This window comes from Silene latifolia, chromosome 4 (assembly GCF_048544455.1).
Source record: "Silene latifolia isolate original U9 population chromosome 4, ASM4854445v1, whole genome shotgun sequence".
In the NCBI taxonomy this organism is placed as follows: Eukaryota; Viridiplantae; Streptophyta; class Magnoliopsida; order Caryophyllales; family Caryophyllaceae; genus Silene; species Silene latifolia.
In genome coordinates, this window is record NC_133529.1 from 11213363 (window position 1) to 11356284 (window position 142922).

General features: G+C 37.2%; 13 protein-coding genes, 2 long non-coding RNA genes, 1 other non-coding gene and 3 pseudogenes across 20 annotated transcripts; 4 read left to right on the forward strand and 15 right to left on the reverse strand.

Annotated features, from left to right (window-relative positions):
- Positions 1-9075: 9075 nt before the first annotated feature.
- On the reverse strand, positions 9076-12567 carry LOC141652936 (protein DOWNY MILDEW RESISTANCE 6-like). Of its 2 annotated transcripts, XM_074460557.1 has the most exons (5): positions 12211-12306; positions 11566-11783; positions 10464-10714; positions 9768-10086; positions 9076-9649 (listed from the first exon to the last, which is right to left on the reverse strand). In XM_074460557.1, exons 2-5 carry the CDS (start codon positions 11767-11769, stop codon positions 9404-9406), a joined length of 1020 nt encoding a protein of 339 aa, XP_074316658.1. In that variant the 5' UTR covers positions 11770-11783; positions 12211-12306; the 3' UTR covers positions 9076-9403. The 2 variants fall into 2 exon arrangements, with proteins under 2 accessions (XP_074316658.1, XP_074316657.1); XM_074460556.1 differs by having other exon boundaries at positions 11566-12567.
- LOC141652934 (hyoscyamine 6-dioxygenase-like) lies at positions 12541-16503 on the reverse strand. Of its 2 annotated transcripts, XM_074460553.1 has the most exons (6): positions 16279-16503; positions 15306-15523; positions 14842-15092; positions 14116-14434; positions 13686-13920; positions 12541-13135 (listed from the first exon to the last, which is right to left on the reverse strand). In XM_074460553.1, exons 2-6 carry the CDS (start codon positions 15507-15509, stop codon positions 13101-13103), a joined length of 1044 nt encoding a protein of 347 aa, XP_074316654.1. In that variant the 5' UTR covers positions 15510-15523; positions 16279-16503; the 3' UTR covers positions 12541-13100. The 2 variants fall into 2 exon arrangements, with proteins under 2 accessions (XP_074316654.1, XP_074316655.1); XM_074460554.1 differs by lacking the exon at positions 16279-16503 and having other exon boundaries at positions 15306-15599.
- A 126-nt stretch (positions 16504-16629) lies between these two features.
- LOC141652933 (protein DOWNY MILDEW RESISTANCE 6-like) lies at positions 16630-19276 on the reverse strand (annotated as a pseudogene).
- A 1028-nt stretch (positions 19277-20304) lies between these two features.
- LOC141652935 (protein DOWNY MILDEW RESISTANCE 6-like) lies at positions 20305-24183 on the reverse strand. The gene is made up of 5 exons (XM_074460555.1): positions 24063-24183; positions 22124-22341; positions 21613-21863; positions 21208-21526; positions 20305-20639 (listed from the first exon to the last, which is right to left on the reverse strand). Exons 2-5 carry the CDS (start codon positions 22325-22327, stop codon positions 20394-20396), a joined length of 1020 nt encoding a protein of 339 aa, XP_074316656.1. The 5' UTR covers positions 22328-22341; positions 24063-24183; the 3' UTR covers positions 20305-20393.
- A 1901-nt stretch (positions 24184-26084) lies between these two features.
- Positions 26085-27086, reverse strand: LOC141651049 (RING-H2 finger protein ATL16-like). Its single transcript, XM_074458776.1, has one exon. It carries the CDS (start codon positions 27084-27086, stop codon positions 26085-26087), a length of 1002 nt encoding a protein of 333 aa, XP_074314877.1.
- Positions 27087-28848: 1762 nt separating this feature from the next.
- On the reverse strand, positions 28849-33253 carry LOC141652939 (protein KINESIN LIGHT CHAIN-RELATED 2-like). 2 transcript variants are annotated; one of them, XM_074460559.1, is made up of 3 exons: positions 32626-33253; positions 31356-32377; positions 28849-29585 (listed from the first exon to the last, which is right to left on the reverse strand). In XM_074460559.1, the coding sequence occupies exons 2-3, from the start codon at positions 32375-32377 to the stop codon at positions 29018-29020; spliced, it is 1590 nt and encodes a 529-aa protein (XP_074316660.1). In that variant the 5' UTR covers positions 32626-33253; the 3' UTR covers positions 28849-29017. The 2 variants fall into 2 exon arrangements, with proteins under 2 accessions (XP_074316660.1, XP_074316659.1); XM_074460558.1 differs by having other exon boundaries at positions 31356-33253.
- Positions 33254-36291: 3038 nt separating this feature from the next.
- LOC141652940 (protein KINESIN LIGHT CHAIN-RELATED 2-like) lies at positions 36292-40472 on the reverse strand. The gene is made up of 2 exons (XM_074460560.1): positions 38700-40472; positions 36292-36677 (listed from the first exon to the last, which is right to left on the reverse strand). The coding sequence occupies exons 1-2, from the start codon at positions 40400-40402 to the stop codon at positions 36503-36505; spliced, it is 1878 nt and encodes a 625-aa protein (XP_074316661.1). The 5' UTR covers positions 40403-40472; the 3' UTR covers positions 36292-36502.
- A 3893-nt stretch (positions 40473-44365) lies between these two features.
- LOC141652942 (uncharacterized) lies at positions 44366-47291 on the reverse strand. The gene is made up of 2 exons (XR_012547274.1): positions 46883-47291; positions 44366-45311 (listed from the first exon to the last, which is right to left on the reverse strand). It is a non-coding gene; the product is annotated as an uncharacterized LOC141652942 (long non-coding RNA).
- Positions 47292-49072: 1781 nt separating this feature from the next.
- On the reverse strand, positions 49073-52573 carry LOC141652941 (protein KINESIN LIGHT CHAIN-RELATED 2-like). The gene is made up of 2 exons (XM_074460561.1): positions 51088-52573; positions 49073-49542 (listed from the first exon to the last, which is right to left on the reverse strand). The coding sequence occupies exons 1-2, from the start codon at positions 52434-52436 to the stop codon at positions 49305-49307; spliced, it is 1587 nt and encodes a 528-aa protein (XP_074316662.1). The 5' UTR covers positions 52437-52573; the 3' UTR covers positions 49073-49304.
- A 1373-nt stretch (positions 52574-53946) lies between these two features.
- On the reverse strand, positions 53947-57118 carry LOC141651050 (protein KINESIN LIGHT CHAIN-RELATED 2-like; annotated as a pseudogene).
- Positions 57119-65103: 7985 nt separating this feature from the next.
- Positions 65104-68933, reverse strand: LOC141652943 (protein KINESIN LIGHT CHAIN-RELATED 2-like). The gene is made up of 2 exons (XM_074460563.1): positions 67069-68933; positions 65104-65558 (listed from the first exon to the last, which is right to left on the reverse strand). Exons 1-2 carry the CDS (start codon positions 68913-68915, stop codon positions 65318-65320), a joined length of 2088 nt encoding a protein of 695 aa, XP_074316664.1. The 5' UTR covers positions 68916-68933; the 3' UTR covers positions 65104-65317.
- Positions 68934-73369: 4436 nt separating this feature from the next.
- On the reverse strand, positions 73370-77380 carry LOC141652944 (protein KINESIN LIGHT CHAIN-RELATED 2-like; annotated as a pseudogene).
- Positions 77381-82802: 5422 nt separating this feature from the next.
- On the forward strand, positions 82803-84047 carry LOC141652945 (uncharacterized). Its single transcript, XM_074460564.1, has 2 exons — positions 82803-82887; positions 83115-84047. The coding sequence occupies exon 2, from the start codon at positions 83116-83118 to the stop codon at positions 83944-83946; it is 831 nt and encodes a 276-aa protein (XP_074316665.1). The 5' UTR covers positions 82803-82887; position 83115; the 3' UTR covers positions 83947-84047.
- A 153-nt stretch (positions 84048-84200) lies between these two features.
- Positions 84201-86027, forward strand: LOC141652946 (uncharacterized). Of its 2 annotated transcripts, none has more exons than XM_074460565.1 (4): positions 84201-84558; positions 84667-84810; positions 84899-85225; positions 85266-86027. In XM_074460565.1, exons 1-3 carry the CDS (start codon positions 84289-84291, stop codon positions 85109-85111), a joined length of 627 nt encoding a protein of 208 aa, XP_074316666.1. In that variant the 5' UTR covers positions 84201-84288; the 3' UTR covers positions 85112-85225; positions 85266-86027. The 2 variants fall into 2 exon arrangements, with proteins under 2 accessions (XP_074316666.1, XP_074316667.1); XM_074460566.1 differs by having other exon boundaries at positions 84899-85221.
- Positions 86028-86223: 196 nt separating this feature from the next.
- LOC141652947 (uncharacterized) lies at positions 86224-89059 on the reverse strand. Its single transcript, XM_074460567.1, has 2 exons — positions 88071-89059; positions 86224-86533 (listed from the first exon to the last, which is right to left on the reverse strand). The coding sequence occupies exon 1, from the start codon at positions 89038-89040 to the stop codon at positions 88075-88077; it is 966 nt and encodes a 321-aa protein (XP_074316668.1). The 5' UTR covers positions 89041-89059; the 3' UTR covers positions 86224-86533; positions 88071-88074.
- Positions 89060-97990: 8931 nt separating this feature from the next.
- LOC141652062 (uncharacterized) lies at positions 97991-99623 on the forward strand. The gene is made up of 6 exons (XM_074459717.1): positions 97991-98042; positions 98320-98383; positions 98457-98594; positions 98957-99099; positions 99198-99460; positions 99548-99623. The coding sequence occupies exons 2-6, from the start codon at positions 98323-98325 to the stop codon at positions 99621-99623; spliced, it is 681 nt and encodes a 226-aa protein (XP_074315818.1). The 5' UTR covers positions 97991-98042; positions 98320-98322.
- Positions 99624-99742: 119 nt separating this feature from the next.
- LOC141652064 (uncharacterized) lies at positions 99743-102567 on the forward strand. The gene is made up of 6 exons (XM_074459718.1): positions 99743-99760; positions 99952-100062; positions 101328-101448; positions 101555-101647; positions 102126-102253; positions 102386-102567. Exons 2-6 carry the CDS (start codon positions 99992-99994, stop codon positions 102408-102410), a joined length of 438 nt encoding a protein of 145 aa, XP_074315819.1. The 5' UTR covers positions 99743-99760; positions 99952-99991; the 3' UTR covers positions 102411-102567.
- Positions 102568-105011: 2444 nt separating this feature from the next.
- LOC141652065 (uncharacterized) lies at positions 105012-107733 on the reverse strand. The gene is made up of 2 exons (XR_012546954.1): positions 106428-107733; positions 105012-105681 (listed from the first exon to the last, which is right to left on the reverse strand). It is a non-coding gene; the product is annotated as an uncharacterized LOC141652065 (long non-coding RNA).
- Positions 107734-111187: 3454 nt separating this feature from the next.
- Positions 111188-111294, reverse strand: LOC141654496 (small nucleolar RNA R71). The gene has a single exon (XR_012548054.1). It is a non-coding gene; the product is annotated as a small nucleolar RNA R71 (small nucleolar RNA).
- Positions 111295-142922: the final 31628 nt, after the last annotated feature.

Below are 142922 nucleotides of genomic sequence, written 5' to 3' on the forward strand. Positions count from 1 at the left end.
AAGAAATCGTGATGTTTAGAGATGAGTGAAGAGGTTTGATGTCCGGACAGTGGTAGTGTTATGGTTTATGACTAGTGGTTAAGGGTGACGGTATGTTTAGAGATGGTAATTCTAAAGAGGTGATTTTGGTAGAGGCGCATTGATAAGTATGGTTGTGAGGAAGTATAAGACATAATCTTGGGAGGTCAAGTTTCTCATAATGAGTGTTATTTGTATGGTTATGTATGGCGAAGTTGTTGGGTATGCGAATGGAAGAATGTGATGAGGGGCCCTGCACGAGTTAAGCTCGGGTGACAGTAACCTTTGTTGAGTGGTAACTTACGTGATCGGGATTGATTGATTGGATGCGATTATGGGTCTATGTTATATATAAATGTTTGTGTGAGGTTCTGACCTCACAAGAAGTGGTATGGTGTGATAGTTATAATGTTGTTATCTCAATGTTCTCGCAATATATGTTGAACACGGTAATTTAATTGAATGATATTCAAAAGGGTAATAATTTGATTGATCGGCATGACCGGGTTATACTTGTATGTATTCATGATATATGTTGATTCCGTGATGCGGTAAGGGGATGATATTCATGAGGTTATTATCTGTTTAATTCATATAATATGTTGCTTTGTGATTTAGCAAAGTGGATTTGAGTAAGTTTTTCTTGTTCAAGAAGTTATGTTGAGTCAATACTTATGGGATTGTGTATGTTGTAATGTCTATCGATGCGGTTGTGGTGCCTCGGGTGGTGATCCGGGCACGATATTTAGTGTTGCGATGCGGGTATTTTTTGCTGCGGTGTGGTCGTTGGTGGCGGTGTTGTGATGCCGTCACGGTTGTGATGGAGTAGGCGGGATGATTATGATTCGAGTGTCGAAAGTACATACCAATTATACATAGATTGTTGTTTCGTTTGTTGTTGTTTCTGTGAGTTTTGAGTTTGGCCAGATAGACGTCGTCTTGATCATTGGTGTTTTCTTTATCAGGTTAAGTTTGAGAATGAGGGTAGAGTATGATATGGAATAGAGTTGTATATGTCTTCGTTGTTGTCATGGTATAGTGATATTATGTTAATGGAACACGGTTGTGAGAGGTTGTTACAGTAATTTTGATCTTGTTCTAAATAAGGCTTTAGTGGACATGATAATGGCAAGTGATTCGTAGAACATGTGTGGTAATGATCGATATATGCGGGTGGTTCATAATCCTTTGTTGAGACAAAGTGAGCGTAGGGTGTTGAATAATAAGTGTCGTGTTAAGTTATGTATGAGTCTTGCGGTAATGAATGAAAGAACTTGAGGATCTAGTGTGAGTGTACGTAACGAGTGGGGATCGTGAGTTATGCGTTAGGGAGGTAGGTGCTTTACATAGAGAGGTATGTTGTTTTGTAGTAATAATGGAGAGTTAGTATGGTGATTTTGCTACGAGTTTATGGTATAGGTTAGGTGCTATGCCGAATGAGTTGAGGAATGAGAAATGTTTATGTATGGGAGCCTTGAATATAAAAATGGTGAGTGTTTGGTTTATAAACGGTTATCTTGCACATGTGGTGGTAAAGAGGGTAATGAGATGTATCTAGGATTTAGTATTAGTGAGTTACGAGGACGTAACATTTATCTTAAGAAGAGTAGGATGTGATAAAAGAGATTTTGATGGGTGTGCATATGGTAATATATTTGGAAGTTTGAGTCTTGATGTCGAATAAAAGGTTGATTCGTGTTGTGGTTAATTTTGTTAAAGGTCATGAAGACTCGGTAGTAGTTCGATGTTTAGGAGTGTGAGAATATTTGGATAGTGTTGTGAGTTGGATGATGATGGTTATGAGTTCGATAGTCTTGGCAGTTGGATGAGGATGTTTATGAGTGTGAGTAAACTTCGAGGACGAAGTTCCTTTTAAGGGTGGTAGAATGTAACATTCCGTTTGATGTTATGAGTATTTTGGTAGGGTATGGAGTTAGTGTTGAGAGTGATATAATGGAGTTGATACGATATCGTGAGCCATGTTGTGGAGGTAGGAATAGTTAGTGGAGTTGGTGTTACGAGTTCATGTTTGGGTTGGAGTTTTGTTTTGAGTTCTTAGTCACGTTGTTGTGTCTTGATCGAGTTAGTATGTTTGTTTTTATGTATGGGTTGAACTTCGGGGACGAAGTTCTTTTTAAGGAGGGAAGACTGTAATACTCCGTATTTATGAGTCTTGGGGTACTCTATCGAGTAGGCCTTACTCTGTCGAGTAAGGGAGTTTTGCGAAATAAAATAGTTTCTGACCTGTTGGGCACTCGATCGAGTAGCTGGGGCACTCGATCGAGTAGGGGGGTACTCGATCGAGTACCTTGGGTACTCGATCGAGTGTCCGGTTTTGCGGGGGAGTTTTCTCGGGTTTTGTTAATTACGCGATTAAGGTATTTAAACATATCCGTCATTGTTCTAAATCACTTTTTACAAAACCTAAAACCTGTTTAAGAGAGAAAGCAACTTGTCTTCTTCCTAATCGCGTTCTTGAAAATTCCCGGAGTTCAGACGGTCAGTTCGTATCGTAGTTCGTGTCGTTGGATTCCTTGCGTCGAGGGTAAGCTTTTAATATAATTTATATAATGTTTTGTTAAGATTGATGAAACCCTAATTTAGGAATTGGGGGTTTTTATGAGTAATATTTGAATGGTAGCATCTATGTGTTGTATGGTAGGAGGAGAATTCGTAGAGGAGCCGTTTTGATACAGCTGTAGATACCGTCTGCGTGTTGTGCTTTCCGGGTAGGATTTCTACTCGGTATTAGTCCCATGTAATGGGATATTGGTGATGTCTTTGTAGTTAGTTGTTTGATATGATGATTGTGATTGTGATTGTGATTGGTTTCTATGGCTCTCGAGATGCGTTCTCTACCGAGTGGGGTCACTTGCGGAGTGATCTCACGCCCTAGTTTCGCCTTCGTGGAACCCGCCACGAAAGGGGATGTGCACATTAATGGACGGGGTTATCGCTCGTACGATGAGCGGGGCTTAGGTGGGAACGGCTGCGGTCCCCCATGGCAAGGTGGTCGGTGGGGATCGGTGTTGAGATGATGGGAGTTGGTGTGTGTGTGTGTGTGTGTGATTCATTTGTTTGTGTATCTTGTTATTGTTATTTATATTGATTGTGTGATTAGTAATCGACCCGGTGTTGTTTTGTAAAACTGCGGTGATCCATTCGGGGATGGTGAGCAGATATTGAACAGGTATAGAGATGATATGGGATAGTTTGGGATGGCCACGACATGACGATAGAGTCTTCCGCCGTAGTTTAGTATTTATTTACATTGATTGAGAAATGATAGTTTGAATAATGTATCGTACTTTTAGTTGGTTTCATGGATTGTAACTATTCGTTAAACTATTTATAATAAGCGTTGTTTCTGTTTTGTCTATTTGATTATCATACCTCGGGCGACCGAGATGGTGATGTCTTCATACCTGAGTGGTCCTGGTAAGGCACTTGGAGTATGGGGGTGTTACACATGGTGTATGGGATTTCCATACACAAACCAATAGGAAGATTACACGTGTCAAACCCAAGTAAAACTAGGTGAGTTAGTTTAGGGTTAATTATGTAATTTAACATGTTAGGTTAACTAGTTAACTACATGTAGTTAAGTTTTTTTTTGTTTTTTTTTTAATTTGTTCTGATTTTCGTTAATTTCATTAATTATTTTCATTAATATAATTAAATCTATTTGTTCCGGGTGTAATTCCAGAGCAGTTATTTGTTACCACCCGTGCTTGTAGAATGATGTCTTTGGTTGAATCCTCCTTGCGGTCTCCTGAAACGATGAACAAACTGAGGGCTCGGCTTTGGACCGAGCGAACTCACTCCGACGCCCAAGTCAGTAAACTTAGAGAGATAAGCTGTTGTTACTTGGCGAAGTATGTATTGTAGAGAGATAAGGAAGATATTACCAGATGAATAGTGATTCTTAGGTTAAATTGTGGATCCTTTCCTCAATGATAGTTGAGGAGTATTTATAGACTTTCACCTTTTGTCACGTAGTGGCCAAGTGGCCAAGTGGCTAGCAAGTGGAAAGACTGTCCTACCCTCGGCCGAGGGACCCATGGCAGGCCGGCGGGCCCTGTTGACTCACCGCCGAGGGGTCTTGGATATGAGTTCGCGGATGTGTGCCCCGGCCGGGACCCATCTGACAGGCCGACACGTAGCGTCGGTTAGGCTGTCTAAGCCGTTGACTTGCTGTGGATATCTTTGACCTTGCTCAATATGTTGACTGGTCAGCGGGTGCAGAATATGCCCCATCACTATTAACCCGATTTTTTTAGCCTAATTGAATCAATCAAAATCGATGATGAATGAACCCTAATTATTTCGTGTAATTTTTCCCCCTAATTAAATCGTCATAAACCCTAATTCGTTCAATCATGATAAACCGTAAGTGAAAATCAATCCCTAATTGAATTATTAATTCGTGCAATTATTTAACCTTAATCCAATTAATCGATTTTTTTCAATGATGCTAAACCCTAAGTCAAAATTGATCCCTAATTAAATTATTAATTCGGGCTTTTGTATGAACCATAATCCAATTAATCTAAAATGTTCAATCATGATAAACCCTAAGTTAAAATCGACGATCCCTAATTCAGTTAAGTGATGAACCCTAATTGCGTGAATGATTATGAGTTTTAATTATTTTACGTATTATTATTATTATTATTATTATTATTATTATTATTATTATTATTATTATTATTATTATTATTATTATTATTATTATTATTTATGGATTAAAGGTATTTTGAGAAACTATTTTATAAAGTTTTGATCCTTCCTTTTTTGAGAAATTCCATTTCCTTAGTTGAAAAGATTGTTAGCTTCAATTTAGGTAGGATAATAATATTTAATTTTTAAATTGTAAATTAGGTTTCAAATATAATATTTTAAAAGATTTTAGGCATGGTTTTAAGAAATATGATTTTCGAAAATCTTATCTTTTTGTTGAGAGTTTAGGTGGGGAAAAAAAAAGATTTTATTTTTCAGAAGAACGGTTACAAAAAAAAAAAAAAAAAAAAAAAAAAAAAACCCAAAAAGATGGATTTCGATCTTAATTTACCTTGGGAAGACGAGGAGCACGTTAGGGAAGATGGTCTTGATGATATTAGGGTAGATGATGTTGATGGTAATATTGTACATGATGCTGATCAGCTGATGGTAATATTATACAAGGTGAAGATGAAATTGTTAGCTTTAAGAACTTTAGTTTAGACGATTACTTATATGACGATGGTTGCAATGACGATGTTGTTCGTAATGGAACTATCGGTGACGATGAGACTATTCACAATGAGGCTGTTGTCAATGAGGATGTTAACAATGATCTCCATGAACCTCCAATTATTGAAGGGGGGTTTGTGCAAAAGGTAGCTAATATGCTAAACATGGCGAACACTGACGTTGAGGAAGTTGATCCTCCGATAGAAGGAATGACCTTTGCTAATGGTGATGAGTATGGTGCATATTGTTACTTATATGCCTATCAACGTGGCTTTCAATTTTTTATTAGGACTAATAAAATTTTGGATTGCTATACGGAAAAAGAGGTAAAGCGCCATGGTAGTGGGGATAGCGAACCTCGTTTCTACATGATGAGCCGAATCAGACTATGTTGCACAAGGGGGGCGGATCCGAACAAAAAGAATGGGTATATAAACGATCCCACATATAAGAAATGCGAGTGTTTCGTAGACGCATCGTTAAAAGACGATTTTATTGTCATAAAAAAAACTAGTCTGGAGCACAATCATGATGATGTCGATCTCGCTAATAGTCGTCATATGGTGGGATACAGGTTATGGCATGAATATTTTAGAAGACGGGCTATAATGAATGATGAAGCCGGTATCTCAATTGCTAAAAATTTCAACACTTTGGTCAAAGAAGTTGGTGGCCATGCTAATTTACCCATAAAAGAGCGGGATTTGAGGAACATGCTCAATCAAGAACGACGTCGTAGTAGAATTAACGGTGATGCAAATGCTCTTGAAGAAAGATTTATCAAGCTTAGAGAAATCGATCCTGACTTTTATTATTCCATCGAAACGGATAAAGAAGGCAAGCTCCTTAATGTGTTTTGGGCTGATGGACGTTGCAGGGGTATGGCCAAGGTATTTGCTGATGCGGTTTCTTATGACGCTACCTTCCTCTGTAACAGGTAACAAGAAAATTTTAAACTCGTATTTTCATTCAACATTTCAATCGGTTTTTAAATTAATTATTGGTTAAATTAATCTGCCATGCGTTTTTTCAGAAAATGTTCTCGTCTTTGAAAGAAGGTAACCTGATCATTCGAAATATGTTTTGAATTTGAATGGTCATTTGTTTACGTTTTATTGGAACGATTACTATGTAGTTATTTGCTGATGCGGGATTAATTTTAATTTTAATCGAATTGTTACATTTTATTAATCTGCGTAATTGGCTAAAAACCATTAAACAGACGGAGTCAACGGTCACGGTCATTTGTTTACGTTTCATTGGAATGATTAGTACTCAATTTTATTCTATTTTACTCAAATTGTCTCGGTCTTATGCTCAATTTGTATGCTCAATTTGATTAAATTGGTATGTTATGCTCACTTTTATTTTACGGAAATTCAATTATTCAATTAGTATGTTATGCTCAATTTTATTTTTAAGTTTTTATTCAATTGGCAGTAAAGAAAAACGAGAATTGATTTAGTTTACGATAAATCTTAGTGTTCATAATCTATACTTACCTTAACGGCCGTTTAAAATTGACAGGTACAAAATGCCGTTTACTCCATTTGTTGGTGTAAATCATCACGGTAGCACTGTTGTACTAGCATCCGCTTTGATTTCACACGAGGATGCCATTAGCTTTACTTGGGTGTTTAAGAGATGGTTAGATTGTATGGGAAGAGCGCCGTCAGTTATAATCCCGGATCAATGTAGGGGGATTGGAAAGGCTGTGAAGGACGTATTTCCTAATACGCCCCACCGCTTGTGTCTTTGGCACATGATGCGTAATGGAGCAAAAAATTTGGGAGTGAATCCGAGGTACAATGAAATTAAGGCTGACCTTAAAGATGTCGTTTATGAAAGTAAAGATATCCATGATTTTGAGGATGCTTGGGAACTTTTTGTAGTTAAATATGGCTTACGTGAACATAGTTGGGTCAAAGAGGTATATGCAAAAAGAGAAGCATGGGTTCCTTTGTATTGGAAGAACATATTTTGTGTAGGTATGTCATCCACGCAAAGAAGTGAGCAGACGAACCGATTCTTCAAGATTTACTTTAATCCAAATTCATCCCGAACAAGGCAATCGTCTGCCTTTGGCATTGGTAGATACTCCAAATCACCAACTTGACGCCATTTAAGATGGTCATCAGGTAGAATTGCTATATTCTTACCATTATACTCCTCTTCATAAATGTACTCTATATTTTGGCAAGGTACACCATATAGAGCTTTTTCGAAATCCTTCTTTGGAACGATTTCCATCATTGCTTGCACGAACCTTCGTGTCTCCAGAAGCTCCCGTTCGCGTGCTTTCATCTCACGTTCTAAGCGACTCCTCATCACACCCAATTGTAGTTTTAGAGCAATCATTTTTGAATCGTGACTAGCCATTTTTTTTGTCGAAATTGATTTTCTTATGAATGAATTGTGTATTGTGTGAGTTATTTTCTAAAATGATCAATGAGGGGATACTTATATACACAATCCCTTTACAAATTTCCCTCCATTTTTTCCCTCCAATTTTTCCCTCCAAAAACAAATATGCAAAAGACTTTCAACTACTCTACACCCCTAAAAAATCGGCAACAATATATGCAAAATCTTTAAATTAGGAATAATTAAATAAATTAAAGATATGACAAAATATTCTACAAACAACTTTGTTTTATATTTCCTTGAATTAAGCACATTTACATAAATATGAAAATAAAATCTTCATCCATTAAGGAAATAATAATGGCCGTAAATAACCTTTGACTGATTAATAAGAATGACTTATATTTGCGTGAGCTATATTATGAAATGAATATGAATAATGTTTGTGCTAATACCCCTTGCTCAATTGGTTACTAGACTAGCTGCAAAAACTAACCCCCCTTCTAATGCTTCGCGGGTTCGACCCTTACTAACAACGTTTTTTTGCTTTCCTTTTTGCCTTTTTCCCCTTTTTGTAGTTAACTAGTTAACCTAATAAGTTAAATTAAAGTTAACTGCATGTAGTTAACTAGTTAACCTAATAAGTTAAATTACAGAATTAACCCTAAACTAACTCATCTAACTACACTTAGGTTAGACACGTGGCAGCATATAATTGGTTGTTAAAGAATCTGTTTTACCAACTTCTTAGGAAAAACCGTCTTATAAATTGTGATAATTGATCTAGTAAAAAAAAATTCGTAATTGCTAAATCCCGCACACAATTTTACTTAATCCTACACAATTTGCCACTTTTTTCCACCCACCCTTCATCCAGAACAAAAAAAAATAGAAAAAAATTCTCACCCTTCCCTCTCAAGAAAAAGGATTATACATCGGATGTATTACATCAAACTCCATATATATTTGAGTTTTTGTCTGCACATGTTCATTTCATATTGTTTAGAACTAATATTGTTTATTTTCTTTTTTGTGTAACATAGTCTAAAGCGAAATATTACTGAGAAATATTGCTAAGAAAGTCATCCCATCCAAACCAAAGGTAACACTCTAATATAATACTTCCCACGTATATTAGAGAAGTATTACCTTTGGTTTGGATGAGAGGGAGTAATTGATTTTGACAATTATAAATTCAGATTTGTGTTGCTCTATATATTTTGTTATGATTTCTGTATTTATGTTTGCTGAATTCTATGAGATACATGTTTTCTTAATTGTTGAACTTACTTTGCGATCTACTGGTGTATGATGTAGGCTGTAGCAGCGCCGCGGCGGGTCCAGGAATTTTTTTCTCTTGCGGGGTCTTGTAATATACAATGCGATCGGCCTACATCATACTGTTGAGTGTAATATACAATGCGATCGGCCTTGTATATCATAGATCAACCGAGCTCATGAGCAACCACCAATCCATCAAGCACCCAAAGAGGCAAAGACTAGTCATACATTACAAATGACAGAGTGATCAATCTTACAAACAAGATGGCAGTGAGGACGGTATACAGAAGAACAGTCGATAAGAACGAAATTGAACCAGACTTATTTCATAGGAGTATTTTACAGGGTATGTTTCCCAATCTCCCCATATGTGTTACATACAAACAGACTTCACAAATCTCCTACAAGAGTTAAACATGCGCAACAATGATGAATGATTCAAGACACGCCACTACATAGGGCAACATCGGCCATAACCCAATAGTTAAGAGAGGTTTTTGCGGCTTTCTCAAATCCTACAGCTTCCCGACACACTGTCAATCTCTCCAATATAGGCTGCCATAAACATATTAAAAAGTTCAGAATACTGAACACTTCTGTATATTGGAGGGTTTTCTGCATTTACTAGAGCTTTTGCCGGTTCTACGACACAATTGCTCTCAGGTACAAGGAAATAAGCACTAGAAATCCGGGATTGATCTTTGCTGGTCACTACTCGGTGCTCCACACTAGGCAGTTTCCCATTGCTAACAAACTGCATCAAGATGCACAAAATGGCAGCGTAAGTCTCAAACTAGAAGATGTATTTTCCTCAGATGACGACACTAGAAAAATCAATAAATCAGGAATAGATAAGAGGGAAAAGAAATCACCTCTAATACAAATCCTACATTCACAACAAATGCATCGGGAATCACTTCAACACCAATCCATTCTCCATCGTTCATCACTTGAAGTCCCGGAATATCACCTTGGAGAACTATACCGATGAGGCCGGGGTCAGTGTGACTTCGAGTTCCTAGTGTCAGACTAGGATCAGGGCAAGTTGGATATTGATGAACGACTAAAAGTTCTTCCTTGCTCAATTCTTTGGTGAAATAGTTTTTTTCGAGTCCTAGCCCTTCACATATCAGCTCCAAAATTCTTAATGCCAGATTCCGAAGTTCAGTAGTGTAATCTCCTACAATATCTCTGAAAAATATTTACTGGAAGGTGTCAGAAACAGGAATGGAGCTATGTTATGGTGCGCATACTGCAAGGAACATGTCAGTGATCACTTGCTATATATTTCCAGATCTATATAAGGTAATCGTGGATTCGATTCTAGGTAAGATAAGAAAATAAATGAATTTAATTTTGCATCCACATTTTTCTTAATTCTTTTTACATGAATTTATGAATTTTAATGCCTATATACTAATGTTCTTGTATATATTTGTATTATCATAAAATGAACAAATACATGTAAATATTTCAGACCTACACAAGATATGAATTGGCTTTGTCCGTGGTCGAAAGTCGACCAGAACTCCTTAAAGTGCTTTTATTTCGAGCATGTGAGAAGTTACCTGAATCCGACAGGTTTCAAAGGCCACTCTTGTTTGTGTGCTTCTAATGGAGAACCTTTGATTCTTAATGTATCCCTCCAGTTATGAAATTCTTCTTTATCATATGCGACATTGCTTGTTAAAAGTAAGCAGTTTTTGTTTTTGTCCGAAGAACATAAATTTACTTTCTCATCAGCAGGCAGCGCAAAGAATTCTTCAAACACACCTCTTGTATCGTCTAATAATGTGCTTACAACACCATGGTTAATCACCTAAATCACATACATCAACAACAACAACAACAACATCAGAGCCTTAATCCCAAAATGATTTGGGGTCGGCTGACATGAATCATCCTTTCGAACCGTCCATGGGTGAACGCACGCCTCAAAATGCGAATAAAAAAAGGGAAGATGAAGAACAAAAAGGGAGAACGAAAATGTAATGGAAAGTCAAGGTGAACTTAGGGGTTTTAAAATCGAATTCCGTCTTTCTTTTATAAAAACTTAAAATTTAAATCGAGAGAAAAGATTAAAACGATTTTTAAAACCGAAATAGAGTTAAGGATCCGGAATGAACCAGGTAAAATCTATAAGAAAGTGGTTGTTGAAAAAGTGTGTAATAAAGGAGAGGAAAATAAATAAATTAATTTCTTTAAATTAAATAAATAAAAAAACACTAAATCTGTCAAAAAAAACATCAAATACTAAAAATCCACATGTATCCTTTCCCTCCATTGTGCCCTCTCCGTCACCATACTCTCCTCAAGCCCCAGAACTCTCATATCGTGCTCTATCACTCTCAACCATGTCTGTCTCGGTCTTCCTCTGCCTCTAGGGGCCTTTTCTGTACTCCAAGTCTCCAGCCTCCTAACTGGTGCGTCCATAGGTCTCCTTCTCACATGGCCAAACCATCTTAGTCGGTTTTCCATCTTAGTCGGCTAAATCACATACATATGATCATTAAATTAGGAGTATAACATAACCCTAATTTATCAAGGACTTTAGCCACAGACGCGAGATAAACAACATTGCTTTGGTATTGAAAACAAAGAAAACGGCGTTCTCTGAGAATATTTTATCACGCATCAATGCTAATAAGAAATAAAGAAACAAGATTTAACCTGAAAGAATCCAAACTCTTGGCTAGCTTGCATAACCTGTTGAATTATCTCCGAGCGATCAAGTCCAACGGCCTTCCCAATATCAATGACTGGAATATTCTTGGGCGTAGTAACAACCAGCTTCCCTGGTCTTTTTCCAGGGGGAAATACATAATTTTCAGGTAATTTCGTACCATCTGACCAGCTGGATACAAAATTCTCCATGATTTGTTTATTATCTGCAAAGTATGAATTGCATCCATAAGCAAGGTTTCACAGTACAACTTCCAACTGAAAAGTAGCAATGTCAAGGTAAGAGAATTTAGTCGGAATTTTCTGGTAATGTCTTATTCTCTTACGAAGGGTCAAGGGATGGGAAATGACTCCAATACCAACCTAGACATAAACTAACCAGTAAGTCTTGCTTGTGACGGTCACAAACTTGTGACCTCTCACAAACCCTCTCCCACTTGCTCTCCCACCTGCAGTTTGTGAGAGGTCACAAGCTTGTGACGAAAATTGTCCGTCACAAATGAGAATATGGAAAAGAGCAATCTAAGGGCACCCAACATGCAAAGGAGCAAAATTCAAGAGCAAGCTGGCAATGAGAAAAGTATACACAAGAAAAATTGACGAAATAAAAAGGCAGAACAAATATCAGATTACCTGAAACTCTGAAAGTGCTTTGTTGCAAGTCCCAGCTATCAAATCAAAGATGAGCTAAAAGCAGAGATTTCCAGATTCGATCCAATGATAATGGCCGACTTTCTTCTTAAAGTAGGCAAGAGGACAATTTTAACATACAATCATCTCAGTCAGCACTAGTTTGTTTATTCATTCAATTAATTAACTAACCCAATTGCATCAATGACAACTATATAAAACATTATTTAGTTGACTTCAATTCAGTAGTCTAGATTAAGATTACTTTACCTGATTTATTCCAGGAAAGTGGAAGTTTAGGTCTGATTATGAAAATCGATATTTTATTACTTCAATGACATGTAATTATCTAATATTCAAAGATAATGTAGCCCTTTACATGTCACATACAGACAGACTTCACAAATCTCCTTCAAAGGTTCTACTAAAAGATGTGTAGCATTTATTTTAAGAAAGACTGTTACATAGGCTTACAAAAGCCATAGGCCAATAATTATAAGACTTTACAGCTTCTCAAATAGTATAGTTTTCCAACACATTGTTACTCTGTCCAGCATAAGCCACCCAAAATGATTTAATGAAATCTGCATACCGAAAAGTTTTGTATATTGGAGGGTTTTCTGCATTTACAACGGCTTTTGCCGGTTGTACAACACATTCTTTTGCAGGGTTAATGAAAAAAGCAGCAGAAATCCGGGAATTATCTTTGTTTGTCACCACTCGATGCTCCACACTCAGCAGCTTTCCAAAAATATGATTCAGCAGGAATAAAACAAGGCTTAAGCAAATAACTACACACCTGTAACACGTATCCTATGTTCACAACAAATGCATCAGGAATCGCTTCAACACCAATCCATTCTCTGTCCTTAAGCATCTGAAGTCCCGGAACGTCACCTTGGAGAAGTATTGCCATGATCAGGAATCCCTTCAACACCAACAAATGCATCAGGAATCCTTGACCTGAAAGAATCCAAACTCTTGACTAGCTTCTGCTGAATAATTGTCAGCTGAAATTTGTTCTTACCAAATGGGAACAAACTGGAAAACAAGATTGTGCATAGCGATTTTGTCTTTTGAAGGAAGTTGTTGAAACATTTTTAAACACCGACATGATCGGTTAAAATGAGAATAAATTAATGATTTATGTATTATTTTGCTCTTCGACAAATAATACAGAGGTTCATGGAATTAGGATCAGGTTCAGATCAAGTTAGCCTGATCAGTTTAGGATAGATCTACTTCATAATACGGCTTCAGCAAAGGAAAATCATCTTTTACGTAATTAAACCCGACTTATTTCGTAAGAGTATTTTAAAGGGTATTTTTCCAAATCTACCTTCATAGGTTACATACAATTTTACAAACCACCTTCACAAATTTCCTACAAGAGTTCCAATTCAACATGCGCAACAATGATTCAAGACACGGCTTTACTCGGTATTTAAGAGAGATCTGTACAGCTTCTCAAATCTTACATTTTCCCAACACGCTGTCAATCTCTCCAATATAGGCTGCCAGAAACAAATTAAGAAGTTCGGAATACGGAACACTTCGGTATATTGGAGGGTTTTCTGCATTAACAAGAGCTTTTGCCGGTTCTACGACACAATTGCTCTCTGGTAGAAGGAAAAAAGCAATAGAAATCCGGGATTGATCTTTGCTGGTCACTGCTCGGTGCTCCACACTATGCAGCTTCCCATTGCTAACAAACTGCATTAAGATGTATATAAAGGCACCTTAAGTCTAACAAAAAATGTCCTTCCTCAATTAAGAAATAAGAAAAAATAAGATGTCTTCTACAACACAAAACGGAATTTAGGCCAATCATGAAGTCTCAACTAATTAAGAGTGAAGACATTAGAAAAACCGAGAAATTAGGAACAAATATAAGGGGAAAGGAAACACCTCTAATGAGGATCCTACATTCACAACGAATGCACCGGGAATCACTTCAACACCGATCCATTCTCCATCCTTCATCACTTGAAGCCCCGGAATGTCCCCTTGGAGAAGTATAGTAATGAGGCCTGGGTCAAAATGACTTCTAGTTCCTAGTGTCAGACTAGGATCAGGGCAAATCGGATAATGATGAACAAGTAAAAGTTCTTTCTTGCTCAATTCTCTTGTGAAATAGCTTTTTTCGAGTCCTAGCCCTTCGCATATTAGCTCCAAAATTCTTAATGCCAGATTTCCAACATCAGTGGTGTAATTTCCCACAATATCCCTGAAATTTTTTTACTGGAAGATGTCATAAGCAGGAATGGAGCTATGTTATGGCCTGCATGCAAGGGCCATGGCAGTGAATACTTGCTATATATTTCCATATCTAAGGTAGTCATGAGTTCAGCTCTATGTAAGATAAGAAAATAAATGAATTTCTTTTTGCATGAATATACGGAGTAGCTTATACGTGAATTTATGAATTTTAATGCCTAATAGTACTATTATGCTTGTACATTCTTGGTTTAATCATAAAATATCAAATTTACATTCTTACACAAACGCATGCCAAATATTTCAGACAATCAGACATTCAGACCTACACAAGATTTGAATCTGGCCTTCTCTGCCGGTCAACCAGAATACATAGTGTGTTTTTTTTTTCTTTTTTTCGAGCTTGAGAGAAATTACCTGAATTTGACAGGTTTCAAAGGCCACTCTTGCTTGCATTCTTCCAATGAAGAACAATCCATTTTTAATGTATCCCTCCAGTTATGAAATTCTTCTGTATCATAAGCCATATTGCTTGTTAATAGTAAGCAGTTCTTACTTTTGTCCAAAGAACATAAATCTGTTTTCTCGTCAGCAGGCAGCGCAAAGAACTCTTCAAACACACCTCTTGTATCATCTAATAACGTGCTTAAGACACCATGGTTAATCACCTAAATCACATGCATGTGGAAATTAAACAAGGAGTATAGCATAACCCTAATTATTCAAACACTTCAGCCATTGACGAGAGATGAACACCATTGCTTAATTGCTTTGGTATTGAAAACATAGAAAAGGGTGTCCTCTGATAATATTTTATCACACACCGTTATGTTAGTGTACCGTAATTGAATGCTAATATGAAATAAAGCAACAATATTAACCTGAAAGAATCCAAACTCTTGACTGGCTTGCATAACCTGTTGAATTATTACCGAGCGATCAAGTCCCGCAGCCTTCCCAATATCAATGACTGGAACATTCTTGGCTGCAGTAACAACCACCTTCCCTGGTCTTTTCCCAGGGGGAAATACATAGCTTTCAGGTAATTTCTTACCATCTGACCAGCTCGATACAAACTTCTCCATGATTTATTTATTATCTGCAAAGTACAAATGTCATCCATAAGCAATGTTACGGTACCTGTAACTTTCAGGTAATGTCTTATTCTCTTACCAAAGGTCAAGGGATGTCAAATGACTCCAACACCAACCAAAACCAATTCAAGCCGGACGAAAACTTTCAAACCAAACCCAATTTTAAAATCAAGAACTAGAGTCGTTCTTTACCAAATTCACAACCGAACCCGTTACTAAAATTCCAACTAAATTCATTATCAATCTATTGATACCCAAAACCGACCAGATGCAATTTGTGTATAAATTTCTTCAGTTGTAAGCTTTATTGGATTACAGAGATTTCAAGAAAAAGCTATAAGGAGATGGGAGAGCTCACAAAAACAATAAACTGGACTTCTTAATTATGGAAACCAAACTAGACATAAACCTTGGAATGGGAGTAATTATTAAGGGAGTAATGAGAGCTAAAATAAGAAGAAATAGGAGGAGATCGGAGGTTAGTGGTGGTTGTGGAGGGTGGAAAGAGGAGGTGAGGGAGGAATTATTACCTCCATATGGAGGTAATGCATTACTTGGGGGGAGAGGTAGGGAACAATTACTCCCTCCCCTCCATTTTTTAGTTCATTTTAGCTCTATTACTCCCTTAATAATTACTCCCATTCCAAGCAAGCCCTAAATGGGAATGAGTAATCTAAGGGCACCAAACATGATGGCAATGAGAAAGGTAGACACAAGAACAATCGATGAAAATTAAAAAGCGGAACAAATATCAGATTACCTGAAATTCTTAAAATGCTTTGTTGCAAGTCTCAGCTATCAAAGACGAGATAAAAGCAGAGGCTTTCGGATTCGACCATATGATAACGGCTCACTTTCTTCTTAGAGCAGGCAAGAGGACAATTTTAACATACAACCACCACAGTTTGCATTAGTTTGTTTATTCATTTAATTAATTAATTTAGGCAATCACATCAATAACAACTATATAAAACATTATTTAGTTGACATCACTAGTCTAGATTAAGGTTACTTTAGCTGATTTATTGCAGGAAAGTAGAAGCTTAGGTATGACTAAGCAATCATTATTTTATTAATTTAATACTTCTAACATGTAATCATCTAAGAAAGACTTCAAAAGATAATGTTGCCCTTCACATGTCACATACAGACAGACTTCACAAATCTCCTTCAAAGGTTCCACTAAAAGATGTGTAGCATTTATTTTAAGAAAGACTGTTACATAGGCTTACAAAAACCATAGGCCAATAATTATAAGACTGTACAGCTTCTCAAATAGTATAGTTTTCCAACACATTGTTAATCTGTCCAGTATAGGCCACCCAAAATGATTTAATGAAATCTGCATACCGAAACGTTTTGTATATTGGAGGGTTTTCTGCATTTACAACGGCTTTGGCCGGTTGTACATTCTTTTGCAGGGTTAATGAAAAAAGCAGCAGAAATCCGGGAATTATCTTTGTTTGTCACCACTCGATGCTCCACGCTCAGCAGCTTTCCGTTGCTAACAAACTGCACCAAGTTATATACAACAGCTTTTTTTAAGTCAAACTGAATATAAAGTAGTCTCAACTAATCAAGATTCATTCAGCTTAACTGTCTTAGATACTCTCTCCGACTTCAATATTGGAAACTTTCACCAATTACTACATCCCAAGATAACTGATCATAATCTATACTTATAAGAGGTTAGACTAATGTTAGCTCATTCTAACCTCAATCAAACAAACTGAGAGGCATGGTATTAAATTTCAGTTTGAGACTTGGTTTGGAATCGGTCATCGCATGCTGATCTCAGTCCTTGCGCCTTAAATGTGGGTGATACTGCCTAAAAATATGGTCACAGACTCACAGTGAACTTCAAAACCTATCATTTCCTAGTTGCAATGCGGTGTCGTGGCATAGAAATAATACTCCATCCATTTCAATCAATTGCACCATGCTAAGAGGTATCAACTGGCAGGCTAAAGCAAATTCGTTAAGATTGGAATTAAGTCCCATCAAAAATCTGATTCAGCAGGAATAAAACAAGCCTTACGCAAATAACTACACACCTGTAACACGTATCCTATGTTCACAACAAATGCATCAGGAATCGCTTCAACACCAATCCATTCTCCGTCCTTAAGCATCTGAAGTCCCGGAACGTCACCTTGGAGAAGTATTGCCATGAGGCCAAAGTCACAATGACTTCTGGTACCCAACGTCAGACTAGGATCGGGGCACGGCGGATAATGATGAACATTCAAAATTTGTTGCTGGCTCATATCTTTCGTGAAATAGCCTTGTTCAAGTCCTAACCCTTCACATATCAGCTCTAGAATTATTGATCCTAGATTCCTCATTTCGATGATATAATCTCCTACAACGTCCCTGAAATTTCCATTTGGAGATCTCATAAATTGACTAGAATTCATCAATTTTAATTGTTACAACCTTGTGAACAGAGAAGTTACCTGAATCTGGCAGGCTTCGGAGTCCACTCTTGTCTGCATTCTTCCAATGGAGCGCAGATAAGTCTCAAAGAATCCCTCCAGTTATGGATTTCTTCTTTAGCAAAGTCAACACTGCTTGTTAAAAGTATGCAATTCTTACTCACATCTGAAGAACATAAATCTGATTTCTCCTCAGCTGGTAGCGCAAAGAAATCTTCAAAGACGCCTCTTATATCATCTAATAATGTGCTTGGAACACCATGGTTGATCACCTAAACCACTCACATTAGGACAGAACTAATCAACAAATAACGGAAAATAATACTTAGTACTGTATAATAGTGTGAATTCCTAATCCAGGCATTTTTTTATGTTGGGATCAGGACTCAGGTACATGTGCAAGTGTTGTATTAAAATTATATTTTAAACTAAATAAAGTGTAAGACCCTGAGACACTAGTTATATGATGAGTTGGAGTAAAGAAGCCTGGCTATTAATTCTCAAAGCTACACCACTAAGAGCTGACTCGACAATGCTTGACCTGAAAGAATCCAAAGTCTTGACTAGCTTGCATAATCTGCTGAATTATATTCGAGCGATCAACTCCCTTGGCCTTGCCAATATCAATGACTGGAACATTCTTGGATGTGTTAACAGCCACTTTCCCTGGTCTTTTCCCAGGTGGAAATACATAACTTTCAGGCAATTTCTCACCATCAGCCCAGCTAGATACAAACTTATCCATGATCTGGTCATTAACTGCGAAGCATAAAAGAAATTAGATCCACAAGTAAGGTGCAATTCAAGGTTCAATTTCCAGCTGAAATGCACTGTCACGAATGCGCAAGAATTCACCCATGATTGATTAACAAAACTCGAATAAATTACCTTACAAACTAAATCCAAATTCTTTGCCCTGAAAATATGGCTGTTTTCAAAGAAAAGGATGAATCACTTGCTTGGAGAATGCAAATTTCAGAAATTTGTTCTAACCAAATGGGAACAATCAGGAAAACAAGATTGTGCATGATACAATAGTCACTAATTGTACCTGTATCTGCACCTTATATTGAACCAAAAAAAAAAAGCAACCCGTTGTTTCCCAATTTTTTCAAGTCAGGGGGGTTTACCGATTGATGTTCATATGAAGAAAAAAATTTATCATGCAATGATAGTAAAATATTTACATTTGGTTAAGAAAAAGAACTTACCACAAAAATACATCTAATTCAATATATAAACGTGAAACAATAATGTCAAAAGTATTGTCTTAGAGACTGCGTAGAATCAAATCAAATGTGAAGCACATTGTGGCCATAGTCTTTATCACACAGTACTAAAATACAAGACGAATTGAAAGTTCATCAACATCTCCATCAAAATCAATTAGTTGTCGTCAGCAATAAGATAAGCCGGGAATTGAGTTTTCTAATATCTCTTCGGTATTTCTTCATTTACCGTCAAAACCCGATGTGTCACATTCATCATTTTGCATGTTACTTTATCATTACCAAATCTCTTCCATCCAAACCACACGTAAATAGCTACAGTCGAACCATATCACATATATCCAGTGGCAAAACTAGGATTGTCGTTAGGGGTTAAACATGTCCCCCGATGAGTAATGCAATAAGGTAAATTCGAGAAAATATCGAAAATTTAACTAGAAATTTCTTGATTTGTAAGTTTTAATGGATTGGATGACAAATATTAGAGGAAAAACAATAAGGAGAATGGACAGCTCACAAAAGCACAGCTACAGGTGAATGTTATTTATACTCCTTGTATATAGTGGACTTCTTACTTATGAAACCCAGACTAGACGTAAGTTAGAAATGCGAATGAACAAACATTCAAACCAGTAAACTGAAGAGCAAGGTGACAATGACAAAGGCATACACAAACACTACATGAAAAATAACAAGCAGAACAAATATCAGATTACCTGAAACTCTGAAAGTGCTTTGTTGCAAGTCTCAGCTATCAAAGATGAGCTAAAAGCAGAAAATTTCAGATTTGTTCCAATGATAATGGCTGGCTTTCTTCATAATGTAGGCAACAGGACAATTTTAACATACACAATCGTCTCAGTTAGCATGAGTTTGTTTATTCATTCGATTAATTAACCAATTAACGACAACTATATAAAACATTAGATTATTTAGTTGACCTCACCAGTCTAGATTAAGGTTACTTTAGCTGAATTATTGCAGGAAAGTAGAAGCTTGGATATGACTAAGCAATCATTATTTTATTAATTTAATAACATGTAACATCTAAGATTCAAAGATAATGTAGCCCTTCACATGTCACATACAGACAGACTTCACAAATCTCCTTCAAAGGTTCTACTAAAACATGTGTAGCATTTATTTTAAGAAAGACTGTTACATAGGCTTACAAAAGCCATAGACAGATAATTATAAGAGTTTACAGCTTCTCAAATAGTATACTTCCCCAACACGTTGTCAATCTCTCCAACATAGGCCGCCCTAAATGTTTTAACAAAATCTGCATACCGAAAACTTTTGTATATTGGAGGGTTTTCTGCATTTACAATGGCTTTTGCCGGTTGCACAACACATTCGTTTGCTGGGGCAGTGAAAAAAGCAGCAGAAATCCGGGATTTATCCTTGTTTGTCACAGCTCGATGCTCCACACTCAGCAGCTTTCCATTGCTAATAAACTGCACCAAGTTATGCACAACAGCCTTTTTTTTAACACAACAGTATAAAGTAGTCTCAAACTCTCTACTAATTAGAGTAAAGATTCATTCAGCTCAACTGTCTTAGATACTCTCTCCGCCCCTCAATATTTGAAACTTTTGCCAATTAATACATCCCAAGAAAAGTGATGATCATCCATAGTCTACAGTTCTATACTTAAGACTCTAATAGGTTAGACTAACATTAGCTCGTTCTAACCACAATCAAACGAACCAAGAGGCATAGTATAAATCTCAGTGTGAGATTTGATTAGAATAGGTCACTGATCTCGGTCCTTGCGCCATAAATGTGGGTGATACTACAATACTACCTAAAAATATGGTCACAGTGAACTTCAAAACTATCATAACTTAGTTGCAATGCGGGATCGTGGCATAAATTTAATACTTACTCCATTTCAATCGATTGTACCATGCTAAGAAGCGTCAACTGGGAGGTTTAAGCAAATTTGTTAAGATTGGAAATAAGTCGCATCAAAAATTTGATTCATCCAGAATAATAACAAGGTTTAAGCAAATAACTACACACCTGTAACACGTATCCTATGTTCACAACAAATGCATCAGGAATCGCTTCAACACCAATCCATTCTCCATCCTTAAGCACTTGAAGTCCCGGAACATCACCTTGGAGAAGTATTGCCATGAGGCCAATGTCACTATGACTTCTGGTACCCAAAGTCAGACTAGGATCAGGACAAGGTGGATAATGATGAACAGACAAAATTTGCTGCTGGCTCATATCTTTCGTGAAATAGCCTTGTTCAAGTCCTAACCCTTCACATATCAGCTCTAGAATTCTTGATCCTAGATTCGTAATTTCGATGATATAATCTCCCACCACGTCCCTGAAATTTTTCATTGGGAAATCTCATAAGTTGACCAAAATTCATCAAGTTTATCTGTTTCATGCTTGTGAGAACTGAGAAGCTACCTGAATCTGGCAGGCTTCAGAGTCCAATCTTGTCTGCATTCTTCCAATGGAGCGCAATTAAGTCTTAAAGAATCCCTCCAGTTATGGATTTCTTCTTTATCATAGTCAACATTGCTTGTTAAAAATATGCAATTCTTACTCACATCTGAAGAACATAAATCCTCTTTCTCCTCAGCTGGTAGCGCAAAGAAGTCTTCAAAAACGCCTCGTGTTTCATCTAAAATTTTGCTTGGAACACCATGGTTGATCACCTACACCACAACATATGAGGACAGAACTAATCAACAAATAACGAACAATAATAACTAGTACTGTGAAATAGTATGAAGTCTAATGCAGCCCATTCTCTACGTTACTCAAACTCCAATGAATATGTTGGGATAGGGTATATTTTCACCTAAAAGAAAGTCTAAGACCCCGAGAGACTAGTTATATGGTGAGTTGGAATAACGAAGAGCGGCTATTAATTCTCAAAGCTACGCCACTAAGAGCTGACTCGACAATGCTTGACCTGAAAGAATCCAAAGTCTTGACTAGCTTGAATAATCTGCTGAATAATTGTCGAGCGATCAACTCCTTTGGCCTTGCCAATATCAATGACTGGAACATTCTTGGATGTGGTAACAGCCACTTTTCCTGGTCTTTTCCCGGGTGGAAATACATAACTTTCAGGCAATTTCTCACCATTGGCCCAGCTAGATACAAATTTCTCCATGATTCGCTAGTTAACTGCGAAGCACAAAAGAAATTAAATCCACATGTAAGGTTCAATTCACAGCTCAAAGTCCAGCTGAAATACACCGTCACGGATGCACAAGAATTCAGCAATGATTGATTAACAACTCAAATAAATTACGCAACAAAGTAAATCCAAATTCTTTGTCCTGAAAATATGGCTGTTTTCAAAGAAAATGACGAATCAATTGCTTAGAGAATGCAAAATTTTGAAATTTGTTCTAACCAAATGGGAAAAATCTGGAAAACAAGATTGTACATGGTACAATAGTCATTATCATTGTACAATACTAGCAACAAGGGGTGGCTCATTGGTTGGATGTCTATCTCATGACTGAAAGGTAAAGTTTAGCTACTCGCTTGTTTTTGGCAGGCTCATGCACCAAAAGTTCTCCTAGACGCGTATATAATCCTCAAATTAGGAGTAATTTGTCCATATTAACCCATCTTAACAACATTATTCAAGATTTTTCATGTTTTATTTCTAACAAAATAGAAAATATGGTCTCGTATTCCTAATACCTTGCCAATCAATCTTCATGACTCATAACCAGAGATCCGATTATGAATTACAAATTTACAATCCCACCTTAATAATATCAGCCTGTGTATAGTGCACCCTTATATTGAACCCAAAAAAAAAGGAATCCTTTTGATTCCCAATTTTCTTCACGTCAGAACGGTTTACCGTAAAAATGTTGAAAAAAAAGTTACCATTCTAACGACAGTAAAATATTTACATTTGGTTAAGAAAAAGAACTTTCAGAAAAATACATCTAATCCAATATATAAATGTGAAACAATATGGTCAAAGTATCGCTTTAGAGACCACATAGAATCAAATCAAAAGTGAAGAACATTGTGGACATAGTCCTTATCATATAGTACCAAAATACAAGACAAACTGAAACTTCACCAACCATCCCCATCAAAATCAGTTTGTTTTCATTAACAATACGATAAGCCGGGGATCACTAAAACTTGTAAACCGTCACAACCCAATATGTCACATTCATCATTTTCCATGTTGCTTTTATCATAACTCATAACCGATCCCCCTCAATCCAAACCACATGCTAATAGCTACAGTTTAACCATATACATATTTCCAGTGGCGGAACTAGGATTTTCGTTAGGGGGCGAAAAATGTCCCTTTAACGAGTAATGCAAATTGCAATAATGTAAATTAGAGAAAATATCGATAATTTTAATTACAAATTTCAAATTTTTTATCATGCAAGAGCGCGACCTCCTCTGCTAGCCCCCTTAATTCCGCCACTACATACATCTATTTATCAATAAAACAGTAGTTACTCAATTTTTAACATTTTCTCAACTATTTCACCACAAATTACGAAATCGAAACTAACAGCAGGAGAATGCATAAATTAATTAACTAAATAAAATCAATAAATTCAATCAAAAATTCAAAACAATCAAATTAGTCGTGACGGTCGTATTAGTGTAAATATTTACTGAAATAAACCATCAAAAATTCAAAACCATCAATTATTTATTAGTAGTACGTTTACGTCTTCCTACCGAAAACTGCTGACTCCACCACTGAATATAGTTCCTTAACTAAAATACTGTAGTACAGAACTCCATAGTACGGAATAATTAAATTTGAAACAAAAAACATATAAAAGCAATCATCATTAATAACAACAATGTATAAAAATGTAAGTTGAAAAGGGGGATAAATTGGGAATTACCAGAAAGATGAGAATGAAGGTTGAAGGAGGAGTCAACAAAATACAGAAAGAACGTCGGGATTTGTTGAGTTGAAAAACTGAAACTTCTGAAGACGTTATGTTTGTGTCACGTGTTTTCCTTACGTCTTACCAGCGAGGTAGCGACCCTTGTTATTTTGATTTTGAATTTTCGAGACGTGATTAAATGCGGGTTTAAGGAAAGGGACGGATTTATATTGAATTTTTGGTTTTTTGGTCAACGGGTTAGTAGTAGTAGAGCTGTCCATCAGTACGGGTTGACCCGGCCCAGCCTGGACCCGACCCGCCATGGCCCGTTATTTTATGCAACCTGGCTTGACCCGACCCGATCGGGCCTAGCCTTGACCCGCCGTTGGCTCTGGCCTAGCCCGGGTCCTAAAATTCCAGCCCGGCCCGCCATTGACCCGCCATTTTAGCAAAAATATAAATAAATTAGTAAGGCCCGTCAACCCGACCCGCCCTTGGCCCGGACAAGCCCGACCCTCCCCCTGGCTTGGGCCCGTTTGGGGCGGGGTTTGTAAATTTCAAGTTGAGTGAAATAGAACATGAAACTCTAAGCTCTCAAGTAGTGGGAGGAGGCGTCGTGAAAGCTCTGACCGCGTGCCTGTTGACGATCTTCTACTCTTGTTTGTACCAATTAACTTTGGGTTGGGTCAAAATGTCAAATTGATAAAAGACTGATGAACGGTTTGAAGTATAAATATGAACAAAGTGTTTTACAGATTATCTTGTCTTTGATCCTAATCTTTATGATTAATAGAAAGTAATTAACGATGTGTATCGGATTACTATCTTGTGCAAAGCTCGTTTGTCGTGAGTCGAGAAGTAAATGTGAATTGAAATTTACGGGATATGCAATAAAGTATGAGACCAGATTCTTTATTCCATTTTCGTGTATCATGAAGTGATGATAATTCCATATCTTCTTACCCAATAAACAAGAAATCTAATCACAATAACAATTATTTTCATCTAATTTTGATTTAGAAATAGTTTGGCCTGGTGTAGTCATGCCACATTTATGCAGATTAGTTAGTGCTAGTCCCAAAGTTGCATCACAAATTCTCATTGAAGACAGGTACTATCCGTCACAAACTGAAGACAGATAGTGCTCCTCTCATAAAATGCAAGTGGCATTATCCATGGGGTGCTCTATTTTCCCCCACTTGCCCTTCCACTTGCCTTATTGTGAGAGAGACACTATCCGTCTTCAACTTGTGACGAATAGTGTTTATCACAAGCAAGACGCTTTGCATATAACTACGTCATTTCGATACGTCGATACCTATCTAACCATCCGCCCCAATAGTAATTAAGCAATGCACTAAGTATAGTTTATAAATTACGAGTATAACATAATATTCATCACTTATCAATTCATAGCGCGATTAGGATCTCGAATTCGACTTTAGACCTTTACAATTCGAATCTTAGATGATTCATCAAATCATCATAGATCTAATTCATTGTTATCCCTAAATATACTTACTAGAAATCACTAAAACTAAAATGCAATATTCACTATTCAAATGAAAAAAAAAAATTGATGGAATTTACTAGTGCTACTCGTACATGCAAATAGAGCCCAACTTTAGAAATAGAACAATAAAAAATCAAGTATGTTTTACGTAAGTGATAATCTCGATATTACTCCCTCACATTTAAACTAGTGTTTATGATAAGGAGAGTATGGAATCACTTATAAATTCATAGGGCGGTCAAGATCTCGATTTCGACTTTTGACCTCCATAATTCAAATCTTAGATGATTCAAAGATTCAACTCATTGTCATCTCTACATATACAAACTACAAATCAATCAAATGAATAAAACACTATTGATGGAATTTGCATATTGCTACATCCTACATGCAAATAGGTCCAAATCTTAGAAATAGAGAACATTGTTAGTACTGATGGTCTCGGTAATATCTTCTCACATCCAGAACGTAGATACCAATATAACTCATAAAAAGTTCAAAATTAATGAAATTTGCATATAACATCATAAGGGTAGTATGGAAGATGAAGTCCTAGATCCACGTCCATGCCCAAATGAAAAAAATGATGATCTTCTTACCCTACCATTACTACTATTACATTCATCACTAACATTATTATTACTACTACTACTAACCTCATTGTTATTGCTAACAATCTCATTATTATTTTGCCTTAAAATCTCTTGAACTTGCAAGTATAACCCTCGATCGACAGCAGAATCCATTGAAATAGACCTTCTAATTGGTTGTTGTATCGTAAATTGCTCGTCTTTTCGCCTTATATTAATACATTCATCTCCCATCATAGAAAGACGATGCAATTTTCGCGACTTTTTGCCATTTTGATGAATACCCTTTTGCTCTGAAACACTTCTAGGAGTTTGTTCTTGAGATAGCTCAATTACTAAGAAATCTTGCTCATTTTCATTGATGTTAAAGCTTAAATTCCCACTAAATAATGGAGATAACATATCTTGAGGAGAAGAACTTGGAGCAATAATATGATCAATTGGATACTTTGTTCTTCCTGAAATACTTGATCTACAAAGTGGACAACTTGCATTTTTTAATAACCAAACATCAATGCAATCTAAGTGAAAATTATGGCCACATTTTGGAAGATTTCTTAGGATTTCTTGCTCTTTAAACCCATTCAAGCAAACGGCACATCCTCGAAAGCTGTTGCTCATGCTGATGCTGCTACTCCTGCTGCTATTATTGTTATTATTGTTATTTTCCCCGCTTTTGTACTGAAAAGCAGGGATATTATTAATAAGCCACTCGTCAAGACCTCTATGGATACCGACCATAGGGGAGAACGATATTAACTGATCTTCGTCATTTTGCCTTGCCCTAGATATAGAAAACCGTCTCAAAGGGTCGAGGTTTTGCCAATTTAAGCAACATTTGATGACAAAAATGTAGTAACTAGCTAGAAGTAGAGCAACTGCCATTATGGCAAGTAATGCTATTGCAATAGGGAAGTCTGAATTTGAAGAATGCATTATAGATTGAACTTGAGGAATTGTAATGTTTTGTTGTTGGGTTTTGAGAAGAGGGTAAATAGATAGATTTTCATGGTTTTTGGTAATTAGATCCATAATTATTTTGGAATGAACATCAAAATATGCTTAATGAATGACTTTGGTAGTTTAAAGAGACAATGTTTTGAGTAATTAGGATTTTGACTGAGATCCCCTTCTTGTGGTCTCCAATGAGGGGCTTCAAACATATACATACACTTCTCAAAATATATTAGATATATATAAACCGAAAAGACTTATATTGGAAGAAATGGCCATATAAAAATAGTGACAGTTTTACGATAGAAATACTAAATAACACAACTTAATGACTATCAGACTCCTGCAGTAAGTGGATTATACATCTGATGTAGTACATCAGATGATATAGTTTTTGAGCATTATGATAAAGTTTTTGAATTTTAATCTAAAATTTTTGAGTTTTATTTTGAAGTTTTTGAGTTTATATACTTAAACTTTAATCTCAAAAAAGTTACATATAAGCTCAAAAAATTTTGATTTTTGACATCATAAACTTAAAATGTAATTTATAAGCTCTATAATACTCAAAAAAAATACACAATAACTCAAAAAGTCATTAAGTATGATATAGTACATTCGATGTACAATCCTTTTTCTCAGACTCCTGTGATAAGTAAATGCAACATCACTCCTACATTAAACATAAAACGAAACTGTTTTTGAATAACCGATCGATCATTTTAGACTTTTTATCGATCGATAATAATTTTTTTAAAATAAAAAGAAGCACGCAAGATAGAAGAACCTCACCATTTTTCGAAATCCTTATATTTTAGATTAAAATCTCAGACTCTGAGCATTTCCATGATCTATTGATAAGATAAAATGATTAAATAAATATATGAGACGTACGACAATAGTATAAAACAACTAGTATGAAAATAAAATAAAGTCAAAGGCAACAAGCGTTGACTTGCATTAAATGAAAGTGCAGTGGGAATATATTTTTATAATTTTAAATAGTCCAATTGCCTCATATTTGGGAGAACATGGTGGCTTGTTCGTGGGGAAGTCAGAAGTGAGTTGTACAAATTTGTAGTTTAAGGGTCGGTGTTCTAGGATCACTTGGTGAAGCTCAATGGGAACATCAACATTGGGCCCCTCATTGGTCAAGCTCACATTAAAGTTCGCATTTAAACCATTATTTAATTAATCGGTTTATTTAACTCAAGCATAAAAACGATTGACAGAGTCTCTATTCAAGTTACATTATGGCTACCCTTCACAATTCTTAGGCTCAAGCTCAACTTGGCTTCTTTATCCCCCATCCCCTTAATTAAACTGAAACACTCTCATATGAGTTTACTTTGAAGTCGTGTATAAAAATAAATGTATTGAATTGATACAAAATTACGAATGAAGAGACTCTTTTTATTTGTGTTACCCTCTCAAAATTTGTTGATAAACTTGACATACAACAAAAATTGAATAGTACCCTCTCCGATACTTAGGACAAATAAAAAATCAAAATATAAAAGTGGGTAAATTGTGGAGAAATAGGAACATACATCGGATGGAGTACCTCATACCTCATTTGTTATTGAGCATATATATATGTATTTTTTCTGAGTTTTTTAAAGTTTATAACTTACATTTTAATTTTTTGCCGTCAAAACTCAAACTCAATTGAGCTTATATATAATGTTTTTGAGTTATATTTTAATTTTTTGAGTTTAATGTTTAGTTGAATGGACTCAGAAACTTTAAAACAAAACTCGAAAACTTTATTATAATGCTCAAAAACTACAAAATTGATGGTAGTACATCGGGTGTATAATCCACTTCCTGGTAAATTGTGTGGATAGCAAAGTTAAAGAAAAGATGTGAAAACTTAACTAGTATGCCTGAAAGAGACCAATTTTTTTTGAAAATTAACCAGATTGCTTGGGACTACTGGGTTGAGGAGGCTGCAAGCTTCGGCTAGCATCACTAGAGTGCGGTAGAGGCTGAGCCTTTGTAGGGTAGTCTTCGGATAAAGCGCCACGAGAACTCACCTTTTCCAACAGTCGACGTGCTTCCCTAAGCTCGTCTTCTACACTGCATCCATGACCCTTGGGACGGCTGGGTTGGGGAGGCTGCAAGCTTCGGCTAGCATCAGCAGAGTTAGGTAGCGGCTGAGCCTTTGTAGGGTAGTCTTTGGATACAGCGTCACGAGGACTCACCTCCAACAGTCCAGGTACTTCCCTAAGCTCGTCTTCTACACTGCGTTCATGACCCTTGGGACTGCTGGGTTGAGGAGGCTGCAAGCTTCGGTTAGCATCACTAGAGTGCGGTAGAGGCAGAGCCTTTGTAGGGTTGTCTTTGGATGAAGCGCCACAAGCACTCACCTTCAGTTGCTCCAAAATTCGACGTGCTTCCCTACGCTCATCTGCTGCACTACGTCCATGACCCTCCAACGCATCGACTGCTTTTTGCTGGAACTCTATTGCGAGGGGATAGCTGTCATTGAACAAACAAGCTTTAAGTATACAGATCTAGGAAAAGTTCCATGGACCGATTCCATACTGTTTTTACTAGTTTTTAAGATAACCTCGGCATTCACTAATTCAAGGATCAAACTGTCAACCTAACCATGAATTACAACACCAAGTGAGTTACATATACTCGGTATGCTTTGGTGGCCCAACACATCTCAACATCACAAGAGTATCAGGCACGGAGTAGGGGTAATTAAGTGTACAATGATACAAGAGCAGATGTTAATTAAACCGATAAGAATTATTGTTGAGTTACAGTTTGCTGGAACTCTGTAACTCGCAAGTCATGATATGTGCTCAAAGTCAAAACCATCAACACTCATTTTGGTGCCCGTTCGACAGAAAGGCAATAAGGGTAGCATCAAGCAAGCCAACCTAAAAGACTCAAATAGCAACAATCACTTAAAAGCCCAACTCATTTGCAGTAGTCAGTAGGTAAACTATTGCCTTGTACACAAAATTCATTCAGAAATCGACCTGACCGGCATGTACAGTAAAAGGATGGCATAGGGTCGAGACACGCAGTCTCACCACCCGAGAGATTATCGTGGCAAGAAGAACATTCGAGTATGACCACTAGAAGGGGAAAAAAAAATTATCTGGAACTATTTTTAAATTTGATGGAAGCTAATACCCAAAAGCTGATGTTTCAACATTGAAATTTGTTAATGCAGCAGACTAGTTTGCTCTTAAACAGAAACAAGTATTAGTATCGAGGTCATCAAAGGCATTTCAGAATAATTGAAACCTCGTAAGTTTCTCCTTTAGACATTCAGCATTCTCCACCAGCCTTCACATCTCTTACCATAAATGGTGTGCCTTCGCTATTTTAATAAATAACCATCACTTGACTATTTCGTGAGGAGAAAAAAGACAGAAGGGCTTACTGAAAAATGGGGTAGACGATCTGAATGTCTTACTCTCTTGCCTCAAATTAGTTTGGTAGATTCATTGCAGATGGACGCTCATTTGGTTTTGATACTGTTTCAACAAACGTGGTATGTAGGATTGTTAAATGTCTTTTGGGGCTGTCGATGTTTCCAGTCAAATGTTGATAAAAAGGTAAATTTCTACAAGTTTATGGGTGTTTGCTTTGTGTTACTTCTAACACCAACCAGAAACATCATAACATATCAGAATATGTATCTCTAAGCTTCCGTGATCTATCCTTTTACCCTCAGTCGGTCAGGCATCAGATCAACACATTGACTAGTGTAACCGGGGATCTATGGAGCACTGCCACGTTTCTAAATGCTTGAATAGTAGCATAGGCGTAGCAAGCAGGACATACAATACTAAATCTCAATCTTAGATGAATAACTCTTCTACATCTAAGCACGTCTTATAAGATGCAATCTGACAACATGATCACAGAGAACCAGAGATATCACTTAATCTAATTACAAAATTTAAGTTACTAATCACACAACCTAAGACAACAAATACTCGTAATGTCTACTCGACTCCAAATGATTAACTTACCTAACTACAGAATATTGAAGCAAAGACTATAGGTACCAAAGCATATCCATCTTAAAACTGTAGTGTGTGCTGAGCACTAACACGAAATTGCAACATGAATATCATTTATACAGTGTTTTATTTTCCAAGAAATAACCAGAGGATAACAAAGTGCACAAAAGATAGAAATATAGAGCAACATAAACACTTAATAAAAACCCTCTAAATAAGTCACCATATCAAGGACAAAAGAAACCAGACATATATTTACCTTCTCATGGCAGCATATGCTTTTGAGAGGTTTTGGCATGCCTCAATGGAATCGATGTGATGAGGGCCAAAAGACACATCCATAATGTCCTTAGCAACAGCAAACATTTGTGCCGCCGACTCTGGTCTCTCCAACTCCAAATAAGCAAAGCCCAAGTTGTTATAGATATGCCCAACTCCGAAATACGTGGACCCAAAGCTCTCTTTCAAAGTTTCAGCTGCACTCTCCAAATAAGGTATAGCTTGTTTCGCCCTACCCGTCAACAAAAGTAGCCATCCAATCCTGGCCGATACACTCCCTTCAGAATGTTGTTCTTGGGGTAGCTTCTCTAGCAAAGCAAGTGCTCTTTTTAACAAAGAAATCGCAGTTTCAAACTCATTCATAGTCTCGTACTGCATTGATATCTCCGTATAAGCTTCAGAAACCTCCAACTGCTTTGATTTCTCCTTTTTGTTAAGCACACTACAAGCAATCTCGAAACACCTCTTTGCTTCCACAAACTTTTCTTGATGAACTAATGCCTTACCCATCGTAATCAAAATCAAAGACCGATCCTCGTTGTCCTTCTCCATAGACTGAAAAACCCCCTTCAACGTATTCGTAGCAGCCTCATACTTCCCAAGAGCAATATGCATATTAGCAGCATCTACCTCAGCGCCAAGCAAATCAGAAGTACATCCCGAATTCTTCAAAACCTTTTGCGCCAACCGATTCTCCTCCAAAGCCTTCTCATGCTCCTCCATCCCAGTATAAATAACCCCAAGAAGCCTTCTATCATGAGCAACCTCCACCGAGTTCTCCCCCAACAACCCCAAATGTATCTTCAACGCCTTCAGACAATACGGCAACCCATCCCTAAAGTTCAAATTCGCTACACACGCTTCAGCCAAATCCCTATTAGCATTACCAACATCTCTACTATCCTCTCCGGATAAAAACTCCTTAATCTCCAACGATTTCCGCAAATTATCCAAAGCCTCCTCCCTCCTACCCATACCATTCTTAACATTAGCTAACTCCATCTGAACAGCAAGAAGTATACCCTTAATATCCTTAGCACCATACTTACCATCATTCTCTAACTTAACCAATATATCATTAGCTCTATTAAGAAACCCTAATGCATCATTAAACTTCCTTAAACTACAATTAGCAGAACCCAAAAGTTGTAAAGTCATAGCAACAGGTAAAGAAGAGTTATTTTCAACACTATTATCCAAAACAGCTAATGCTCTATTACCAAAAGATAGAATTTTTCGAGGATCATCACCTTCTCGATTGAGTTGAAGGCCGATTTTCAAGCAAGCTAAACCAAGATCACCTTCATCAAAATTAGCCTCCATAACCTTAAATGCTTCAAGCATTTCCTTAGCCGACTTTGCCGCCTCGAAATCTTGCTCAATTTGTAACCTTTGCTTGATTTTCCTCTGCCTAGAGGGTAAATTTGAGGGAATTCCAACATGGGTATTGTAATTTGGAGATGGGTTTTTGTGAAATTGGTGGGTTTTGTAGGGTTTTTGAATTGGGGAATTGGAAATTGATGATGAAGAAGTTATGGATTGTGTGGTGAAATTGCGAGAAATTGAAATTGATGTTGAGGAAGTTGTAAGTTTGGAGAATGAGATTAAATTGGTGGTTAATCTCTTCATTCTTTACTGTTGTTTGACAAAGAATTCGAAAGCGCGCGGCAGTATTTCGAAAGAAAGGAGAGCAAACCCTTCTCTCTTCTGTAGTGCGGCAGTATTTCAAAAGAATTCGAAAGTGCGCGGTAGATGACAGGGTGAACGAGCGACGATGGTAGTATGGGAGAAGGTGAGCAGAGGTGGCCGACGATGAAGAAGGTGGCAGGCAGTGAGGTGACTGACCGTGGGAGAAGAGAGTGTGTTGAAAAGAATTACGAGAAATATCTGATAGAGTAATGAGTAACTAGTTTAGACCTCGTGCAATAAATGCACGGTATATAGAGTTTTTTTATTTTTAATAAATTAATTCATATTTTTCGTCACTCTATCTTGCTTTAAAAAAAAAGTTGAAATTGATAATCAAGAGAATTGAGTAATGTGCTGAAATGTATTTTAAACAAAATATTATTTTATAACGCATAACTAATGATTTCAAAATTAAATTCTCTTAATTTTTGTTGTCACCTAATTAATAATAGCGAATAATAACGTAGTATGGGTTAAGTCATTCTCAAATAATAACATCAATAAAAGATTTAGCAATTTATAATTCTATATAAATTTTTATTATATTTTAATTAAAAGATTATAGTTTAGACTTAGTGAATAATATAATTTGATGAAAAGATAATAACTTAATGAAATATAATATAATTATTAGTTTCCTTATTTAGTAGATGTAATTAATTGTAATTAGCTTCCATATTTAAAAGATGTTTTTGGAGGGAAAAATTGTGAGATTACCTATTCTTTTAGTATATAGGGGATGAGAAGGGTAATGGTAAACGGGTCAATCAGATCGGGTTTGTAATGTTATCAGGTAGTTTGGGGATGGATCGGGTTATTTCAGGTCTCTGGTGTTGTGTTTTTAAGGTATGTTGATCGGATTATTTTTGGATTAAATGGGTTGGGCTATTTTCGGTCAGAGCATTTTCGGGTTAATGATTAAGCGAGAAAAAACACGTTTTGGATTAGATAATTGATTCTTTATTTTAACGTAAATAATACTAATTGTGATTTTAAATTGGTTATTTCAAGTCTTTTAATTAGAGGTATGTTTTGTCCGTCATTTTTTGTTCGGGTGGTTTCGGATCGGACCATTTTCGATCGGGTCAGTTTGGGTTAACAAAAGCTCGAGTAATGTTTGGGTCGGGTCCGGCCAATTCGAGTTTCAAGTCATATAGGATGGTGTTCCTCGGGTCAATTTTGGATATCGGATTTGCTTTTTCGGGTCAGGTTGATTTTGCCGGTCTAGGTGGTTAATGTTGTACTATATGATGGCACTGTTCTTTTCTAACTAAAGGAAATGAATTAAAGAACTTATGACATGTTATTTTGGACTTTATTTAAGTTCTTATAAGTCCGGTTCAGCTTTATTACGGCCAGTTTAGTTCATCTTAGTTTTATTTCAGATAATTTTCATCCAAAAGAACGGGGCCTTAATAAAACTGAATTGAGTGAAGTAAGAATTAATTTGTGAAGAGATAGGCTAAATTTAACTTATTTGAATTGAATGAAACTGAATTGAAATAAGCACGAATTAAGCCAAAAAAAAAATATATATGTGACTCACTTTTTTTTAGACCTTGACTTATAGTTTAGGTTTGGAAAAAGCTCGATTCATATAATTGAACCAGAATCAGCCCAGTCTTGAGGCCCACTTTTTTGGTATGGCATGAAAAATATGTACTCTATTCTTTTTACGGGTTTATATATAGTATATGAAAATACAAATTAGTGATAGTAAGGAATTAATAAATCAATTGTTATCTAGGAATTAGTTAATTAACTCAACGAGTCATTAACCATGTTACAACTTAAGAAGCAAAATGAAAAAAAAATCATCTTTATTAAGAGTGAAAATTCGTCCATCCAACCACTTACACACATTATGCCCAAAATCATGCACTAAGTTTATTTAAAAGCGATTACACACGCAGAAAGTGAATAAAATTTAAATCAAGTTCGTATATTGACAAGATAATGTTCATAACTTCCCACGCTCAATTTTCATAACAAAGTATTACTCCCTTCATTCCAGTCAATAATTTACACTTACTTTATTTCTCTTTTACAAAACAAAGTAAGTGTAAATAATTCACTAAGACGTATGAAGTATATACTTTAGCAATTAATGAAAATTTTAAAAATGTTATCGATACAAAGGTATAAGCCGACTTAGCCTGAAATGCCCAAAGGCCTGTTTTAGCCGCATAGATCAGGTTTGGACCAATAAAAATTGTCTAAGAACGTGGCCTAGCCGGACAATCCATGCAATTGGGCTGGAATTTATGCTTCAATTTGGCTTAAATCCCGCACTAGCTAGTAGCTACGCCATGATCATCTTTGACACAAATAATCGAAATTACTTTTCCAACTATGTACTTTACTCTTTCACATACACTTTTTCATAAACTTTCCATATCATGCCTTTTCTCCTATACCTAATCAAATTAACTCATGTATATTTTCCTTCTAAAATCGAATCTAAAAATTTGAATAATAGATTATAATTAGGTTTAATTGTTAATTAGTGAAATTATTGTATATAAGTCGACTTAAAGAGCATAAGAGAGGCAACACAATTGTTTTTTCGGGGATTAAAGAGTTTGTGGATGTTGATATGATGAAATAGGGGAATTAGGCACGTGAAGTGTATACAGTGCATACTTGCATTAGGTTTACAGCTTTATCAAATCAAACGGACTCATTGACAGGAAATACTTTACTAGGAAAATTCTTACCGTATTGGTGGTGGTGGTAACCGGAGGTGGTATGGGAAGGGAGGGGAGTAGCGTGATAAGGTAGGGCGATGAGAGGAGGTCGGACAACGATTGGACTGACCAAGGAGGTGGTATCCGGGGACTGACTGACTGGAGGTGGTGTAGGTGGTGAAGGGAGATGAAAAACAGGACAAAAAGAAATCAATTAAGTTAGGGAATTTTAAAAAATGACAAGAGTAAAATTGTAAAAGTCGTATGTGAAAGAGTAAAATCCGTATGTGAAAAAGCACATCCCCAAATAATTTGTGTTTATCCTTTAACGTTATTATTCTCCCGCACTAGCTAAGGAAAGGAAACAAATCAAATCCAAAATTTATTGTTTCCAAAGACCGGACCTAAAAGTTTCGGGCTTGGACCGAACCGAACCCGAAATATTCAATCTGGTCCGGTCTTAGACCTAATTGGACCGAAAACTATGATCTGTTACTAATACTTATGCACTAATTGAATTTATTTTCGCCAAATCAAACATAATAAATAATCAAATTATCGTTTTTGATTTAAATAATCTAAGAATATTGAGTTTTTAATGTCTTTTGAAGGTAAATTAGTAAACTATTTCTAAAAATTATAAAGAATAACCTTAAAAAACATCGTATTCGGCCTTTTCGGTCCGGACCTAAAATAACAGGTCTTGGACCAAACCGGACGAAGACCAAAACCTAGAAAATTCGGTCCGGACCTAAAGGTGCTCAGCCCTAGCCTTTGTAGTGTAGTCTTTGGATGAAGCGCCACGGGCACTCACCTTCAGTTGCTGCAACAGTTGACGTGCTTCCTTAAGCTCGTCTTCTGCACCGAGTCCATGACTCTCCCACGCATCCACCACCTTTTGTTGGAACTCTATTGCGAGGGGATAGCTGTCATTGAACAAACAAGCTTTAAGTATACAGATCTAGGGAAAAGTTCCATAAACTAATTCCCCACTGTTTTTACTACTTTTTAAGATAACCTCGTCATTCACAAATTCAGCGAACAAACTGTCAATCTAACCATAAATTTATAACCACAGGTGAGTTTTTTATACTCGGTAGGCTTTGGTGGCCCAACACATCTCAACACCACAAGAGTATCAGGCACGGAGTAGGGGTAATTAAGTGTACAACCAGCACAACGGTACAAGAGCAAACGTTAGTTTAACCGATAAAGTTATCGTTGAGTTACAGTTCTCATAACTCACAAGTCATACTCCGTAGCTCATAAGTCATGATATGTGCTCAAAGTCAAAACCGTCACACCCCTTTTGGTGCCGTTTCAACAAAATTCCAGAAAGGCAACAAGAGTAGCATCTAGCAAGCCAACCTAAAAGACTCAAACAGCAACAATCACTTAAAAGCTCAACTCACTTGCAGTATCAGTAGGTAAACTATTGCCTTAAAACACAAATTTCATTCAGAAATAGACCTGAACGGTATGTATGGGATGACATAGGGTCGGGCCACACAGTCTCACCACTGAGAGACTATCGTGGCAAGAAGAACAATCGAGCATGATCACTAGAAGGGAAAAAAAAAAAAAACAATTATCCGGAACTGTTTTTAAATTTGATGAAATATAATACCCAAAAGCTGATGTTTCAACATTGAAATTTGTTTTCAAAATTCAGCAGACTAGTTTGCTTATAAACAGAAACTAGTTTGCTCATAATCAGAAACAAGTATTAGCATTCAGGTCATCAAAAGCCTTTCAGAATAACTAAAAGCTAATTACAAAATATTGAAGAAAAGACCATAGGTACCAAGGCACGTCCATCTTAAAACTCGTGTGTTCAACGCAGCTAACACGAAATTGCAACATTAATGTCATTTACAGCGTTCCCTTTTCCAAGAAATAACTAGAGGATGGCAAAGCGCACAAAAGATAAATAAAAAATAGAGCAACATAAACCACTTAATAAAAAACCCTCTGAATAAGGCAGCATATAAGGCCCAAGGGCAGTAGAAACCTTTTGCAAGTTTGAAAATTTGCAATTTTTCTTTCTAGTTTACCTGAAACCGGGGGCGGTTGCCCCAAGCAATAAAACTTTGAATTTTTTTAGAATTGCGGTTCTTTTTCTTAGTTCTAGTTGACCGTATTCCATGAATAGTTCGCCTTGCGTGAAAAATTTCGCCCCATAGCTAAAAGTATAGGTTCAGCTACTGATTGGGGGTGTGTATCGTAGAAGTATTGTTTCTTGCTGTTTCTGTGATTTTTTTATGTCGGTTTGAATTGTTTTTCTTCATTCCTATCATATCGGCTACTTCCTCGGTCCATTAATAAACAAGTCGGCTTCTTTTGCACGGGAATTCAGGAGCACTCTAGATAAAAATGAAGGTGACCAACGTCCTGTTATTTTGTACTTCAGTTGTAATTTAAGTACGTTCTGTTAGTTTCCGTCCAAAGACAAGACCTAATTTTATGCTCCAAAATTCTCGTTCAAAAAAGAAGCTTATTTATAGTGTAAGTTGGGTTCGCTCTGAATGAGTGGATCCGAAATCATATTATCATAATTCATAAACAGCACCCAAAACAAGAAGGATTCAGGAGGACAGTTTATTTATAGACATTGCAAAAGAAACGGGGTCCTTTGACAAAGGGATTGTCATGTTTGTGTCTCCTAGAATTGGGTAATTGTGTAACTTCGTTATAATGTGGTTCAAGATCAGCATCCTAACTATATTCTTCATCTTATGTTAAAGCTCATCAAGCTGTTATACTGAAACGGATAAAAATGATCAACCACCATACTTATGTTCAGCACCACTTAAGGTGCACATATAAGGAAATAACCAGAGGATGGCAAAGCGCATAAAAAAGATAAATGAAAAAAAATAGAGCATCATAAACCACTTAATAGAAACCCTCCAAATATCAAGGACAGCAAAAAACAGACATAAATTTACCTTTTCATGGCAGCATATGCTTTCGAGAGGTTTTGGCATGCCTGAATGGAATCGTTGTGATGAGGGCCAAGAGACACATCCATAATATCCTTAGCAGCAGCAAACATTTGTGCGGCCGATTGTGGTCTTTCTAATTCCAAATAAGCCATGCCCAAGTTGTTATAGATATACCCAACTCCAAAATGCTTGGACCCAAAGCTCTCTTTCAAAGTTTCTGCCGCACTCTCCAAATAGGGTATAGCTTGTGTCACCTTGCCCGCCAACAAAAGAAGCCATCCTATCCTGGCCGATACACTCCCTTCAGAATGTTGTTCTTGAGGTAGCTTCTTTAGCAAAGCGTGTGCTCTCTTTAACAAAGAAATCGTAGTTTCGATCTCATTCATATTCTCATACTGCATTGATATCTCCATATACGCTTCAGAAACCTCCAACGGCTTTGATTTCTCCTTTTTGTCAAGCACACTACAAGCAATCTCAAAACACCTCTTTGCATCCGCAAACTTTTCCTGATGAACCAACGCCTTACCCATAGTAATCATAATCAGAGCCCGATTCTCACTATCCTTCTCTGCAGACTGAACAACCCCCTTCAACATATTCATAGCAGCCACATATTTCCCAAGAGCAATAAGCGTATTAGCAGAATCAATCTCAGCACGAACCAAATCAGTTTTACTCCCCCAATTCTTCAAAACCTTTTGCGCCATCTGATTCTCCTCCAACGCTTTCCCATGCTCCTCCAACCCATTATAAATAGCCCAAAGAAGCCGTCTATCATGAGCAACCTCCACCGAGTTCTCCCCCAACACCCCCAAATGTATCTCCAACGCCTTCAAACAATACGGCAACCCATCCTTAAAGTTCAAAATCGCAACACACGCTTCGGCCAAATCCCTATTAGCATTACCAACCTCTCTACTATCCTCCCCCATTAAAAACCCCTTAATCTCCAACGAATTCCGTAAATTATCCAAAGCCTCCTCCCTCCTACCCATAGCAGTCTTACAATTAGCTAACTCCAACTGAACAGCATCAAGTATAGGCAAAATATCCTTAGCACCATACTTACCATCATTCTCTAACTTAACCAATATCTTATTAGCTCTATTAAGAAACCCTAATGCATCATTATACTTCCTTAAACTATAATTACTAGAACCCAAAAGTTGTAAAGTCATAGCAACAGGTAAAGAACAATTATCTTCAGCATTATCAAAAACAACTAATGCTCTATTAGCAAAAGATAGAATTTTTTCAGGATTCTCACCTTCTTGATCAAGTTGAAGGCCAATTTTCAAGGAAGCTAAACCAAGATCACCTTCATCAAAGTTAGCCTCCATATTCTTAAAAGCTTCAAGCATTTCTTCAGCCGACTTTGCCGCCTCGAAATCTTGCTCAATTTGTGACCTTTCCTTGATTTTTCTGTGCGTAGAGGGTAAATTAGAGGGAATTGCAACATGGGTATTGTAATTCTGAGATGGGTTTTTGTGAAATTGGTGGTTTCTGTAGGGTTTGTAGAATAAACCCTTGGAATTTGAGCAGGGTTTTAGGTTGTGATTGATACATGGTTTTTGAATTGGAGAATTGGAAATTGATGATGATGGAGTTGTGAATTGAGTGGTAAATTTGCGAGAAATTGAAATTGATGTTGAGGAAGTTGTGATTTTGGAAACTGAAATTAATTTGGTGGTTAATTTCTTCATTTTTGCTCTTGCTTGGCAGAGAATTCGAAAGTGCAGCCTGCAGTATTTTTCATGAGATGGCTTAGCCGCAGCCCGCAGAGTTGCGTGCCCGAACCGATCTAACCCGATTATTTTTCGTAGTTTCTTTTTTATCTATACCCGTTTTATTATTTTATGTTCTTTTTCCGTTTCATACTCTTTTTAAAAAAAACATGAAAATGTTACGAAATATCTTTAAATATTATAGGGATGTCCATATATTACCATATCTTTAAGAGAAATTCTGTTACCATATTACTATGTACTCTTGCACTATATATACCGCTTACGTGAATAAAACTCATAACTTTTCTGGTCTCTACATTCTCTCTATAACTCTCTATTTTCATAACAAACTTATCAGCACGAGTTTAGCACGAATCTCTAACCCTATTTTAAGTTCTCATTCACCAGAAGAGGTAAGATCTAGTTCTTAACACTTATAAAAAAATTAAGTCCGCCATGTATTGTTTGCCTAACTACATACATATACACTACATGCCTATATAATCAAAACATATGTCTAAACATAATCCATGTATAACCATGACATCATAATATATGTCACGTACGTTTAATTATTTGTAGTATCCATCATATAGACGTGTGTTTATATAGCTTAACTTATGACATAACACGCATCTCGATAATCTTACGTCGTTCATGATTTGTAAAACTTGCATTAATCTTAGGTTTTACCTTGATTATGTTTCGTTGTTTTATTTGTATACTGTATTTCGTTTTAATCGTATTATATTAACTTGGTTTATTTTCTTGATAGTTTAATCACGTCGAATTTGACCAAACTTAATTTTGCGGCCTTGAATATCTCTAAAAATAATTATTCTGAATGGATGTTAGATGCCGAGATGCATCTTTAAGTCTATGCCCTTGGAGATGCTATTAAAGTGGGGAATACAGCATCCGAACAAAATAAGGCCAAGACTATGATTCTTCTCCGTCCTCATCTCCATGAGGGACTCAAATTTGAGTATTTGACGGCGAAAGATCATTTGATCTTATGACAAAATCTGAAAGAAAGGTATGACCATCTTACAACAGTAATTATTCCTAAAGCAAGATATGACTGGATACACCTAAGGTTAGAGGATTTCAAATTGATTTCTGATTATAATTCAGTCATGTTCAAAATTACTTCACAGTCAATTTTATGTGGAGAAAAGGTATCTAACGCGGATATGTTGGAAAAAACATATCAAACATTTCATGGTTCACAATTGCTCTTGTCGCGGCAATATTGTGAGAGAGGTTTTAAAAAATACTCTGAACTATAGTTTCATGCTTCTTGGTGGCTGAATAAAATAACGAAATCCTGTTAAAAACCACCCGTCCCGTCCTTTGCACTGATCCATTCCCATAAATGAAATGCAACAGCTTCTGGTCCATTCCCTATAGTGAATGCGACAGATAAATATTCGGGTCACACTAGAGGTAGTGGCCCTGGACGTGGACGAGGACGAGGCAATTTTTGTGGTGGTAGAGGTGGAAAATTTAAAAGATCACATTCTCACCGAAAGGGGGAATAAAAAGATCGTCCACATGATAAGATAAAGAAAGTTGGTGAAAATCAATGTCACCGTTGTGGTAGTACAAGACATTGAATTAATACTTGTCGTACGCCTCAACATCTTGTTGATCTTTACAAGCAGTCTCTGAAAAATAACAAAGAGAAGAATCTAGAAGCAAATTTTGCTGCTGAGCATGAAAAGTTTGAGACGAGTTATACTGATGGTGATAATTATTCAGGTACCTGAAAACATCGCTTGACATCCTTGAGACGACGTAGCCCAAGTTGATTGATTAGCTTCTCAAATGTCTTGCTCGGAAATGCCTTGGTAAAAACATGTGCGAGATTTTCACTAGAGCGGATTTGTTGAACCCTAATGACACCATCTTTTTATCACCATCAGCATAATTCGTCTCAAACTTTTCATGCTCAACAGCAAAATTTGCTTCTATATTCTTCCCTTTGTTATTTTTCAGAGACTGCTTGTAAAGATCAACAAGATGTTGAAGTGTATAATAAGTATTAATCCAATGTCCTGTACTACCACAACGGTAACATGGATTTTCACCAGCTTTCTTTATCTTATCATGTGAACGATCTTTTTGTTCCCCCTTTCAGTGAGAATATGATCTTTTAATTTTTTCACCTCTACCACCATGAAAATTGCCTCGTCCACGTCCACGTCCAGGCCAACTACCTCTAGTGTGACCCGAATATTTATTTGTCGTATTCACTAAGGGAATGGATCAGAAGCTGTCGCATTCACTTTTGGAAATGGAGCAGTGCCAATAGGACGAGACTGCTCTAATGAAAATCTCGCAGATGTTTTTACCAAGGCACTTCCGAGCAAGACATTTGAGAAGCTAATCAAATCAACTTGTGTTACGTCGTCTCAAGGATGTCAAACGATGTTTTAATGAGGGGGAGTAAATACGCGGTGCACTCTTTTTCCCTTAGCCATGGTTTTGTCCCACCGGGTTTTCCAAACAAGGTTTTTAACGAGGCAACACCTAGTGCGTATTACGGAAATAGCCATGGTTTTGTCCCACCGGGTTTTCCAGACAAGGTTTTTAACGAGTCAACACCTAATACGTATTACGGAGATCGTTGTGCTCTTTTTCTTTATTAGATTTTTACTCTTTTTCTAGTAGAGTAAAAATAACGGAAGTATTGGAACAATGGTATTCTTTCTCGTTTACATGCAAAGGATTCCCTTATAGATTAAAAATATTGAACAGTGAAGTTGAGTTAACTTGAATACGCTAAATTGAACCGAATTTGATGTGTATTCAAAAGACTGTTGCACGTGGGCAAGATCGGAAAAGGTGAGTTCCATGTTCTTGTACATGTTTCGTCTCTTGAATCCTGTTAGAGGCTTGGTTTATGGGTTTCGTGGCGACTAATTGTAATGGTAAAGCCAAAATATATCTCTATGTTAATAAATGGCGGCGGTGATACATTTTAACATTAATGCAGAACACACCAAATAGGTGAAGCAGAACAAAGAGCAAATCAGTTAGGTTTTGCTTATATTACTTTAATCCTCATACATTCACTATGAAACTCAAATAACAGCTGCTATTGAGAGAACATCTTCCTCCAGTTAGGTCCTGCAAAATGTTTCTCCTCCGTAGAAGGAAGGAAGAAAATGCAAGCGCTTAGAATCTTAGATCAACGGTATCTGAACAACTTCTTTCAGCTACCACAAAACAATCACTACTATAGTCCTCTCTCATCCCCTTCATTCTACCTTTTGCGGATCTATGCATCCCATAGCTTAAAAAGTACTAGAACAAAGCATGAAACAACAAATAGGCGCCAAACATATGAGCTAAATTACACTCAGCAAATCCGAAAGCTCCCAAATAGGCGCAATACCTGAAATTCAGTCTAATTGCTTTGAAACTTCCCACCGTTTGCAACCAGTGTTGTTCAGACCAAGGCATATGCATTTTAAGAGCAATCATGAAGCAGAAAAAAATCGAAGGCACTTGATTTGCGTTTAACTTACAAGCGAATGCACACTCAGCTAATACATCCTAACCAATGACTCTTACTACTGTATCTAGACACAAGACAAAAGCACGCTACGGTGCTACACTGCTACCGAACTTCAAAACTGAAACTGGGAGAAGGGGGTTGACCAATTCTGTGACGGTGATGGAATGATAAGGATCAATTCTGCTCTTGATTTTGATTAAGCACATGAATATATAGTTACATGTTTGGGAGATAAAGAGTCCCACTAACGGCTAATACATAAGATAAAGGCAAAAAGCTTGCTCCCTGAACTTCGGTACAATGGACCAGTGCTTAATTGTGCTAAGAAGTGGCATCTCTGAGATTTTTTATGAACTTTCGACAGAGAGCCAAAATTGAGAAATCCAATTGCTCTAACATTAGAAATCCTCAAAATTGCTAAATAGTCAAAATTGACAAATCCAATTGAACATCTGAAATCCATGAACTTACAGACCCAGCATTTCATCAACCAAAATGTCAACAAAATGATATCCTTCCGACAGATTATTACAAAGTAGTACAAAGTAACTAAATGCCCCTTAAATAGGCTATAATGACTTGGGAAAGAAGAAATAAAAGAGATAAATAACTAAGCTACCCTTTAGTCTAAAATTGGTGTGTATCAATACCCGCCTCTTGAAACCGTCCTTGATGCTTGAAGGAAGACGTACCATAACACATTCCAAGTTGCAGAATTGTCACCATACCATCACTAACTTGTATCACAAATAACCCTCCCGGATCAAATACAAATATTTGGTAATCCTTGACCTTGCTCATTGGCTGCTCCACTTAAAAGGGATGTGAGCTATGCTAGGTCCATAGAACATCACAGCCTTTTTCGTTCTATGATTAGACTCCAAATAATGAGTAGGTAGATTTATCTTTTTTATGCTTTTACTTTTGCTTCTCGACTTTTTCTTCATACTAAAATGAAAAGAGGGTGCACAGCAATGGTTCAACTGACTATACCTATAGTTGAAACCTGTAGAACTTCTTGTTCGAGTAGGAAGATTTGGGTTCTTATCGTTCCCTCTCTTCTTCGATAATAAGTTCAAGATCACGGATTGATAAAAATGCCTCTTCATTCTATTGTACTCAGCAAAGTTACTGCCTAAGCATACTTTTTTGTATCTATACTTCTTTGGTTTTTCCAACTCTTTTTCTTGCATAGAAGAATGTAATGATTGCAAATACCGGGATTTTAGTAGTACACGGCATGCTGACTTCTTTTTGAGTAAGACCAACCATTCCCTCTTCTTTTTGAGATGGCGTAAATATGCCTTCTTCCATTCGGAGTTGCTTCTGCGATTATAAGGTGTCCTTATTTGTGGACCATAGCTGTCATTGAATAAACAAGCTTTTAAGTGTACGGATTTAGGGAAAAGTTCCATAAACTGATTCCATACAGTTTTAACGATAACGGCTACTATCTCAATTCTCAACATAAGTAGCCAAAACTAAATCTGATATGTAACATTTGTTCACATCATCAACACGAGAAATAATGGTTTTCAGATATTCAAGTCCAGCTAGATAGTTTTATGCCACTCGTTCTTTTAAATAATGGAAGGGTATGCCCCTAAAGGCCTTAATTACCTTAAGAACCCTGAGGGAAACACCTCGTACAGCAGTTAGTACCCCAAAGGAAATTGCTCTCAAATACGATAGGAGTTAACACAAAAAGATCCGCATAATACTTAACATGATCTGTTTCCGTAGCTTGTAAGTTGCAAACTTGTAACTTACATGGTCATAATTAATCACTAAATAACTTCGGCCACGTGTTTTGTAATAAAGTTTATGTTTTACACACTGATGCTCAAAGTTAAACTGATACATGTAATAGGCGTAATAATTGGCCTCTACGACTACTACACAACTCTTGTTCGTGATTGAGACGGATACCCTGGGTGAATTGATGAGCAGAAGCAAAAATATAACCTTCACTGATTGCAAACTTCCTAACCATCTTTTCAAATACGAAAAGAAAGGTCAATTGTAAAACAAAAGTCATTTCGGTTTCGCATGCAACGAATTCAGTCAAATGAAAAAATAACACCACAGAATGTGGAAACTCATTAGTTCAGAATTAAACCCCAACTCGCTCCCACAACTATTAACAACCCTAACCCGCTCTAACAATATCACCACGGAATGTGGAAACTCATTAATTCAGAATTAAACCCCCAACAGTTCAGAATTAAACCCCAGCAGTTCAGAATTAAAACCCAACCCGCTCCTACAACTAACAACCCTAACCAATCTCGCAATATCACCACAGAATGTGGAAACTCATGAGTTCAGAATTAAACCCCAATCCGCTCCCACAACTAACAGCCCCAATTCCTTCCCGAATTAAACCCCAACCCGCTCCCGCTCCCACAACTAACAACCCTAACCCGCTCTCGCAATATCACCACAGAATGTGGAAACTCATCAGTTCAGAATTAAACCCAAACCCGCTCCCACAACTAACAGCCCCAATTACTTCCCCAATTAAACCCCCAACCCGCTCCCACAACTAACAGCACCAATTCCTTCCCCAATTAAACCTCAACCCGCTCCCACAATCCGCTACCACGACTAACAACCCCAACCCGCTCTCGCAATATCAGAATATGCAGAATATTCATCTCTACGCTTCCATGATCCATTTGGTTCGTTTCGTTCGTACAATCCCAACATCTAAGCACATCTTAACAACTAACAAGATCTGATTGAACATCCAAAACATGTAACATTACAAGATGCAATCTGACAACATAAACACAGAGAATCACAGATATCACACAATCTAATCACAAAATTATTTTAAAGCAACTAATCACAAAATTATTTTAAAGCAACTAATCACACAACCTAACACAGTAAATAAGTCAGCATATCGCAGAAAACAGAGATAAATTTACCTTGTCACGGCTTGAAGTAACAGACCTAAATTTCCCGGTGCTTGTACGGGAATTGAAGCAAGGGTATTGAAATTCTGAGACGGGTTTTTGAGAAAATGGTGGATTTTGTTGGGTTTGTAGAATAACCCATTTGAATTTGAGCAGAATTTTAGGTTTTGAATTGGGGATTTGGAAATTGATGATGATGAAGAATTTGTGATTTGAGTGGTAAAATTGCGAGAAATTGAAATTGAAGAAGTTGTGATTTTGGATGATGAGATTAATTTTGTGATTAACGTCTTCATTTTACTTTTGTTTGACAGAAATCGAAAGAGTGGTAAAGAGATGAAACACTTCTCTAGGGTTTTGATTTATAAGTGATCACGAGAAATGGGCTTAGTTGCTTAGAGTTACTGGCCCGAATCGATCCAACCCGATTTTTTTTCGGAGTTGCTTTTTTATGTACACGTTTTAGTATTTTATGTACTTTTTTTTCCTTTACATTTTCTTTGGAAAATACGATAAAAAATTTTCTAAATCAAAGCATTCCTAAATTCATAAATTATGTAGTTTATTATTTTATACATTAAACAAGTAATTAGTCTAATTTCATCAACAAGATGAGAAATCACTTTACAAGTCTTTTAAATTTCTGAAAAATAAGGGAAGCGTTTAATATAAATAAAATAATTTATAAGTGGATCGTGGTGAACTTTTAATTGTATCTAGAAATTCATTACATATTAGGAAATTCTTGTTACTGTAGTATAAAGGGAACGAGTTTTAAATAGTTGAGTAAACGGTCTAAGCCTCTTTTCAATTTGACATGAATGCGACATTCATACTAATAATTGTGTCTTTATTACCTTTTATACGATTGTCTTTATGTAGTAAGAGCCGTAGCATTACCTATCTTTACTTATGAGCACATTTTCTAAACGGTTCATAATTTAACTTAATGCTCATATGATTATCCACGAGTTCACAACTAGTAATTACCATTAAACACGGATTCATTCCACGATTTAATCAGATTAGTTAGTGTATAGTGTATACGAACTACTTAATCAGTGGAGGACCTTAATACAGCCCGAATTCTTTCCCCAATTAATCTCTCGACTTCTGAGAGTGTAAGGCTGCTGCACACCTTGAATATTTTCAGCAGATGCTCATTTGCTGGTTTACCCTGTTGAGTACAGAAAAAGGAAAAGAGCAACTCAAGCGCGCACAAATAAACACAAAAACTTGTATGAGACTCTCACATATGAGACCAAACCCGCTAACCCTGACCTCAACAACAACAACAACAACAACAACAACAACATCAGAGCCTTAATCCCAAAATGATTTGGGGTCGGCTGACATGAATCATCTTTTCGAACCGTCCATGGGTGAACCCTGACCTCAAGAGTACTTTAAATCAGGCAACAGCACATCATGGCACTCGTCCTTTCCAAACAAGTAAGCAGTATAGGTGAGACGCACAGGGAAGCTGTGGCAGTTCGATAAAACATGATGCGCAAATGGAAATCTACTTAAATGTCGCAATAAGTGGAGGCAAAGCCCCAAGCAGAATATCATCAGAGCACCAAGATGATAGAGGAACTCTGTTTTCAGGCTGAGGCTATGTTCCTTTGACTCGCCAACACGGTGTTAAGAGTGTCAGGCTCGGGTATTATATGACAATGTTTCTTACTTTTTGACCCAAAGTGAAGTGTAAACATTCATGTCAGAATATCTACACATTGAATAGTGCAACCAGAAAATCGCAATATATCAGAATATATATCTTAAGGCTTCCATGATCCATCCTATTACCCTCAGGCCTCGCCTCAAATCTATACATTGACTACTGCAAGCGGGATTGCATACAGAATTAAATCAATCGACTCAAATACACCTGCAAACTGAAAAACATAAGCATAAGAAAAATTGCATACAGAATTACATTATCAATTACAGGATAATTTTTACTAACATTACTCTTGAGGACATCTGATCTGAAGAGATGTTGAATCAGAGAAGCCTGGTCCAAATGGAACACATGCTGCTTCCACTGGAGCTTCCCAACATACAACACATGATGACCACGATCCCGCTACATCTTAATTCAGGAGATTGTGTACTGCTTTTTATTCTAGCCATTTTAAACACATTATATCAAAAATCATGCACTAAGTTTGTTTAAAAGCAATCACACCAAGCAGAAAGTAAATAAAAACTACGTCAAGTTCATATATTGACAAGATAACATCCATAACTTCCCACGTACAATCTTCATCACAAACTACGGAGTACTATCTAATTCAGTAGTTAATCGAGATTTCAAAGGTATTATCGATACAAAGGGTATAACCCCGAATTAGCCCGCATACATCAGGTTTGGACCAACAAAAACTGTCTTTGAACTTAACTAGAGTGCTTGAGACAACTTTCTTTTAATTTAACCAGATTGCTTGGGACTGCTGGGTTGAGGAACCTGCAAGCCTCTCCTAGCAGCTCTGTACGCCCAGTACGGTAGAGGCAGAGCTTTTGTAGGGAAATCTTTGGATGAAGCGCCGCGAGCAATCGCCTTCAGTTGCTCCAAAAGTTGGCGTGCCTCCCTAAGCTCGTCTTCTTCACTACTTCCATGACCCTCCCAATCCACTGCCTTTTGCTGGAACTCTATTGCAAGGGGATACCTGCCATTGAATAAACAAGCTTATAAGTGATAATAGCTACTACTATCTCAATTCTCCACATAAGTAGTCAAAACTAAATCTGATACTTATGTAACATTTGTTCACATCGCCAACACGAGAAAAAATGGTTTCCAGATAAACTGATGCTGAAGGTTAAACTGATACATGTGATAGGCATAATAATATATTGGCCTCTACTTCTACTACACAACTCTTCTTCGTGATTGAGACGGACACCCTAGGTGAAATGATGAGCAAAAGCAAGAATATAACCATCACTGGTGGCAGACTTCCTAACCATCTTTTCCAACACAAAATAAAAGGTCATTTGTAAACAAAAAAGTCATTTCGATTTCGCATGTAATGAATTCGCCATAGCTTATTGAATTGAGCGGGATCCAGGTCAAATAAAAAAATAATACCAAAGAATGTGGAAAGTCATTAGTTCAGAATCAGGGTTGGGGGAATAGACCCCAGATAGGTCAATTCTAGTAAATATTAAGGGCGTGCAACGTTCGGTTCTACGTTCTACAGGTCAGTTCAAGGTTCATAGTAGAATTGTTTTTCGCCCACCAAATGATAAAAAAGTAGGGATCTTATCTTAGGTATGCCATATTTCAAGGGTACACCTCATAATCTCAGATGGGTGTTATTCGGGGCACCTGAAGGCAATCATTTTCCTGAGAAATTTACCAGTGTGTTTCCCCCAACCCGCTCCCACAACTAACAGCCCCTATTCCTTCCCCAATTAATCTCTTGACTTCTGAGAGTGTAAACCACTTACCTTTTCAACTGTTCCTGCAGTCTTAATATTTTGGAAAACATGCTCTGGTGGTTTAATTAGGTGCATATTAACACAACGAAATGCTAGGTAAGAACAGGTTTGGTTCTTCAGACTTGCTAGATGTGTATTTGAATCTATAAGAATCATTGGACCATTAGTGAGAGAAAAAAAAAAGCCGAAAGGCTGGGAAATGGGGGTAAATGATCTGAATGTCTTATTCTCTTGCCTCAATTTAGTTTGAATGATCCAATGAAGATGGACGCTCATTTGATTTTGAAACTGTTTCAACAAACGCGGGATTGTTCAATGTCTAATGGGGCTGTCTATTTTCCACTTTCCAGTAGAAACTCGATGAAAAGTAAACTTCTACAATCTTGTAGGGGTTTGCTATGTGTTACTTCTAGCAACCACCAAAAAATCGTATTATATCAGAATATGTATCTCTAGGCTTCCATGATCTACATATTGATTAGTGCAAGCGGGATTCATGGAGCACTGCCACATTTCTAAATGCTTGAATAGCATAGCCTTAGCAAGCAGGACATACAATAATAAACCACAGTCTTAGATGAATAACTCTTCTACATTGTCGCTTTTCATTCCCTTTGATTCATCCCCTTTGTAGTTTGTACATTCCCAACAAATAACCACAGGATGGCAAAGCGTGCAAAAGATAAATATAGAGCATCATAAACCACTTAATAATAACGCTCTAAATAAGTCGGCATATCAAGGATAGCAGAAAACAGACATAAATTTACCTGTTCATGGCAGCATATGCTTTTGAGAGGTTTTGGCATGCCTGAATGGAATCATTGTGATGAGGGCCGAGAGACGATGCATCCATAATGTTCTTGGCGGCAGAAAACATTTGTGCAGCCGATTGTGGTCTCTCCAACTCCAAATAACCCACGCCCAAGTTGTTATAGATATACCCAGCTATGAAATGCTTGGTCACAAAGCTCTCTTTCATAGTTTCAACCGCTCTCTCTAAGTAAGGCATAGCCTCTGTTACCTTATCCGTCAACAAAAGAAGGAATCCTATCCTGCCTAACACACTCGCTTCAAAATGTTGTTGGTCGGGTAACTTCTCTAACAAAGCGAGTGCTCTCTTTAACAAAGAAATCGCATTTTCAAACTCATTCATAGTCTGATACTCCATCGCTATCTCCATATATGCTGTAGAAACCTCCAACGGCTTTGATTTCTCCTTTTTATCAAGGACACTACACGCAGTCTCCAAACACCTCTTTGCATCATCGAACTTTTCCTGAAGAACCAACACGTTAGCCATACTAACCAAAACACGGGTACGATTCTCACTATCCTGAACAACCCCCTCCAATGTATTCATAGCATCCTCATACATCCCAAGATCAATGTAGATATTTGTAGCATCAATTACAGCATGAAGCAAATCAGAACTACATCCACAATTCTTAAAAACCTTTTGCGCCAACCGATTCTCATCCAACGCTTTCTCATACTCCTTCATGCCAGCATAAATAAGCCCAAGAACCCGTCTATCACGAGCAACCTCCACAGAGTTTTCCCCCAACAACCTCAAATGTATCTCTAACGCCTTCAAACAATACAACAACCCCTCCTTGAAGTTCTTAATCCCGACAGACGCTTCAGCGAATCGCCTATTAGCATTACCAAACTCCCTACTCTCCTTCTCCTCCAATGACAACTCATTATTCTCTAACATTTTCCTCAACTTATCCACAAGAGCCTCCCTCATACTCTCAGTATGAACTACAGGCTTACCATCATTCTCTAACTTAACCAATATCATTTTAGCTCTATTAAGACAATCTAATGCATCATTAAACTTCCTTAAACGATTATAAGTAGAACCCAAAAGTCGTAAAATCATAACAATATATAAAGAACATTCCTTTTCATCTTGTTGATCAAAAACAGATAATGCTCTATTAGCAAAAGATAGAATCTTTTCAGGATCCTTACCTTCTTTATCAAGTTGAAACGCGATTTCCATGCAAGCTAAACCAATATCACCTTCATCAAGGTTCTCCATTTTCTTAAAAGCTTCAAGCATTTCCTCAGCCGACTTCCCCGCCTCGAAAATATGGGGTAATTCCGACATGGCTACTGTAATTCTGAGATGGGTTGTTGTGGAATTGCTGGGTTTTTAGGGTTTTGTAGGGTTTGTAGAATAAACAATTGGGGATTGTTTACTCAAATGTTGGACGTTTAATTTATTTATTTTTTTTGAATTTATTGTTTCTAAAGTGGAGGAGACGATCAATCCGAACTTTATGGTTTCTAGAGTGGACCCGACCCGAACCCAAGAATGTTGCAACCCGAAACCAACTCGACCCGGCCCAATAACAACTCGTGATCCGATAGGACCCGATAATCAATGACCAAACCCAAACCAAAACCAAAACCAAACCCGGCCCGATGTTGACCCGACCTAATATTGATCCAATTAAATTGATGACTCGGCTATATTTAAGATTAATATTGATAAAAATGAAAGTGATTTTGTGTTTATATTGATATATTTGACTTAATAATGAAGTGATTAAACCAACTAATACTTTAGAACTAAATTTTAGTGGTAAAAAATTGAAGTACTACGATAATATAATTGAATCCGAACTGATAAATCATTTTGTCCCGAAATGATCCGACTCTAAGGCTGTGCGATGGGTCGGGCCAGTGCGGGCTGGGCTGGCGGTTTGTAGCCCAAGCCCATGCTAATTAAGGTACGGGTTGGGTCCGGCCGGTCTGGGCTCCATATTGTCTGGCTGGAGCCCAAGCCCATATATTTTTTTTGCATTATTTTTAAAATCTTTACGGGCCAAGCCAGACAAGCCAAAAAAATCTTTGGCACTGGCCCGGCCCAGCCCGGATAGAGGGCGGGCTGCCACGTGGGCTGGTCGGACTAGAAAAAATTGGCCCACTGATGCGGGCTGGGCCAAGCTGGCCCACACTGTTTAACAAGCCTACCCGACCCGAACCTAACAACACAACATCCCAAGTAATCAAATTTCCGTCTTATTAAACGTTTAATTAGGTATTTTTATGAATTTACTGTATCTAACGTGGATACTTCTACGCCATAAAGGTCTAGAGGACAAATGAACTTATCATATTTGTGATTTGTTGATGATGTGCGGGATTTAGCATATCCCTTAATTAAAGGTCATTATATATCTATGGTGGTAATTGTTTCTATCTTTAAACAACAACGATTCTAAAACATCACCGATGGGGTTCAATTATACACATTTTTTGAAGCTATTAATCGTTATTTTACTATTGATAATATACATATAATCTCTCTTTTTGCATTCATCCACAATTGGGGAATACAATAGCGAGATCTAACAAAAGAGCAAACAATAGAAAAACTAGTTTATTTTCGTGGTAAAAGAAGCTTTAACCTAATTCTTTGAAAACCTAACCATACAACATCCCAAGTAATCAAATTTCTTCCATGAAATGATAATTTTACGAGGAGTTGTAAACTTGTAATGTTCTCTACTTCTCTTGTTGGGTGCCGAGAACAGGGTAAATAAATAGATTTTCATGGTGTATGGTAATTAGATCCATAATGACTTTAGAATGAACCTCAAAATATTTTATACTCCTATATAAAACCAAAAAAACTTATATTTGACGGGATGCCCTAAAGAAATAGTGACAATTTCACTAGGAAATAATAAATAAAACAACCGTGTATCACTAAGACGTCTGACAAATCACACACTAGAGTGCCACTGAGACAACTTAACTTGGAAAAAACAAGTTTAGTCATAAAAACATAAAGTGCCTGACACAACTTTCTTTCAATTCCACCGGAATCCTAGGGACTGCTGGATTGAGGCGGCAGTAAAGTTCGGTAGAGGCAGAGCCTTTGTAGAGTAATCTTTGGATGAAGAAGCGCCACAAGCACTCGCCTTCAGTTGCTCCAAAAGTTGACGTGCTTCCCTAAGCTCGTCTTCTGCACTATGTCCACGACTTTCCCATGCATCAACTACCTTTTGCTGGAACTCTATTGCAAGGGGATAGCTGTCATTGAATATACAAACTTTTAAGCATACAGATTTAGGGGAAAATTCCACAAACTCATTCCATGCTGTTTTAACGATATTAGCTACTATCTCAATTCTCAACATTAGTCAAAACTAAATCCGATATGTAAAATCAGTTCACATCGTCAGCATGAGAAAAATTGGTTTTCAGATATTCAAGTCCAGTTAGATAGTTTTATACCACTCGTTCTTTTAGATAATGGATGGAGATGGGTCTAACAGAATGAAATGTTAGGTCTAAGAGCGGGTTTGTTTCTTCAGACTTGCTAGATGTGTATTTGCATCTATAACAATCATTATTTCCCTCACTTTCAAGTAGCACTCCCTTCTCGTCAATAAAGAACAATTATTGACTATTTAGCGAAGAGAAATAAAAAAAAAAAAAAAAAAAAAAGTCAAAAGGGCTTATTGGAAAACAGGGGTAGATGATCTGAATGCTTTACTCTCTTGCCTCAATTTAATTTGGTAGATTAATTGAAGATGGAAGCTCAATTAAGTATTTGTACTGTTTCGACAAACGCGGGATTGTTAAATCTCTTTTGGGGCTGTATATGTTTCAAGTCAAGTCGATGAAAAGTAAACTTCTACAGGTATATGGGTGTTTGCTCTGTGCTACTTCTAACAACGACCAGAAACATTATTATATATTAGAATATGTATCTCTAGGCTTCCATGATGCATCCTATTACCCTCAAGTGTGTGCTATGCAGCTACCACGAAATTGAAACACTAATGTAAGTGTTTCATTTTCCAAGAAATAACCAGAGGATAGCAAAGTGCACATAAGATAGAAAACTAGAGCACCATAAACCCCCTAAATAAGTCAACATATCAAGTGCAACACAGACATATTTACCTTTTCATGGCAGCATATGCTTTTGAGAGGTTTTCGCATGTGTGGATGGACTCGTTCTGATGAGGGCCAAGAGATACATCCAAAATGTCCTTAGAAAGAGCAAATGCCGCCGACTCTGGCTTCTCCGACTCCAAATAAGCTGCGCCCAAATTGTTATAGACATACCCTAATCCTAAATAATTGGACTCAACACTCTCTCAGAGTTTTAGCCGCAATCTCCAAGTAAGGCATAGTCTGTGTCACCTTACCTGTCAACAAAAGTAGCCCTCCTATTCTGGCCAACACAGGCCCTTCTAACTCTACCCATGCTAGGTGTGACTTCTCTAAACAAGCCAGTGCTCTCTTTAACAAAGAAATCTCAGTTTCAAACACTCATAGTCTCATACTGAATTGATATCTTTATATACGCTCGAGCAACCTTCAACGGCTCTGATTTTTCCATGTTTCCAAGCACACTACAAGCAAACTCGAAAAACCACTTTGCATCCGCAAAGTTTCCCTGGTTAATAAATCTCACTCCCATATTGATCAAAATACCATTATAGTCCTCGAACACCTTCTCATGCTCCTTCAACATATTCATAGCAGCCTCATCATTCCCAAGAGCAAGATGCATATTAGCAGCCTCAATCACAGCAAGAAGCCAATCAGAACGATGCCCCCAAGTCTTCAAAGCCGGTTGTGCCAACCGATTCTCCTCAAATGCCTTATCATACTCCTCCATCCCAGCATAAATAACCCCAAGAACCCATCTATCAAAAGCAACGGCCACCTCTTGACCCGGCAACCCCAAATGTATCTCCAATGCCTTCAAACAATACGGCAATCCACCCTTAAAGTTTTTAATGGAGACACATACGTTAGCGAAATGCCTATAAGCATTACCTAGCTTGCTATTATCCAAAAACTCCTCCTCAATCTCTAACACTTTCTGCAAATTATCCAAAGCCTCCTCACTCCTACCCATAGCAGTCTTAACATGAGCTAACTTGTTCTGAACATAATGAAGTAGAGACTTAATATTCTTAGCACCAAACTTACTATCATCCTCTAGCTTAACCAATATTTTATCATCTCTATTAAGACAACCTAATGCATCATTAAACTTCCTCAAGTTTATATAAACATAACCCAATAATTTTAAAGTCAAACAACATACATAGAACATTTATTTTCATCTTCTTGATCTAAAACAGCTAATGCTCTATTAGCAAAAGATAGAATCTGCTCAGGATCCTCACCTTCGCTATTAAGAATATGGTATACTCCAACAGCCCGTATTTCAATTTCAATGTAAGATAAACCAACACCACTTTCATCAATTTTCTTAAAAGCTTCAAGCGTTTCCTCGAATACTTCCTCAATGTTTGACGTTTTCTTGATTTGTCTTTGAATAGGGGGAAAATAAGGATTATCTCCAACAAGGGTAATGTAATTCTGAGATGGATTGATGTGGAATTGCTGGGTTTTATAGGGTTTGTAGAATAAACCATTGGAATTTGAGCAGGGTTTTAGGTTATGGGTAAATGGTTTTCCAATTGCGGATTTGGAAATTGATGAAGAAGAAGAACAAGAAGAAGAAGTGATTTTAGTGGTGAAATTGCGAGAAATTAATGAAGTTGTGATTTTGGAGAATGAAATTAATTTGGTTGTTATCCAAATTAAACTTCATCCATAAAAACATGTGACAAGCTCAAATGCTGCAGCGAAATAAATTTGTTAGAGTGTTGACGGAGTCAGCAACAAATGTCTCACGGCCAAACTTGCACCCACGAACATATGCTGAACGCCGCAAGCCTTTTGAAGCCAACAATTTGCAGAAAAATACACAGGCCTTCTACATTGATTAGTTTCACCAACCCCATCCATTTATCAACACGGCGGGAGAAATAAATGGAATTACTAGTTGCATTGCACCAAACAACCGACAACCCAATTACCCAAATCCTTCATAAACATATCCCTTAGTTGATTAATATCAGGCTCTCCACTGCCTTCTTTAGCAGAAACCAGGGACTGCTACGCAAGTAAGTTATGATCAAAATAAAGAATGGGGTATAAATCGCAGTAACTTTTCCACGCCCTGGATAAGATGGATGCTCAAGCACAATCTTTTGGAAGATAAGATAATAATAATATCTTAAGGATTATAGGCTCCAGTATACATTCTCAATCCTATAAATCTCATTACTATCAGGAGACGCCGTCCTCCCTTATCTGATCGCATGCGGACACGAAAGAAAAAAGAATGTGTTCGGGACATACTCTCTTCGTCTCAGTCAATTGTTTAAACAAAGGTTAACAAAGGAGTAACAACCAATTCTTATACGAGACGGTTTCATAATAACTAAGAAATGAGCTCAAACAAATTAATCTTTTATGCATATTAATTAAGTTTTGATTGATTTGATTTGATTTCAACAGTCGGATAAACTTGAGCTCAAATAATTACAAAATCGGAAATGAAGGTAAATTAAACAAGAAGAGTACAATTAGAGAATATAAATTAAGAGAAAACAGACCTGAGAGTTGAGATTAGCGATCAATTAATTTGAATTAGAATTGAGTACACAATTTGATAATTTAGGGTTTACAATTGGGGTTTTGGGGGAACAGGAGAAAGTCAAACAATTTGATTCGAGAATAAAAAACCCGCGAAAATTAGTTTCCTTTTTTGAGCTGTTTATTAACACGTGTCCCGTGGTGTTCACTCCCCGGTCTGGAGCAGAAAATGGAGCCGAGATTTTTGATTCCGGTTCACTCACAGGTTCATATTTTTCGGTCCATTTCACTCAGGTTCGGATTGGAACGAAAAGACCAGAATTTACAATTTTTTTCCCTTAAGTTAGTTTATACTCTCTATAAGATTCTTTATAGATGTCAAATATGCTTATTTTGTCATTATTATGCGATAATAATATATATTTCTTCATTTTTATATGTTAACCCTAATAAATCATTTATAAAGTTAAAGTAAATAGGGGAGTATGGACAAATTCCGATACAACCAGTATGCTCCGCTCTTGAATTGGAATCTTCAGGCCTAGATTTTTATTCTCACTTGGTCTCTTAACCCTTTGTTTTTTTTTTTTTTGTGATTCTACTTCGTAGTCCATTCTATTTCGGTTCGCTCCGGACCGGAATAGTCCTTTCTCATGAGAAGAGGACTAACCACTGTTTTCACGACTCACACTTGAATGATCCAAAAATAAACATGTATGATTTTCTTATGAGAAATTGAGAGCGAAATTAAATATTCCAATGTTTATGGAATAGAAACTCCGTTTTAAGTTTTGGTGTCATTGAAATATTTACATGAAATATATTTTTGAGGGTTATTATAATTAATCCTGAACATTTTAGTTTTTTAATAAGAACATCAGAACAATAGAGATGATGGTAGATTGGTAGCCTTGCCTTTACCCATTAGGTCATCGAGATGAGTATATAGTGTTATCGTTTATGCTTGTCGATATGATCCATTGTTCATCATAGCATACTTGTTACTTTATATTTTAACTCTATTTCAGATTCCAGATCAAACTTATCGAGTTGGTCAGTTTTATTCACATAATACCAACATGATGCTACTTAAGAAACTAACAAAACAATGAATAGAAAAGTGGAACAATTTAAATATTTTCTTCCAAAACAACTATCTTTAATTTAAACTAGTTGTTCCTCCGCGCGCGATGCGCGCGGAGTTCCAAGGACCATTTCCGTCTATTATGAAAAAATTAGCTTGCATATAACTTAGAAATGATTTTTATATAATATTTGTTTACGTAACGATTGTCTTACGTATAATTCCTAAGGTAACAATTGATAATAATGGCTACATTTTTATTTAGCAAAAATATTATTAGATAATGACTATAGATGTTCGCTCGATTTTCTAATCAGCTATAAATCATGGGTATAGTCTCTAAATGTAGTCGCACGTGTTCTGAATTCTTGTAGTGTGATTTACTAAGTAACGCGCTTAATTTATCTTTTTATTCATTTCATATCAACACTCCGCTTTTTCCATTTTCTACTCGTCTCAATCTTCTCCCTTTATAAACTCCATCCCACTTCCAACCACTACCTATGCTACTACCACACAACCATCAGCCCTTCCCCTACCAACCTCCTCCTTTACTGCAACTGTCATCTCTCAGCCCGACCTGGACTTCCTATTTCGCAACCGTCTTCTCCCACCCTTGCCCCCGACCTTGCCCCCTCCCTCGCTGGCCTCCTTCGACTACACATGGTTACATCTTGTAATACCTATATCTACATAGAACGATAAGTACCTTTAAAAACTCGTAATTGACTTGCTTTGTAATTACCGAGTCTAATGCGAGACAAATCAATCTAAGCATCCTTAACAGCTTACCCGCTGCCACTCCCAAGTCCCTACTCTATAGCACAAACATTAGTGAGCCGATCTTTTCCGTGAAAAAGAATTACATTCTACTGACCAAATTTACCAGTTTAGGTGTATGACTTGTATGCATCCTAGTTTGCTCCCAATTTTAGTAAACAATGTTACAAAATTAGTAAAGGTATGACTTGAAAGTATCCAAATTTGCTCAGACATTCTACTTGCAATTTTCAATTGTAATACATCTATCGTTATAGACATTGTTCACATATGTTCGTGAAGAATTCTGAGCTTATATTCCCTTGAACAATTCGTAAGTATAAATTGTTGGTATTCAACCGTCAAAGCATCAATTGTGGTATAAGCGTACCCAGAACTCCCTAACATTATTTCGTAGACCGAAAGCGCATCACAAGTTATAATCGTAAACCAAGACCATTGGAAACTAAAGCTCCTAACTTAGTCTTGAAATGGAGTTTGTAAGCAGTTTGATAATTGAAGGACGTTCTCATTAATGATAATGATATCTCCGTCGGTATGGTTGTAGGAGAAATTTAATCATAATATAACATTAACCTGCATTCAAAAATTAGAAACAAGTAGCCAAAAAAAAAAAATTAGAAACAAAATTTACACTTAGATCAAGTATACCTAGTATAATAAAGCGTTAGCACTTTCTCAATGGAGTGTTCTGCTAGCCCTCCAGTACAAATCACGAACAAATATTTTGGCATGAGGTGTAAAGTGGATAGGCGCAATTCTAGGTGACAATATGTTTAGGCCAAGGACACCCTTTATTTTGGATAGTTTTTTTAAAACGGGAAATTATGAGGGGGCCAAACAGCTAAACATATAGACAAATCAAACGGAAAAATTGTTATTAATAAGACTACATAATGGTGGGAACACGCCATTGGGAAAGTACTCTTCTACACTAAAGCTACGATGTTATCGTAGTGACACTGTGTAATTTACCTTGGTAGTGTTTAAGGAGTTGTTGATAGTTAACGCAAATTTAAAATGTGAATAACTCACTAAATAAGTGTGTGCGCAGACTTGTTTCCCCTGTCCAGCTTGACATGTGTAGAAAAATCTCTAACTGCTGCCCTTAAATCCTTCAATTTCAATTTAACAATACCTGAAAGCAAAAGAGTCAGACTCAAAAGTAAATTAATAGGAAAGAAATTCTGACCAGGGAACATTATGCGTTCTTGTGGGCTTAGGTAAAGTGGTTAGCGTAGGAGGCATGCCCGAAGGACAGCGGCAGCAGTGTGGTTCCACCCTCTTCGCAAGCAGACAAGAAACAAATGGAAGTGAAGGAACCAAGCTTTTTTTAGCTATTTTTTTATAGGTGCTCTATTTTCACCTATGTCAAGGGTTTAGAAATCCCACATCACACCGTATACTAAGTTATAAAGGTCTTTCTTCGTTTTCTAGCGTATAAAGGATTTTTATCATGTTTCGGTTCCTTTTAGTCTGCCTTTTATTTTTTGGCGATAGACGCTGCTCTAATCCCTCTAATCCACTCCTACTGCGGGAAAAAAAAGAATCCCAATTCAAGTGATGTGAGTCAAGAGCAAGCAATAAAAGAGAACAAAAGAAGCAGGAAGAACCAGATGGGCCAAGTTCAAAAAGTGCCTTACCACAAGCGAGAGATAGGCCCGACAAGAAATTACCTCTGATAGCTACGATGTCAAAAGAGATTTATCACGATCTGTGATAAATGATAATGCATCTCATTTATGTATCATCATGATAAAACTGAATGCAATATTTTTAGCATGCATTTGCATAATAAACATAACCACCTGTGTGTTTTGCTGCTCACCGGAAGGTAATTTCCCCTGGTTCTATGCATACCAAACCTCCAATCATGATATTGCAAGAAAAGTGGATTTAGTAGTTTTTATCAAAAACTGAACATAGCCTAAAAGTTAGGCATCACCTATATCATGAATTCCTACTTAGAATAGTTTCTAACATAATGATAGAGTCATATTATCATGAGTTTTAAACTTGAAACCATCTTCAGAGATAAGTAGTGCATTGGTGAATGTCTGTCAACAAGGGGTGATTTCTGGTGTGTTGAAAGTAACAATGGAATAGACTTGTTAGACAGCAGTATATGAACCATGGTATTTATTTTCGGTCTCATATGGTCAAATGGGCATTAGCAAGACCAGATGGGATATTTTCTGATTCAAGATGCCCAGACGGACTTGGTAACAAATCCTTTATACACATTTAAGAACTAAGAAGAGCTTTCGAGCTATCAATATGTTACTATTTAGTACTCAGTCGAGTGACAGTTACTATCACGGTGCACTCTAACATCAGTGACAATGAAGGTACTTATGTGCCAAAAGAAGAATTTGGATTAAATTGGTCACATTCATGGCACCCGTTAGGGTGTTTTCAACACACGGTTAGATGGCGTACATCCTACCTACTTACCCACCATAGGTGAGAGCCTTACGTCACTGGGACAATATTGCTAATGTGTACAATTGATCTCTACAAATCAATAAATTTTACTCAATTCCCAATCATCAATGCTTACACCCATTAAATTTGTAACCATTTCAGTAGACTCATCACAAATGCCTAGTACACCTATATTACTGTTTGGTGTCCAAAACCTGGATCACAAGTAAACAACAGCTTGGTGGGAATGGTCCAAATAGGTTTGTATCTCCAATAAAACGAATTCTACTTGGACACTAAAGAAGTAAGATGTAAAACATTAGGATGTGTTCACAAGTGCAATATAGTTACAAATTCCATTAATTGCAACATGCTAAAAATCTTATCCTTGAATTTGAAGCACACCTTCATGGTGCATAAGGCCTTCTTCCAGTGTTCCGTAAGAGTTCTCAAGGTGAGTACCTGACCTCCAAAACATAGAAACCTCACTTCATCCTACAATAAGGCCACCTTCTTAAAACTCTGCGTTCCGAGCACACTTCACCAACAATCCAATATACTAAATGTACCGATGTAGTTGTAAAGCTACAAGGGAATCAAACTCAATGAGACACCAAAAACAACCGGGTAACTCAGCTCAAACTTTTTAAGTAGAATTTCATAATGGAAAAAAGGCCAATTATCAGTAAAGCTCATTTCAATCAATTTCGGATAACCTCTTGGCTATACCAGTTCACCAATACTTCTTTCAAATTCTCTCATCGACCATCCGACAATCACTGAATTGCTCGTATCAGGGGAGACTACGCTGTAACCCAAACCAACCAAAAAACTTCATTCAATAAGGTAATATTCGAAAAAGACGTGTGAGGATTAGCTTCACTATTTATGCACTCACATATAAAGACTTATAGATGGACCACGGATTTCTTAATTTCCTTTGTCAAGAACCAGTTAAGGAATTCCTTTATACAATGGAGTTTGTATGTCAGTGATTAAATATATCAAATTTCAAGACATGGTACAATACTACAACCAAAATGAACTATTTAAAGTGACTCCCGTTAAGCAAAAGGACTAAAATAAAAAAGTCGTCTTCATGCTAATCCTATCCAAACCCATTACGAAGGACCTGCTTTACTTGATCTAACCACAAGTCCATAATAATACCTATGAAGTAGGGAGTTTAACTCTATAACAAAATCCACCAAAATTGCACCACTTGATCCGATAAGAGTCATCATACGACACTGTCTTATACCTTCAAACCAGAGAATACAATGCCCTCTTGCCTATTCTCTTCGAATATACTTCCATAGAACTATTCGTTAACTACTTTCATACACACTCCATACGTCTTCCTTTCTCTTATCCGCTAAACCAGCTCCCACAGAATCCGATTTAAAAAAAATCTCAACTGTACTCCTTATCAATAGCTGACCTCCATTAATGAAGATCAGCCCAAATACAGACCTCACCACCCTTCTCCTCTACAAACTCAGCTTTCGCTAAAATAGCTCTTGTTAGTACGCTTGTTTGTGTTTCTGTATAAGTCAAATTTCTTTCGTAAGCTAAACTAATTACAATTAAAGCAAGCGAAACTATGTTAATAAAAACACTAATCAAAATTGTAAAGCAACGTAACTATTGACTATTAAATTCACAAACGTTGGAATCAGCAACAAGAAAAATGACCAGAATCAACAAAATCCAACCCACCATTCAAATTCAACGTCGTGAATCAAAACAACAACTTACTACCAATGGAATTGAAGTGATGAAGAAGATGATACCTTTATACAAGTAACATAAACTCCAGGTGGAAGAGGATCCACCATATGAGAATCGAAAATAAATTAAACCAAAGATGATTACTGACAAACAAAAACCCGAATTGAAGTAACAGCGTAAGGAGAAAGTTGAAGTTAGTAAAACCCCTAAGATACCACCCTCTTCTGACATCAAAATAAACCTATGAAGATTAAAAGGGAAAGAAAACCCCTAAAACATAACAGTCAACCACACGCACACAATTGAACACTCAACACAAATGAAAAACGTATCTAAACCCTAATCAAGCAATCGAAATCATCAAATGAAAAACGAGGAAATCGGGAGATGAAATCAATACCTGTGAATCTGTGATCTAGCGAGTTGTTACCAACTGCACCAAAAATTTCAGATCAACAACCTCTTCTAAGTTCGTGCCCAGATAAAATGATTAATTATAGGAGTTGGGGAGCGATTAAAGAAGAAACGGTAGATGTTTTTGATGGTGATGAAGAGTAATAGCAGCCCAAAGACGGAAGAAACAAATAGAAAGAGGAAAGAAGAAGGAAAAAGTAAAGAAAGAAGAAAGAGGAAAGTAGAAGGTGCTGTTCATCACGCAGAGAGCACGAGAGTTACTGCTCTACTGTTGAACATTTTCCCAAGTTCATACATTTAGAGGGTTTTAGATACATCGACTGACTGCTACTTCCAGATCAAACTATGTTGTATAAAGTTGCACACAGTAGTTGGGAATGTTACAAGTAGCCGACTACAATGATAACAATAACATAACCCAAATACATCGACTGACTGCTACTTTACGATAAAGAGTATTGCAGCAAGGCTGATTGCAAACCTGAGGAGTTGAGTAGATAACCAGCTCCAATTCAGGACGCTTGGGTGGTTTGTGGAGACTGCAAGGCACCACCAAAACCCAACTGTAAGTCTGTAAAAAGGATAGAGAACTAAATCAATCGACTCAAATACACCTGCAAACTGAAAAACATAAGCATCAGAAAAATTGCATACAGAATTACATTATCAATTACAGGATAATTTTTACTAACACTACTCTTGAGGACATCTGAAGAGATGTTGCATCAGAGAAGCCTGGTCCAAATGGAACACATGCTGCTTCCACTGGAGCTTCCCAACATACAACACATGATGACCACGGTCCCGCTACATCTTAATTCAGGAGATTGTGTACTGCTTTTTATTCTAACCATTTAAACACATTATATCAAAAATCATGCACTAAGTTTGTTTAAAAGCAATCACACCAAGCAGAAAGTAAATTAAAACTACGTCAAGTTCATATATTGACAAGATAACATCCATAACTTCCCACGTACAATCTTCATCACAAACTACGGAGTACTATCTAATTCAGCGGTTAATGGAGATTTCAAAGGTACTATCGATACAAAGGGTATAATCCCGAATTAGCCCGCATACATCAGGTTTGGACCAACAAAAACTGTCTTTTAACTTAACTTTCTTTTAATTTAACCAGATTGCTTGGGACTGCTGGGTTGAGGAACCTGCAAGCCTCTCCTAGCAGCTCTGTACGCCCAGTACGGTAGAGGCAGAGCCTTTGTAGGGAAATCTTTGGATGAAGCACCACAAGCAATCGCCTTCAGTTGCTCCAAAAGTTGGCGTGCTTCCCTAAGCTCGTCTTCTTCACTACTTCCATGACCCTCCCATGCATCCACTGCCTTTTGCTGGAACTCTATTGCAAGGGGATAGCTGTCATTGAATAAACAAGCTTTTAAGTGATAACAGCTACTATCTCAATTCCCCACATAAGTAGTCAAAACTAAATCTGATATGTAACATTTGTTCACATCACCAACACGAGAAAAAATGGTTTCCAGATGTAACATTTGATGCTGAAGGTTAAACTGATACATGTGATAGGCATAATAATATATTGGCCTCTATTTCTACTACACAACTCTTCTTCGTGATTGAGACGGACACCCTGGGTGAATTGATGAGCAAGCAAGAATATAACCTTCACTTGTTGCAGACTTCCTAACCATCTCTTCCAAAGCGAAAAAAAAGGTCATTTGTAAAAAAAAAGTCATTTCGGTTTCGCATGCAACGAATTCAGTCAAATGAAAAAATAATACCACAAAATGTGGAAAGTCATTAATTCAGAATCTGGCTTGGGAGAACAAACCCCAGATAGGTCAATTCTAGTAAATATTAAGTGCGTGCAACGTTCGGTTCTACGTACTACAGGTCAGTTCAAGGTTCATAGTACAATTGTTTTTCGCCCACCAAATGATAAAAAAGTAGGGTTCTTATCTTAGGTATGCCATATTTCAAGGGTACACCTCATAATCTCAGATGGGTCATGGGTGTTATTCGGGGCACCTGAAGGCAATCATTTTCCAGAGAAATTTACCAGTGTGTTTCCCCCAACCCGCTCCCACAACTAACAGCCCCTATTCCTTCCCCAATTAATCTCTTGACTTTTGAGAGTGTAAAGTGTAAACCACTTACCTTTTCAACTGTTCCTGCAGTCTTAATATTTTGGAAAACATGCTCTGGTGGTTTAATTAGGTGCATATTAACACAACGAAATGCTAGGTAAGAACAGGTTTGGTTCTTCAGACTTGCTAGATGTGTATTTGAATCTATAAGAATCATTGGACCATTAGCGAGAGGAAAAAAAAAAACCGAAAGGGCTTGCTGGAAAATGGGGGTAAATGATCTGAATGTCTTACTCTCTTGCCTCAATTTAGTTTGGTTGATCCCCTGAAGATGGACGCTCATTTGATTTTGAAACTGTTTCAACAAACGCGGGATTGTTCAATGTCTAATGGGGCTGTCTATTTTCCAGTAGAAACTCGATGAAAAGTAAACTTCTACAATCTTGTAGGGGTTTGTGTTACTTCTAGCAACCACCAAAAAATCGTAATATATCAGAATATGTATCTCTAGGCTTCCATGATCTACATATTGATTAGTGCAAGCGGGATTCATGGAGAACTGCCACATTTCTAAAAGCTTGAATAGCATAGCCTTAGCAAGCAGGACATACAATAATAAATCACAATCTTAGATGATTAACTCTTCTACATTGTCGCTTTTCATTCCATTTGATTCATTCCCTTTGTACAATCCCAACAAATAACCACAGGATGGCAAAGCGTGCAAAAGATAAATATAGAGCATCATAAACCAATTAATAGTAACGCTCTAAATAAGTCGGCATATCAAGGATAGCAGAAAACAGACATAAATTTACCTTTTCATGGCAGCATATGCTTTTGAGAGGTTTTGGCATGCCTGAATGGAATCATTGTGATGAGGGCCGAGAGACGATGCATCCATAATGTCCTTGGCGGCAGAAAACATTTGTGCAGCCGATTGTGGTCTCTCCAACTCCAAATAACCCACGCCCAAGTTGTTATAGATATACCCAGCTATGAAACGCTTGGTCACAAAGCTCTCTTTCATAGTTTCAACCGCTCTCTCTAAGTAAGGTAAAGCCTCTGTTACCTTATCCGTCAACAAAAGAAGAAATCCTATCCTGCCCGACACACTTGCTTCAAAATGTTGTTGGTCGGGTAACTTCTCTAACAAAGCAAGTGCTCTCTTTAACAAAGAAATCGCCTTTTCAAACTCATTCATAGTCTGATACTCCATCGCTATCTCCATATATGCTGTAGAAACCTCCAACGGCTTTGATTTCTCCTTTTTTTCAAGGACACTACACGCATTCTCCAAACACCTCTTTGCATCATCGAACTTTTCCTGAAGAACCAACACGTTAGCCATACTAACCAAAACACGGGTACGATTCTCACTATCCTGAACAACCCCCTCCAATGTATTCATAGCAGCCTCATACATCCCAAGATCAATGTAGATATTTGTAGCATCAATTACAGCCTGAAGCAAATCAGAACTACATCCACAATTCTTAAAAACCTTTTGTGCCAACAGATTCTCATCCAAAGCTTTCTCATACTCCTCCATGCCAGCATAAATAACCCCAAGAACCCGTCTATCACGAGCAACCTCCACCGAGTTTTCCCCAAACAACCTCAAATGTATCTCTAATGCCTTCAAACAATACGACATCCCATCCTTAAAGTTCTTAATATCGACAGACGTTTCAGCGAATTGCCTATTAGCATTACCAAACTCCCTACTCTCCTTCTCCTTCTCCTCCAATGACAACTCAATATTCTCCAACAATTTCCTCAACTTATCCACAAGAGCCTCCATCATACCCTCAGCATGAAGTACAGGCTTACCATCATTCTCTAACTTAACCAATATCATTTTAGCTCTATTAACACAATCTAATGCATCATTAAACTTCCTTAAACGATTATAAGTAGAACCCAAAAGTCCTAAAATCATAACTATATATAAAGAACATTCATTTTCACCTTCTTTATCAAAAACAGCTAATGCTCTATTAGCAAAAGATACAATCTTTTCAGGATCCTTACCTTCTTTATCAAGTTGAAACGCGATTTCCATGCAAGCTAAACCAATATCAACTTCATCAAGGTTAGCCTCCATTTTCTTAAAAGCTTCAAGCATTTCTTCAGCCGACTTCGCCGCCTCCAAAATTTTTCTCTGGTTAAAGGGAAAATATGGGGTAATTTCAACATGGGTATTGTTACTGTGGTTAGAGGGAAAATAAGGGGTAATTCCAACATGGGTACTATAATTCTGAGATGGGTTGTTGTGGAAATGGTGGGTTTTGTAAGGTTTGTAGAATAATTCATTGGAATTTGAGCAGGGTTTTAGGGTTTGGGTACATGATTGTTGAATTGGGGAATTGGAAATTGATGATGAAGAAGTTGTGAATTGTGGGGTGAAATTACCAGAAATTGAAGTTGAGGAAGTTGTAATTTTGGAGCATGAAATTAATTTGGTTGTTGCTCTCTTCATTTTTTTCTCTGGTAGGAATTCGAAACTCGAAAGCGTGACAGTGTCGGAAGAAAATAGAAGAAACCCTTTCTCTAGTGTTGATGACAGTGTTGTGAGCTCAATGGTTTTTCTTTTCCGGTTTACAAGAAGCGGAATTACCCCAAAGTAATGAATTAACCGGAAAACGAATAAATTAAGATGCATAAAAAGGAACAGTGTTGTAAGCTCATTGGCGGTAAGTTGGTAAAGCCACCGCCCTGCCTTCCTCCGCTATCATCCACCACCAATCCACCACCAAACAACCAATGGCTATAGAATACTTAGTTTCGATAAACACAAATCCTAAATTGATTTAAAAAAATGTCCAGAAAGGTGAAAGAAAAATATTAATTTTACGATATATTATACCGTAATCTTCTCTAACAAATTCATAATTATTCCTCATTAATTAAAATACGTAGTTACTCATTCATGAACGGGTTTTACTCTTTCATAAACTTTTTTTTTCATTATTTTTCCATAGTATGTCCTTTGCCTAATTCTCTTTACTTCTCTCTCTAATTTTCTCCCTCAAAAAATTAATCAAATCAACAAAATTAATCAATCCGTCAAATTACACAAGTATGGATTCTAATTCTCGTATCGATCAGGTGATTTCTAATTCTTAATTTTATTAATTATATATTAGGGTTTGTTTCGATCAAGTAATTAAACTCGCAGTAAAACAGCGAAACTAACCCAATTCACAATAGCTGTACATGAACATCAGACAACCAAATTGCATTGTACCCCGAAATCGCATGTTACTCTGAATAGTTAGCACTTGTTCGTTACGTGCATGTTTCACGTACAATTTTTTCATTTTTTGTTATAAATGTTTTGTATTTATTTTAGTAATTTTTACTATTTTCTTTATTTTTATTTCAGGACTCCGACTCAGAGTCGGATAAGTATGAGGAATTTCATGCAAAAATGATAGATACCGGATTTTCAAGGTCGGAAAAAATTTCAAGAGTCACAACGAATTTTAGTTGTTGAACAATTACTTTTGACATTTTTAGTTCTGACGTTATTAGCGTTTTGTGTTGAAAGTTCACAACTGTTTATCTTATGCTTTCGTCTATTCCATGAATAAGATTGTGTTAGACGGGAACAGCTACAACCCAAAAAAACAAGAAGAAAATCGATTCACTGACAAAGAGACAAAACATAGTCTAATTCAAGAATACAAAACACATTCTTATTCAAGAATGGCTGATGGGGAAAAAATGACAGCTTGAATGGAATTGTGATACATAAAATCATTCATCGACCCAATACAATTATCGCAAATATTCATATTAATACACTGATGCTAAACAATTTCTTGAACTATGCCACTCTCTCTTGTTCCTAACACAAACACGCATAGACCGCTATAAACTTCAGCATATAAGCCGTCTTAAGCTTAGCACAAAAAACAATTTTAAAATACGATATGTACGCAACTCTGATTGTCAGGCCATGGTAACACGTAACATCAAGCATCATGGGAGCAATGGCTCGGGGCAGCAGCACGTTCGTTTGGGCACGACTCCGTCATTTCTCGCGCATGAAAACCAGTCTTAAAATAGCGCGAAACATGAGCTCGAACTTATCTTTATACTAGCATGTAACTTGTCAAAATAGTAGCATGGGTATAAAAACCCGTCTCCAAGAAAGCATTGTAGAAGACGGATTTAAGCAAATACATGAGCATGAACTTTGTTGTAGACTTGTAGTTTATTCACTTGAACTTGAAATGGCATAAAACTCGTTCCCCTTAAGTCGGAACTTGTAAAATAAACTATGCACGCCACTCTTTAGCTCCATGGCTCGTAAATAGCTCCGCCTCATTCGGGATTCTTCACAAAAAAAGGAAATTCCACGATAAAACCGCTTCATATCCTACAAAAGACATAAAAGCACACAAAACTCTTCCAAGGTGGTATTAGCTCAAACAATCGCTCTTTTCAAACTCCACAGAGTAAAAACATAAGGGAAGAATGTACCTTGGATTACGAAGAGTGCTTAAATTAGTGTTATTAGAATGGTGTTTTTTGGTGAGCTGAGTAAAGTAGAAATCAGCAGTAGCAGCTTGTTTAAGAGTAACAATGTAAACTCCAGCATCTTCATCTTGGCACAATATTCCACTGGAGCAAGCTTCCCAACATACAACACATGATGACGATGATCCCGCTACGTCTTTATCAGAAACCTGAACTGTCTCCTTATCAGAAACTATAGGAGGAGCTGATGGAACAATGATTTCAGAATGTCTGATATCAGGGTGCAGTGGAGATAAATGTGAAGCAGACCAAGATCCGGGAACGCTTTGTTATTATTCGGGGCGATTCGTGGGCCATGGATTGTTGATAGGGGTCATAGGAGGTGATAGTCTGCTTGGTGTCCTCCAGGTAGTACGGCTGCCAATGTACGATCCCAACTGTTCCGAGCTGGTTCTGAATTTTGTGCTGATGAATACATTTGGGCTGATGCTGGTTTTAACTGCATCATTATTTAGTTGAGTACAACAACAACAACAACAACAACATCAGAGCCTTAATCCCAAAATGATTTGGGGTCGGCTGACATGAATCATCCTTTCGAACCGTCCATGGGTGAACGCACGCCTCAAAATGCGAATAAAAAGGGGAAGATAAAAACAAAAGGGAGAACGAAAATGTAATGGAAAGTCAAGGTGAACTTAGGGGTTTTAAAATCGAATTCCGTCTTTCTTTTATAAAAACTTAAAATTTAAATCGAGAGAAAGGATTAAAACGATTTTTAAAAACCGAAATAGAGTTAAGGATCCGGAATGAACCAGGTAAAATCTATAAGAAAGTGGTTGTTGAAAAAGTGTGTAATAAAGGAGAGAAAAATAAATAAATTAATTTCTTTAAATTAAATAAATAAATAAAAACACTAAATCTGTCAAAAAACATCAAATACTAAAAATCCACATGTATCCTTTCCCTCCATTGTGCCCTCTCCGTCACCATACTCTCCTCAAGCCCCAGAACTCTCATATCGTGCTCTATCACTCTCAACCATGTCTGTCTCGGTCTTCCTCTCGCCTAGGGACCTTTTCTGTTCTCCAAGTCTCCAGCCTCCTGGTGCGTCCATAGGTCTCCTTCTCACATGGCCAAACCATCTTAGTCGGTTTTCCATCATCTTGTCCTCTCTATTTGCGCGCCACTTTAACCTTTTCCCTAATCACCTCATTCCTTAACCGATCTTTCCTTGTATGTCCGCACATCCACCTCAACATGCGCATCTCCGCCACACTCATCTTTTGAATGTGACAATGTTTCACGGCCCAACACTCGAGCCGTAAAGTAGGGCGAGCCTAATTGCCGTGCGATAAAATTTTCCCTTTAATCTTTGGGGCATATCTTTATCGCATAGAAACCCCGAAGCACTCTTCCATTTCAACCATCCCGCTTTAATTCCGTGAGCCACATCTCCGTCTAACTCCCCATCTTTTTGAATAATAGATCCTAGATATCTGAAGAAATCCGAGCCCTCAACAACATTCCCATCGAAAATAATACTCTCCGCCTCTGTCGATCTCAACCCCGCCACCTTAGTGAATTGACACCTCAAATACTCGTCTTACTCTGCTCGGCTGAACCCACGAGTCTCTAAAGTCCGCCTCCACAATTCCAACTTTCTCTCCACCCCTTCTTTTGTCTCATCAATCAACACAATATCATCAAGAAACATCATGCACCAAGGGATGTCATCCTGAATATCCCTTGTCAACTCATCCATAACTATAGCAAAGAGAAAAGGACTAAGTGCGGAACCTTGATGCACCCCGATGGTAATAGGAAATTCTTCCGTTCTCCCAACATTAGTGCGAACACTTGCACTAGCCCCCTCATACATGTCCTTTATGAGGTCAATATATTTTCGCGACACACCCTTTCTCGCCAAAGCCCACCAAAGTACTTCTCTTGGTACCCTATCATATGCCTTTTCCAAGTCAATAAAAACCATATGCAAATCCTTCTTCTTGTCCCGATGGTATTCCATCAACTGTCTCATGATAAAAATCGCATCCATAGTCGATCTCCCGGGCATAAATCCAAATTGGATCATTATTTAGTTGAGTAATTTGAATTAATTCATGTAACTACTTAATTTGAGCTTTTTTAATGACATAGAAACTGAGTTCATTTCGATTAATGCAATTATCGACATAGTTTTCATTTTCGGTCATTCAAAACCAGTCCGTTTCTATTATATACAGGGGTAAGGTTTCATTCATCTAACCCCTTAAACCACAATCAGGGAAAGTCTTCAAGATAAAGAGGATATGGCTTTGACATTTAAGACAAGTTATAAATTTGGAACCCTAAAAGGTCACCCCGAAACCTTGAGACCTCAGTTTGTTACATAAATTGTATAACACGGTCTTATCTGTGTTTTCGCTTAGTAAGCTAGCAGTACTACATTTGGTGACCAGGCTCCTGAGTCAAGAAATACCTGAGAGATGCCTTAGCAAGCATTGTACAGCCTTCGAAGTTGCATAATTTTTCAGCTGGTCCAGCTGTCGTAAATCACAACATGGTTATTAATTCAGGAGATTGTGTACTGCTTTTAATTCTGATCAATACTTGGATTAAGAGGGAAAGTTCGTCAATCTCCTGAATCTCCTGAATTAATATTGACAAGATAACATCCATAACTTCCCACGTACAATCTTCATAACAAAGTACAGACTACTATCTAATTCAGCAGTTAATCGAGATTTCAAAGGTATTATCGATACAAAGGGTTTAATCCCGAATTAGCCTGAAAGCCAGCCTGTTTTACCCCACATACATCAGGTTTGGACCAACAAAAACTGTCTTTGAACTTAAACCAGATTGCTTGGGACTGCTGGGTTGAGGAGCCTGCAAGCCTCGGCTAGCAGCTTTAGAGTACGGTAAGAGGCAGAGCCTTTGTAGGGTAATCTTTGGATGAAGCGCCACAAGCAATCGCCTTCAGTTGCTCCAAAAGTTGACGTGCTTCCCTAAGCTTGTCTTCTTCACCAAGTCCATGACTTTCCAACGCATCAACTGCCTTTTGCTGGAACTCTATTGCAAGGGGATAGCTGTCAGTGAACGAAAAACCTTAGTATACACATTTAGGGAAAAGTTCCATAAACTGATTCCGTACTGTTTTTACGGTGACAGCTATCATCTCAATTCTCAACATAAGTAGTCAAAACTAAATCTGATATATAACATTTGTTCATATCGCCAACTCGTTCTTTAAGATAATGGAAGGGTATGCCCCCATTAAGGCTTTAATGAACCCTGAGGGAAACTGCTCGTACAGCAGTTAGTACCCCAAACGAAACTGCTCCCAAAGACGATAGGAGTTAACACCAAAAGAAAAAGTTCTGCATAATACTTGATTTCTGTTTCCATAGCTTGTAAGTTGTAAACTTGTAACTCAAAAGATTAAAAAAATAACGTTGGCCACAGTTTTTGTAATAAAGTTTGTGTTTTGTACACTGATGCTCAAGGTTAAAGTGATACATGTGATAGGCATAATAATATCTTGGCCTCTACTTCTACTACACAACTCATCTTAGTGATTGAGACGGACACCCTGGGTGAATTGATGAGCAAGCAAGAATATTACCATCACTGGTGGCAGACTTCCTAACCATCTCTTCCAAAGCGAAAAAAAAGGTCATTTGTAAAAAAAAAAAAAAAAAGTCATTTCGGTTTCGCATGAAACGAATTCAGTCAAATGAAAAAATAATACCACAAAATGTGGAAAGTCATTAATTCAGAATCTGGGTTGGGGGAAGAAACCCCAGATAGGTCAATTCTAGTAAAAAATAAGTAAGTGCAACGTTCAGTTCTACGATCTACAGGTCAGTTCAAGGTTCGTAGTACAATTGTTCTGCGCCCACCAAATGATAAAAAACCAGGGATCTTATCTTAGGTGTGCCATATTTCAAGGATCTTATTCGGGGCACCTGAAGGCAATCGTTTTCCTGAGAAATTTACCAGTGTGTTTCCCCCAACCCGCTCCCACAACTAACAGCCCCTATTTCTTCCCCAATTAATCTCTTGACTTTTGAGAGTGTAAACCACTTACCTTTTCAACTGTTCCTGCAGTCTTAATATTTTGGAAAACATGCTCTGGTGGTTTAATTAGGTGCGTATAACAGAATAAATGTTAGGTGTAAGAACAGGTTTGGTTCTTCAGACTTGCTAGATGTGTATTTGAATCTATAAGATCATTATTTGATCATTTAGTGAGGAAAAAAATGTCAAAAGCGCTTACTGAAAATGGGGGTAGATGATCTGTGTTACTGAAAATTAGTTTGGTTGATTTATTGAAGATGGAGGCTCATTTGATTTTGATGCTGGCTTGACAAATGCGGGATTGTTTCCAGTCGGAACTCGATGAAAAGTAAACTTCTACAATTTTGTAGGTGTTTGCTCTGTGTTAATTCTACTAACAACCAGAAAATCGTAATATATCAGAATATGTATCTCTAGGCCTCCATGATTCATCCTATTACCCTCAGGCCTCAGATATACACATTGATCTGACTAGTGCAAGCGGGATTCATGGAACACTGCTACATTTCTAAATGCTTGAATAGTGTAGCCTTAGCAAGCAGGACATACAATACTAAATCACAATCTTAGATGAATAACTCTTCTACATTATTGCTTTTCATTCCATTTGATTCATTCCCTTTGTACAATCCCAACAAATAACCAGAGGATGGCAACACGCACAAAAAATAAATAAAATATAGAGCATCATAAGCCACTTAATAAAAACTCGCTAAATAAGTCGGCATATCAATGACAGCACAGATAAATTTACCTTTTCATGGCAGCATATGCTTTTGACAGATTTTGGCATGCCTGAATGGAATCATTGTGATGAGGGCCACGAGACGATGCATCCATAATGTCCTTAGCAGCAGCAAACATTTGTGCAGCAGACTGTGGTCTCTTCAACTCCAAATAAGCCACGCCCAGATTGTTATAGATATACCCACCTTTGAAATGCTTGGACACATAGCTCTCTTTCACAGTTTCAACCGCACTCTCCAAGTAAGTTATAGCTTGTGTCACCTTACCCGTCAACAAGAGAAGCCGTCCTATGCTGTCTGATACAATCCCTTGTAAAGGTTGTTCGTCGGGTAACATCTCTAACAAAGCAAGTGATTTCATACACAAAGAAATCGCATTTTCAAACTCATTCATAGTTTGATACTCCATCGATATGTCTATATACGCGCTAGAAACCTCCAACGGCTTTGATTTCGCCTTTTTATCAAGCACACTAGAAGCAATTTCCAAACACCTCTTTGCATCAGCGAATTTTTCCTGGTGAACCAACACCTTACCCATAATAATCAAAATATGGGACCGATCCTCACTATCCTCACTATCCTGAACAATCTCATTCAATGTATTCATAGCATCCTCATACATCCCAAGAGCAATATGCATATTAGCACCATCAATCCCAGCACGAACCCAATCAGAAGTACACCCACAAATCCTAAAAACCTTTTGCGCCAACCTATTCTCCTCCAACCCTTTCTCATACTCCTTCATCCCATCATAAATAACCCCAAGAACCCGTCTATCATGAGCAACCTCCACCGAGTTTTCCCCCAACAAAGCCAAATGTATCTCCAAGGCCTTCAAACAATACGGCAACCCATACTTAAATCTGTTACCCTTGGCAAAAGTTTCAGCAAATTCCCTATTAGTATTACCAACCTCTCTACTATTCTCCCCGGTTAAAACCGCCTTAATCTCCAAAGATTTCCTCAAATTATCCCCAGCATCCTCACTCCTACCCAGAGCAAAATGAACACTAGCTAACTCAATCTGAACAGCATAAAGTCTAGTCTTAATAAACTCATCACCATACCTAGCATCATGATCTAACTCAACCAATATGTTATTAGCTCTATTAAGAAACCCTAATGCATCATTAAACTTCCTTAAACTATAATTAGCAGAACCCAAAAGTTCTAAAGTTGCAGCAACACACAGAGAACTGTCAGAACATTCATTTTCACCTTCTTTATCAAAAACAGCTAATGATCTATTAGCAAAAGATACAATCTTTTCAGGATCTTTACCTTCTTTATCAAGTTGAAGGGCGATTTGAACGCAAGCAAAACCAATAACACCTTCATCAAGGTTAGCTTCCGTATCCTTAAGAGCTTGAATCATTTCCTCAGCCGACTTCGCCGCCTCGAAAAGTTCATCAGTTTTCTTGATTGTTCTCTGCTTAGAGGGTTCATATGGGGTAATCCTAACATGGGTATTGTTTCTCGGCTTAGAGGGAAAATATGGAGTAATTCCGACATGGGTACTGTAATTTTGAGATGGGTTTTTGTGCAATTGCTGGGTTTTGTAGGGTTTGTAGAATAAACCATTGGAATTTGAGCAGGGTTTTAGGTTGTGGGTACATGATTTTTGAATTGGGTTTGTAGAAATTGATGAAGAAGAAGTGATTTTAGAGGTGAAATTGCCAGAAATTGATGTTGAGGAAGTTGTGATTTTGGAGTATGAAATTAATTTGGTTGTTGCTCTCTTCATTTTTTTGTTTTTCTTCTCGTAAAAAATTCGAAAATAGAGGAAACCCTTCTCTACTGTGGTGAGTCTTTGTGACCGTTGTTAATTGTGAATTGTGATTAGTGACTTGTGAAATACTCATTTATCCCGCTTATTTATTGTCCTTTTTTATTCTGAGGTTTCTCAGTTAATTATTGTCATTTTTTATTTTAAGAATAAACTTGATGAATAATTTGATCACTCACACTTAATTTAGTCCACTTGTCATTTACTAATTGGTCCCCTCCTTTTTCCTTGCTTTTTGTGTCAAAACCAAAGAATAACAATTAATCGGGATGGAGGGACTAGAAGTATTTAAAAGGTCCTAAATTTGCTTGTCTAAATTGATCATGTTCGAATTCTCTTAGGTCATGACTCATGACTTATATACAATGTTTGGAAAATCTCACTACTCGATTCATATAATTGAACCGGAATTCAGCCAATTTTAAGTAAGGGCCGCATTTGACATTTTGCTACTATTACAAAATAGGGGTAAGAGATCGATCGGTAACCATTTTTAAAATATACTTGAAAACGTCGTGCTCCAACTCGTATGGTTGAATAAAAGAGAATAGAAAGTAAGAACCGTCCTCTCTTCTTTGTCGCGCCCTTTTTAATAAAATATGGTTGTTTGGATATAATTTCTCTCCAAATTTTGCCTATTGTGAAGAGTTTTGATTAGGCTTAGAGGAGGGGAAATTGATCCTTCCAAATCTCTCTCCCTCCATTTTCTTTCACCTCTTTTGCTATCCAAACAAAACTTTTTAAATCCCTACTCTCCCTCTCTTTCTTTTCCCTCCAATTCCCCCAATCCAAACACACCCTAAGGGCGTGTTTGGATAGCAAACATGAAGGCCAGGAAAAGGGAAGGTAGAGAAGAGAAAGGGAGGTAAGGGAAGGGGAGGGCAAATGGTATGTTGGTGTTTGGATATAATTCCCTTCTAAATCTTGTCTATTGTGGAGAGATTTTGATTAGCCTTGAAGGAGAGAAAATGGATTCCTCCCAATCTCTTCCCCTCAGTTTCTCTCCACCCATATTTGCTATTCAAATAAGAGATTTTAAATCCCATACTCTCCCTTTCTTTCTTTTCCCTCCAAATCTCTCAATCCAAACACACCCTAAAAGAATGGTTAAATAAAAGGGAAGAGAAAGTAAGAACCGTCCTCTCTTCTTTGTCGCGCCCTTTCTAATGAAGGGAAAAGAAAACAGTTCTGAGAGGGAACTTTGTAACATAAATTATTGTGAATTATGCACCTACATTTCCTGAAAAAAAAAAATCAATCCAATCTTACATTCACCAACATGAATACATGAATTCCATATGCCTAGATCAATGTACATCAGTTAAACCAAATAATCTATTACACCAGAGATTAAAACTAAAACTACATAAGCCTCATCATCACTTGTTGTCTCCTTAAATTCACTACAATTCCAGTGCTATAAGCCATATGAAAAGGTTAATTATATTGCATAATTACAAAGGTTATAATGATGAGTATATATACTAATACAATGAATTACGAAGTATAAAACAAGAAACATAGCAACGTTTTTTTCATATTATAAAGTTCAAGTTATGTACTATGCAACCAATACAACTGGTTATATAGTCTACCTACTGCATTACATAAGGGGGTAAGTGGGTAACTATTATTTCCTTAATGGCAGGAATATCCATCTATCACCTCGTCTTTCCACCCTCCACAATCTCAACTAACCACCAAATTATCCATGTGAATTTTTTTTACCCTCACAATTTTGTGACGGATATTGTCCGTCACAAATGAGAATTGTATTTTAAAAAATGGAGTAAATTTGAAAATGTGTGTTTTAAAAAGGAGAAATTGATAATTTGCTCTTTCTTTTATCAAATTATGATTATGTATTAATTTAGTAATTGTTCAAAATTTTCAGTACAAGTTCGAGTATATTAATTAGAAAAACTAATCGGAGACGAGTTTGTCTCCAGAATGTAAGACAAAGCGAGTCCACTTTAATGCTCAACTGAGCCCTAGACTAGTTTGTAATAGATCCAAGTCATCCAACTCATACAAGGATAACATCAGAAATATGAACAACCCGTTGAGCACAGTAAAAGGCGCGCCAAAATAAATTACTAGTACTATACTTCGTACGTATAGGTTTGGACCAACTACGAGTGGAGATGAATAGACAACTAGATACAGTTATTATGTGCGACTGTTATATTGTATATTCCCTTTAATCCGCTCATTTGTTTATATTTGGTTTTGATACAAATACTAAGGAAATGTAATTGAGCCAATTATTAGATGATAAATGAATTTAATTGAGTGTGTTTGATAAAACTGTCAATTCAAATGATTAAATTGTCAATCAAAAATCAAAATAAATGGATAAATGAATTTGTCTATTCATCTGAATTAATAATAAATGTATGTTTGTCACATATTTGCTAAATTGCTAGTGACTTCCGCTTATGAATTTGTCAAAAGTGATTTATCCAATGTATAAATATTCCCTTCTATTCAGAATAACTGTCCCATTTGTCATTTCCGTCTATTCATATAATTGCCCCATTTACTATATTTGGACATGTTTTTTGACTTTCCTATCCTTGACTCTTTTCTTTATTTATCACCCCAACTACCCCTAAACCATCATATTCAATACTTTTCATTATTTAACTCCTATATTATTACCTCTATACAATGCTTTTCATTATTTTTAACCAATTCTAATTTTCGTGCCATTGTTCAAATAGAACAGTTATTCCAAATAGGAAGAAGTATTAAAGAGTTTAAAAGGAAATTAATATTTAATATTGTTATTAATTGTCCTAAAAGGTGTATTTAACATTACCCTAGTATTTAGGTGGAAAATTCATTCAATTGGACAAATCACATAGTTTAATACGGAGTACATTCAACACCAAAACCTACGAAAAACGAAAATTGAAGCTACTCGTATTTATACAACTAATTAATTCACTAATCATTAATTTTTCATGCACATAGTCTATGAGTAGGGTTGTTTAAGGGTTCAGATTCGGACCGGACCAAACCGGGTTTGGAGCGGAGACTGGTTAGTTCCTATAACTCAACCCGGAGACCTGACCAGAGCTTAATGGAACCGGACTGGACCCATCCTTAAGTTCGGTCAAAACCCGGAGTCCAGGGATTCAACTTCCCAATGTTTCAGAATTCAGACGAATATCTCTAAATATGTAATCACTTGTTCCTAGATTTATAGCGTTGTAATTCATTCCGTATTTGAAGTATGATAATTATGACAAGCAGTGGACAGCTAGGTTGCACGGACACTCCTCCTAATCAGCGTTCCCGTGTCGGACACCCGTGTCAGACACGACACTCGTCGGACACACGTCAAAACGTGTCGGACACTTGTAAAGCCGTGTCTAACTTTCATCTTTTATTTGGGCACGTGTCTGACACGTGTCCATGGTATTTTGAGCCGTGTCCATGGTATTTGGACACACCTCCAAACGGAATCAAGTTGGATTTAAGGTAAATGACAATAATTGTTATATGGTTGAATTTGGTGGGGAAATAAGCTGATTTGGAGACAAATGTCGTTCTTTAGACTAGTAATGAAATGTCGAAATAGATTGATTATAAGTTGGTTTTTGGTTTTGGAAATGAGAATGAGTTATAATTAACGTAAGTTTTACTTCCACTTATTTAAATTTAATATTCAATACTTTTTCAAAAATAAAATCACACATATATAATTATAAAATATATATTTTATTAAATTTAAATGACGTGTCCCGTGTCCTCAATTTCATGGGATGCCGTGTCACGTGTTCGTGTCGTGTCAGTGTCCGTGTCCGTGTCCGTTTTGGTGCAACCTAGGTGGACAGTGGACAGTGGACAGTGGACATGCCAAATTATACAAGTAGAGTAGTTTTTACAGAATATGCCTTTAATATCCTTTGAATTGATTCCAATCTTTTTTCCAGTAAACTCCAAGATACTCCTCCAAATACGTAGTTCCTAGTGTAACTTTTAGAAGAGTAGAGTAGAAATATAGAAAGCAGATAATTATTTCCCAAAGAAACCAAGAGACATGCACCATCGGTCTTCCCGGGTCTAACCATGTTGACCCGGTTCTGGACCGGGACTAGTCAACGGTATTGAGAGGCATGCGAACAAGTCCAGTTCATCGAGTATGACAAGCTTGAGACGGATAACAAAAAAGAATAATACTCCAATCCTTTAACACTACTCTTTTCATAGATTACTCAATAATAACTAGCTTTCATACGCAAAAGACTTGAACTTAACCCAAGTTTCATGCCACAAAACATAATCATGAATCGTCTCAGAAGTGATGGAATCCGGTTAACTAAATACTTAGGAAAAAAATCCTTCAACAGCCATACTACTTAAGAACATACCTAAAACCTAAAACACCCAAATTTTGTGGTCCAAAGTTCACCACTTAATTAGTTACAAATCATTAAAAATAGATAAGAAATCAAGAGCGTCAACTTGTCCCTCTTACAATGCAAACAAAATTGGAGCTTCACCATAATCACCAAGTAGCATCAACCAGCTATGCCAAACACTCAGAATGCTCCAGAGGACCAGCTTCATACTCCTGACTCCTGAGTTCTAACCCTAAATACAAAATGAAAGAAGGATTTTTAGGAAAGAAACCAAATAGTCCATTCATTTTTATCATTTATTTACCTTTCATTCAAATAAGTTTCATTTGGATAATAAAACAAAAACTAATATTCATTAAATAATAAATTCAAATTTGGATACTTTTGAAATCTAAGGAAATTATCTAGGAATTTAGGGGTATATTAAATACTCCGTATTTTTTAAAAACCAAGGGTATATGGTAAAATTGGAAAAAACGTAGAAATACAAGATAAAAACTCACTAAAATTTAATATTATATACTTAAATTAAACCACATACGAGTATAGTGACATAAACAAACATGATTACGCAACTATTCGCCGTTTAATTACCGACTTATACATTCAAATTTCAGTGATCTTATAATAAATTAATTGTGTTTTATTGTAAATAAGCCCCTTTTATGTACCAAATTTTAAAAATAATCACCTTATTATATGTCCTAGTTTACTAAAACCCTCAATCCTAACTTAATTCATAAATTTAAGGGTTTTTTGTGTTTTACCACCTAATAAGTTCAAAACTTTACAATTTACCACCTAATAAGTTCATCTTTACTAATTACCTCCCAATTTTTACTAATAACCCCCTAATTTTTATGATAACCTTCACCATCCACACCTACTTGGAATTTTAGTGACGGTTTTTCTTAATTACCGTATCGCCTACGTTTTATCGTCTATCGGCTAATTTTAATGACCAAACTACCCTTATGATTATATAAACTATACTCTAATCTCTCTCCTTTAGTTTTTAATGGAACTATAGAAATCAGTCTGACGTCACCTCCATTGTTTCAACGAAATCAATCGACAAATTAAAGAAATCTTTGAGCGTGTTGGTCAATTAACTCAGCCTTCAACAACATCTCCATTGACAAATAATTCAAAATAAAGGTAACTATTTTCTATTTTCCCTAATTTGATTCGAATTTATAGTATTTGCTTATCATCTTCCCCCTATTGTTTCGGATTTCCAGAATTTGTTCAACCTTTTTCCCCAATTTGTTTTGAATTTCCAGAATTTGTTTATCGTCATCTAATTTTTTTTTCTTTTGATTTTTCCCAAATTTTTAAACCCTAATTTGTATTTGTGAAACCCTAATAGTTGAATGTTGTTGTAGGATGTCTGTTCCTAATAACATTGATGTCAATAGCGCTACATTAGCAGTTAGGAGAAGCCCTAGATTAGCAGCAGTAACCTTAAGAACTCCTACTTGGTCACCTGTGGCTAGGGTGGAGAAGCTCCAAGTAAGGAGAAAGCTTGCAACAGTATTTGACAAAGAAGACTCCACATTTATTAGTGAAGAGGGGAATGATGAAGGGGACTTGGATATTGATATTGCTCAGAAGGGGGTTGGGAATTTAAATGGGGATGATCAGGAGTATTGGAGTGAGGACAGTGCTTTTAGCCAATTGGATGTAGGTGACACTGAAGTTCAAGGGGACTTAGTGGAGGAAGAAGAGTTGTTTAGTAATGAGGTTGATGAAATTCAGATTGATGTGGTTAACAAAAATTTAAATCAATCATGTTCCAAGGTTGGGAACTCAAAGTTGCTTGATGTAGATGACTTAGATGTAAGGATTGGTGAGGAAGCTGATATAGATTTTGACGATGACAAAAGTATGGCTGGTTTTGGGGACGAGATTGACATATATGATACTTTTGACCCTTCAGTTGACTTTGGGAGACCAATTGTGCTTAAAAAGGGATTAAAATTCCCTTCTGTTGAGGTGTATAGGAAAGCAGTTAGGCAACATGCTATTGAGAATGGATATGAGCCATATTTCTATCACAACGAGAGTGCTAGAGTAACAATCTACTGTAGATATAGATGTGAGTGTCCTTGGAATTCTAAAAGGTCAAGGTTGCCTAAATGCACATGTTCATTGAAGAGAAAGTGTAAGTATAGGCTTTATGCCACTAAATTAAATGGTGAGAACCTAACATTTTAAATTAAATCATTGCACTTGGAGCATGTTTGTGTATTCACAACAAAGAATAGGATGGTGACATCGGAGTACTTGGCTGAAAAGTACTTAGAGGTTTGGAGGTCAGACCCACATTGGACTTTGAAGGGAGTTCAAAGTAGAGTGAAGTTGGATCTTGGAGTTGATGTAAACTACCATAAGTGTTGGGTAGCTAGAGCAAGGGCAAAGATGATGATAAATGGCAATTCAGATGAACAATACAGTAGGGTATGGGATTATGTAGCTGCAGTTAGGAAGTATAGTTCGGGTTCCTGAGCTTGTGTGAAGGTAGATAGGGTTGATAGACCCCCTCCCATTTTCCAAAGAATGTACATTTGTTTGACAGCATGCAAAGAAGGCTTTGTGAATGGGTGTAGGCCTCTGTTTGGTGTTGATGGCTGTCACTTGAAGGGGGTGTACCCTGGGATGTGTTTAGTGGTTGTGGCAATGGATGGGAATAATAATATATTTCCCGTGGCATGGGCTGTTGTAGAAGTGGAAAATGCAGATACATGGCAATGGTTCTTGGATTTGCTGGTCAGAGACATAGGCTCAGATGAAGGGGAAGGCCTAACTTTTATGTCTGATAGACAAAAGGTATGACCTTTATTTGCTTTTAACATTTTGATATTGTCCTTGTTTTTTAAAAGCTCATATCAAGGGGAGATCCTATTAACAGTTTGGTATTGTTCTTGTATTTGATAGGGATTAATTGATGCCATGAATGTGGTTGTTCCTAAAGCTGAGATAAGGTATTGTGTTAGGCACATATGGGCCAACTTCAAACTTCAGTTTGCTGGTCAAGCATTCAAAGACGGCTTTTGGAAAGCTGCTTGGGCAACCACACAGGTATTCATTTGTACTTGTACTGATGTCTTACCTATAACTTAGCTTCTACTGTAAGACCTACTGATATGTATGCTACTGTACTTCCCAGGTTGAGTTCAAGGCAGAGATGGAAGGTATCAAATTCCTGTCTGAGGCAGCCCATAACTACCTAACTAAAATCCCACTTAGGCATTGGAGTAGACATGCCTTCTTAACCAACTGTAAAAGTAGCATGCTCCTCAACAATCTTTGCGAGTCTTTCAATGCTGTCTTGAAAGATGCAAGGGACAAGCCCATTCTTACACACATGGAATGGATGTGAAGGTATGTCATGAAGAGGAATTATGATAAAAGAGAAGGAGTTTCTAAATATGAGGGGAAGTTTATGCCATACATTGACAAATGCTTCAAAAAGATGTATGAGGAAATAAGGTATGCCACTGTCAACCCAAGTGTAACGACTAACTTTGAGGTAGACTATAAAGGGAAGACTTATAGTGTCAATCTAGTTGAACAGAAATGTACTTGTTTTCATTGGGAGTTAACGGGTATACCTTGCACACATGCCATGGCATGTATTGCTAAACAAAGGCTCATCCCTAAGGATTTTGTCAATGAAGCATATTCAAAGGAAAAATATCTACTTGCATACACCCCTGCAATCTATCCAATGCCTGGAGTAAGCCAATGGGATAAGACTGGCCTACCTGAACCACTCCCACCCATCTCAAGGAGGATGCCTGGGAGACTTTCTAAGAAGAAAAGAATAAAGGAGGCTGATGAGTCTACACGAGTTAGAAGAGTGAAAAAGTCAAATAAATGTGGAAGATGTGGTACACTAGGCCATAACAGTAAGACTTGTAAGAATCCTACAACAGCCCCCAAACAACCAGGCAAAGGCGGTAGACCTCAGTTGAATACACCATGGGTCAAGGCAACAAAAACAAAAGCTCAACAGAAAAGAGCATCAAGGGCTCATAATCAGGCTATTTTGAGTTAAACTGGAAGCCAACCACCTATTGATTGAGCTGCTGGTGGGTAATTGTAGGTTGGGGGTATTTTAGCTTATGATAAGGCTATATTGCAAAAAGAGATAATATATTAGTTGTAGTTTAGAATAACAATTGTTGTTTAGAATATTAGTTGTTTAGTGAACAAGAGTTGTTAAACCTCTTTGTCAGTATTTTGCAAAAGTGGAACATGAATTAAAACCCATTAATTGAACCTTTTTGAGGAAATCATGTTTTTTTTTTTGGATTATCAATTCCCTGATCAAGTTTCGTCAGGTGCTGCGCATAGCTATTTCAGGTGCAAAAGTGGAACATGAATTGAAATCCATTAATGCAATGTTGAATGCACTATGCAACTTTAACATGGTGTAACTCAGAGGGTGCTACACATAGCTATTTCATGTGCGACACAAAATGCTCATAATCCATTAATTGAAAATTGACACAATCCATTTCATAGAAAGTTTGATAGATGATAACATAATCCATTAAAAACATTACAAACTACATAAGCACTACCACCTTAAAAACTACCTTTCCAACTGTCATAATTCATAATCCATTCCTACATACAATTAACACCTTAAATTGAGATTAGTCTAATTTAATAGCTTACTAATGCACATACACAAACACCCACAAACTATTGCACACCAAAGATCACTACACCCTTCACCAGTTCTTCATTTCTCTTTGCCAATTTCCACCCTGGATTGTGTGGTGTCAATGATTTCCTAATGACAGAGCAGGAAGTCAGTAATGTCAGTAGGCATTTTTAGGCAACGCTCTTATGTTCAACCCAGAAATCGAAAGCAATTTTCCATGTAGTAGCATAAATTAAGTATGCATAAACAAAGGATTACACAGTTTTGGTAACCCAGAAATGATAAAAAAACAAAACCTGAACAAAATTAAACAATTGATAACAAAGATAAAGGAATTTGAAAAGGAGAGAGGAGGAGCAGGTATAATAATTGACAACAAAGAAAAATGAATTCGAAAAAGAGAGGGGGAGAGTAGTATATATACCTTATGTTGTATGAAAATTTGAGGAAGAACCCTAAATTCTTAAGAAATGACGAGTTGAGAATTGGGAGTTTGTTTGTATTACTTTATACTGTATGATTTAAGAAGGGGAAGGTGTATTGTATTGTGAGTACCGAGTAGTGTATAAGGGGTAGTTTGGTCATTAAAATTAGCCGATAGACGATAAAACGTAAGCGATACGGTAATTAAGAAAAACCGTCACTAAAATTCCAAGTAGGTGTGGATGGTGAAAGTTATCATAAAAATTAGGGGGTTATTAGTAAAGATTGGGAGGTAATTAGTAAAGATGAACTTATTAGGTGGTAAAACACAAAAAACCCTAAATTTAACCCCCTAATATTGAATAAGTTGACAATTTTTATTTCGCTCAAATAAAAAGTTAAAACGATTTTTATTAAACCCGATGTATTTACGAATTTACGACTTAAAGTTAACCAAGATACCCAAACTACCTTTGTTTAATCCACACAAATCCCCAAAATGGCAAAATCAATTCAAATCATAGAACCCTAAATACAAAATGAAAGAAGGATTTTTAGGAAAGAAACCAAATAGTCCATTCATTTTCATCATTTATTTACCTTTCACTTAAATAAAGGTCATTTAAAATATAAAATAAAATATAAAAAGTAAATAAATAAATAAAACAAATAGTTAAAACAAACGTAATTGCATAACATCAAGGACTCGAACCTCATGTGTCATAGGTTGCTTTACAAAATATTGCTTCACAAATTATAACTAAGAAAATGGAATAGGGGATCCTCATGTTCCATAGTTGTTTTACAAATTATAACTGTTCCACCCTCTAAACACTACGGCCAATTTGGTTGCCCGATTGTAATTAGGTCAAGTAAAGTATCACATTGACTTTGGTAAACATACAAATTTTGTAAACTACACTTTTTATTAAAAAAAAATGAATTTGGTAAACATAGAAAGAATACTTCGTAGTAAAAATTCATGGCAAATTAACATAAACAGTAAATAAACACAATTATATGAGACACACAAATTAGCATAAAATTCGAATAGACCGTAGTTGACCGCTTTACCCGAACCTCATAAAATTTATTCACTTAATTAAGCCACGTACGAGTATAATGACAAAGAAAGAGGGCATAAACATACAGATTTACACAACTAATTACGATTTAAATCTAATCTATTGTTCATTTAATTTTTCCTTCTAAGATGATTCCATAATAGGGAGTAATAACTTACCTCTTCAATGGCGACGAAAGCGCTTCTTTTGGGAAGCTTTCCCCTTTTCTGTTCTCCTCTTGCTTGATGGAAGCACTGCCTTGCCCCTTTCTAAGCCGCCGCCGCCGCAGCTGCCGCTGCCGCTACCACCACCAGCCCTTACATGATAATTGTTCAGAAATGCACGGAGGGCGGCGACGTGAATGCCGAACTCAAAACCCTTGACACCAAACACATGCATGCCGACTATTTCACCTCTCATATTAAAAACCGGAGCTCCCGACGACCCCGGCCCACAAATCATGCCGGCTGCATGAATAATGGGACAAAAAGCCAATAAATTTTGCTCAAAGGTTAACTTCCTTTTATCATTCTTATCACTTCTAGCCCAGTTAAAAATGTCTACATTCCATAAATTACCCATGATTCTATACCTATCTGCATCCGGCAAAGTATCATTGAAATATGTTTCACAGGTGAGGTCATCATTCAAGTCGAATTCCGGATCCTCCACACAAGGATAGACGGTATGTCCGATCATCCCCGAAGCAAAAAAATGCCAAGGGTGACCAAACACCATAATCGTCTCCCCAACCTCCAACTTCCCGGACCCGAACATTCCAACTTCAATCTCTTTTGCACCCTTACCCTCAATTTTCACCAAAACCAAATCACATTCCAATTTTGCAGACACAACACGTCCTTTGAAAATACCATCTCCGGTAAGACACTTTGCCGTTATTTGGAGCTGATCGTAGTCTAACCAACCACCGTGCGCACACGTCATTAGCAATCCAGGCCCAACCGCGAATGCCGTCATGTTCGCATTTCGGTCCGGATTAATGGCTTCTTCAACATACAGTTTCCAAATGTATGGTTTGAGGGAGTTGTAGAAATTTTCGAGATTTCCTTGAAATTGTAGTGGTGCTTGCACAGGGACATTTCCCTGGTGTAGAGGTCCCGGTGCGAGTTGTGCTGGTGGATTATCCATAAGATACAGAGGTTTTTTTTTTTTTTTTTTAGTTGTGGGTGTGTAATTGAAGGGGAGAAAGATGTGAGAGTAAATGAATAAAATGCCAACTTTAGAGTAACAAGTTAAATAAAAATCAAATAATTAAATAAAGTCAAATGTCTCTGACTCTGTCCAACAAGGGATGCATGTATTATTTTTTATTTTTTGAATTTTAATTTTATATATTACATTTCTTCTTTGAACCGACTTGATTAAAAGTACCCTTCTTGTTTTATTATGGACATACTGTCAAATTTGTCATTTACCTTGGAAATTTGAAAATAATACATACGGAGGATTTCATACTCCTATTTGGTTTCAACAGATTTATCAATAAATATTTGGAGTATTTTAGCTTAAGATGAATCGATTTATTTTGGATTGTTTTTAGTATAAGATAAGATAAATTGACAAAGTAATTGATTATTGTATTTATTTCATAATAATTAAATTTTGTGCTGAACAAAATCTTATTTTAGACGGTTATTTTGGTCTGAACAATATAATAGGATTTTGTTCAAATGTAATCATAATACTTCAATTAGTGTTGTAGCTTATTTGTTTTAAAAAGGGTCAAAATTGGCTTTTAAATGGTCATAAAACTCTGTATTATCCTATCTAAAGCTCTGAAGACAAAACTCTTTGGGGGTGACCAGTGATAACATCAGTCTATCATATCATTCATAGAGGTGGCAATCGGGTCAGTCGGGTCGGGTTTGGGTCGGGTCACGTCGGGTCGGGTCATATCGGGTTCGGGTCATATCGGGTCAGCATACCCTTTCGGGTCGAGTCGGGTCGGGTTCGGGTCGTTATCGGGTCGGGTCATTTCGGGTCAACTGATATATCGGGTCGGGTCGGGTTTGGGTCGGGTCATTATCGGGTCCGGTAACTTAATCGCATTACTATAATTTTTTACCATTAAATTTAGTTTTTAACCTATTATTTGGTTTAATTAATCTATTACTAAGTCAAACATATCAATCTAAACTCAAAATCACTTTCATTTTGATCAAAATTAAGCTTAATAATTGTCGGGTCATCAATTTAAGCGGGTCAATATCGGGTCGGGTCTGGGTCGGGTTCGGGTCACTGATAATCGGGTCGTGTCGGGTTACGGGTCGTCATCAGGTCGAGTCGGGTTTGCTCGGGTTCGGGTCGGGTCACTCGGGTCGGGTCAGACTTGCCAGCTCTAATCATTCATATGTAAGAGATCGAGCAAATGGACATACTCCCTATATTTTTAACACTCCATTTTTTTGTCCCCGAGTAAGTAGCAAGTATTACCAAAATGTTCAAATGTTGACGGAATTTTATGTCATTTAAATATTATTATTACTCTGCAAGAAATCCACTATTTGTGATGTTTGATTTATCAACTCTTGCATGAATTGTTAATAAATACACAAAGCATGTGATTAAGATTGTTCTGATCTTTACGTGCAAATTGCTTTAGTAATGGAAATCAGGAAATGTTACTTGGTCCGATTGGAAACTTGTATAGAGTAGTACTCCGTCAAGATCACACGTAAAATTTGATTTATTAAGATTAAAAATATCCCTATAATTCGATTAATTATTAAAAAAAAAACATGGAAATATGGTCGATAGCTGGTTCACAACGGCACACTCCACGTGTTTATTAAGATCACACGCAAATGATGTCATGCGGTTATGTCACGATGGTTGCCACTTGCCACAAAGCATACAAAGCTGGTTCACAACGGCACACTCCACATGTTTTACAGTATAGACCTTAGACCTAGTTAGTAGTGCTACTGTGCTAGTACTAGTTTCTCTTTCATTTTGTTTTGGTGAAAATTTTTGTGTTTCGATGAATTATATACATTTGTTTTACAGTATAGACCAAGTAGTGCTACTGTGCTAGTACTAGTTTTACTCATGCCTATCTCTTTCATTTTGTTTTGGTGAAAAATTTTGTATTTCGATGAATTATATACGGAGTACATTTGTTTTACAGTATAGACCTAGTAGTACTACTGTGCTAGTACTAGTTTTACACTTTTACTCATGCCTATCTCTTTCATTTTGTTTTGGTGAAAATTTTTGTGTTTCCATGAATTATATACATTTGCTTGACTATCCCCAAGCAAGGTCAATTGCTTGGTCGTGACCTTACTTGGTCACGGTTAATCAAGTAATTAGTATTATTAATTTGTGACCAAGGGTGGTTAATTTGCGACCAAAAACAAGAAATGGTCAATTTGTGACCAAGGTTGATCAAAAGAGGGGTCTTTTTGACCTTCTACGTGTCAATTTCTTATTGGTTGAACAATTATAAAACAATAAAAAACAATGATTGAAAATGTTGTAAAGTGGATAATGACCTAGGTCGCAACCTTCTGCTTGGGAGGGTGAAAATGGGTCAAGGTTAATAAGTTAGGATTAAGAGTAAAATCGGGTCGCGACCTAGTTAGCGCGACCACTGCTAGTTATTAATCCTAACTTATTGAATTTATCAAATATTAGGGTGAACTTAACCCAACCCAAATTAGTGAATCTCTTATGATCGATCATAGACACAATCAATCCCCAATTATATATTACTCCTATTGCCTTATTATGAAGATTAATCTTCTAATTTTCTATATAATGGTAAATGACAAGGAAATCACACTTAATCAACCCAACTCATCAACCCACCAAGTAGAAATCACATACATTAGTTCATTAATAAGAAGATAAAGCACGAAAGATCTAATAGAGGTGCTTAAACACAATGAATACAATTAATGAATAATCACAAGTTAATCTCTTTCTTGTTGGTTAAGCTAAGAAGAAATCACATTCATTAGCCTAATTACAAGGCGTTGCAAAGATGAAATTACAAGGAAATCACACTTAATAATTCCAACAACAAAGAAATTAAGGACCTTGATAATATTAAGTAACAAGTAAATCACAATTAATTACTTAATTGTGTAATTAGAAAATAAAACATTGTTTTATTTTCAAAAATCCAACAACTAAACATGAGAGATTAACAATAATAATGATAATTAGGGAAAAATTAGCGTGTCTTACAACTAAAGATTACAGCCATTTGAATTGGATTAAGAGAATGGATTAGCAACCCATTTTAGATCTAATACCCAATTAAAATGATAATTATCCAAAGATTTCAACTTGATTAGAAAGGTAAAGCCTAAGATGCAAAAGATAAGATGTAAGATGAAAAGGGTTCGGGCTAAGTTTGGCAATCATACGAACGGGACCCAATAGACATGATGAATCGAGTTTGGTACTATAAAGCCACAAATACTATCGTACAACGAGTTGTATACTAGCATTGTACAACCGCCTCAAAGTTATTGAACTTTTACACAAAGTTGTTGAGCTATTTTACAAATTATTGAGCTATTTTACGAAGTTATTGAGCTTAATAATTATCTTGTTAAGTTCAATAACTTTGTATCATAACTCGATAATTTTGTTAGTAGAGCTCGATAAGTTTATAACAAAGCTCAACTATATTGAATAAGTTATATATACAACCAGTTGTATAATACATTAACTGCTATAAAGCTGTACAAAGTACGAGTTTGTGTAATTAGAAAATAAAACATTGTTTCCAATTACAATATACTTCCTCCATTCAAATTCACTCTACCATATTTCTTTTTTCATTCATTCAACTCCTGTAATAGGAATATTTATAATAGTTAGGTCTCAACCATCACCTTAAGGTTTTGGTTGAGATAGTCCATCTATCATGGTATCAGAGCCAATGTGACCGAAGGTCACGGGTTTCGGTCACGGGTTCAAATCCTGGCAACCTCAAAACTCCTCAAAAACTCGAAGTGGAAACCCAGCACACGGTATAATATTTATAATAGTTGGGAGTGAGGGAAAGAATGACAAATGACCATTTTATTCTCATACCCCATTACTTATTTACAATATTTGTCACTCATACCAACTGCTTCTACAGTTTTACATCAAACCCCACCATTTTACACTAATACCCCACTTATTTACATCATACCCATTCAACCCCATTCATCTTAATATTTGTGCAAAATACAAATAGATAGAGTGGAGTTGAATGAAGTCGTAAGAATTATACGGATAAAAAGTTTTTTCTAATACGGATTGTGTAAATATTAAAATATCTACGTGAGAGTAATTTGTGAGAGTAATTTTTTTGCTGAAATTTGGCGATGAGACGTGTTCCTTGAGAAAATAAGTCAGATCCAAATAGGTAATATTTGAATCCTAAAGAAGAACTGATGTTGACTAATTGCTTTGTGACCGGCGGAAATCATGTCGAACAGGAGGCCACTACCGAGCAGCTCGTACAAAGAAGTGAACATAACCCAAAGTGGTGGACCACAAAAATAAGGCCCAAGTTCAAATGTTAATACACCATTCCTTGAAATTCAAAGAGAGGACGTTGGCTTTGTCTGTGGTGATTAATAGGGATGACAACGGATCGGGTTTGGACCGTCTATCAAAACCCGAGTCCGGTATCATGCCATTCACCTTGGCCCAGACCCGTCGCAAACCCACACGGGTCTAAAATTAACAGATTCAATAGGTTTGAATAGGGTCTACCAACGTAGGGGCTTCATTGATCCGGAACCGGGACCAGGACTAGGCCAAACTATCTGGACCGAAGACCAAATAAGGGTTAAAAGAAGGTCTGGTCCGGTCTAAACCAGTAAAACACTGGAATTATAAAATGACTCATATCACATATAGAGTCCATTAACACTTAAAAACTCTTGATTCATCAAAGGCACAATTGTCTAACTCAAGTCACTCTCAATTATCCACACGAGTACTCGACATTTTACGGTTTTACTTTTAGTTCACATTTTAAAAATCGGTAAGAATGGAATTGACTATTAGATTCTAAGAACTATTCACTACAAGATTATTATGTTCGAAAGAACTCCACCATCTAGCAAGAGAAGAAATAGTCATAAACCAATAGACTTAACAACACTAAAATTGATACTATCTCAACCAAAACCTATAGGTTATGGTTGAATTCCAACTATTATAATTATTCCTATTACGCTCCCTCACTCAAATGTCCAATGGTCTTGAAGACTGGTTAGTTGTGCACCGGCTCCCCTGTACCGTGTGCTGGAATTCTACTTCGAGAGTTTTTGAAGAGTTTTGAGGTTGCCAAGATTCGAATCCGTGATCAAAGGTCACGATGGCTCTGATACCATGATAGATGAACCTTGTCAACCAAAACCTTAAGGTTATGGTTGAAGCTCAACTATTATAATTAATCCTATTAAAAATAACCCTAATTGACATTGTTATCTAACATATAATCTAGAAGTAATCGAGAATCACCAAGAGCAGTAGCCTTAAAATGAGTATAATTGCAGAAATAACGGGAATTAAATTGAAAATGAAGTTGAAATCAAAACCCTAGTATAGAAAAAGGGGAACACATATTTTCCAGAAAAGGGAGAAAGAGAAGAAGAAATGAATAGTTGAAAAGTAGAAGCTCACCAAATCAAAACCTTAATCGTTGAAATGGCGAGCGATTTATATAAAAGATCGATGGCGGTGTTCCTCATCGTGATACACGCTTTGACCTTCGTCCTTCACTTTCACAAGCCACCCGCTACCACCGGTTGTCCTCATATCAGAGGCATGCTAATGTACAAAATTAAATGAGTAAGAGGAAGGAACTGAAGAGTACATTGCAAATGATCGAAAGCTGAAGATCTGAGCAAAAGAAAACCGTGCATTGATGTACGTGTGATGGGATCGTATTTCTACGTCTATCTAGCATATTTTAATTACAATAAAGCGACATTAGGATGCGGTTGTACATGATTTACGTCACTATTGCCGATTTCCTAGTGCAGGGTTAATAATAGAGTTTTGAGCAATGATCGAAAACAAAGACATGTCGTGAAGTCTACCATGGTACAAAACATTTACAAGTAAGAAGGATGACTAACTAAGACATGAAGGAAGCAATTGAAGATTTGAAGCGTCGTTTGCAAAAGTATCGACTTTTAATGGGTATTTCTTGAGTTTTAGAACTAGTATCAATGCAAGGCCAAGTGGAGGTGAAAGTTTATGTTCTTAGCTTTCTAATAGGAGGTCACACGCCTCATTTGGCCAAGTAACGAAAGAGATATGACCTTCAAAATAAGTGTTGTGCTGTTGTCCAACACAAAAGCGCATCGATAGGGGTGTTAACGAGTCGAGCCGAACCCGAGCTTGGCCTTGCTCGGCTTGTGCTTAATAACCAAAACTCGAGCTCGAGCCGATCTCGAGCTTACCCAAGCCTGAAAAAAATGTGCTCGTTATAAAGCTTACGAGCTTTAACGCGAACTCGAGCCAAACTCGAGCCCAAATCGGGCCTATGTAAAATTGTTTATTTTTCTATTTTTTTGTTCTGATATTTTCAATAATAAGGTTCGAAAGTTATATGTAAAAATGTTTGGCAAATCAGCGAGAAATTTGATACGTGTGATACAAAGATATAATCACGATAAAATATTTTTATAAAATATTGTAACACCCCCATTTATTTAATGGACTGGACTAGGACTCCTTAGATAAAGAAGAGTGTTACCATCTCGGAAACCCGAGGCAGTAGATAACAAAGGGAAAGATAAACAGTACTTTAAATTAAAAGTTTATAAATGTTTACAACTGAAATGAAACATGTCTCAAAACTGGAAATAAAGTCTGATAGCTAAACGGAAATAAAAGTGGGCTAGCTCTAAGTCAGGTCATCCATGCTCTCTCCCCTGCCAACTCCAAATGTCTCAACAACCTGTCAATCTGCTCCCCAGTAAATGGATCATCACAGGCGTACATGAATACACAGGGTCAACCGCGAGGTTGAGTAGGTAATACGATATAAATAAAGAATGCAATGCTATAATCCTCCATTCTCAACTTCATCACACACATCCCCGGAACGCCCATCCATACCGATCCCCGACAGACTATATATCAATCGACGGTCGTCGATATACCAGCTCGTAGCTGAGGACACCAGGGCAAGTCCTGCAGAACCCGCCTGGGCCTTAATCGCAATAATCTCATCTCCTCCAACTCCAACTCCGATGCAAATGCAATGTATGAAACGTATGAAACAATAATGCTCAACAAGATAAATAAGATAATCAGATATGTCATATAATCACCGAACATGCCAACTCTTTATTATCGTAAGAATTCAATCAGTGTATTTCCCTACCACAAGATCTTTGAGTCAAATAGTCGGGTGCTCCAGTAATATTCCACAACAAATTCGCCCTCTGAAAGATAAATAAATGATAAACAATTACTTAAACTATTCCCGTTCCCAAAATAGAAAGTTACTAAAAATAGAAACTTCTTAAAATGGAAAGTTTCCTTAAATGGAAACTTTCCCGATCTAGCAGCTTTTCCATTTTAACAAACCCGACTCAAAACCCGTCTCTAAATATTTTAAATCACTCGGGAATTAAATTAACTAACTAAGAATACGACAAATTAACGAATTATAACGATTAAATCTACGACAAAACCGTTTCAAAACTAAAACAACCCGTCATCACCACCGTCCCTTCACACGCACTCCCACGCGCCGCCTCTAGCCCGTGTCACCACCACCCAAACCCCGGTTTGACCCGACCACCAACGACCGCCCCAACAGGTCGATCGTTTATTCTTGCGAGTTAAACCAGGGCGTCGTTTGGCCTCGGTTCACCACCGTGCCTCACCAACCGCCCCCCCGTTCTCGACTTACAACCACCGCACCATCACCTATCCCCCGCAAACCACCACAACCATGCTCGCCGTCCGACAACACACCTGCACGCCGTGGCGCCGCTGCGTTTCGACCTCCCCGAGTCCACGGTGGCGCCACCCCAATCCTAACCGTCTAAACCCGCCCGAAACCCGTATTTTTAACCCGTTGCTACCCTATGTCGATGCCGCCTCCCCGCCACTACGACCGCCTAAAACCTCCCTAACAACCACTTCAACACCCGACACGTACACCACACAACTCGGATACCCCGTCAACAACCACAAGTCACGCTCCCTAAGACACGCCACAACAATCAAAACCCGACGTAAAAAGCGAAAACAGAAGGGAAGGGTTGCACTCATACCTTTTCTGCCACCACAACAGCCACCAGGATCGCCTACGGACGTCGACAACCACCCTAAAGCCTTCCTTGCTGCGCCGTCAACACCCACACACACTCTCTCTCTCTCTCTCTCGATTTGCGTGAAGGTTGAGATTGATGCCGAGGAAATGAGGGAGGCGGGTGAGGGAGTAGGGTTTTGTAGTGCTAGGGTAAAATTAGGTTAAAGACATGATGTTGGGTGTTGGGTTAATTGGGTTAAACCTGTTATTGGGTAAACTCAAATGGGTCGAGGGTAAATGGGTTAGCTCACATCTCGAATTCCATACAAACCCGTCTCAATTAACTTACGAAACAACTCGATCTTACGATACAACGCGAGTCAAGTAAAATACTTAACGTAATTATCGACTAAACAATTAACCCGACTTAAATAGTAATATAAAATACGGAGTATTACAGTTATGACCAATATCTTATGTAATCACACAAGTTCGAGCCGCTCGCGAGCTTTTCGAGTCGAGCCAACCTTTGCTCGGCTTGACTCGTTAAGCTTCGAGCCGATCCCGAGCTCGAGCTCGCACGAGCTGAACTTGGACCGAGCCGATCTCGAGTTGCTCGCGAGCTGTCTCGGCTCATTAACACTCCTACGCACCGTACGCCCTATTTTCGCCAAATCGCATTAGGCTTGTTATTCGAGGCCCATTACTCCCAATTAGGTTTAGGCTTTAAATTAGGTTACACTTCAACCTCCCATATGATCCTCCCTCTGGATAATCACAAAAAAATACGAGTACTTTGGAAAGACTTTTAGTACCTCAATTTCACTATTTGTATGTTTTTCTCTCTCTTATATTTTCCAACAAATTGATTGAGCTCTTTAGATCTACTTTGATTGTTGTAATAAATTCTCCCTTTTAGCAAATATTTCAACTTTATCCACTTCTTAATTATATTAAAGTTGTTGTTTTTGGTGGTTAATGATTTCACTTCTTTTTGAAGTGATTGAAATCAATGATTCATACTTTTAGTACCTCAATTTCACTTATTTCTAACAAATGAAAATTCAGAAAAGCTTATTACTTTGATATATAGTATTTTCTTTTCCTGGTTTTTTAAAAAGAAGAATTCAACTTGTTTACTTTTTTTTTTTTTTTTTTTTTTTTTTTTCTGGCAGAAGATGGAAAGGGAAGAAGAGCAGAGTTATGACTTCATGGATCAACCTCTTAGTTATGAATTTTGTGAGTATTTTACCTTTATTTCGTTAGTACGTCTTCTAATTTAAGAAATTATAATACTTGTTAATTTTTGCAGCCGAAATTGAGATTAAAAATCTCAAAATCGCGGCTAGAAAACGACCCGAGTTTTACGGTCAGGAGGATTTAGATGAAAACACTAAAGCTTTTGCTCTAAAAGCTTCCTCCTTCGTAGTTTCCCTCGTCTCATTTACTGGTATATATTCTTTCCTTTTTTTAATATTTTTTATCTAAATTTCTAGTCTTTCATTCATTAATTTTTTACACTGAAAGGGAGGAGGGGACTATATATATATATATTCTAATATTCTATGGTCCACCAAGTCATTATTAGGAGAAGTAGTATCTTCGACTTAACTATTGGTAGTTGGCCCGACATCCTCATAATAATGAAAATGTAAACTAATGAACTGGGAAGTGCATAATAAAAATTTCGGTATTTATTGTTGTCGTTGACTATTCTTCTGAACTGAGAAGTTTATACGGCTTCTTCTACTCTCGTAACTGTATTTATTGTTGTCGTTGACTATTCTTTTGAACTTGTACTCTTTCGAATAGGTGACTCCGTGTTGAGTCAGAATTGTGGAGCCATCATTGAAACAGACGGTAACACGAATATTGTAATCACATCTCTTAATTTAACAAGGCAATGTGATGGAGTAGCCAAATTTGGTAAAAACATTATGGCTGATAATTTAAAGGTTGTTTTTTTTTATCATTCGTATTCTTATTATTAAGAGATTTTTTTTTTCTTTTTGTTTGGTTCTCAATTTAGTTTAATACGAGTATTGTTTTATAGGTTGTTGTTTATGCCAACGATGGGAATTGGTACTTGGGAGAAGTATTTTGTTGTGATTATTTCTACAATTTGGCTGCCTTAAAGTTTAATTCAAAAACCATTTTTAAACCTGCAAAATTCTGTATGATTGATGATGCCGGTGTTCCGGAAAGTGATTTTCTCCGTCGTCACTCTACTAAGGCAAAAAAGGGTGATACTGTGATTGTAGTTGGTCGCTATTTCTATGAGCCAAATGCATATATGGCTGCTCCCGGTGTGTTAAGGTAGAACCTTACCAATTTATTTAATACTCTTCTATTTTTTTCTTAAACTCATAGTTTTTTAATGAGATGTTTCTTATTTGTTTGTAGTTTGGACCGGTTTAGGCCCGACAAATATGATTGCAATGAGCTTTTAACAATAAGTTCTCGTTTTACCCGGGTATGAATTTATTTATATTCAAATTTTTTTATTTAGGTTGAATAATTTTTTTTATTTATTTAGATTGAATAAAAGTTTTACAACGTTAAGAATAACCGAGTTGATTTTTTGGCTTGATAGTGTGGGGATGGAGCTCCTGTGATAAACATAATAAACACGAGATGGGTCTGGCTTTACCCGCGGTGGAGGAGAGAAGTCTAACTCACAAGCCCAAGAATGCTCTTATCTCCCAAAACCAATTGGCAATGGGAGAAACACCCCTAGACCTTATAAGATAGACAATCTCTCTCTTTTTCACCGATGTGGGACTCACAAGTGGATTTATACTCCAACAAAACAAATCAGGAGAATTGGTTGGAATCACTTACTTCGACATGAGCACTTCATCACCTATTCTACCAATCAACGTTATCAAGAGGATGTGGGAGGATTTCAAAGAAAACGGGTAAGATTGTTCTGCTTTAGTCAACTTCATAAAATAAACTTACACACTCCTTCCCTTCTAAACACAAAGCTTATAGCCTGCATATTACTTGCAACGCAATGCATGAACTTTGTCAACTTTAATTTGTCCATGAAATTCTTTATAATCCACGCGACGATGTTTTGCCCAATTTGTGCCTCGTTTGATGAGAGAACTTTTCAAGTCAATAGTTATTGTACCCCGTAATAATATAGACATATAGTACAGTACACTATTATTATTGGGATTCAACTTCAGAAAACTCAATACACACTCGTCCCTCTTACTGTGCACTTACAAATTTAAGACGGATAGTGTATGGGTCTTTATAGGAGTAGTAGTGACTAAAGATGCTCTTATTATTTGTTCCACTAATTATTACGCCATTTGGTAACACTATAAGAAACGTGCGAGTTTGAGACTGTCTACAACGACCTCAAACATGTGAAAGACGGTCTCAAAACCGTTTTTGCATCCATGTTTGGTCACACCTACGCTTGTAAAAATCATTATCCAAAGTCACTTTGGAGCTATTTTGTCGGTCTGTAGTTCACAGATGCGGTCTCAAATTTGCTTCCGCTTTTGGTGGTCCAATTTCTTGCTATTCTGGTCGCAAATTAGGCTGAATATAACCATTATATATGATCCTTTTTTTTGGGACTGCTAGCGTCCTCAATATGGAAATAGCAGTCCCATACTCTTGCAGTTTCGCTTCATAGAACCCAGTCACCCACCCATTGCTCCCGTGTAATTACTTTATAGTAGTATAGGTTTTCTTTTCATTTTTGTCCCTCTAATTTATGATTCTATCTGAAATTTATCATGCTTATGTCATCTTTTGAGTTTTGATTAGCATTTTTTCGGAGTTAGAGGGAGTTCCTTAACCATAAAATATGAAAGTTGAGGTCTTATGTCACCCTTTACCCTGGATATAAGTACTAACACTGCAAATCAATCTTTTTTTTTTTTTTTTTTTTTTTTGCAAAATGATTATTTTGGATTCTAAAAATATTTTTTTTTTTTGAGAAAAATGATTATTTTAAATTCAAAAAATATTATTTGATACTCCGTATTACATGCTCAAAATAAATAATGAAATTACGTCGTGACTTTTAGTTAACGGTTTATTTGTTGTGTAAAATGCAAGTGTTGTTGATTTAGATTGACGTGGGTCATTAATCGAGAAGTAATTGTTAGGTCATTAGTAGAAATAGGATATTAACACCTAATAATCTCTTATTTGATAGGGAAATGCGTCATCCTTCATACGGTTTTGATGCGAAGAATTTTCGTTTTGCCCTACTACCCACACTTGAGAAATTTCAGAGGGTATTTCCAAATGTTGCAAATGGTATCATAGTTGAAAAGGTATGTACATTTAACTATTGATAAAATGAATAGAATTTTTAATCTTGAAGTTATGGAAATCTAATCCAAATGTTTTTACCGTGTATTTTACCAATAATTTTAATAGGTATTTGAAGATTACAATGCTGAGTTGGCGGGATTACAAGTTGGCGATGTAATCTTTGGTTGTGATGGACTTGAAATAAACAGTTTCCTACAGGCATGTTCTACACAATTTTCTTTTATGTTCTTAGAGCAAGTCCAATAGTAAGCTAGTTTCAACTAGCTTACCATTGCCACATCACATTTTAAGCTAGTTTATTTTTGAGCTATTAATTCATTTCAATGGTTTAGCCAAAAGTTTAACTAGCTTGACTCATATGTTAATTAAGCAAACTAATTTCTATTGGTTGAATTTTGTGGTAGGGTCATTTAAGCTACTAGCTTAATGAAGTTAATTGCTTGGTTTAAGCTACCCTATATGTATTTGTCCAATGGTTTAGCCACTTGCTTACAGTTTTAAAAAATTGCAAGCAAGTCCCTAAGCCAAACCATTGGACTTGCTCTTAGTTTCTATTAGTTAATAAGTTAAATTGATGAAACATTTCCATCTTTTTACTTTGGTTTATAAGTAAGTTACAGGTTTATTTAGTTGACGTAAAAAGTAGAGTAATAATGACATTTTTTTAATGTAACAGTTGTGGGAAGTTATGTTTGCAAAAGTCGAAAAAGAAGTTGAGCTTGAAGTGGCTCGTGTGGATCTCAAGATTATGAAGAAGGTTCGTTTGCTAATTGGTGAAGCCTCAATTGATGAGGAGATTTACATGTACGTCAATCTTGTTCGTGTTAATATTTTCATTTTTCAATTTGTTTTAATTTTCTTGCTTAAATTGCGCATGCTCGTGGTTGTATTTTCCGTATGATGGAAAGTAATTTATTTTGATGTTTTTTTTGTTAGGTGGCCGCGATATGACTACCGTTGAACTTGTCCAAGCTGTGAAAATGTGAAGTAGGAGCAATTTATCTATGAGATTTTGTTGTAATGTTAACTGGTTAACTACTTTAACTTGAGGCTATGTATGGTTTGGCTGTAAGCCTGTAACACTAATTATTAAACTTAAACACCATGTTATGTATTAACTATTTGGGTATTTTAAATCCTAGTTTCAGATGGATATATTTCCATGCCGAAAACCAGCGAGGGTGCGACGGTTTATTTGACTATTAAATTACGCAAAGTATGATAAGCCCACTCGCATCGACCATAACATCAAGAATTATTTAATGCAAAAGTAAACTGTGATTACAACTATTATCGGAGTACGCCATCTTGTGGCTTTGGGAATAATACCATTGAAGCTCCGTAATCGAATTACGAAGCCAAACGTGGCTCACATAGACATACACACTATGCAACACTAACAATACATGTACAACATGAAGAGTATATATGTCCAATATTTGGGTTGGAGAGTTATCTCCGAACCCCATAGCTTATGGGCAAGAGGGCTAAGATTGAAATATTGTAACGGATCGACTGGCTGTGGGGAACAGTCGTCGTACTTTGTTTTGGGATCATTCCTGGGTAGAAAGTGGATGCTTGTCGAATAATTGGTGTGACGGTTAGTGACATGTGAATTATCAGTTTTTTTTTTTTTTTTTTTTTTTTTTTTTTTTTTTGGCAACGATAAATAAAGGTTCATTACACAAAGCAGACCTGCATCTCTAAGTCAAGTACAAACACTACATTATTATTACAAAAACTGTGTCTTGGAGATTCATCCGCTTGGCTATGATTCTTCTTGCAAATGGTCATTCTCCATTTCCCGTGCACATGACGAGTAGAGGGGTACCTGCAAAGCATAGGTGTAAAAAGGGCGCATGGTGGTTTCTCAAACGAGGAAGTCTTACACTTCTTGGGGCGAGCTGAGAAAATGAAAAGCTGGTGGTCATTAGAAGCCATCTGAGCTGGAGAACAAATAAAAGTAGCCTTTTCATTCACCAGAGAGACAGGGACGCTTAGATCATTAACAACACCCCTAGTGTTATCTTGGGGGTAAGAGTATCAGGAGGGGAAAAATTGTCACATATTGAAGACGCACTTGAAGTCGCGGTCTCAGTAGGGGACGCGTTCCAACTTTCGTTAGGAAAAGCAAGTTTCACCTTGATAATATCAGAGGGAGTCATGTCTTCGTTCATGTCCCTCATCATCTTAGGTTCCCACTTTTTAGAACACTAGTTGTTGTATCGCGCACTTTGCGCGCGATACCCCAAGATATTGTTACTCGTTTAGTTGGATTAGTATTGATTCATAAACGGAGTATGATTGTTTGTTGGATTAGTTGCTTTTATTAAACTTTATCTAATAGGATCAAAATAAGGCAATTGTGTGCCATTAAAAATTCAGCACCTAATAGAATAAGAAGTGAGGTCAAATTAGTTGTCCTAGTTCCAGTTAGTTACGTAATTTTTGTATTCATTATTATATAGATTATTGAGAAGAAAAATTTGAAAACTCAATCAAGGTTTGATCAAAATTCCAGATTTGAGACGGTACTTCAGATTAAGAATATTGAGAACAAAAGTTAAAAAACTCGGTCATGCTTTAATCACAAACCAGATTTGAACGGTACTTTGAATGGTATCACAAAAAGGTAGTTATTCGTGAAATAGGATCGTTGCTTGCAAACATAAGATCGTTGTGTGCAACAATCCAAGAGATACAAACAATATCAAGCTGATTTAACTTCAAAAAGACATTTGACATTTTCCCTAGTCGGAAAATGGAGTGGGGGAAATGGCAGAGGCTCTTCGGCGAGATGAACATTAAGGATCAAGCCTATGAGAATGTGGTGTAAATCTTCAAGTAAGTTTGATCTTTGATTTGGTAAACAGTGAGTTATTTGGGTCCAGAAAAGTGAGCACCTCCTTCTCTACGCAAATTCTTGTTTAAGACCATTTTAAGTTATGATGAACACTTACAACCGATTTGAATAAAACCAAATAAAAGGAGTGATGTGAGACATCTTAAGTTAAAGACGGTCTGGCCTGTCTAGAAAAGCGAAGGTAGGAGAATACGGAAGCACAACTTTCTATGGATGTGCAATCCATCTGCTCATATAATATGAGTTGGAGGCAAAAGCTGCACTATACTATGGCTCGTCATACGGGATTGGCATCAGTGGTCCGCCTTGGGTCTGTCTCTCTCCGACTCATCCAAATGCTTCAATCGGGTAAAGTTGCTGCTAGTTAATATTGGTAGTGTAGCAAACGAGATATATGAGTTCATTAGCTATTCTTTAGTTAAGAGAAGCGGAAACAAAACGGCACATTTTATGGCTCTCTACATGGCTATTGACTACTCCACTCGTGTGTGGGTAGGATGTTAGCAGATATTGTTTTTTCCTAGTACCAATAAAAAAAAAAGATATTGTTGCTTCCGATTACATGTCAGACTACACTGGAAATTAATAAAATCCCCTTTGCTTTCACTAAAAAAAAAAATACCCTAGGAGAACGATCCCCTTGTCACCAAAATACTCTCTGGCAATAATATGAAACTTCACAAGTGCAACAGCGTGGGTTGAAGAACGCTCTGAACTTTTATGCTCATTTTCAGTCATCTCAGGCGACAGTGCACTATTTTATCATGCTACGGGGGTGGTACAAGAAAATGTTGATATATCAGTGATATCACCCGTGGTTGTAGTCTTTTAGAACGATTTCCATAACCGAGTAAATCTACTCTTTGAGTACAAAAGTGAAATACACGACACAAGAAATACGAAAATTCTCTAAAACTTAAAGCCGACCCTCCAATACTCCATATAGCATGTAAGCTCTTCAGTTCTGGTTACCAACCAGAGCTTGCCAACTTCCTGAAGCAAGGCGACAAAGGCAATAAACTCGACGCTCATCATAAGTATGACAATGGGAGATATCTTCAAACCAGGGGCATCATCACTCCTTGGGGCGTGTTTAATGAACGAGAGATGTCATCCCCTCTAGCGTGCCTCTGGTTTTAATATTTACTTTTTTGAGAAGAAACAAATTGATTAACAAATAAAATGTACATGAAACAATGACTAATTGGGGGATTTGCTTGTTAAGAGTAAAAATCACATTGAGCGTGCCACCACCTTCTTGGCAGATGGTTTCGTAAAACCAATGAAGAGGCAATAAACCCTGACCTTTTCTGGCGAAGACTTGCAGCAGCAGCTGCACTTCCTTTTGGTGGAGCAGTGCTGGCCATGTCTGAATTGAGAAAATAACAACACATGATTAGCACATTAACTTATATGAGACTGATAAAATTTGGAAACAAGTCAAACAACCCATCAGCAAGACTTATATAAGACTGACACACATCTTTACCCCATTAACTTATAATTAGACTGTCGTATGTGAGGAACTGAGGAACACATAAGCTTTAGAACTGATCCAACAAGAATATAATAAATGGTTCAGAATTTCATGTTCATAGATCAAGTAGACTATAAATAGTTCACAATTACAAATAAAATCGGCAAAGTTTAAACACGTTTCATGCACTTTGTTCCCATTAACTCAAGCATTTTCTGACCACCTAACTCCACAAACCATTAACCTCGAAGCAGCTCCTGTTCTAGAAAACCGACTATAACACAGGTTGTGTATTTTTTCTCGGACAGCAAATTCAACCAACGACACCCCATCCTTAATAACGCAGTATATAATCCGACAACTGCTAGCAAACAACGTTGCTTAACAGGTAGATGGGCACTTGCATACAACCTGTTCTAATGTTCAAGCCTGCCAAGTGCCAACTACAATTCTTTTTTTCCGATCTGACAACACACTATGCAATAACACAATTGTTACCGCACAAGGCAGCATGCCAGGTAAATGCCAAACAAACTGACCATACTTAACTCTCTTCAAATCAATAAATGACGATTAGACACAACAATTATAACTAAATCAATAAGATGAAACTTAACTACTGAATGAAACTACTTTACCTTGGGAGTACTCCATCCTGATTTTAAAGTGCTACCCAAGAATGAATAAACCAAACAATACGTCAAGAAAGAGAACATCAAACAAAAGTGAATAGCAGTCACAAGAAGCCGCCAAACCTCACTCAGTTTAAGTTGTTGATTTAGAACCAGTAATACTGAGACGGTTTATCCATTCATTTGAAGGATCTTAGACATGTCTGTAATGATAATATGAAACGAAGCTTAACGACAGAATGCCTGAACTCCAAGCTATGACTCTTGGAATCGCCACTCTTGCTCTCGCCATTCCTTCCTCTACTTCTACTTCTTACTTCTCTCCACGTCTTTCCATTCATCCTGCAATATTATGCACACATGCATCTTCTTAAACAAATGGTCCATTATAAAAACGTTTAAGACATGTAAAAAACAAACTTACATTTACAAAACTCAGAACCATAGTAGTTCAAATAGTAATCAGTATTGAAAAAACGATTACAAAAAACCGTTTTATACGAGCTCTTATATGAGGCCAACTTAACACAAATATGTGATTCTCAATTGACCAACATTGATTAACAACAATAAATAAAAACGATTTCAAAGAAAAAAAACTAAACTATGATTAGATATGAACATTTGTCCAGGTTCTCATTCACGAGATTTGACATAGAAAGAAAAACACTTCCACTTCATTAGTCCGACTTTCAAAAATCTAGCTAGAGATGCTAGCAGCAAAACAAGGCTAGGACTACAAGCAACAAAACATCTACTTTGCATTTAAATTACAGCTACCTCTACACCTAGGTCCAGATTATATAAACTCATCACTAATAACCACCTAAGAACGTCAATTCTACATTCCATTAGACATATTTATAATGAACTCCGGAGAAAGTGGCGAACTTTGTACATCAAAATAACAAAATGCTCTCAAACATGTTACAACCCCATTTCATGAGCAAACTTCATCAAACTGGTGCAAGGACTTTAAGTACTACTCACTCGGCCTCAGTCATTTGTTTACCTACGATTAAACTATCTTCACAAAATACCAAAAAAGGGTGAACAAATGATTGGACGGACAAAGTAAGCACTATCATTGTTGTATATAATATGGCTCTTTATTTATTAAATTGTATTTTACATGTGAACCTTAATCAAACTAACCAGCAGCAAGAAATCAATTACTCATAATTGACAAACTACAAAATTACAAATCAATTACTAATCCATAGTCAAGAATTCCTTTATCTCAATAATAGCGTTTCTCCGTAATGCTGGTGAAAACCTATTGACATATATAACATGAAAACAATCACAGGGAAGAAAAACAAATCTAAGATCTAATTATAGCAAACATAGGAATGTAAGCGCCTAATCATGAGCCTTTACTATAACAAGAGGTTTTGGTTTCATTGATAGAACAGACAAACGAAGACAATAATAATAAGGACTACGAGAGATCGAGCAATACTTTTAACACACAAAAGTAATCTACAAGACCAGTAGCAAGCAAAAGTCAGATAAGAAGAGTTACATACTTGCACAGCTCTTATAATATTCTTAATACTCCCAACTAACAATAATGAATCATGGGAGCAGGATGATACAACCATGGGGAACAACACACAGAGAAAGAAGATCGGGTCAAGTAAGATACATGGTTTGATACAACAATAAGAGCTCCTTCTCTAGGTGTTGGATGACCTTTACATTTTAAAAACTGGTATATGCAATTGAATAAATAGAACGGTTAAATATCGGGATACCTTACATTGCTAGGAATAGGTCCGAACTATGGGTAAAACAAGTTGCTAAGCATTGCCATTATTTATTTTGCAAGCATTTCTCATAAAGAGAATAAAGCTTCAATATTTCATGGAAAAAGAACACTTTTTACTACTTCTGAACAATACTTTTAATAAAATTAAGTAGCAAACTCTAAATTTTTTTCCTTTCCATCGAATTCTTTCTTGAAACGATAATGAAGTTCATAACAATCGACATAATTGACCATACAAAAAGTAGCAACCTGATATAGGACCCTTTTGCACCATTTTTCCCCTCTATTTTCATGCTTTCCGACTCCATTTGAGTCGGTTTTGTACTTCCTTTCTCGAATTTCGTGTCCCGATTCCCTTTACTATGACATTGTGGCCTCCTTGCAGAAATTGAGGCGGGAACGGGTGAAATGAAGCAAGGAAGACGGGTTGACTAAGCTATGCATGGAAGAAGAAGGGAATCATGCTGAGAGGTATTCCCAGCCGGTCAGCCGGCTGGGAATGCCAAATGTATACAATTGAAGTTGAAATCAAGCAAGGAGGATCCCCAGCCGGTGGCCCGGCGGCCGGCCAGCCGGCTGGGAGAACAGATGAGCTGAAGAATTAAGGAAGTTACAGGAACTTCCCAGCCGGTCATAAGGCCGACAACCGGCTAACCGGATGGGAGTTCCCCCAAAGCCCATAAGTCAAGATTCAAGTCAAAGTGCCTCCCAGCCGGTCAGTGACCGGCAGCCGGCTGCCCAGCCAAGGACACCTGATGATATCCAAAAATTAATTCAACTTCCAGGAACCTCCCAGCCGGTCAGAAGCCCGGCGGCCGGTTGACCGGCCGGGAATACAGACTCGTGTTTTCAAGCCCATTTACAAATCCTACCCTAATCTTGGTGCAAACTATATATACCCCCTCCCTTAACCATTTGTACACACACTCCCAGATCTGAATTAATTTCCCTTTCCAAGTTTAAACCTTGTTAATTAAGTTGCTAATCTTTCCTTAATTAGACAAGTTCTTCAATAATTACTTCATATTTAGTAGTAGAAATTGGGTTGTAAGAAGATTGAAGGTTTCTCCTTCCTTATTGTTCAATCCAAATTCCTTTGTTGCTTTTGAATTGATATTATTTCTCTTCTTCTTTTCATTAGTTTACATTTGCTTTTCCTTTGAGTTTTGTTTAATTGTTCTTGTTAATTTTCCATCCTTGTTGCTTGATTGTTGTTATTATCACTCTTGTTCATCTTTCCTTTGTTCATCCTTGTTATTTTCACCCAAAGATTGAGTCTTTGATTTTCTTGAGTTAAAGATTGAATCTTTGAGTTGTTTTGTTAAAGATTGTGTCTTTTAGTTTAATCATTCTCATTGTTAGTTTAAATTATCCTTCTTCATAATTATTGTTGGATTGTTGCATGTTTAGAAGTAAAATTCATTCTCCCATTATGTTTATGCTTAAAGACTCCATCTTTATTGTTTCTTTTGCTCTTAGAAACATGATTAGTGAGTAGTTTCCCACTAGGACTCGGTTTGACCCGGTATGGGTAATTTCACTAATTAATTCTCATTTAGGCTAATTTGTTGGGGGAAATTGGTGAGGGTAGCTTAGAGGAATGAATTGTTTATGGATTGATTTTGGGTAGTGTCAATTTGTGACCCTTGTCCACCAACGAGAGTTGGTTAGGTTGAAGTGGGTGCCGGAACTTGACCCTTGTGCTAACCTCGGTTGAGACCGAAAGGGAGAACCGGGGTAGAGTACCTCTAAGTTAGCGTTTGAAATCGACCCTCGAGAGAGGGAGTGGGATGACCCGGAGTATGATGGGGGCTTATTGACCTAAGATGATGCTAGACTACCTTGAGAATTACATGTGTTCTCGGGTTGTTGGGCTTTAGACTTGGGATACCGACTTTCGAACCCGAGAGGGGGGTTAGTTAGGATAGCTAGTGTCCTATTGCGAACCCGGGAGGGAGGTTCTAGGCGAATTAGAGCCATCTCCCCCTTACCCTTCTACCCCTTAAGATTAGTCGAGAGAATTAACATGTGGAATTACGTATATTCGTTGGAGAACCGAGTTCTAGCCTTTCCTATTATTTGATCACTTTTAATTCTCCTTAGCTTGTTCTTTGCTTGTTTAGTTTATTAGTTTTTAAATTGCTAGTTTAGTGCTAGATCGTTACCACTTCTCCATTTTCGTTTGACTTAGCTAAGCTCGAGAACTAGAACGATTAGTAATCTACCTACTCCTTGTGGGATCGACCCTTAATAGTGTACAACGATAAAATCGTGCACTTGCGAGGTATAGCTTGATACCATCAAGTTTTTGGCGCCGTTGCCGGGGAGTTCGGCTAGATATTAATTGTTTTCGTTCTAGTTTAGACTAAGTCTTTTGTGTTACTAATCCTTCTTTTGAGTGTGTAGGACTTTTTGCATGAGTAGGAGAACTCGAAGAGGTCAACCAATTGATCCGATTGACCACGAGATTGAAGCTACCGCAAGAAGACTAAATTCACTACGTAGAAGAGGGCTTATAGAAACACCAACTTCTTAAGAAAATTTAGTAGTTGAAGACTTTCGAGAAGAACCAAGTGCTTTTGAAACTTTTGAGAATCCCTTTGCAACTCCGGGACAAGAAGTGACAATGGCCGCGGTTCCTATGCGAGATAATTTGGCTCCGAAAAAGGTGGTGAATCCGAGTATTGTCAAGCCACCTATTCAAGCCAACAATTTTGATGTGAAAGCCACCTTGCTACAACTTGTCCAAGGGAATCAATTTGGCGGGGGAGCCACCGAAAACCCCAACGAACATCTCAACGAGTTCTTGGATAGTTGTGACATGTTCAAGGCCAACAGAGTGTCGGAGGATGCCGTACGCCTTAGGCTTTTCCCTTACTCCTTGAGGGGAAGTGCCAAGGAATGGCTCAAAAGTTGTGAACCCGACTCTCTTCGGACTTGGGATGACGTCTCTAAGGCTTTCCTAAACAAGTATTTCCCACCCCAACGAACCGCAAGAATCAAGAGTGAGCTTCAAGGCTTCACCCAACAAGAAGATGAGACTCTTTACGAAGCATGGGAGAGGTACAAAGGCCTCCAAAGGCTATGTCCTCACCATGGGATTGGGGATGATGAGCTCATCAACAATTTCTATGAAGGGTTAAACAATGAAATGAAGATGAACCTAGATTCCGGCTCGGGAAAGGGAGCATTGGATAAAATAGACCACAAGACGGCCAAAGAGCTCATTGAAGAGATGGCTTCTCGTACCTTTCATTGGAACAATGATAGGCACAAGAGAAAAGAGAAGTCAACGGTAGAATCGGCCAATAATGTTGAAGTTAAAGAGATGATAGAAGAGCTTAAGCAACAAGTTGCTTTGATGAGTTCAAGCAACACATCTAGCAATTCTTCTTCTATGAGGAATCAAGTTTATAGTTGTGAGATTTGTGGAGACCAAGGACACCCACCCAATGAGTGTCCCTTGATGGTGGGGGAAGGCAATTGCATGGAGCAAGTGAACGGGATATGGGAGTCTAGTCCGGCCAAGCAAGCATTTAACAACAACCAATATCATCCCGGAATGAGAGCCCACCCAAACTTCTCCTATGGTTCACAAAATGTACAAAACCCCACCTTCCAACAAAAATCGCAACAACCAAACTTTCAAGCTCAAAAATCAAACACAACATTCAACCAAGGTCCACCGGGTTTCCAAGGGAGAACCTTCCAACCGAGACAACAATTTCAACCACTCAACCCACCAAATAACCCACCTTTCCAACCAAACAACCCACCTTTCCAACAATCCACCCAACCAAAGTCAAACATGGAACTCATGATGGAACAATTGATGACTTCCCAAAACCAACTTGTTAATACTCAAACACAATTCATCAACCATTCCACTCAAAAACAAGAAGAGACAAACTCATCCATCAACCAACTTAGGACCCAAATGCAAGCTTCTCAACGGATGACGGACAATCAAATTTCCCAATTGGCTTCCCAAATGAGCCAACTACAAGCCTCTCATGGAAAATTCCCGGGTAAAACCGAGGAGAATCTGAAAACCATAAATGCAATCCACTTGAGGAGTGGTAGAGATTTGGAAGACCGAGCATTTGTCAAGAAGAGGAAGAGTAGTAGACCGGGTGATGTGGTTGAACCTCAAATTGTGGTTGAACCTCCTAAGGTAGTTGAAGAAAAAGAGGGTGAAGATGAACTTGTGGAAATTGTTGTGGAGACTCCAAGGGTGATTGATGAACCAACAAAAGTTGTTGAAGAGCCAAAGCAACAAGTTGTGAGGACTTATGTTCCACCAATTCCTTTCCCACAAAGGTTGGCAAGAGCTAAACTTGAACAAAAATATGGAAAGTTCATGGACATGATGAAGGGTATCAACATTACCATGCCCTTTATTGATGCCGTCAAGGAGATACCAAGCTATGGAAAGTTCTTGAAGGAGCTAATCTCAAACAAAAACTCCTTGAGCCCGACAACCACGGTGAACTTATCCAAGGAGTGTAGTGCAATTCTTATGAATGAGGCTCCTCAAAAGCTTGAAGACCCGGGGAGTTTTTCCATACCTTGCAAAATTGGGACCGTGAATATTGAGAGAGCCTTGTGTGATTTGGGGGCAAGCATTAGCCTTATGCCCCTCAAAACGTTCAAGAAATTGAAGGGTTATGAGCTTTCACCAACAAGGGTTTCTCTCCAACTTGCGGATAGGTCAGTAAGGTACCCAATCGGTCTTGTGGAGGATGTCCCACTCAAGGTGGGCAAACTTGCATTTCCATGTGACTTCTATGTAATGGACATCCCCGAGGACTCAAATATTCCCATCATATTGGGGCGCCCTTGTCTTGCTACGGGGGGTGCCATGATTGATGTGAAGAATGGAAAGCTTTCTCTACAAGTGAGTGAAGAAAAGGTAGAATTCTCCTTGCACAAGGCTATGAAAGAGCCTTCGGAAGAAAAGTCTTGTTATATGATTGACATGGTTGAGGAATGGGTTGATATGAAGAAATTTGATGAAGACAAGGGTTTGCAAGGATTCCTTGAGGGCAAGGAAAAAGATTGCAAAGAGCACCGGGAGTATGCTTTAGCTATGGAAGCAACAATTGAAGAAGAACCGGATAAAGAATTTGAGAGCTTGAGAGGAGATGGTAAAAAGGAGGAGAGATCCACGCCTCCTCAAGTGGAGTTGAAACCTCTTCCCTCTACTCTTAAACATGCTTTCCTTGGCCCTAATGACACTTACCCTATTATTGTCAATAGTGCACTCAATGACACCGAACTTCAAAAGTTACTTGATGTTGTGAGAAAGTATAAGGATGTCATTGGGTACTCAATTGATGATATCAAGGGGATTAGCCCTTCTTTTTGCACTCATCGCATTCATTTGGAGGATGAGGGTGCATCTTCCATTGAGCCTCAACGCCGCCTTAACCCCACAATGAAAGAAGTGGTTAGGAAGGAGGTGTTGAAGCTCTATGATGCAAGTATAATTTACCCTATCTCCGATAGTGCATGGGTGAGCCCGGTGCATGTTGTGCCAAAGAAGGGCGGGGTCACGGTAGTCACCAATGATAAGAATGAGCTAATTCCAACAAGAATCACAACCGGGTGGAGAATGTATATAGACTATAGACGCCTCAACAAGGCGACTAGGTGTAGGTACCCAGTATCTGCACCTTCCAAAAACCACCCGATGATGATCGGACTATAACGTGTTTTTGATATGCGTGCGTGGATTGACTATATATGAGATGGTTTAATGCGCTACTCGAATATGAAAAATGATTTCAAAAGTTTTCTAACTTCATTTGCATTAAAATAACACTATTTAGAGTTAAAACCGTCTTCGGACCCATAACCGACTCAAAAACCCGCAACTCGAGTCAACCTGAGTCAACCCGAGTCAACCCAAATCTCAGATGTCAAAAATAATGCCATTAATGTCTTTATCATGTCATTTGCATTAAAATAACACTATTTAGAGTTAAAACCGTCTTCGGAAACAAAACCGACTCAGAAACCCGCAACTCGAGTCAACCTGAGTCAACCCGAGTCAACCCAAATCTCGGATGTCAAAAATAATGCCATGAATGTCTTTATCTTGTCGTTTCCATTAAAATGACCCTACTTAGAGTCAAAACCGACACCGAGCCAAAAACCGACTCGAAATTCAAATCCCGACTCACACGGGTCAAACCCGAGTCAAGCACACAAAACACCTACCTCAAGTAACACCCAAAATCATCTTATTAGATGCCCATATTGTTACACGACATCCTATTTGATTACCACAAATCAATAATAGATGGAGAATAGGCCACGTCCAAATTGAAAGGGACAGTACACCCCATTGAGTCACGGGGTGGCTCGCGCCTCAATGGGGTGTCTGCTTAGTCTCTAAGCAAACACAACCGACCTACCATCCCACATTTCTCTATAAATACCCACCATCACACACTACAACATTCACGCGAGCGTCCGCCCCCTCCTTCTCCCTTAAACTTCTATACTCGACTTCCTAAGTCACAAAATCGACACGTGTTTACGACCTACCGATCGTAAACACAAGCCTTACACATTTTGTTTGGTACCGTCGCCGTGCATTCGACCGACCCATTCGACCAACTCAACATTAATCAACATGTTTTAATTAACATATTTTCAACATATTTTCAAAACAAAATCCTTTTCTAAGGCACTCTTTTAAACTTCTTTGATCGTGAGTAGTCGCAACGAGAAAACCGTCTCTAAAGTGGTCTACGTTGCAAACATCAAAATACGTAAGTTTGAGGGTGTGAATATCTCATTTATTTCATGTCCTTACTGTTTTCATGAGTTTACATGCATGAACAATGCATAACACGATCCAAAACATGGGTTAGACGAGCCAAAACTGAGTTTTGGCCTGAGGCAGAAGCCCCTTATGGTGCACACTGGCTCGCGCCTCTTGTGGGTGTCCAGGTCAGACTCAACCGTGATTGTTCTCGTCTTTCCTCTTTATTTCTTTCTTATTTGCAATCGGTTTTTACCGTTTTAAATGTTTTAAATCGTTTTTATGACAAACTTTTTAACCATAAATCATAATCACCCTTGGTTCTTAATACCATGACGGTTTAATCCGTGTCTCGGTGACATTAATTGGTTAATTACAATTTAAAGGAATTTCTATTCTTTTGCTTACCATTTTAATTCATTTTTATGATAAACATATTTTGACCATTACAAAAATCATCCTTGGTTCATTATACCATGACGGTTTATTCCGTGACTCGATGATATTATTGGTTAATTACATTTTAATGGGTATTTTAACACCCTTTTATTTTATTTACCATTTTTCTCATTTGTTTACATTTGTAAGCATATTAGTCATAATTCATAATCATCCTTGGTTCTTTATACCATGTCGGTTTAATCCGAGTACGATGACAAACTTGACTAATTACAAAGAAATGAACTTAACATATTTAGTTCAAATCAAACATTTTCCTTTTACCATTTTATTATGCTTTTCAAACTCGCAAATCCGACAACGAATATTACTAACGTAATAGTAATTATTTCGAGTCATGCAAACAACATTTGCAAATCTTTCATCATAAATACGGTTTTAAATAACCTTTTCAAGAACCAGGAGACGCCTCCTTAGGTCGCCCCATGGCTCGCGCCTCAAGGCAGCTCTTGTTTTCACATTTCAAAACCTGGGCAGAGCCCCTTCCATCGCCAATAGGCTCGCGCCCCTATAGGGCTGCCTGGCACTGTTCTGTCTTGTTTTTGGCATTTGTCTAGGACGATCCCGATTACGGTTAATCCGAATACATGACGGATCAGATTGACAAGTTTACGTGTTTTTACACTTTGTCATTTGACATCCTTTTTCAAATAAATGGATCGTGTTAAGCATCATAACCCGAATTTGGTAAATGGATGTTTAATTTCCGTTTTCACATGCAAATCAATCTAAATTCAACTTGACAACTTATGCTTGATATTTGGATTAACAAACCGACTTAGAAAGCTCACATGTTAGGTTAACACTTTTGGATGTGCATTCATGCATTTACACCGTCTTATCAACTCTTGCACTTAAACAACCACGATCGATCAGTAGAGGCCGCTAACGCGGGCGGGATTAGGTGTCCGATTAAAGGGCTTACCAATACGTACCCTCACCCCTTACTCAGAACCTTTGGATAGTGGATGGCCTTATCCAGGGCGTACGAGAGTCATTTTAGGCATAGAATGCTAAAAGGGAGACGATTCCTTATCTTTAGTACCTATGTCAAACACCGCTTTTTGCCTTGATTTGACCTAGGTATAAAGTGGATTCGAACGGGTTCCAAGCATCCCACAAATGCTTGGTGGCGACTCCGAACATCTCTACATCGTTTCGCGGCCCTTGCCGAGACGATACCGACCGATCCGAAGCGATCCGGTCGAAAGCATTTTACGCCGCCGAGCGTGGCTTTCAAAGAGACCTATGCATGTCCACAGTTTGGCGGGGCGTGCAGGTGGCCCGTGACTGCGGACCGGTAGGCGGCCTAAATCCGCAGACCGAGACGTGGCCCATGTCCACACTAGGAAAGACCATTTCCCCCTCCCTTTCATTGACCAAATGTTGGAAAGACTTGCCCAACACTCTCACTTTTGCTACCTTGATGGGTTTTCGGGGTTTTTCCAAATCCCGATTCACCCTAATGACCAAGAAAATACCACCTTCACGTGCCCGTTTGGGACCTTTGCTTATAGACGCATGCCCTTTGGGCTATGCAATGCGCCGGCCACATTTCAAAGATGCATGCTAGCTATATTTTCCGAATATGTTGAGAATATAATGGAAGTGTTTATGGATGACTTTTCCGTCATAGGCACCTCATTTGATGGATGTCTAGCTAATTTGAGTAAGGTCTTGAAAAGGTGTCAAGAAACCGGTTTAGTTCTAAATTGGGAGAAATGTCACTTCATGGTGACATCCGGGGTTGTTTTGGGTCATGTTGTGTCAAGTAAAGGCTTGGAAGTTGATCAAGCCAAGATTGAAGTGATTAAAACTTTACCCCCTCCCACTAATGTCAAAGGAGTTAGAAGTTTTCTTGGGCATGCCGGTTTTTACCGGAGATTTATCAAGGACTTTTCTTTGATTGCCCGACCTTTAACATTGTTACTTGGCAAAGATCTGCCCTTTGAGTTTACTAATGAATGTTTGAATGCTTTTAATAGGTTGAAAGAAGCTCTCATCACCGCTCCAATTATGCAACCTCCCACTTGGGGAGAACCTTTTGAGTTGATGTGCGATGCTAGTGATGTAGCGGTGGGAGCGGTACTTGGACAAAGAAAGAATGGCAAACTTCATGCCATATATTATGCAAGCAAAACCTTGGATGAAGCTCAATCACACTACACCACCACCGAAAAGGAGCTTTTGGCGGTCATATATGCCATGAACAAGTTCCGTTCCTACTTGGTGGGCTCTAAAGTAATTGTACACACCGATCACACGACATTGAGGCACTTGCTAATCAAGAAGGAATCAAAAGCACGCTTGATTCGGTGGATACTTTTGCTCCAAGAGTTTGATATTGAAATTAGAGACAAGAAGGGCGTGGAGAACGTAGTAGCCGACCATCTCTCTCGGCTATTCCATGAAAATGTTAAGGATGGGTTACCGATTGATGACTCCTTGCCGGATGATCAATTATTCGCACTTGCTTTAATGGATGTCCCTTGGTACGCGGATTATGTCAATTACTTGGTATCCGGGGTCATCCCACATGGTTATGACTCCCATAAGAGGAAGAAATTCTTTCATGATCTTAAGCAATATTTTTGGGAAGAACCGTGCCTTTACAAGTCTTGTGCGGATGGGATAATTAGAAGGTGCATCCCAAATGAAGAAGTAAAGCCCATAATCTCTCATTGCCATGAAATGCCAAGTGGAGGGCATGGTAGTTCAAGAAAGACCGCCGCAAGGGTGCTCCAATGCGGTTTTTATTGGCATACTCTATTTCATGATGTGGCAAGCTATGTCAAGGGATGTGACAAATGCCAATGAAGTGGTAACATTTCAAGGAGGCATGCGATGCCAATGAACTACATTCTTGAAGTAGAGCTATTTGATGTATGGGGGATTGACTATCAAGGTCCTTTTCCCTCATCCCATGGGAATGAGTACATACTTGTTGCGGTAGATTATGTGAGCAAATGGGTTGAAGCTATCCCAACAAAAACTTGTGATGCAAGGTCGGTAACAAAACTCATGGAAACAATCATATTTCCAAGGTTTGGGGTTCCAAGAATTGTGATTAGTGATCGTGGGACGCATTTTCGGGAAAGGACTCTAGATGCTCTTCTAAAGAAACATGGGGTGCAACATCGGCGTAGTCTTGCCTACCACCCACAAGCAAATGGACAAGTCGAGATCTCAAACCGTGAGATTAAGATGATTCTCGAGAAGACCGTGAGCTGGTCAAGGAAGGATTGGTCAACTAAGCTCAACGATGCATTATGGGCTTACCGGACCGCTTTCAAAACACCGATAGGAACTTCACCGTTCCGGTTGGTGTACGGAAAGCCTTGTCACTTACCGGTAGAGTTGGAGCACAAGGCGCATTGGGCAATCCGACTTCTCAACTTTGACTTGAAGAGTGCCGGAGAAAAGAGACTTCTTGACATCAATGAGTTAGAAGAGTTTAGGCTAGAGGCTTATGAGAGCTCTAGATTGTATAAGGAGAGAACCAAAAGATTCCATGACAAGGCCATACTACGGCGGGAGTTCAAGGAGGGAGAGTTGGTTCTCCTCTTTAACTCACGGTTCAAGTTATTTTCGGGGAAGCTAAAGTCAAAATGGTCGGGACCTTTCACGGTGGTCCGGGTTCTTCCCCATGGGGCAATTGAAATATCCGATGGAGAGCAAGCTTTCAAGGTAAACGGACAAAGGCTCAAGCATTACATTGCCGGGGCACCCATCATGAAGACCATAAGCTCCATCGGTACCTACCTTCTCCATAATTGATTGAATTTCTTGACTATGTCGAGCCTACGACATAAAACAAGGGTGCTACATGGGAGGCAACCCATGCAACTTTGTAAATATCATGCATTTAGGTAGGAAATGAGGAATTTTGGACGGATGATACTTGTCATTTTGATTGATGTCGGTTACAATTGTTGAAGAATTTGGGATTTTGTATGATGAACAAGCGGTTTATTATCAATTGGCCTTTTACCAACGTCATGAGTCGGGTTTCAAAGTCGAAAACACGAAAGTCGAGGCCAATAGGTGATGGGATATGGGACTAGGGGCATATTTGAGAAATTGAGATAGAACGTATTCCCAGCCGGGTGACCGGCGGCCGGTCTTCTGACCGGTTGGGAAGTTCCTGTAACTTTTAATTAAAATGTGACAATTTAAAGGATGAGGAGTCCCAGCCGGCAGCCCGGCAGCCGGTCCACCGGCTGGGAGTACGCTTATATGGTGAAATGTATCAAATTGACTAAGAAGGGAAGTCCCAGCCGGCAGGCCGGCAGCCGGTCCACCGGCTGGGAATGCATTATCAAAGGAATTGAAGGGTGTCCTCCCAGTCGGGTGACCGGCAGCCGGTCTTCTGACCGGCAGCCGGTCTTCTGACCGGCAGCCGGTCTTCTGACCGGCTGGGAGTGTTCTGTAAATCTCCAAAAAAAATTCAAAATAGCCTGTTTTCCCAGCCGGTTGACCGGCGGCCGGTCTTCTGACCGACTGGGAATGTTCTGATCGGGAATTAAACGCAAAATCACCCAATTCATTTTATTTTATTTGACTACTTCCTTCCCTCTACCCTCCCTCTAACCCTAACCTCTCTCCTCCAAACTCACCAACAACCACTCCCACCACCTCCTACCACCTCCCTACCACCAACAAACCACCACAACCACATTCCTAACCCTTAACCCTCCATCCAAATCACAATATGGCCCCAAAGAAAAGAGTGAGAAAGGGAGATTTGGCCCTCCAACAAGCGGAAATGGTGGCGGCGGCGACGAACGATATGAGCTCCGATCCCGACTTCCCGGACCTCCAATTTGTATCCGTCACAATGAAAGGTAAATTCGTTCTATTCAAAAAACGTCCCCTAACCCCGACCCGATTCATTGATAGACAATCCATGTGGGAGTTAGGATTAGACCAAGTTACTTATGAATTGTTTGATGGGGTAGGAATGAAAATGGTGTATGGGATCCATGAAAAAACCTATTCCCGACTCACATGAGAGTTTTTGAGTTCCCTTCGTATTGATAAGCATCGCCAATCCCAAAAGGTAGCATTCTTGCATTTCCGATTGATGAACAAAGATTACTCCTTGACCCTCCCGACCTTTGCATCCCATTTCGGGCTTGACACAAGCCCTCCTCACAAGGCACCCGATACCTTTGACCATGGGGCCTTATGGAAGGCAATTACGGGTTTAGACGATATTCCGGGGGTCAAGAGAGCCGCTAATACTGTCCATAATGCAGCTATTCGGGTTTGGCATCGGTATATGGGTTGGACTATTTTTGGCCGAGAGGAAAATCACAATTTCCGAACGGAGGAGTTGGAAATTCTCGGCTCTTACCTTCGTTCCAACCCCACTACCTTCAAAATCGACATTGCTCACCACTTGGCCCTTACCTTGCATCGCCTTAGCAACTCTCCGGGCCAAACAACATCAATTGTCGTGAGTGGGCTCATCACCCATTTGGCAAAGCGGCTCAATCGGAGAGTCAATTTGAGTGGTATGAGATACATCATTGGGGATACTATGCTTTTCAAGAACTACATCCACCACAACCTCAATTGGTTGAAGACTAACCCGAATGATGGCCTTGACTATTGGCAAATTCGGGTGAACGGAATTGACAGAAATTCTATCCCCCTTCCTAACCCCGAGAAGATGAAAGTGGTGCCTAACTCAGAACATTATTTTCTTGAAATTGAAAGCCTCGAAGATCCCTCCATTCCCCAACAACAAAATCCAAATCTTCGGTACACTCGTGACCGACCAATCATCCCCGCGAGGCCTACCTTGCGGTATGCTACACCGTCTTCTTCTTTCGTTGCCGGGCCCTTCCAACAAGGGGAGGGTTCCTCTAGTCACCAACCACAACAACCACCCCCTCTCCACGCCGACCTCATCTCCTTTATAGAGGATATGAAGATCAACATGGCAAACGCCGCTAGTGAGCGGCATGGGCTTCAACAACGAGTTGACCGGATTTACTATGACCATTCCCTTGGTCAATTACCGGTCTATGATGACATGATGAGGCGCCAATACAAGCATCCCTCCGGCCTTCACCCTTCTTACTATTTATTCCCGGATGGCGGACATCCGGAAGATGGGAGGATCCTTTACGGCGACATAAATATGCAGCCCGACTATTATAGCGCCCCGGTCTTTCCCACCCCGCCTTCCACTCAAGGGGAGGGACACGACACGAGGTGGTTCGGGGGTGCCCCTTCCATCTTCACCGAGGGAGCTTCTAGTGGTGCCGGAGGGAGCACGGAGATGTTTGTTGGCATGAGCACGGGGATGGGGGAGTTTGGTTCGGATGCCCCTTTGAACACGAACGATTTCATCCGTGAGTCCGAGTTCGGGGCGGGTCATGATGATGGTGATGTAGATGGTGATGGTGATGAGACCGAGTACGAGTAGAGCCTAGTAATGAGGGCTCCACTCCCTCCATTTCAATCCAAAATGACAAGTATGCTCTTTCCCTTAATCCAAATTCTCTCATTCATGTTTAATTTCTTAGCATGCATTTAGTTAGAAATTCACATAGTTGCATTCATATAGGATTGCATTAGATTTCAAAATTGTAATATATTGTCACATTTAGACATTGCATTCACTTAGTATACCTTGCATTGTAATTTTAATATTGCATATAGAATAGAGCATGCATTGCATTTTCATTTAAAAAAAAACCAACTAAAAATTTGAAAAATGACTAAAACCAACAAAAACATGCTCTTTAATTTCTCTAAATGCCCTCCCATGTTTATAAATAAGTGTGGGGAGGGCCTAAAAAAAAAAAACCAAAAACATGTATTTTCATTTTTAATTTCCTCCACACATTTATTTCCATTTGGAATTAATGTCAATAAATAAGTGTGGGGAGGAAATTCATATATTCAAAAACCCAAAAACATGTCATTTTAATTTTTCAAAAACAAAAATACCAAAAATATGTTATTTTTATTTTCAAAAATCAAAAATGCAAAAATATGTTCCTTTCTTTTTCTTATTCACTCCCTATGCTTCTGTCCATTGAGGACAATGTACATCTCAAGTGTGGGGAGGGAAATATCCACTCTTGTGAATATTTGTTTATATTTGTAAATACTTGTAAATTTGATAAAAATTCAAAAAAATGCCTAAAAATTGAAAAATTTCAAAAAAATCACAAAAACATTGCATTGTATATATATGTTGTTTGTTGGCTAACCTTTGGCATAGGCATCAACCATTTAGGGCAAAAAGGAGACTAGAAGACCGCTTGGTATACACGTTCCTATCTCTTTCTCCTTTTTCCATTCTCCCTCTTTTATATTGTTGTATAATATGGAGGAGGACGGGTTTTTGTGCCTTGGATGTTCCTTCGGGGAACTATTGGATTGTTGGTGATTGATGTGCTGATAGGCTTAGTTGACTTGTTGCATGTTTCCTTGTTATGTTCAATTCTCGCATACATATGTTCTTGTATATACATGTTTTTCAATTTGAAACCTTGCATCCGTTTGTAAATAAATGTTTTCCATGAACACGGTCTAGGAAGGGAACCAAGTACCCCCATGATGAGTTTTTGTGCCCAATTGTGCCTTTCCCCTCCACGTGACTCGCACCCGTGACCTCTTAGTTAGCCGAGGGAAGCGGGCTTGACCAATGAGTTTAGACCGATCTTGTGAGACCTAGGGCCGTAGGCTAGACCTTAGGCTCGACTTAACTACTCAAAGGTAGAGGTAGAGCCTCCTAGGGTAGGTACATTCATACCCCGCCCTCATCTAGGTTTAAGAGAGTAGGCCTCCTCGCGAGGCGTGTCACATCAAGACGCATAAGTGTGTCATTGCGTCCTTAGACCATGAAATTGTATTACATTTTTGTGCACATGATATGAAGCAAAAATCAGTTTGTATGAACCTCACATAGCCAAATAACCTTGTTTTCTCCCCTACATCATGTTCCTTTTTGATTCACTCCCTTGAGCTTTGGCCTTTTCATTTGGCAAACCCACCAAAATAGCTACATTCCATAACCACCCTTCCTTAATCAAGAATTGGTCGGTTTTGTAGTTGTGTTGTAGGAGGTGATTTGGGTCGTGATGGTGGATAGCATACACGTCCACTTGGGTCGGAATTTGATGAGAATTTGGCATTGTATATAAATAAGAGGTTTTGAAAAAGAAATGAAAAACAAAATAGAAAAGTTAAAAAGTTATGAAAAATCCAAAAATGAGTTGTGTTATGTGTGTATATATATATATATATATATATATATATATATATATATATATATATATATATATATAGAGAGAGAGAGAGAGAGAGAGAGAGAGAGAGAGAGAGGAGTTCAAATGAGTCCACCTAAAATGGTGAGTCCACTAAGTCCTAATCCTAGCCATTGATCAACTAAGATGGATGGTTGAGATTTTAAAATTTTAAGATGAAAACTTTAATGTTTTATAAATGAAACTTTAATTTACGAGTGAAACTTTAATGCTAAAAATTGAAACTTTAATTTTTTTAAACAATTTTTAATATAAAAATTTGAATTTATTTAATTTTACTGATTTTTAAATATAACTTTAATGTTTTACGAGTGAAACTTTAATGCTAAAAATTGAAACTTTAATTTTTTTAAACAATTTTTAATATAAAAATTTCAATTTATTTAAATTTACTGATTTTCAAATATAACTTTAATGTTTTACGAGTGAAACTTTAATGCTAAAAATTGAAACTTTAATTTTTTTAAACAATTTTTAATTTAAAAATTGAATTTATTTAATTTTACTGATTTTTAAATATAACTTTAATGTTTTACGAGTGAAACTTTAATGCTAAAAATTGAAACTTTAATTTTTTTAAACAATTTTTAATATAAAAATTTCAATTTATTTAAATTTCTTGATTTTCAAATATAACTTTAATGTTTTACGAGTGAAACTTTAATGCTAAAAATTGAAACTTTAATTTTTTTAAACAATTTTTAATTTAAAAATTGAATTTATTTAATTTTACTGATTTTTAAATATAACTTTAATGTTTTACGAGTAAAACTTTAATGCTAAAAATTGGAACTTTAATTTTTTTTTTCCAATTTTTAATATAAAAATTTGAATTTATTTAAACAATTTCTAATATAAAAGTTTGAATTTATTAAATTTTCCTAATTTATAAATTCTATGTAAATATTATAATTTGATGAATGAAACTTTAATGTTTTACGATTGTAACTTTAGTCGTAATTTTTGAAACTTTATTTTTTTTTTAGGATTATAGCTTTATAATAATTTGAATTTATGTAATTTAGGTCCTTGGCAAGTATAATTAGTCAACGTAACTTCAGTCCATATAAACGTAACTTTAATTCATATGCCTTGTAACTTTAATCCATGCCCCTAAAACTTTATATTAAAAACCACCCACAACCACCAATACTTTCACTAACCACCATGATGTAACCCTGCAACCGCCTCCACCACCAGCCACCATACGCAAAAAAAAAAAAAAACAGAGATCGGAAAACGAAAAGAAAAAAAAACAAAGAAAGGCAGTAGATCTGAAAATGAAAAGAAAAAAGAAAAAACACCAAAAACAACACCCACCATAGATCTGAAAATGAAAAAAAAAAAAAAAAAAAAAAATTGCAGCGACAGCCGCGACCAAGACCTCCACACGACCCACCAAAACACCACACCACCAATGAAATCTGTAAAAAAAAAAAAAAAAAAGAGAAAGGGGGAGGGATAGAGTCGGCGGCAGTCACAACCACCACCAACCACCCCCAGATACCGCACCATAACACCACCCCACAACCAACAATCAAAACTGAAAAAAAAAAAAGAGAAAGAGTGGTGGCAGCGGCGGGTGGTGCCGAAGGAGGCAGAAGAGAAGAGGAGGAAGGCGGCACGGGTGGTGGCCGAGGGAGGCAGAAGACAGACGACACAAATAAAAGGTGGTGGCGGCGTGGGGAGGAGGGGCGGTGGCAGTGGCGGCGGGAGGAGGGGCGGTGGCGGCGGGTTGAGAGGAGGAAGAGGAGAGAAGAGGGATTTAGAGATTTAGAGAGAGAAGTAGAAATGAGGGAGGCAAATGACTGAATGAATTGTATTAGGGTTTGTTGGTTATATATGGGCTTTTTTTTTTTAGAAATAATCTTAGCCCTTGATTTTGTTGCAATCTAAGGGCTAAAATTAGGACTTAATGGACTCATGTAAGGAGGTGGACTCTCTTGATCCCATTTCTATATATATATATATATATATATATATATATATATATATATATATATAGAGAAGAGATCAACTAAGGCCATTTCATCTTATGAGTCCATAAGTCCTTCTAAAGGCCCTTGGATGAAGAGAATGGAAGGCTAGGATTAGATCTCAATGGATGGCTACAAATTAATCCCTCCACCTTTTCTCTAATTAGCTCATCAATCCTATTAACATACCTCACTAATCATTCATCATCTCATTATCACAACTTCTTCTCATCTCTCTACATCTCAATTCTCTTTCCTCTATAAAAAAAACCAAAAATCAAAACCTCCAAAATCAAAACCCAAAAAATCATTCATTCATCTCTTCCTCATTCACCACCACCCACCACCACCCTCCCGACACCACCCCACCAACCGCCGCCAACCCCACCCCCGCCGCCCGCGCCGCGCACACCACCACTGCGTTTTTTTTTTTTTTTTTTTTTCGTGTTAGTTTTTATGTTTTGAGTTGTTTTTTTCCATTCGTTATTTTTGTTATCTTGTATTTTATTTATTTATTATAATGCATATTTTGACATTTCAAATATCGTCTTATTTTTTATTTTTACAAATGTCGTTTCTTTAGAATTCGTCTTGTTTTTTTTTTTTTTTTTTTACAAATGTCGTTTTTTTAAAGTTATTATAAATTTTTCAGTTATGGGCAAAAGTTATACTTTTATGGACTAAAGTTATACAAAAATGAACCAAAGTTATACAAAAATGAACCAAAGTTATACAAAAATGGACTAAAGTTATACAAAAATGAACCAAAGTTATACAAAACTGGACCAAAGTTATACAAACATGAACCAAAGTTATACAAAAATAGACCAAAGTTATACAAAAATAGACCAAAGTTATACAAAAAAAGACCAAAGTTACACAAAAATTGGACTAAAGTTATACAAAAATTGGACTAAAGTTATACAAAAATGAACCAAAGTTATACAAAAATGAACCAAAGTTATACAAAAATTGGACTAAAGTTATACAAAAAATTGGACTAAAGTTATACAAAAATGAACCAAAGTTATACAAAAATGAACCAAAGTTATACAAAAATGAACCAAAGTTATACAAAAATGGAATAAAGTTATACAAATATGGATTAAAGTTAGACAAATATGGACTAACTTTAGTCAATTTTTGTATAACTTTGGTTCATTTTTGTATAACTTTGGTTCATTTTTGTATAACTTTAGTCCAATTTTTGTATAACTTTAGTCCAATTTTTTGTATAACTTTAGTCCATTTTTTGTATAACTTTGGTTCATTTTTGTATAACTCTGGTCTTTTTTTGTATAACTTTGATTCATTTTTGTATAACTTTGGTGCATTTTTGTATAACTTTAATCAATTTTTGTATAACTTTGGTTCATTTTTGTATAACTTTGGTTCATTTTTGTATAACTTTAGTCCAATTTTTGTATAACTTTAGTCCAATTTTTTGTATAACTTTAGTCCATTTTTTGTATAACTTTGGTGCATTTTTGTATAACTCTGGTCTATTTTTGTATAACTTTGGTTCAATTTTGTATAACTTTGGTGCATTTTTGTATAACTCTGATCTATTTTTGTATAACTTTGGCTCATTTTTGTATAACTTTAGTCCATTGTTGTATGACTTTAGTCCAATTTTTGTATAACTTTAGTCTTTTTTTGTATAACTTTGGTCTATTTTTGTATAACTTCAGTCCTTTTTTGTATAACTTTAGTCCATTGTTGTATGACTTTAGTCCAATTTTTGTATAACTTTAGTCTTTTTTTGTATAACTTTGGTCTATTTTTGTATAACTTCAGTCATTTTTTGTATAACTTCAGTCCAAAATTTTATAACTTTAGTCCAAAATTGTATAACTTTAATGCACGCAATGTATAACTTTAATAGACAAGATGTATAACTTTAATGCACCCAGTGTATAACTTTAATGTTTTAAGTGTATAACTTTAGTCGTAAATAATATAACTTTTATAAAAACCAAATAAATATGAAAAATCGTAATTAATCAACAAATATTAAATCTGAAAAAAAAATTAAATAATAACAAAAACCAAAAAAACTCATAATAACAAAAACAAAAAACCAAATAACAATAATAAAACCAAAAAACCAACAACCCAACCAAACCCGAAATCTGAAATAAACCAAATAACAATAAAAAAAAAACCAAATTTAAATATCGTGTGTATAACTCTAATGCACGCAGTGTATAACTTTAATAGACAAGATGTATAACTTTAGTTCAAAATTTGTGTAACTTCAATTTATACAATGTATAACTTTTAGACATTAACAGTATAACTCTATTTTGATTATTGTATAACTTTAGCTCAAAATATGAAACTTTAAAAAAAACTTGAAAAATAACAAATAACCAAATACCAATAATAAAAACCAAATAACAATAATAACAATAATAAAACAAAAAACCAAACGAAAATTAAAAAAAAAAAAAAATCTGAAAATTGAAATTTGAAATTTGAACGAATATGAGAAGGACTTTGGTGACCCGGTTTAGGGCTTCACTTTTGAAGGGGTTGCGGGTTGGTATGGGTCTGGGTATGGACAGATCTAGGTCGAGGGTGGTGAGAGGAGTCGAGTGGTGGTTCTGGGTAGCCGTGAGGGTGGCTGTAGGTGGCGGGAAATGGGAGAGAAAGAGGGATGTCGGGTTTGTTGTGGTTGTGAGGGTGACAACACCAACGACAACACCAACGACAACGACAACACCAACGACAACACCAACGGCATCAACACCAACACCAACGACAACGACATGAACACCAATGACAACACCAACGGCGGGAAGGAGGAGGCGGCGAATCTGGAGGGGGCGAGGGGAAGGCCGGTTGTTGTTGGGTTGTTGGTTGTTGCTGGTTGTTGTCGTTGTTGTTGGTTGATGGAGGCTGGTGGTGTTGTTGTTGGTTGTTGTTGCTGGATGTTGTCGTTGTTGTTGGTTGATGGTGGCCGACTGGTGTTGGGTTGCGGGTGGAGGAAGGTGGTGGGGGTAGAAGGAGGAGAGGTGTGGAGAAAAGGAGGTGCGGGATCTGGAGGTAGAAAGGTGGTACGGTGGCCGTGGGGTGGTTGGCGGCAGGAGGAAGGACGGAGGTGGGTTTTGTTTTTTTTGGTTTTTTTTGTATGGTTTTTTTTTGGTTTATGAAATGAGAGAAGTGAGATAGAGAGAAGTAGTGTGGTTGTGATAATGAGAGGAGAGGAATGATTAATGAGAAGAATAATTGAGTTGAGGAGGAAATTAGAGTAATAAGCATTTTGTTTAGTGAGATTAGTTTGTAGCCTTTCATTTTGATTGAATCTCATCCCTCCATCCACTATATCCAAAGGCTTCTATTAAGACTTAGAGACTCATTATATATGAGGACCTTATAAGAACCCCTATATATATATATATATATATATATATATATATATATATATATATATATATATATATATATATATATATATATATATATTGTCAAAGAAAAAAAGGAGAAAAAGGCAAGCAACACCCCGCCTCATCATTAAACGGGGTAGAAAGAGCCGTTGCTAAATAAAGGGCAATTTGATGTTTTTCCAAAATGAGTCGGGTTTACGCATTTTTTGCATGGTTTGGGAAACCGAGCCTTTGTTACGGTGTAAACGTTACCATTTGTTGAAATAAGAGGAGTACTTTTGAGTTTTTCCAATTTGAGCTGGGTTTATGAAATTTTGCATAGTTTTGGTGATCCATGCTATGTTAGGGCATATATAGACGTGTCTCATGAGTTGCAATAAGGAATGGGTTATGATGTGTCGGCAATTCTTGATTTGAACCCCACATATCCAAACGGTGCTTGCACCAATCCCGTTTCGGCCTACTCCCTAGCCCCGTTACAACCCTTTGCTTCATATTGTTTGCATTTTACCATTGTTTGCATTTCATTGGACATAGGACGGTCTTACACATTAGATTGCGGGCACGTTTTCGCTAGTCGAGTTAGGAGAGTGATTTTGGTTACTTTTTGTCACAAAAATCACCTTGTTCTTTCATTGACTGACGAGTGAAAACCGTGAGGATGTCGTTGCCTAGGTCCCCTTGGTCATGGGTCTTTGGGTTGAATCTCGTGTCGGTTTAGTAATTCTCGGCGGACTTGCTTTCTTCCCCTTACCCCGCTCTTGAATTTGTTTCTTGGGCATTGGTCACACGAGGGTTGCTTGAGCCATGCTTAGGGGGTTGGCACCTCAATTGGCACTTCTGAGACGGTACTCCCGACCAAGACCGTGTTTTGTTGTTTGGAAAATCCGGCCACTTAGATGAGGAAAGTGGACCATTTCGTTAGATGCATTCTATTGATTGACTACATGCTTTCATGATAGATGCGTCACAATTTTGTAGCAAGACCCAACTTGCCTTGCAATAGGGCACTCTTCCCTCATGGGTGTCAAATTGCGAGTTGAAGGGGCGTTGAGTGCGCTAATACTCGATCGGCTTAGCTAGTAGCGTAGTTGAGTAATGCTTATATTGTGCACCGACTCTCCATATCTATCTTAGTAATGCATTGTACATTGCTTGAGGACTTACTCGGGGACGAGTAAGGTTCAAGTGTGGGGAGGTTTGATATAGGACCCTTTTGCACCATTTTTCCCCTCTATTTTCATGCTTTCCGACTCCATTTGAGTCGGTTTTGTACTTCCTTTCTCGAATTTCGTGTCCCAATTCCCTTTACTATGACATTGTGGCCTCCTTACAGAAATTGAGGCGGGAACGGGTGAAATGAAGCAAGGAAGACGGGTTGACTAAGCTATGCATGGAAGAAGAAGGGAATCATGCTGAGAGGTATTCCCAGCCGGTAGGCCGGCAGCCGGTCAGCCGGCTGGGAATGCCAAATGTATACAATTGAAGTTGAAATCAAGCAAGGAGGATCCCCAGCCGGTGGCCCGGCGGCCGGCCAGCCGGCTGGGAGAACAGATGAGCTGAAGAATTAAGGAAGTTACAGGAACTTCCCAGCCGGTCATAAGGCCGGCAGCCGGCTAACCGGCTGGGAGTTCCCCCAAAGCCCAGAAGTCAAGATTCAAGTCAAAGTGCTTCCCAGCCGGTCAGTGACCGGCAGCCGGCTGCCCAGGCCAAGGACACCTGATGATATCCAAAAATTAATTCAACTTACAGGAACCTCCCAGCCGGTCAGAAGCCCGGCGGCCGGTTGACCGGCCGGGAGGACAGACTCGTGTTTTCAAGCCCATTTACAAATCCTACCCTAATCTTGGTGCAAACTATATATACCCCCTCCCTTAACCATTTGTACACACACTCCCAGATCTGAATTAATTTCCCTTTCCAAGTTTAAACCTTGTTAATTAAGTTGCTAATCTTTCCTTAATTAGACAAGTTCTTCAATAATTACTTCATATTTAGTAGTAGAAATTGGGTTGTAAGAAGATTGAAGGTTTCTCCTTCCTTATTGTTCAATCCAAATTCCTTTGTTGCTTTTGAATTGGTATTATTTCTCTTCTTCTTTTCATTAGTTTACATTTGCTTTTCCTTTGAGTTTTGTTTAATTATTCTTGTTAATTTTCCATCCTTGTTGCTTGATTGTTGTTATTCTCACTCTTGTTCATCTTTCATTTGTTCATCCTTGTTATTTGCACCCAAAGATTGAGTCTTTGATTTTCTTGAGTTAAAGATTGAATCTTTGAGTTGTTTTGTTAAAGATTGTGTCTTTTAGTTTAATCATCCTCATTGTTAGTTTAAATTATCCTTCTTCATAATTATTGTTGGATTGTTGCATGTTTAGAAGTAAAATTCATTCTCCCATTATGTTTATGCTTAAAGACTCCATCTTTATTGTTTCCTTTGCTCTTAGAAACATGATTAGTGAGTAGTTTCCCACTAGGACTCGGTTTGACCCGGTATGGGTAATTTCACTAATTAATTCTCATTTAGGCTAATTTGTTGGGGGAAATTGGTGAGGGTAGCTTAGAGGAATGAATTGTTTATGGATTGATTTTGGGTAGTGTCAATTTGTGACCCTTGTCCACCAACGAGAGTTGGTTAGGTTGGAAATTGGGTACCCGGAACTTGACCCTTGTGCTAACCTCGGTTGAGACCGAAAGGGAGAACCGAGGTAGAGTACCTCTAAGTTAGCATTTGAAATCGACCCTCGAGAGAGGGAGTGGAATGACCCGGAGTATGATGGGGGCTTATTGACCTAAGATGATGCTAGACTACCTTGAGAATTACATGTGTTCTCGGGTTGTTGGGCTTTAGACTTGGGATACCGACTTTCGAACCCGAGAGGGGGGTTAGTTGGGATAGCTAGTGTCCTATTGCGAACCCGATAGGGAGGTTCTAGGCGAATTAGAGCCATCTCCCCCTTACCCTTCTACCCCTTAAGATTAGTCGAGAGAATTAACATGTGGAATTACGTATATTCGTGGGAGAACCGAGTTCTAGCCTTTCCTATTATTTGATCACTTTTAATTCTCCTTAGCTTGTTCTTTGCTTGTTTAGTTTATTAGTTTTTAAATTGCTAGTTTAGTGCTAGATCGTTACCACCTCTCCATTTTCGTTTGACTTAGCTAAGCTCGAGAACTAGAACGATTAGTAATCTACCTAATCCTTGTGGGATCGACCCTTAATAGTGTACAACGATAAAATCGTGCACTTGCGAGGTATAGCTTGATACCATCACAACCCTAAGAACCAGTGTTTATCACAAACACATACACATCATCCTTTTTATTCTCTCCATTTTAGGTTTATGCTCTAAAAGGGCGCTGAATGGTCACTTTAATGGTCAAACATGTCCACAGGTGAGAGCATTATAGCACAGGCAGATGACATTGGTAGAATATACGATCCTAAAGTATGTGCTCTACCTGTCTCCTTTGAATGAGTCATTTTTTTAATCGGCTGGGATTATGTTGGCTTCGCTGGGGGTTCTCTTTCTTGAGTAGTAAATAAATTAGATTAGTGGATGGAGAAAAGAAAACTAATTAAGCTTAGATCTCAGGTCAGCTTTCGGTAAAGGAATCATAGGCACGATCCTTACCTTTCTTTTCTATTAGCGAATTGCCCAATTTACTTCTTCCAAGATTGCTTCATCCAGGTAAGCCACTCAATTTTATTTCCTAATGGGGCCAATGTAATCAAAAATCTGAATAGAAGAATTTAAAAGATGTAAAAAAGGCCTGGAAACAAGGATTGTCTTATCCGTGTTTGCTTAGATGAAACCCACAATATAAAGTCTTTATCCAACCTCATTTCCCAATTTCGGCTAACACCTTTTCTAATAACCTTTATCCAACCTCAATAAATCCATTAACACACTTACACACACTAACTAATACATCAAGCCATAATCCTAAAGCTACAATCTATATAAAATTCAGCTAATTCCCTTTTCTCAAATAAGGGTTTCCAACCTCAATATCTACAAGCTTCATCAAACCAGGATAATAAGGTGAATAGATTTCTTCCCAATTTTCTAGTCTTAACAGTAACCTAATACAATGACATCAAACATAAACCCTAATTTAGGAGATCATCATCAAATTCAAACAAAGAAACAAACTAATAAAATTGAATCCAGTAACCTAATACAATGACATCAAACATAAACCCTAATTTAAGATATCATCAGCATCATCAAATTAAAACAAAGAAACAAACTAATAAAATTGAATCGAATCAGAAAATCGAATCGGAAAAAGGGGGGAAAGTAATTTGAACAAACCTGAAGATAATGAATTAGGGCCAAACTTTGGAGATGATAGTTACCATGACTAAAGGAGAAGATGATAGCGAAAAAGGGAGAAAGGATAATAAAGGAGAAAGGAGAGAGAAGAAGAGAAAAAGGACCAGATATCGTGAGATTGTGAAAGAGAGAGCGAGGATTGGCGTGAGAGAAAGCGAGAAAAAAGAAAAAAAAAGTGGAGAAAGGATAATAAAGGAGAAAGGAGAGAGAAGAAGAGAAAAAGGACCAGATATCGTGAGATTGTGAAAGAGAGAGCGAGGATTGGCGTGAGAGAAAGCGAGAAAAAAGAAAAAAAGGAAAAAAAAAGTGAAGCAACAAAACGACGTCGCTCGACTACTGTTCAAATGAACAGTATGTAGGCTTGGAGACATTTAGAATAAGGTAGGTAGATCTCCTCTTCTTCTTCTTCTTCTTCTTCTTCTTCTTCTTCTTCTTCTTAGATCGTTCTCTTATAGTGTCTCTCATAGTGTCTCTCTCCTTAGTAACCTCACCCTTAAGAATCCGAATTGTTAAAGTTGACAAATCCCATTTACGGTAAAAGCTCACCGTTTTTATAAGATTGTGCGGGGATCCTTAGACGGGAACTACTACTTTCTTTTTTGGAGAACTCAAAAACTGACTTATTAGCACAAGTATTTTGAGCTTCCGTCACCTCCATATCCACCTCCATATCCAGACTCTCATTTTCCTTGAGAGTCACATCACTTTTAGTTTTCATTACCTCCGTGATCACGCTTTTACTATCTTTTATACCCACGTCAGATGCCAAGATATGAGAAGGCTTCTTATTGTTCCCATCCACGTCATTTTCAGTAGCAACCTCCAACACTCTTTTACCATTTTCCTTAATGAGAAGGTGACCTTTTTGTTGGAATATGTGTCCTCCGACAATAATGCAATCACGACTGTTGATCATGATGATCACATGTTTAAGTCTCATTAAAATGAATACAATTGGGAAGTAATTTTGTTACTGTCAACTGGTCAACATATATCGGTAATGATTGGCTGACTAGAGTTTGACATTACTGTCGTGTGACGGTGGTGACCGATTGACCCCTAGGTCATACCTAAAGGGCAATACTCTTAATTGATTATTTAATTAATCGTATAATGTTACGAGTTAATTAAATTACTTGAAAATTGACGGACGATTTTGGAAGTAAAATTTACGTATCATATTGAAATGTGATTAAATAAGATACGGTCTGAGTAATTAAATTGTATAATTACTCGGATGAAATAAATTGTTTAATGTAACAATTAAATTTGAATGAATTGTTATAAATGCAATCTGTTGTGATTTATAAATGGTAAAATATTTTTGGTACAAGTAATTATGATATTACTAAGTCGATTTTGTATATGACGTGTTTTTATTAATACGTTGATTTTTAATAAGTTAAAAATACATAACAAATATATGTGACATGTGACATGTAACATATAGACAATTGACAAAAATAATATGGACACCATATTATGTAAAGTGCCGAAAAAAGGGAGGAGGAATAGACTTAATATTGTGTTTATATTTTAATAAGAAAACATAATGATTAAAAAGATGTCTAGCCATGCAAGCCTATGAACATTGTTAAGAGCAACAAGTCCATGCATTGGCTTCCCTTTCCTTCTCCTCTTACACGGTTTTGGGAAGAAAAATGTGATCATTGTTTTTTCTTTTATTTTGCCTAATAATATACTAAAGGTAGTGTATTATTTTCATTCTAATTCAATCATCCAAAATATAGTTTTAGAGAGAATAAAAACCTCCTAATTATCTCTCTAAAAACCGAAATACATAAGAAGTTTATAAATATTTTGGTTCCATTTTCCTACCTTGATTAATATTATAACTAGTACTTGTAATATTAATTTTAATTAAGAGGAGCCTTGGGTATAATACATAGGGAGAGATCTTACACTTAGATCTTTGTTCTTCCATTGGAAAAGCTCAAGAACAAGAAGAGAAAGGTGATCTCTCTTGTGCCCTAATAGCCGAAATCTATTATGTAAGGACATGATTTCTCCTCTATTTATTTTATTGTTTGCTTGCATAAGATCCGTAATTAATTTTATGACAAATTATTTAGACATATAAGAGTATGTTATAATGTATATGAATTTACATTTCCTTCAATCGGTATCAAGAGCCACGGTTGTTTGCATACAAATTGGTTAAAAGTTTTTCCGAGTTATATGAATAACAAAATAAAACTTGTAAAATTTGTGTTATTATGATATATCACGAAATTATTACATGCATGTTAATATTTCTGGTCCTAAAGTGTTTTAGGATATTTTGGTTAATTTTTCGGATTTTTATTGTTCATAATTTACAATAATGACATTTAAATGTGATTTTATGAGTAAAAATGTCATTTTTGGTCAAAAATTAGCTATACTTCGAATTTTAAGTTGGTTTTTGGATATGTTGTTACATATATTATTTTGAGATAACCTGTAAATTTTCATAATTTTTGCACTTGTTATGCTCGAAAAATGATTTTTTCATTATTAAATTCGGATTTAAGAGAAAAATAGGTTAATATGAGTTAAATTTCGAATCTGGTCATAGAAAATTTATATGTTGTCACATGCAATTTTACAAGATGTGTGTAAAATAATTGGCTATAGAGAAGTCTTTTTGCATGATTTATGGATTTTTGAAGAAAAATAGCATAAATAGTGACATTATTGGTGAAAATTAATAAAAAATAATCTATGACTTAGGAAAAACGTCTAATGTTGCATTTTATTATCTTTTTCAGATCTAAAATTGAAAAGTTAGTGAAAATAATTTTTCCATGTTTTTATGATTATTTTATTAAAAATCGATAAACCGCAACATTGTTTTTCCGGTAAATTTTCGAAATTTTTAACCTAAGATTTTGAACATTATGAGTGTCATGGAATTTTTCCAGAATGTTCATGATTTTAAATTTCAAATTTTGAATTTATTTGAAATTTTTAGATTTATTTGAAGTTTAATGGCTTATTTTGTAATTTTTGGTCCTTTTTGAACAATTTTATAAATAAAGGTTAATTATGGTCAAATTATTAGTGAAGACTATATTTTGAGTCCTAAAAGGTTAGGGTAATTAACTTATGCATAAATATGAGTTTATGCATTTTTGTGATTATAAAATGTTGAAATCACGCAAATCCGTAAAAAACCGAGTAATATACGATATTGGCTAATTAAAAGGCGATTTAGCATAAAAATTGAGCATGTTCATACATATTATAATGCTGCATTTTTCTTTATGATTGTCATAATTTTTATTTATGTAATTTTGAATTATGTAATTTTACTTAGTATGGCCTTAGATTTTAATTGGTATTTCCCGAAATGTATGGGAATATCGATTCGGTTGTAATTTTTATTGTGATCTCGTATCACCGTTTTGTAATTTAATAGATTTTTTTTTTAGTTACAAATGTATAATAGGAAATTATGTAATTTATTATGTAATTTTATTCATTCCGGAGTTCCTAAAGACGGATTTCTTCAAGAATGGCGATACATAAAGACGGTGTTACCTCGAGATGCGTGCCACAACCGAAGTTCAAGGGACCAATGGAGTTGGTTTCCGAATATGTAATAGATTAATAGTTTTTCTATTTTAGGAAAGGCCATACTAGGATTTTTATCTTTATGCTTGCATTTTATTTTATGTCACATGCATCGCTAAATCGCCATAACTAAACATGCATAGTTATTTTATCGAGTTTATCGACCGTGTCAATTCGAATTATCGTAGTTCACCGCTTTAGTTCACTTAAAACGTGATAGATAATAAATTGACATGACCTCTCGCTAAAACAAACAATTGAGACATAGCCTTACCAAATAGTAGAAACCATGAAAACCTATTTCGCGAGGGAGTGCACTCGGCCCTACCGGGGTACAAACCTTGTTACGTAGGGGAAGTGGGTGATGAGTGTTAATCCACCGAGTTCATGTTAATGAGGGTTTCATCGGCCATACCGTGCCCAAGTTGATGTGGATTTGGATAATGGACACATTTATTCGAAATTTGGATTGAGCTCAACGGAAGTATTCGCGACCGTAGTTGCATGTGTTCCGGGCTATAGATAATTATTAGAGTAATTTTATCGACCAAGAGTTCTAAAAGTAGAATCGATTAAAATGTTAATCCACCGAGTTATATTGATAAAGGTTTCATCGGCCATACCGTGCCTAAGTCGATATGAATTTGGGTCTTGGAATCATTTATTCTAGTTGGGTAGAGGTCACTAGAAAAAATGCATATAACTTGTTTAAGTCATACTTTTTACAAGTATTATTAAAACGACAATTGTTTTACTCCTTATATCTTGTTTTGTAGACCACTTCTTATTCATAACCAATGGCAACACCAAATGCTACACCACTCGCTACTTCATCTTGGCTCCGATCCTTTATGGATCGATGTAAACTTGAAAAGAATGGGTCAAATTTCTCCGAGTGGGATGCCCAACTCAAATTAGCCGCCGAGGGTGACGACAAGCTTCGTTACCTTACCGAGGCCTCTCCACCCGAACCCTCCACTAGGTCCACCGCGGCCACGAGGGAAGCCTATGAGACTTACCAAAAGGAGTCCGCCGCAATGAAAAATGTCTTAATATTTGCGATGGAGGCGGAACTCCAAAGGAGAGCCTTCAAAATGGGCAATGCTAATGAGATTTACTCCAAACTTGTGACCATGTTTTCACAAACTCCACGGATCGTCCAATATGAGGCGGCCGCGGCATTCTTTGATCTCGACTTCAAAGAGGGCCAAAAGGTTAGCCCTCATGTGCTCAAACTCATGGAGCTTGTCGAGACCTTGAAGATTCAAAAGGTTGAAATCCCCAAAGAACTCATCGTAGATAGGATTCTACACTCCTTGTCTAAGGTTAAGGCATATGTGCAATTCCGGGTGAATTTCAATATGCAAGACAAGGATGTGTCTCTTGAGGAGTTGCACAAGTTACTTGTGCAAGCCGAGAGGGACATGGGGTTAAATGTGAACCCTCCCAAGGATGTGCTTAACATAAGCACAAAGAGTAAGGGGAAGTTCAAGAAGAATGGGAGAAAGGGTAAAAAGCAAGCTCCCACATTCACCAAAGCTAAGTCTTGTGAAGCTAGCACCTCCAAAGTCAAGAAGGGTCCTCTTGACAAATGCCATTATTGTAATGGCATGGGACATTGGAAGAGGAATTGTTCCAAATACCTTGGTGATATCAAAACTGGAAAGATCACTCCAGTAGGTAAATGACTAACCTTCTTTTATGTTTCTAAATTCAACTATGGTATTATGATGCAAAGTTGTGATAATGTATCTCCCTTTTTATTGTAAATAGGGCCTCCACCAAGCAAAGACAAAGGAAAAGAAAAGCAAGCATAAGAAACCATGAAGAAGCTAAGGATAGCTTTTATGGAGCTTTGTTTTTCATTGTCTTATTTTAAGTTATGTTTTGAATTTTTAGAACTTTAAGTTTCCGTGTTCGACATGGAAAGGTACTTTGGATAATGAGTTGTATTTTGAATGATGGTGACTTGGTTTGCAACCCAAGTCACCCGTTTTATCATTTATCCTTTATGTTCTAAAAATTTCATCTTTAAATTGCTTGCGTTTTGAAACATAAGATTATTCACTTAAAGTGATCTAATAGACAAATATAATGACCGGTTTCATTATATGTCCACATGCTTAAGGCTTGTGTATGATCATTTATGAAGCGATTTTGAGTCTATGAACTCTCTTAAAGGAATGTCAATCACCAAGAACTCATATGAAATCAATAACTATTAGTCTATCTATGAGATAGTTCTCCTTATACTTCAACATCATTAATTTGTGTCTCATATGCTATCTTTGAATGATTAGTGTATTTATTCTAAAGATAGAGTGGGAGAAAAATGAGGACACAAGGCAAAAATGAGGACACAAGGCAAAATGAAACTGTGTACTTGTGTAAATGAAGATCTACGCAAGAGAGAATGATTTGAATGAAGGTATATCTATTTACATAGTATGCCGAATAGATGAGATCTATGATCTCAAGTTAGTTCTATATGACTAAAGAGACCAAGTGTAGTAATCATAAGAGAATTTTTAAGATAACTACACGAGGAGACCAAAAGAAGTTTTGGATGAAAATGACTAATGTAAAGTCTTAACAAGTTTTTGACTAAGTTCTATATGATAATTTTGACCAAATAGTTTCAATCATGAGTTTTACTTAAGAGCCTAAATGAATCATAGTAACATACTAGTTATGATCAAGTTGCAAAGATTGATATTCCGATATCTTCAATAGCCAACGTTTTAACCACGCAAATGTCATTGTTTAACCTCGCTATGAAATGGTTAAACCTCCTTCCGAAAGGGTATTCCGAAGGACCTATTCTAAATATTATTTGTATTTGAATAATGACATTGCTACACATCATTATGACATGAGTGTGTTAGAAATTTAAAATCTCTTTCCGTAAGGTTGAGATGAGACCACTTCAAAATAGGCATTTTGAAAGGATATGATGGGAACATATATGGTTTTATCCTAGTAACTTGGCAAGGCAATTTATATTTATATTCTTGACAAATTTTGATTGAGAAATCAATTTCGAAATATGTTGAATTGAGTGGGAGTTAGGATATTCTCATGTGAAGACATGGAATTTAGTGGGAGCTATCATCCTTGAATGTATAAAACCCATTACTCATTAAAGAATGACGAGCTAATACCTTCTTTCATAAAGAAGCTTTTGAGTTTTCAATTCTGGATGAAAATGGACAATGATGAATCCAATTACATCAGGGATGATTGGATTAGTATTAAGAGATACACATCACATCAACATACACATAGGTTATTCATATGAATGAAAATGGGATTACCATTAGCAGTCATGGTAGTTCATTGAACACGAGAAGCGGTTGATCTCATGATTATTAGTAACTAATGTTTCCGCCATTAGAATAATCATGTACATGTCCAATTTTGAATCATATGCATAAGAGCATGATGATTGGTTGGTGAGCCATAATAGAAACGTCATGAATTCTCGAGTAGAATCCGATGAGTGATTTCAGTGTTTGACGGAATGTTCTATTATGTTTCAAGGAGTTGCACATATTATAGAAAATCCGAGAACAATATGAGGATTTATGAGAATCCCAATTCTTTCAAGCCTAGAAAGAGAAATGAGAAGTTTTTGGAAAGATGCTTGGTTGATTAAGAGGTTATTCAAAAACAATCTTTCCTAGTAAAAGCTAGGACTTATGAGAAGTGCTAAGCTAAATAATCTTGTCAATTGTTACAAGATTCTACAAAACATATACCTAGTGCATTATGTGTGGATGAAATACTTGATCAGTGCAAGTTGTATTATTCATCGCAAATTCGTTCGTTATGAGATAATCGATAAGGAAGTTCTTTCAAGATAAAGAACCGAAACCAAGGTCGAGAACCTTGATGTGTACTTGGTAAGATTCATGCTATGAGAGAGAACATGAATGTGAAGGAAAATGCAAGTGTAAGAAGTTTGAACACATGGACACATGGGATGTTAAACTTCTATTGCAATCAATAAGTGCTTACACTTATGATAAACATCACAAGGTTGTAATATGATATTGACTACCCGGGTGTGATGTCAACACTTGTCGTTTGAGTTATTATTATTAACTCACCTAGAACATTGTTATATCCAAACGGGTTGTAGAGACAATTGAACCCCGTTAAAGTGAACATGGATTAACATTGTTTTTGCCCATAGTTACTTATATGAGGTGACGTCTCGAAGTGACTAGAGTGTGATGCGATTGATGGCAAGTTCAAGTGCCATAGAGTCATGTGGGATGACTAGTCGATCACATAGGCAGACTGTTAGGAACATTTTGTCGGGCCTTATGACCGCTTATAGAGTTCTGGCAAATTTATATAGCCTGGTCGTGGCGAGAGCTACTATAGTATTCAAAATGAGTCGATTCTTTTGACTAAAGGCTATTCACCTAAGATGGCACAGTTTCAGATTAACTTTGATTTGTGTTACTACGACCTTCGTAAATGGGGTCAAATGGGCATATTTTGGGTTATGATGGCTGTGGCTAGTCGAAGGGAATGAGTGCAATAGGAATTGTCCACCCCTAGTCAGGGTTATAACAATATCTCAGGGCCACTCGAGGAGTAATGAACTGGAAATGCGTGGCCACGCTCGGATGGCATCCAGAGTGGATAAATCCGGTCAATCGGGTTATTCTCGGATCGAGGAAACCACTCTCGATATGATCACTTGCAAGTACGACTGAAAGAGACCTTGCATTGAGTGGGAGATAGTAATAGGACAAGAGAATTGGTGACGCACACTTGTCGAGGACAAGTGGGAGATTGTTGGAATATGTGTCCTCCGACAATAATGCAATCACGACTGTTGATCATGATGATCACATGTTTAAGTCTCATTAAAATGAATACAATTGGGAAGTAATTTTGTTCTTGTCAATGGTCAACATATATCGGTAATGATTGGCTGACTAGAGTTTGACATTACTGTCGTGTGACGGTGGTGACCAGTTGACCCCCTAGGTCATACCTAAAGGGCAATACTCTTAATTGATTATTTAATTAATCGTATAATGTTACGAGTTAATTAAATTACTTGAAAATTGACGGACAATTTTGGAAGTAAAATTTACGTATCATATTGAAATGTGATTAAATAAGATACGGTCTGAGTAATTAAATTGTATAATTACTCGGATGAAATAAATTGTTTAATGTAACAATTAAATTTGAATGAATTGTTATAAATGCAATCTGTTGTGATTTATAAATGGTAAAATATTTTTGGTACAAGTAATTATGATATTACTAAGTCGATTTTGTATATGACGTGTTTTTATTAATACGTTGATTTTTAATAAGTTAAAAATACATAACAAATATATGTGACATGTGACATGTAACATATAGACAATTGACAAAAATAATATGGACACCATATTATGTAAAGTGCCGAAAAAAGGGAGGAGGAATAGACTTAATATTGTGTTTATATTTTAATAAGAAAACATAATGATTAAAAAGATGTCTAGCCATGCAAGCCTATGAACATTGTTAAGAGCAACAAGTCCATGCATTGGCTTCCCTTTCCTTCTCCTCTTACACGGTTTTGGGAAGAAAAATGTGATCATTGTTTTTCTTTTATTTTGCCTAATAATATACTAAAGGTAGTGTATTATTTTCATTCTAATTCAATCATCCAAAATATAGTTTTAGAGAGAATAAAAACCTCCTAATTATCTCTCTAAAAACCGAAATACATAAGAAGTTTATAAATATTTTGGTTCCATTTTCCTACCTTGATTAATATTATAACTAGTACTTGTAATATTAATTTTAATTAAGAGGAGCCTTGGGTATAATACATAGGGAGAGATCTTACACTTAGATCTTTGTTCTTCCATTGGAAAAGCTCAAGAACAAGAAGAGAAAGGTGATCTCTCTTGTGCC

Coding starts and splice junctions, on each gene's coding strand:
- LOC141652934 (XM_074460553.1), bottom strand. CDS start 15,509: ATGGAGAAGTTTGTATCGAGCTGGTCAGATGGTAAGAAATTACCTGAA. Junction 15,093..15,305: donor AAGAGTTTGGATTCTTTCAG/GTTAATATTGTT, acceptor CATGTGATTTAG/GTGATTAACCATGGTGTCTT. Junction 13,136..13,685: donor TGACAGCGTGTTGGGAAAAT/GTAAGATTTGAG, acceptor TTGGTGTTGAAG/GGATTCCTGATCATGGCAAT.
- LOC141652939 (XM_074460558.1), bottom strand. CDS start 33,004: ATGAAGAGATTAACCACCAATTTAATCTCATTCTCCAAACTTACAACT. Junction 29,586..31,355: donor GCATATGCTGCCATGAGAAG/GTAAATATATGT, acceptor GTTCAATGACAG/CTATCCCCTCGCAATAGAGT.
- LOC141652064 (XM_074459718.1), top strand. CDS start 99,992: ATGAGCACTTCATCACCTATTCTACCAATCAACGTTATCAAGAGGATG. Junction 101,449..101,554: donor ATGGTATCATAGTTGAAAAG/GTATGTACATTT, acceptor TAATTTTAATAG/GTATTTGAAGATTACAATGC. Junction 102,254..102,385: donor ATTGATGAGGAGATTTACAT/GTACGTCAATCT, acceptor TTTTTTTGTTAG/GTGGCCGCGATATGACTACC.
- LOC141652945 (XM_074460564.1), top strand. CDS start 83,116: ATGTCTGTTCCTAATAACATTGATGTCAATAGCGCTACATTAGCAGTT.
- LOC141652943 (XM_074460563.1), bottom strand. CDS start 68,915: ATGCATCTTAATTTATTCGTTTTCCGGTTAATTCATTACTTTGGGGTA. Junction 65,559..67,068: donor GCATATGCTGCCATGAAAAG/GTAAATTTATGT, acceptor ATTCAATGACAG/CTATCCCCTTGCAATAGAGT.
- LOC141652062 (XM_074459717.1), top strand. CDS start 98,323: ATGGAAAGGGAAGAAGAGCAGAGTTATGACTTCATGGATCAACCTCTT. Junction 98,384..98,456: donor ACCTCTTAGTTATGAATTTT/GTGAGTATTTTA, acceptor TAATTTTTGCAG/CCGAAATTGAGATTAAAAAT. Junction 98,595..98,956: donor TTCCCTCGTCTCATTTACTG/GTATATATTCTT, acceptor TCTTTCGAATAG/GTGACTCCGTGTTGAGTCAG.
- LOC141652946 (XM_074460565.1), top strand. CDS start 84,289: ATGTACATTTGTTTGACAGCATGCAAAGAAGGCTTTGTGAATGGGTGT. Junction 84,559..84,666: donor TTATGTCTGATAGACAAAAG/GTATGACCTTTA, acceptor TGTATTTGATAG/GGATTAATTGATGCCATGAA. Junction 84,811..84,898: donor CTGCTTGGGCAACCACACAG/GTATTCATTTGT, acceptor TGTACTTCCCAG/GTTGAGTTCAAGGCAGAGAT.
- LOC141652935 (XM_074460555.1), bottom strand. CDS start 22,327: ATGGAGAAATTTGTATCTAGCTGGGCCAATGGTGAGAAATTGCCTGAA. Junction 21,864..22,123: donor AAGACTTTGGATTCTTTCAG/GTCAAGCATTGT, acceptor GTTGTGGTGTAG/GTGATCAACCATGGTGTTCC. Junction 20,640..21,207: donor ACATAGGATACGTGTTACAG/GTGTGTAGTTAT, acceptor AACTTGGTGCAG/TTTATTAGCAATGGAAAGCT.
- LOC141652941 (XM_074460561.1), bottom strand. CDS start 52,436: ATGTCGGAATTACCCCATATTTTCGAGGCGGGGAAGTCGGCTGAGGAA. Junction 49,543..51,087: donor GCATATGCTGCCATGAACAG/GTAAATTTATGT, acceptor ATTCAATGGCAG/GTATCCCCTTGCAATAGAGT.
- LOC141651049 (XM_074458776.1), bottom strand. CDS start 27,086: ATGCATTCTTCAAATTCAGACTTCCCTATTGCAATAGCATTACTTGCC.
- LOC141652947 (XM_074460567.1), bottom strand. CDS start 89,040: ATGGATAATCCACCAGCACAACTCGCACCGGGACCTCTACACCAGGGA.
- LOC141652940 (XM_074460560.1), bottom strand. CDS start 40,402: ATGAAGAAATTAACCACCAAATTAATTTCAGTTTCCAAAATCACAACT. Junction 36,678..38,699: donor GCATATGCTGCCATGAAAAG/GTAAATTTATGT, acceptor GTTCAATGACAG/CTATCCCCTCGCAATAGAGT.
- LOC141652936 (XM_074460556.1), bottom strand. CDS start 11,769: ATGGAGAATTTTGTATCCAGCTGGTCAGATGGTACGAAATTACCTGAA. Junction 10,715..11,565: donor AAGAGTTTGGATTCTTTCAG/GTTAAATCTTGT, acceptor TATGTGATTTAG/GTGATTAACCATGGTGTTGT. Junction 10,087..10,463: donor TTGAAACCTGTCGGATTCAG/GTAACTTCTCAC, acceptor AATATTTTTCAG/AGATATTGTAGGAGATTACA.